Raw genomic sequence first — 131,936 nt, 5'->3', positions numbered from 1 at the left:
TCCACAGCGGCCATGGCCCACAGGGCAGGGCGCACCACGGGGTGTTAGCTGGCCGGCAGGCTCAGGCTTGCTCCTGCCACGGGACAGCTGAGCGGTGGTGGCCTGGAGAGACCCACGAAGGCAAGATGCCGTCAGGCTACGTCTGTGGACATCTGATGGCGGCAGCAAAGGCTGGCGTGAAAAGAAGGGCTTAGTGGAGGCCAGATGGACACAGGAGGCATCTGCCACCACCCACCTCCTGCACGACCCTATTATGCCCTTAGGAGTCAGTGCTGCGTCTCCCACTGAGACTTGCCAGAGACTCCTTACGCAGCCTTCTCCACCACAGTGTACTGCGGGCACCACCGGGACGCCGTCACTGAGCTCGACCTGCTGCAGGGCCCCCGTTTGCTCTACGACCTACTCAAAACCGGTAGCCCTTGGAAGCGTTAGAACACAGCAGTATTCCCGAGGGGAAGATTCGCTGTCTCCAGCATCCACAGAGGCCACCGAGTTCTGGGCCGCTTTCTTGGTGGAAGGCATGCAATGATTTGCTTTTACATGATCTTCAAGGGAATGTTCCAGAAAGCCCCAGACTCTAAATATTTCATTGACGTGACGAGCCATACACCTTTCTTGCTAGGCTTTGCCTCGCACCCTCTTACACGAAGGTCTGCCTCGGGCACCTGGTGGACTCGCTCCTTCCCGCCTGTCTAGTCTGGTGAGCTGTCCAGTCCGTGTATTGGATGAGCATATTCTCTGGAATGTCAGAACGGCCAAGGTTCCTGCAGACTATTTGTGGAAGAGAGCAAGAAAATGATGGCGGCTTCATAGCAAGACAGCAGATGTGTACTGCTGTCCTTCCTATGTAAAAGCAAACTAGTTTAAGGAAAAAAAAAAGCAAACTGCTTTTGACTCTTTATGGACAGGGACTGGAAAATACATTTTCGTATCAATCACTGTATACGAAGTGATAGAGGCTCTCTCTGTTGAGCGATTCCAGTAAATACCACACTGCTGTGAATAACTGGAGGCTACTACTTGGTGAAGTTTTCAGTAATCCGCCGCCACCCACTATGATCCATCCGGTTTTTGTGGGGTCCTTAGAGGTGACTTGAACAGGGGTATGATGGGGACCCCTATCCTTGCTTCCTTTAAGTATTTGATGGTGGACATCATTTTTGCAAGTTCCCTGGCATGTGCTGTTTCTTCTGATTTGCTGTCTTAGCTGGGGGTGAGGGAGGTTTCATAGGCTCCCATCTGGCCCTCCCAGGTCGGGGAACTCGTATTCAGGTTATGCTAGATGCTAAGTGTGTCCGTCTAAATGCATACTCGGAGACCAGAGAATGAACCAGAGGATGGGCCCACGAACCTGACGGACCTGCTGTGAGATGGATGTGGTTCAGGCTGCCATCGATCCCTGAGTTTCCATGAACCTGCACTCTACCTGGGGGAAATGATGGTGTTTTCGTCTCACTGGTCTCAGCGTCCGCTCTGACCGTGTATCCTACTGCCTGCAAAGCTTCTGACAGTCCCCTTCCCCAGGACACAGGTTCTCCGGCAAGTATCCACAGGTCCGACGGGGGAAGGATGTGGAGCTGGCCTCCCTTCCACCAGCAAGCTCTGACGGGAGAACTGCCTGGGACCTGGAGCTGAATATGGTGCTGCAGTTTCCTGCTGTGAGGACGGAGGAGTCTTCTGCTCCCCAGCTCTTGTTTTTTCTGGCTGTACAAGTCAAGCAACACGCTCACTGGACACCCATGCATTTCACCCACAGGAACACCGTGGCCGATGAGCTGCGGACTTCCGGAGTTCAAAGAGCCCCGGTCATCTCCAAAGCCTTGCTGACCCCGGTGGTATTTACTTGCACCTTGCCTCTGATGGTTACATACAACTGTCTGGCCCTGGCTCTTCTGGAATCTTCTCGTCCTCATTGATACTAAGGAGCCCAGTTAGTGGCAGTGTCTCCTAATGCCCCTGAATGCACGCATTTCACCACTAAGTTTTCTAAACGCATCAGCGGGCCTCCGCCCCAGCAATGCATTTCTTACTGCCTTAGCGGAGGGACTGGCCCCTGTACCCTCCTGGGACACAGGGTCATCTAGTCGGTTCTCTAGTGGTCACTCCATCTGGGGCCTTCTGACCCCTCCTTTAATACTCCACCAAAGTGGTTCCAGAGCCTCGACCTCATTGACTGAAAGCTGTTGGCGTGTCTGTGCTTCGAGGAGCTGTTCACTGGACTGGCACGTGTGTCCTTTCCAGGATATTAAGCCCTGAGTCATGAGAAGTCACTTTCATGTCCGTCATTTCTCCTCTGTTCAGACGGACCTTCCGTCCCCACCCCACCCCCTCAAGCGCTGCTCCCTCTGCCCTCTGGCGCCCGCTGGTGTGTGTCCGCTGGGTCTTGGAACTCTTTGGGTGTGTGTCTGGTTTCCTCCTCAGCTGGGGCTGTTGCCCCCTTGGCCTGTGCTGAACCCCAACTCTAGCAATTGCTGTCATGGCAGTGGAGGAGGTCGGGGCAGTGCTCAGCGGGAACAAGGGTCATCTCGTGAGAAACTCTCTCAGTTGAGGTCTTTGCTGGTTCTCCAGGTGAGAAAAGTCTGCTTTCTTTCAGCAAGGATGGCTGGAGGGGGTAATTCCACCAGCACAGGGAATTTAGGGGCAAAGTTCTCAGGCTCATCCATACAAATGTGCTCATCCCAGAGCCTCACTCTTTCCCAAGGGGCTTGGACTTCGTTAGGGGAGAAGTGCCGTGTGTGGGTTCAGGCTCCTTGGTGCCTCGGATGCCCTTACAATTACTTCCTGGACTTTAGGAGCTGAAGGTCTAGTTACGTATTTCCATGAATTCCAGGGGCCCTGAGTTGACAGTCAGCTAGCTTCAGACAGTCGTTTTCCTTTTCAAAGCTTCTAAGCCCGCAGTCCTTACACGCCCCCTCGCCCTCAAGCCACTGCCACAGGAGCAGCCGAGCCAGGTGCTTCACACACACAGGCCCCTCTTCCCCATCCTCCACCGGCGAGGGTTGTGTGATCTCGATGCTCCCACAGGCCAGGGGTTGTCACGGCCCCATTTGTCACCAGCAGCGTGGTCCTTGGCAACGTCTGGCCTCACAACAGAATCCCATCCCGAGGGGCCACTTTCTAGGCGTCTTAGGAACGAACTGCCTTGGCTTGGGAGCCCCCAAAATCCAAGCCCCAAGAGAAATGCTTGTATGCAGGTAGCATATTTTGGGAATCGCACAGGAGGGAGGGGCACTAGGGACAGTAAAACAGGGAAAGAAGGTGGAATCCGGCTGGGCGCGGTGGCTCATGCCTGTAATCCCACCACTTTGGGGGGCCAAGGCGGGTAAATCACCTGAGGTCAGGAGTTCAAGACCAGCCTGGACAACACGGAGAAACCCCGTCTCTACTAAAAATACAAAAAAATTAGCTGAGTGTGGTGACGTGTGCTTGTAATCCCAGCTACTCAGGAGGCTGAGGCAGGAGAATTGCTTGAACCCAGGAGGCAGAGGTTACAGTGAGCCAAGATCATGTTATTGCACTCCAGAATGGGCAACAAGAGCAAAACTCCATCTCAAAAAAAAAAAAAAAGGAGGAGGAGGAGGAGGAATTCAACGACGTGTTACTGAGTTGAGACCACTGTGGCCGCCGGGGCCTTAGTACCCTCGAGGCTCCGTGGATGGCTTATTCACCAGGTGCCCACCCCTCCGGTCAAGGACTGCCCCACATGGAGGTATCAACGCCTTTGCACCTCCAGGCGTGGCAGTACATCTGCGTGGATGAGTGTGCTCCGCAGGGGTCCCACATGGCAGTAACGGGAGAGCCCGGGGGTGGGGGGGGCAGTGCTGTGCAGAGTGTTAGGGTGAGGGGCTGTGGGATCCCCGCTGCGTGCTCTGACAGCCACAGCCAAGGCTGGCATAAAAGGGTGGGAGGGAGGTGGGACTGGGGAGGTGTCTGCTGTGTGGGCTCAAACCAGGCGATCTTGGGCAAGTCCCCTGCCTGGACCTCACTCTTCCCATGTGTGACACTGACATAGTCACGACCGTCCCATGGGGTTGTTGTGAGAATTTGTGAGCTGGTGTTGGTGAAGTTTTCATAAGCTGTATCGCTCTGCGCTTGTGTAAGGGATGGCTCCCAGCACGCCCACAGTGCTGTAACGGGCTGACTCTACCAGGATACAGAGACGTGAGGGGCCCGCTGTGAGCTTCTGGCTTCAGGGGTTCTCTAGCCACAGCAGAAGCCATGCCTGTGCATCTCTTGTTTCTGCAGGGCTCACTAAGGCCCCTCCGTGTGCACACAGAAACACCATGGTGAGGGGGGCTTTCAGGGTCTGGGGAAACAGAGTCACCTGTCCTTAAACATAAGCGTGGTACCTGACACAGCCCCAAAGTTGCCCCGGGGCTGCCTCTCCTGCCAATCCCACTCTTCTCCCCTTTTGCTGGGGATGAGAGGTCCCTGTGGAAGATGATACAGTGGGACGGAAGAGTCCGGCTCAGACGCAGGGATCACCCCGCACCCCGGGGTGTCTTCCTCCAGAGCCCTCCTTTCCTGGGCCCTCCCCACTCTACCCCTCATGCCAGCGAAGGCTGTTAGTGCACCCAGGGGACCGAGGGCATTCTCCCAGTAATGACTGCTGAGATTCCAGAGACGTGTCAGCACCCGAGACTGTGACAGCTCTGAGTGAAGCCGGCAGGAGGAGGAGGATGAGACAGGAGCTGTAGAGAGAAGGAGGTGTCAGCGTGAAGCCGAGCATTTGGGGTCTCCTGCAGGGGAGGAGACGCAGAGAGAGGAGGCCTGAAAGTGGAAGGCAACTTTTCGCAAAGTTTGCCCAAGTCTGCCCCAGGCTCTTCATCAATCTCCCCCGGCCTCCAGTGGAGGAGAGTGGGGAAGAGAAAGCCTGTGGGAAGCGGTGATGACAGGGAAGGCAGGGGGTGCTGGTGGGGAGCCTGGCCCTGGGCAGGCGTGGGGGCTGTGGGCCACCTCCGCCACCTCTGAGGGGCGGGAGGATTATGAGTGTGGACGATGAGATACACCTGTCAGAAGCACTTCCTGTGTTCCGGGAAATACAAAGAGAGAAAGGAGAAACGGTGAACAATCCCCTCTTCAGAGGGTGGACAGAAATCATGAATGTCCCAGAGTTAGGAGGAAAATGCTGGAAGAACAGGAAGGTTCAGAACCAGGAAGCGCAGCCCAGGCGGCCTTGAGACGCCTGGCAGGGCCCCCCAGCCCTGGAAAGCCCTCCCTGAGCTCATCGGAGTTCTGGCAGCATCTGCCCCTGCTGGGGGTGCTGGGAGCAAAACTCCCTCCTATTTCCCCGTCTCCCCTCTCCCACCCAGGCTGCCCCCCACATTCCCTTTTTAAAGCGTTCAGAATTCCCTCTCCCATCATTATCTTTTGAGCCCAGAAGTATAGATCTATTCCAACTTGGAGACGGGGAGAGAGCATCCCTGGGGGAGACGGATGGACGCTGTGTGTCAGGGCAATGCTGGGCTCTGCTGTGGAGCCGGCTGCAGCTCCATCGGATCAGGATGAGCTCATGCCCTGTCGTTGTTGTTGTTGTTGAAGAAGTGATGTTTAAAAAGGACACACAAGGAGAGGGTGGGAAGAGCAGGGGGTGCTGGGGAGAACACAGGCATGTGGGAATGGCCAAGAAAGGGGCCGAGGGCAGCGAGTGTGGGGAGGGTCAGGCTCACCCTGAGACGGTTGGGACTGGGCCAGTCCAGCTTCCCGCCACACACCGAGATGAGGATGCAGGATGGGGTGAAAGGCTGGGTGGATTTCTTCTGCCTTGGCCTCCCCCATACGGAGAGGACTTGTCATTACATCAGGTGGTGGGGACCAGGGGTCCCCGGTGCCTCCCACATCTGTTGCGTGAATTTTCCCCCTCCCCAGCAGAGCTGTACCCTCTGTGCAAAGTTCCCCTCTGCTTTTATGACTGAGTTCACATCAGGGTTCCCAGCAGCCCAGCAGAGCTCTCCTGGCTTCTCAACTCCGCAGGGATGTGGCTGAGACACTGGCAGCCCAGCCCGCCAAGGCCGTCCCCCAAGAGCCCTCCTCTGGTGCTGCAAGGAGCCAGGTGGTGTGGGGCCCCTGGCCTCTGCTCGGCCACTGCTGTCCCTCCAGCTGCACCGCCACCCCTCTTGGCTCTGTGCTGCAGCCACTCCTGTCTTGTGGCTCTGTCTGTGGGGCTGCCTTCTTCTTTTTCTTATATTTGCTCTTAGACTAGGCAGGGCACCTGAGTGACAGCTGGTGGCCCCCATGCCTGCTGCCTGATCAAGGGGCTGTGGCTTTCCCTGCAGCCCCACCCTCTGGCTCCCTGGGAGTGGCTGTGGCTAAGAGGGTTTGTCTAGCAGCTTGGACACAGGCCGCTCTGCTGATGATCTGCACACTCGGCTTTGGCCATCTGTCATCTCGTTGGGAAGGATTTAGGGAGGGTACTTTTCTCCCCTCACGCTTTTTGAGATGGATTCTGGTTCTGTCACTCAGGCTGGAGTGCAGTGGTGCAATCTCAGCTCACTGTAACCTCCACCTCCTAGATTCAAGTGATTCTCCTGCCTCAGCCTCCCAAGTAGCTGGGATAACAGGCATGCACCACCATGCCCGGCTAATTTTTTTGTTTTGTTTTGTTTTGTACTTTCGGTAGAGATGGGGTTTCACCATGTTGGCCAGGCTGGTCTCAAACTCTTGTCTTCAGGGATCCACCTGCCTCGGCAAAGTCTTGGGATTACAGGTGTGGGCCACCACGCCCGGCCCTCTTCTCCCCATTTTACAGAAAAAGAAGCTGAGATTTGGGAGCTTTAGAGCAGGGCTGTACAACAGACATTCTCCTGACACAGCCGAAGCTCTCAGGGTGGATTTGTTCAGCTGCTTCGGAAATCCTGCAGCAGTGGTGATGTCCTATATCTGTGTCAATACGGTCACCAGGAGCCACGTGTCACTGCTGGAAATGAGGCTCATGCAACAAAGGGACTGAGCCTCACTTTTGCTGAAGTTTAATTAAAGCTTTGAGGACTTCGTTGAGAGCATATCTAATTACTTCTTGAACTGGGGCCAAACCAGTGTGCTCTAGGTCACCTGTTCCCACCGCAGAGGTCTCTGGCAGCCCTGTCTACGGCTGGGCCCAGGCCATCCGGGTAGCTGGCCGTCCCCACTCCTCTTCCTCAAGTTCCACCTGGGCTGTTCCCCCTGCTTCCACCCACCGCCGCGAGAGAGCCTAAGATCTGCAGCTCCTGCATAGGGTGGTGGGCAGAGGGGCAGAGGTTCCTGGGAATGCTCCCTCCTCTGAGTCTGACCCTCCGGCCAGCCGGGGGAGGAAAGGCAGGATGAATGAGAGCCAGGGAGAGCCATGCAGGTGTGAAGCCCCCTGAAGGGGCGTGGCCAGCTCCAATGCGGTGCTGCCGAGGGTTGAGGGTCCCGGGCTGGGGAGATCTTTTCTGAAAGCTCCTCTACATTCTCAGAAGGCAGAGGGAGCCAGCCAGAGTGTGACTTCCCGCCCCCCCCAACACAGCTGCACCCTTGCTGTGCAGCTTCCACTCCGCAGTCACAGCCGCCACTTGCTTCCCACTGTTTTCTGGGTCTTTTCCTTCTCTCCCTGAAAACCAGTTGCAGCCAACAGCCTCACAACTGAGTTACAGGCGACGTTCAGCTTCACAAACTCAGCAACTTTGCTGGAGATACTTTTATGTTAACCACCGGAAGCATTAGAATATTAGGCAACAGGAAGTTCGACTGGCGTAGTGGCTCACGCCTGTAATCCCAGCGCTTTGGGAGGCCAAGTCAGGTGGATCACTTGAGGTCAGGAGTTCGAAACCAGCCTGGCCAACATGGCAAAACTTTGTCTCTGCTAAAAATACAAAAATTAGCCAAGCATGGTGGTGGGCATCTGTAATCGCAGCTACTTGGGAGGCTGAAGCAGGAGAATGGTTCCAACCTGGGAGGCGGAGGTTGCAGTGAGCCGAGATCGTGCCACTGCATTCCAGCCCGGGCAACAGAGCGAGACTGTCTTAAAAAAAAAAAATAAAAAATAAAAGAGAGAGAAAGTTCAAAAGCAGAGAGGCTTCTTGCATCTCTGAAAATCCTATCAGAGTGACCCACGGCATGGGCCATGTGTTCTGGAAGGTCCCTGAGTTTCTCCAAGCCTCAGCCTCCAGCTGTACCCATCTGTCCCACAGGCTTAGTGAGGCATACTGAGGTGACATTTGTGAACATACTCCATGAGCTGGCGGGTGGGACACAGATGTCACCTTAGCACTGAGGCCAGAGAGAGCTCAAAGGACATGTCCCTGAGTCACGACACCTCAGGTGCAGGCTGTCTTTCTGTCCTTCCTGTGCCTGCAAGGTCCCCTCGTGTGGGATGGAGAGGGGCAGTGCCAGGGCAAGGGCAGAGGGCTGGCCAGAAGTGGTGGGCATCCATGAGTTCACTTTCTGGTCTGGTCCAGTGTTGAGAATGGCCCAGTGATGCGCCCATAGCACTTCCGGGATGACAGCCCACCCCACACTCTCCTGACACAGACAGAGACACCTGGGGTGGATTCATTTGGTGTGCTTAGAACGTCAGAAGCAGGCACCACAGTCACAGATAGATGTCGTCGTGGCTGCCTGGTGCAGGACAGACCCCCTTCCATACCAGGAGTGTGGGGAGGAGAGGAAGGACATAGAGGCTCAGGCTTTTCTTTGGGTTTCCGGCTCCTGGCCTGCCAGTAGTTTGGGAAGCTGGGTTGATGTTTTCTCCATCCCTCCCTGCTGTACAAAGGGGAATGGAGTAGCATCAGCAGGAGCTGCCCAGCTGGACACAAGCCCCAGCCACCCCCAGCCTGGCTGCATGGAAGATGTGTCTGTAGAGAGAAATATCTTTACAGCAATGGCTCATGCCCGCAATCCCAGCACTTTGGGAGGCCGAGGCCAGCAGATCATTTGAGGTCAGAAGTTTGAGACCAGCCTGGCCAACATGGTGAAACCCCATTTCTACTAAAAATACAAAAAAAAAAAAATTAGCAGGGTGTTCTGGTGCATACTTGTAATCCCAGCTACTCAGGAGGCTGAGGCACAAAAATCGCTTGAACCCAGGAAGTGGAGGTTGCGGTGAGCCGAGATCATGCCACCGCACTCCAGCCTGGGTGACAGGGTGAGACTCCATCTCAAAAAAAAAAAAAAAAAAAAAAAGGAATCTCTGTTTCCTGGTTCGTCCCAGGGAGAAGAATGCATCGAACGGCACCGTGAAGGGGAGGCAGAGGGTGATAGGGAGGCAGACACAAAGAAAGACGCAGAGGGAGACACAGGGAGAAGAGACCCGGACAGAGAAAGGCACGTGGACAACCCCAAGGGAGGGCGGCACCGGAAGATGCCACTTATCTCTGCGCCCGACTTCCTGGGGAGAAAACACAGCTCATGGGAGCCAGTGTGCCCCCTTCCATTTTACCCACCCATGCCCAGTCACCCATATGGGCACAGCCTTAAAGCAACATGCAAGGAGCCGCCACCATTCCTCCTGGGCAGATGCCAAGCAGCCCCCGTGCCTACTACTTCCCTCTTAGCAGGCATCAGTCCACCCGGGGTGCTGGGGGCGATGCAGAGAGGCGGTCTGTGGCTGGCTTCCATGTGGCAACCCCAGTACGCTTCCATGGCACACCCCTCAGCACACCGATGTGAGTTCTGAGAATGCAAACCAGTGTGAGCATAAGCCAGAACAAACAGTAATTAGGAAGGCAAGCCCCATGCAAAAATAAGCATCATGCATTCCTAATTCAAAGACGAATGATTCGTAGACTCTCTGCTCTTTCTGAATTATCGGTGGAACGTTCCAGGCCATTTGCATAGATAATTGAGAGTCCACCGCACCTCCTGTGCCACAGCCTGGGAGATGAGCAGGGCAAGTGTGGTCCGTCCAGGTGGAGAGACAGGAAATTTCATTGCCGGTCCCATTCGGGCACTGCAGAGAGAAGGGACCTGGAACAAAACCTGGCACTTGGGGACACTCAATGAGTGTTTGTTGAATTAATTAACGTGATTTATTGAACATCTACTATGTGCCAGCTGGTTTGTGTATGACATGTTTTTGAATCCCCACAAGGTATTGTGGGAATTCAACACCGAGGGAGGTACTGCCGTCTCCCTCTTACAGACGCAGATACTAATGCTTGCGACGTTGAGCTGCGTGCTCAGGGTCCCACTGGTGGTCGGCGGCAGAGATGGGTGGGACTCCGGGTCTGTGCCTCCCAGGCTGGAGTGACCCCCATTTCCTGCTTGGAGGAGGGCGTGCTGTGGAAGCTATGAATAGAGGCCACAGGCTTCTTAGGAGCTCAAGACTATCCAAGCCCGCTCTGCTTCTGTTCCTCCAGTAGAAGGAAAAAATGACTGGAATCCCATGTCCTGGGCTCCACTTCCCATCTTGGGACACTCCTCTACTCTGGGTGTCAGCTTCATCATCGAACGAGATGGGAAGAACAATATTTACCCTCCCACTTTCTTCCCTCTGCCTTCAGAGGGGCTGGCGTGGAGCATGAGGCTGAGGGTGCTCTGAGCGCCTGAGATCCGATCTGTCCAAGGCGTTCTGATGATGATCATTATCGCTGTGCCTAGTTTCACTGGAATGGCATTTCCGAGGCCTCTCCCTCTACCTTGGAGAGAAAAATCAATAAGCTCACCCAGGAGCCAGATGCAAGTGAGCGCAGCCTCCTGGGAGCCGGCCGCTGGGACACTTTCTCCTAGCGCGGGCTGCAGGTTCGGAGACAGAAGTGTTTGCCCATGAGCTCATCCCCAAGCCCCAAAACAGAGCACTGGTTTCCTGGTGCTGTCCTGCCGAGGGGGAGGGAGCACAGAAGGAAAGCCACCCCCCACCCCGCCACTGGCCTCAGCAGACACTCTGTGCCGGCACAGCTGCAATGGTCGGACAAAATAAGGAACCCCAGTCTCAGATATCAGGATCGGGTGAATAGAAGCCGAGAAACATACACATCGATGGAGCAGACCCTGTTGCACGGTGTCTGTGCTTGGCACGAGGAGATCCGTGCAGGCTTCCTGCACACACAGGCTTGCGTGGGGCCTCACTCTGAGAAGAGATGCAGCTGGCTTTGCATTCTGCATTTCTTTTTCTTCTTCTTTTTCCTTTGCTTTTCTTTTTTTTGAGACTGAGTCTCACTCTGTTGCCCAGGCTGGAGTGCAGTGGCGCAATGTCAACTCACTGCAACTTCCACCTCCTGGGTTCAAGTGATTCTCCTGTCTCTGCCTCTCAAGAAGCTGGAACTACCGGCGCATGCCACCACCACACCCAGCTAATTTTTTGTATTTTTAGTAAAAGCGGGGTTTTGCCATGTTGACCAGGCTGGTCTGGAACTCCTGACCTCAGGTGATCCGCCCGCCTCAGCCTCCCAAAGTGCAGGGATTACAGGCGTGAGCCACCACGCCCCGCCTGCATTTCTTCTTGAGAGGCTACCCACGGCCAGGCAGTGCAGCAGGGGCTGGGGATGATGGTGAGCTGTCGGTGGGGCTGAGGGAAGACATCTGCCCGTGCCACCATGCCCGGCCAATCTCTGGTTTTTTTAGCAACTTTTTTCCCAAGGAAAATGAACCCACAGGGCAGGGACAACTTCAGGGTTTCAGTGCTGCTTTCTGTCTGGCTCCATCTACACCACAGTGGGCCTTCCCTCTGCTGGCGATGACCTGTCCTCCCTCCCTCATGCTCTCCCGAGTCCTCCACCATCAGGGCTGCCCCCTAGCCCGGAACACCCACCTCTCCCAGTGTTTCTGGCCACCTTCCTGTGGGCCAGCAGAAGTGATTCTCCTTTTAAATTGCCTCCCAGTAGGCACAGAGCGGGCCACTTTTTCGTCCTGATAAGAACTTGGCCAACTCAAGGCTCCATTGACCCTCTCCACGGCATTTACTCTGAAAAATACAATTCCAGTACAGTAAAGATTCTAGTCTTCCCAGCGTGGATTTCCAATTACCCACACTCGGCCAAGTGGCAGCCACTTCATTATAATTCTGTAATTGCCATATAGAATTCCTATAAATTTGCTGTTAATTTTTAACCACTGCATCCTTCTCTTAGGAAGTGTAGCAATAATTTGAAAATCCATAGACGATATTTTTAAGTGGATAGAGGCAGAGCAGGGGGAATACATCCAGTAGGGCTGGGTTTAGAGAAAATCCTAATAAAACAGCAGTAGGGGGTTAGCGTGCGAAGGTGAGTCTGGGGCTTCCTCCAACTTCTATGCAAACATTTCTTCCTAATATATGGTGTGTTGGTGGCAGCAAGGATTGATCAGAGTCTGATCCGGGAAGATCCTGCTCTTAAATGAGAATGGCTGTGTGCACCAGGTTCTCTGTTAATAGGCACATTCCCTGCCCCCACTGGGAGGCAATTTACAAGCGCGGCTTCCGAGTGTAATCTCCCCACATTGTGCTGCTCCACGGTGCCTCCCGAATTGCAACATGGACCAGGCCTATAAAAGGCGCTCTGGAGGAAATGGCAGCCACGCCGGCATGCCCGCCCCTGCCCCCACCAAGCAAGTGAACACCCAGGTGCTCAGCAGAGGAATTAGCCTGCCTTTCAGGAGATGCTAATGAGGCAAGTTGGAAGTGGATGGGGTTGAGCCAGGAAGGAAATTGTTGGGCCCACAGAAGCCCTGGGCGCCAGGGGCTGGCATAGAGGCCAGACAGATAGTCCTGACAGCAGCCTGCTTCTCGCTGCGGGTCAGGAATGGAGAAAGCTGGATCTCCTAAAGAGAGACGGAGCCAGTGTGCAGGGCCCCAAAGGAAGCAGGATGCTAACTCAGCAGGCGAGGATATTTTGGTGAAACGTGGCCATCAGCAGGGCTAGCCACTGGCTGCCACTGCAAAACAAGACAGTTTCACTGACACCCATGCCTGTCTGGGCCCAGGAAGGCAAAGGTGTAGGCAGCGCTGGTGGCTCCCGCGGCTGGCTGGAGCTGTCCCCGGTGCTGACGGACTGGCTCTTGCAGGCTTGAAGTGTCCAGTCCTTCCAGCTCTCCTTCCGTGCTGCCAGGAGAGTTTCAGCCGTGGACATCCACATCCAGCCCCCGCGTCCACCCCCAGAAAAAGGAGCTATTGGCTCCAGGCTGGGAGGGTTATCAGGCAGCAGCAGCAATGAGAAATTGGGCCGCAGAGCGATTTGAAGGTCCTGGTGTTTGATCTATTGCGGGGCTGGCTCCTTGCAGCTTTGCTGCTCCCGAGTTTGGTGACCTGAGAGAATTAAAGGAGCCTTAAATACAGTCTCTGTTGGCTGTATATTAATCAAGCAGGAATCAAAAGTCTCAAAAGTCGCAGCATCCCAGAAGAGGAAGAGCAGGAACAGACACTCCCACCCCCCGACCCCCACAATCCTGATGCAGCAACTCTCAGTGGGAGAAAGGCCGGGAGCTGCTAAGAGCAGCACAGGGCCCTCAGCTGGCTGCCAACTTCCCCAAACCTCCTTGCCAGTGAATTCTCAGAAACCTCATGCCTTGGAACTGGAGAGCTGTGTTGGTGCCAGAACATCGCTGGACCCCAATGCTAGAGTGGATCAGGAAAAGGGGGGACTTTTCCTCCCAGGATCAAGAGGGAGGAGAGGGTGGTGGGGGCAGCAGGGGTGGTAGCCCCAGAGTAGCCTCACACCTAACTCAAGACGACCTCCCACACCCCGCAGACAGGCCATGTCCCCTACTCTTCGGCAACTGTTAGGGACTAAAACACACCAGCATCCACTGCCCCATCTCTGCTCACCGGCAGCAACCCACACAACTTCTCTGATGTGTCTTAGGCTGCCGGGAGGGAAGCAGCCGCCAAGGGTCCTGTTTAACCCTCCCTTCTTCTTGCTCTCAAAGCCTGAGCAAGGAACTGGTGCCTGGCCTCTGTGATGGTGGCGGTGTGGGGAGGCGAGCCTGCAGGTCACCGTCTGCATCTGCTCCTTTGCTTCCCGGCAGACACGCTTGTCCACACTCCCTTGAGTCCTGAGACGAGCTCAGCTCCCATGAGGCCTTGTTGGAAGAGCCTTGTACCCCCACCTCCTGCCGCCGGCCGCCTCCTCACTCCGTGGCCCGGCTCCTGTCTGCAGCTTGGCACCGGCCGCCTGACAGTGCATTGGCCTCCCTAGGGCCACGTACTGTGCCAGGACAGTAACACCTCTCTGGGCCTTTGTGTGCCTTGGGCTCCTAATGAGCTTTTAATGAGCTGACGCTTTGGCTCTAGGGGGCACGAAGGGGCAGGGGACGAGCAGAGTGCCCGTCCCTCACATTCTGTTCCGGAGGCCTCGCGGTTGCCTCTTAACTCACGGAGTGCTGGGGCAGGAGATACAGGCAAATGCTTTAGCCAGAGTCTTTCAGGTTTGGTCAGAGTTTGGAGGTCCTGGCTTCAAGCGCACCGAGTGCTGGGGCTGAGGCTGCAGGCAGATGCTTTATCCAGCCTTTCAGGTCTGTTCAGAGTTTGGAGGTCTAGCTTCCCTGTCCTTGGGAGTGGGGTGGCCCCGGGCCACCATTCCCTCTCTGCAGTGCTATACCTGGCTTCTCTCCTTGCCCAGTGCTGGAGGAAGGGGCATTGGTTTCTCTATTAAGATTTTCTAAAAATGGATGGCAAAGGAGGCACCCATTGACTTCATTGCTGGAGACGGACCCTTGCTGCCTCCACCCAGGGCTCAGCTCAGACCCCCGCCCCTGCCGACCCCACCGCTGATTAAAGAACCAACTTTGACCTCTTCCCGTGAGTCTCTACCCAGGAACCCTGAATGCTCCGTTTTCTCCGTTCAACTCTCACTGAACGTGATGCAAATTCATGCCGGCCACAGCAAGGGAGAGACCCAAATTGTACCCACATTGTGTGTCCAACCTCCCCTTTTGGGCGCCCTGAGCGGGTGGGGCTCCTGTTCCCTACTGGCTTTGCCAGAGCCGTGCCCGCTCAGACCCCTCCCTCTACACACGCCTTTGCTCTACAGGCTCTGGTGAGTGGCCCCATCCCTCCTGGGAGTCACAGGGGGTGACAGTGGCTTCGGCTTCTGATCTAAGATCCCCCTTGTCACTCCTTCACAGCCTTCACCCTTTGAATAAAATTAAGGGCTGGGCGCGGTGGCTCAAGCCTGTAATCCCAGCACTTTGGGAGGCTGAGACGGGTGGATCACGAGGTCAAGAGATCGAGACCATCCTGGTCAACATGGTGAAATCCCATCTCTACTAAAAATACAAAAAATTAGCTGAGTATGGTGGCGTGTGCCTATAATCCCAGCTACTCAGGAGGCTGAGGCAGGAGAATTGCCTGAACCCAGGAGGCGGAGGTTGCGGTGAGCCGAGATTGCGCCATTGCACTCCAGCCTGGGTAACAAGAGCGAAACTCCGTCTCAGAAAAAAAAAAAAAGAAAGAATAAAATTAAGACAGAAAAGGTTTGTGTGCAACATGAGGCAGAATTTCTTGGCAGTCCGGGTGATAAAAACCTAACTGGGCTCCCCAGAGAAATGGCAGGGTGTCCCCCAGCGGAGAGCTTCAAGAGAGAAAAAAAAAAAGATAGCACGTGTCCCCGAAGGCTTTGGTGACTGCCAGCTAGAAGGCCGGGACTGGGTGATGTGACGCCACTTCCCCTTCCAGCCCCATCACCCTTGTCCCCGAGGGCTCTTTTCTTCTTTGTTTTGTGACTAGGGGAAGGAGGTGAGCTCAAAGCAAGAGGCTGGAGTTGACCCTGATACTGAAGGACAGGAAGTAGGGGTACCAGGAGTGGCTTTAGTGCCGAGTGCCTCCTGGGTGGGCTGCGTGGAGCAGTGAGTGAGGCAGGTTTTCCTTGGCTGGTGTCCTGTGACCCTCACCCTGGCAGGAGCAAAGGCCGTCATCAGTCATGCCTGCACCAGGAACCCAACCATCCAGGGGCATTTCACTGGGCACCCAGTCCGAGCCGGAGTCATCATCTCCAAGCAAATATACAACTTCCCAAGCCGCTCAGGACTCTCTTTCCTGTGGCCATGCATGGTCTGGGCACAAGGGTACCAAGTACCCATGCACGGGCTTGGACAGGACAGGAGGGCTCGGGGCTGGTGGGTCAGGCTCAGCGCAGGGTGAGGGCCCAGGAAATTGAGCGCTGCGCAGAAGATCAGCTAGGAACGCTGAGGAAGGGCTTCCTCGGTCCGGCGGCAGCTCCTCTCCTTGGCGTCATCACCAGGCTCAGCAACCCACTGAGTCCTCTCGACCTCCTGCCTAATGAGAAAGAGGAAATGCCAGATAATTGCCGCACAGACGGACCAGCGGGGTGATTAGTAAACGCCCAAGCTATTGCAAATGACTATTACATTAACAGATTTGGTTTGGGGTGGATCCTGTTAGGAGAGAGAGAGCCAAGGGCTAATGATGAGCACGTTCGCAGAAGGGCATGAGCCCAGCATGGTAGGCGAAGGGAAGAAAAGGCCTCCCGTAAACCCAGGCTGCAAGTCTCACCTCCTAGCACAGACGCTGCCTCTAACTCGTGTGACCTTGGACCACCTCTGTGACGCTAAAAGTGTCATCACTTATCAGATGGGCACCGTGACACCTTCCCTACCTGACTTGTGACGATCAAGTGAGTCACATTACGGATCTCCGAAAAGGTCAGGAAAGCACGGAGCAGAGATACAAGGTATTGTTACAGTGAGCCATCAATAATCAGAAATTACCATTTTCTCTCTTTGCGTGCTCCTGTTCCTGGGAAGTTTAAGCAAATGACCAGGCTCTTGAGCCTTCAGATGAGAGACAGAAATCAGAGTGCCCTCCTCTTCCTCCTTTGGCTTCTGTGGGATTCTAGGGCCAGTTTGCCAAATGGTGGCCTGGCCACAGCTGGCACTGAAGACCAAAGATCTGTTTCTCCCAGGCTCAGCTCAGCCCAGGCTGCCTCCTTGCCAGGAGCTCATGGCCCAGATGCAGCAGGAGCTTGCAACGAGCTTTCCAGGGCTGCAGCTTCCGAGGCCTCTTACCCACCGAGCCCTGGGGTGGAACATCACAGCGCTGGCTGCTTTCAGATGTTCCTTCTGCTCGGTGCAGAGCTTGCTTCCCTTCCACAGAAGAGGAGAAGGGAGAAGTCCTGGGGGCTCATTTAAAATAAATAAAGCTTGGCACCAGTGCTGGGTGGAAAGAGCAGAGTGAGCAGCACCCACAGCCCCTTTTCTGAGCGCGTTCCTACGGCTCCTGAGCCCCCGAGGGGAGAGGAACTTGCAAAAGAAAGATGTGCTTATAACTGCAACCCTGCGCAACTCCTGGCTCTGCCCATATATCTCAAGTGTGCCCTTCGCTTTCAGCCTCCCTGTATTTATTATGTTTAATTTTGCTGGGACATGGTTGTAAGTGAGACGGATGGACCCGAATGTGGCTGGCAAACGCCTCTTAATTAAACAGATAAATAAACTTTCTTTGCACGCCGATTTTTACTTTTGCTGCAGTCTCTGCTGGGGCCAGAGGGACAGTGCCAGTGGGTGGGGGACCCCCACTGAGCCAGAAGGTGGGTGCTGGCCCCAGAAGCCTGAGCTGGGCTTAGCTTTCCCTCTGCCCGGCTGAGGACCCCTGGCAGCGGGGGCTGAGGGTGGGGAGCACCCCAGCGGCCCCTTCTCGAAGGCCGGCCGGGGAAGGCGGTGTGAGTGGGCCCTCTGCTGGCCACCTCCAGGGAGGCCTCGCCGGCCACGGCTGCACCAAAGGCTGGTCCCTGGGCTTGCTTCACCCCTGCTTGCAGGGATCCTCTGCCCGCTTTTCTGCCCTTCTAGTGAGATTAAACAGGCCAGGACAAAGTGGAAACAGCCCCCTACTCCCAAAATAGGGAAGCCGCCTCCTCTGGGAATCTGGACGTTTCGGACTCCAACCCTGTTGCCCTGGCTGCCGAGTCAGGACAGTAATTTCCCAGGGAGCGTTCCATGGTGACAGGACTCTGGCTGGTCAGAGTGGCTTCCTCCTCTCCCCACACCCCATCACACACAGGCGTGTACACACCCTCCCTGACCTGAGCCATGCGCTCCCCACCCCACCATGGTGATCCTCTTCTGCCACTCTGCCCCTTTCATCCCCCATTGCTCATGCCCAAGCCCGGGCCAAATACCCCAGGGCTGGGGCAGGAAGGTCTGGCTCTGCGGAAAGCACCATGTATTTGTTGACTAAGGCTCAGCTTGGTGCAGCTGAGCCCAGCTGCAACCAGAGACTCCGAGCTCACTCCTTGTCCTGGGACGCCACTGCCAAGCTCCACTGTCCTCACGGCTCAGGGGAAACCTAAGGACGGTTGGCCTGGGCACCCAGAGGGAGAAAGAGGGGCAGGAGAAAGAGGTATTCAGCCCTCTTCCTCCCCCAAAGGGAGTGTGGAGTTGCTTCCTTGGGAATTTCCAAAGCACGTGGGTAGGGGTCATGAAAAACAGTCCCCCGAGTCATCTGAACACAGGACTCATTGGGCCCACCTTTTGTTAAAGGCACAGGCCACCTTGGAGGCTAGTATTCCCCTGCATACTTTCTAGCAAATGCTCTCCCGGGGAGAACCCTGCATACCCATTTCACAGAGGTACACACTGAAAACATGCAGGGCATCTGGCAAGGTTACATGGGCCAGGATTTCCCAGGCTGGCACGCTCAGGGAAGCTGGGGAAGACAGGCCCTGCCCAACTGGAGGAGAGGCAGTGCGGGCACCCTCCCTACCAGGGAAGGTGACACAGGATGGGGGCAGGAAGGAGCCAGGAGATCTCCAAAGCCTTGGAACCATCGGAACCTTTTGAGGCGCCTCCCTTGCCTGGTATTTATAGTGGTGCCCAGGAGCGCAGAAATAATTACAGCTCAGTTCCTGCCTGCCTAACAAGGCCCTTCCCAGATTCAGGGCGAATGGGATATTTTTTCCTTGCCTCTTTTTTTAAGGAGTGAATATTAGCACCAGAGTGACAGCTCTTCCCGGTGCACAGCCTCCCTCCGCCCTGGGAGAGCGGGGGCAGCAGAGCCACCAGGAGCACAGGCTTCCCCCATCCCTGCTCAGGGCCACCCACCCCAGTCCACGAGGCACCAGGGACTCAGGAGGGCTGCACGGGGCCTGGGGGACCTGAAGAACTCTGCACCGCCGTGGTGCCAGGTACCGGAGGTAGGAGGTGATGAGGGCATGGCTCCTGCTGGTGGGGTCGGCACAGTCAGGCCTGCGTGAGACTCTGAAACAATCACAGCAAAGCACTGAGGTGTGTGCTGTCGGTAACTGGCTGGTGCTGAAGCATTGCATGAGAGGCAGCGGGCATAGTCCCCGTCCCGAGAAATAAGCCAGACACACACGTGGTTGGGCTCCTTTTTCTGGAGGTCTTTTCATTCCGTTCTGCTATTCTCAGTCCTCTGGAGCTGGGTGTGATGAGCTGCCTGATGGAGGCAGGTGTCCAGACATGCTCCCAGGCCCAGCGCAATCTGGAGGTGCGGCTGGAAGGCAGGTGGCTGGGCAGAGAGGCACACAGGTGACCAGGTGCAGGGCTGCCAGAAGTGAAGCACAGTCAGAGAGGAGGGACCACCCTGGCTTTCTTCAGGCTAATGACTGAGCTCAGGGGTACCCCCCAGAAACCTTCGCCGGCCCCACCCCCGATCTGAGCTCTCCCTGTCCTGGGCTGCCACAGCTCTCAGTCCATTAGGCTGCAATCTTCGTTGACCAGCTGGGTTTCCCCACTAGACAGTGTGCTCACTCCAGGGCAGGGAATTTGATTTCAGCAGCCCCAGCACAGACTACAGTAACTGCATATAGTGGCTTCTCAACAAGGAAAAACAGTAGTGTTGACTCAAAGAGCGGCTCTGAGTGAGGCGTGGCTTAGGAAGCACTCCCATCCCTTTCTGGGAGGAGGCCTTGATTCCACAGAGATACTTGGTCACAATGGCAAATTAATGAGCAAATCCTTCACAGGCAGGGTGGATTTGGAGCCTGGGTTTAGGCTGAATGCTATGTGGCTATCCCAAATTCCTGAGCATCTTCTAGGGAAGAGGCAGCAGGGCAGTGGTGACGGACAGATACCCGGAGAAGACAAAAGAGGGATGGCATCTGGAACAAGCCAGAAAAACCTGACTCAGGAGGGAGGCAGCCAGGGCCAGTCGGGGTGCCCAGTCGGGGTGCCACACTCACCGGGAGCCCTTCCTCAAGGCACAGCTTGCAAATGCTATACCTGGCCTCATCCTCCTGGCCCAGGCCTTTGCTCCGGGAACCCCACCACTGTCCTAGGCTGAGAGACCAAGGTACTGACAGCAGGGAAGGCCCCATCGAGTCCATAGCCAGGACCCCAGGTAGCCAGACAAGCCCCCCCATGCCTGTCCTGTGCCAGCACCACCCCACAGGGACCACGGAGCAGGATTTCAGAAGAAGGTCAAACCACGTGGCGAGATGGCCAGCTCACCTGCCTCTCTCTCCCCCAGCCTGGTCCTTCCCCTGGTCTGCCTGGGTCCCAGACACCACATCCCCGTTCCTCCACGAAGATGAACATGGAGCACCTGAGAGAATGGCTCCAGGTGCCCGCACCCACCTGCCTCGTTCAAATGGAGCCTCTTAAGCTGGGCTCCGGGGCTCCCTTCTCTCCCTCCCTCCTTGTTCCCTCTTCCTCAATGGCCCGCAGGCTACATGTCCTCAGTGGCTGGACCTTGGACAAATCCCACCCATCTCTCGGGCTGGAAACCAAGGCCCCAAGGGGACGATCCACCTTCCTGAGATCACACAGCAAGCGAAGGTCCGCCATGACCGCCAGGCCCACCGCCACGTGGTCCCAGGCCGGCCTCCCTCCGAGCTCAGGGTTCACTATCTGCAGTGAGAGGAGCAGAATCACAGTTGCCCCGAGGTAGGACAGGTGAGTTCAGAATGGGTACTGGGCGCCTGGGATCTGCTCCTTTCCTGGAAGGCGCGAGGTTAGGCGTGACCCCACTGGCAGCCCATTCCTCTTGCAGTCAAGCTCACCTGTGGCTTGTCCTGGCCCAGGGGGGCTGGTGAGCGTGGACTCACGGCAGGCCAGTGGGTGTGCGTGAGGCCGCTGAAGCTGCAGGTGTGTGCACACGGTGGAGACCTGTGCACGCCTGGCCGTGGGATCGAAACACGTCAAGTCCAGTGTGCCTGGGTACAGGGAGGGGGGGTGCATTGTGGCCCGTGCCCTGTCCCCCACCCCCATCTTGTATCCACAAGACCAGGTGCGTGTGGCCCGAGCCTGGGATGTGTGATGGGGTCTGGGGGCCAGCAGGAGGGCAGGAGGCCCTCCTGGGGGCTCAGCCTGGATTTTCAAGCCCTGGGCAGCCCGAGAAGCTTCCCCAGCGCGGAAGCCTCTGCGTAGATGCCCTCATTACATCACCGACATCCCCGCCACTGAGCCGGCCTCCCTTAGGAGAGGCGCTTCTCTGAACGCCGAGCAGGACGAGGCGCCTTCCGGTCGGTCGGCCGCAGAGCCGGCGGAGCCGCTCCTCCTCTCCGCAGCGGCCGGAGGACGGAGTCGGGGCAAAGGGAGATTCCGGACCTCAAGGCCGGAGCAACTACTGGCAGCTGGGAGGAGGAGGAGGAACGCGCGGGGGCCCGAGCGTGGGAGGGCGGAAGGGCGGGCTGCCCCGGCGCCGGCGGGCGAGGGGTTAAGTGTGGGATCAGCTGTTGTGCCGTCGCTCCGGATTCTCTTCCCTCCGCGCGGGGCTCCGTTTGATGTTGGAGTACGCCAGGGACTCCCCCTCCCACCGCTACACACGCGCGCACACGCGCGCACTCACACACGCACACGCACCACTCTTTGCAGACAGGGCTCCGGAGGCTCCAAAGTGACTGACTCCCGCTCTCGCCCGCTCGCCCGATCTCTCGCGCACAGACTGTCTCTGGCCGTATTCTCGCGCGCGCTCTCTTCAGCCTCCCCGCCCGGGTAGGGGGAGCACCCGGCAGAGGCGCGCCGCTCTCCTTTCGATGCCTCCCTCTTAAAGAGCGCCACGAGGGGGAGGGGAGGCCCGGAGGAAGAAGAGGAGGAGGAGGAGGAGACCGGGAGGGCGCCCGGGAGGCAGGGCGCGCGCACACTCCGAGGGACGCAGCGAGCGCAGAGCCTCCTCCGGCCGCCGGGCGCCCCCCTGCCGCCCCATGCTGTGCTCCATGGCGAACTCCGGCTGCCTCCTGCTGTCCCACTCCGGCAGCATGCTCCCGCACTCCGTGCCCTGCCCACCCGCCTTCCTCTACCTCCAACAGGTAAGCGGCCCCCGGCCCCCCGGCCCGCGGCCCTGCGCACGTGCGCCCCGCGCTGCTGCCCACGCCCCGCACTTGGCCGCCTCCGCGCCGCCGCCGCCGCCGCCGCCGGTGGCCCCCGCTGCGCTCCCCGCGTCATGGCGCCTGGGCTGGGGTAGGGGGAACTGCGCCCCTGCGCGGGGGCGCCCGGGGCGCTTGCAGCACGGGGCTGGGGGGCTGGAGTTTGGGGCGTCGCTCGCAACTTTTCCGAAGGCGCGGGAGGGGGCGGCGGGCGGAGTCTCCGGGGAAGCCCGAGGGGAGGGGGCGGGGGTTCTCGGCGCCCAGGTCACTTTGGGGAACTTCGCGCCGGGCCGCTGGGGACTCGGGGGCGGGGAGCCGGGCATCCTCCCCGGCACCGTCGGGAAAGCCGGGGGGCCGCGCGGAGGCGGCGGTGGAGGCGCCGAGCTCTGCTGCAGCGCAGACCGCGCGCCGGGCCTCCGGGGAGGCGGGCCACCCGCCAGGCGAGGGAGGCCCCACGAGCTCTGGCCGGGGAGGGGGCTGGGGCCAGACTTTTGCAGGCTTGGGGGCTGCGAGGGTAGCTCCGGTTGGCGAGTTGGGGATGGGTGGGGGCAGGAAAGTCTGCGACTGTGAGCCCCCACATCCCCAGGGCGCCCCATGGGGAGGTGCGCACAGCACATCAGCAGCCGCCTGCCTGCCGGGCCGGCCGGGGCATGAGGGGAGGGGGAAGGGGTCCTCTCTGCCATCCAATGCGGAATTAGTGCAGTCCCAGGCCTGCACTGGGGACAGAGGGGGACTCCCTCGTCTCCCCCAGGCCCCTTGGCCTCTGTGGGCCGCGGTTCCTGGCGCCAGCCTGGCCTAGGCTTTAGTACCCTGGCTTCACCCACCCTGGCTGCCCACACCTCTGGGCCTGCCCCTCCCTCCCAGCGCTGTGGCGTCTGCCTTCTTTTCTGTTCCCACTCTCACCCTCTGCTTGGGCCTGCAGGGGTGGGGGCGGCTGCTGGAGGAGCCTGGTGGGATTGTGAGCGCTTCAGGCTGCATCCTGGGGCCTGCCGGGCCCAGTGGGAGGGCTTCCGTAGGCCCCGTTCTGCAGCCTGTGTTGGGCTTGGTGACTGGAGGGAAAGGGCATAGGGTGCCCACCCCAAGGAAGCTGGCCAGGCCAGGCCGAGAGTCCACATGGAGAGGTCTCCCCACCCCCGCCTCCATGCACACGTTGAAGGGTTGAAGGAGGAATGGAGAAGAGAGAGAGAGTGTGTGTGTGTGTGTGTGTGTGTGTGTGTGTGTGTGTGTGTGTGTGTGTGTTGGAGACAATGAGCGACTCCAGGGGTCTGGGCCTTTGGGTGATGGGTTCTTACCTGTTTGTTCGCTTTGGGCCCTCCACGGTGCTACAGATGGTGGTTTAGGAGGAGCAATGGACAGGGAACGCAAAGATGAGGCCTTCTGAGCTGGCCCAGGGCATCTAGCCCATGCAAGGGCCCATGCATTAGGGACTGCCAAACACAGCAACTGCAGAGGGCAGGGGACTATTGCAGGAGCAGAGGCTGGTGCGGGAGCGGAAGGTGGCTGGCAGTGGCCCACAGCCCAGGGCCCTCGGCCTCGGCGTCACCTTCCCAGGACCACCTGTGACATCTGGGGACCCCTGGACACAGCCCAGGAGCCACCAGGGAACCCCCAGACTCATAGACAGGAAGTTGTCCAAGCCCAGGCCACGACCATCACCCCGAATTCCCAGCTGACACTGAATCACGGGGAGTCAGGATAGGCCTCCCAGGTCGGGTCCCCAGCCCCTTGCGGCTTTCCAGGAGCACAGAACTGACTCGGGAATCTCTGGGGTGCCCAGGTGAGGTTACTGGGGCAGACCACACTCCCAGTAGCTAGGATCTGCCCTGCACCCAGCCAGGCGCAGCAGGAGTGTCCCAGGCAGCAGGAAGTGCAGCTCTGGGTTCTGCAGGTCGAGTTGGGTTCAGGGTAGAAGTCCTGGACTGGAGACCAATCCATTGGCTTACTGATTCTGTTGTCTTAGTGACTTCACCACTCTGAACCTCAGCGTCTTCCTTGGATGGCATAGAGTCCTCACAGGCTGAATGTGAGGGCAGAGTTAAAATGAAGTAGAGGCAAGCCTTCGAAAACGGCAGCCACACATTTGGTGCCGTCTTGATGGAGCTGGACCAGTGCTCATAGTTGGGGTGAGTCCACCAATGTGACCCATGAGGAAGACACCCCGATTTCTCCAGTGCTAAGTGCATGCATCTCTGACTTGTGGCATTCAGAGCTTTCTGTAGGGCCAGTGGGAAGGCCAAAGGATCTCCAAGGAGCTGTAGCCATCCCAAATTGTCCCCGGGAAAGCCGTCGCCTGCCGCTGCACCGGGCTTTGAACCACTCACTCTCCTTCCCTCCCCCGCTGCTGTTCTGCTGGGGTGGATGGCCGTGTGTCTCAGTGGGCTTCAGAAAGGTCTAGAATGCAGCCATTTCCTGGCCGTTCGTGGGTGTGTGTTTTTACGGGAGCACACACAGCTGGGGCAGTCCAGGGCCGTTAGAAGACAAATTCAGTTTGGGACCCCGCTTATCCCAAACCACCTTTGGAAGAGCCAGAGCCTGCAGCAGCCTCTGGAGGTAGCGGCCGCAAGAGGAAGGGGCTGGGGCTGCACCCGCCCAGGCCTCCAGAAATGAGAGCTGGCGGTGCTCCAGCCTCCCAGGTGGGGGCTGCAGGTCCTCTGCGTGAGTGAGTGTTGGCGCCATATGTAGGCTGTATATTCAGTCTCAACAGCACATTTGATAACAAGAGCGGGAGCAAAAGACGTGAAATCAAGCAAGACAGGAGACGTAGTTTGAGGCGCATTAAGATGCAGCATTTAAACAGGCACGCTTTCTAAGCCTATAGTCTTTCAAACTGGAAATTACCAACTAAAACCTCACCCAGCGGAATTCTGATCTGTTGAAGCATTAGTCTTTTCCTGCTGCCTGGGGTGGGACCCCAGGTAGGCTGGGGATGGGGCGTGTCCCTCTGGAGACACCACAGTTCTGTGGTTTATCAGAGGTACTTCTTGTTGGACCCTCTGTCTTCTCAGCCCCTCTCCCGGGGCGGCAGTGGTGATACTGCTGAGTTCTGACCCCCCAGGATGACTTTGGGTTCATCTGACACCAGAACTCCAGCTGCGCTTTGGGCTCTGGCATTTGTTGAGAGCTCATGAGGGGTGATCCTGGGCCATACCCACTCACGCCCTGTGAGGCTTTCCTGGCCACTCAGCCCACCTCCAGGAGCCCCACTCAGGGCCAGCCTAGCTCCCTGCAGGGTGCCACGGTCCCCCACACCTGACCCGTCCTGGGAACCCTAAAGCTTTGTTGCTGCTGCACTGTGACCAGTGAGGAGGGGTGGGGCTGATACTGGTCACCTTTCAGGGCAAGAAGGAACTTATCTGAAAATCGAGACTATCAGCAGGGCACCCTGGGAGGCCCAGCCTGGGCCTCCGGTGGAGCAAGTTTTAGAGGATAGGAGAAAAAAAAAACCCAAGCTCGAAAAAATTGGATTTTGTCACGGTAATTACTTTATTATTAAACTGCAGTGTCCTATAAAAGAGAATCTTATTCCATCCGATGGCAAGCCGGGAAATGGCTCTGGGGGAGAGGGCTGTGAGGGTCTTAACGTACTGTAAGGGGAGGAGAGGGGGCTGGCCGGGGGAGAGGGGCCAGCCCTGAGAAGACCCAGAGGCCTCCTGGAGGGCGCGTCGTGAATTCTGTTGCATTCGCTCTCGGTCTGTGCTCAATCAAGGTGAAATCACAGATAGCCTCCCTCGCCGAGGTGAGCCTCACCAGGCACCAGAAGCTTCCGTGGAGGATGCGGCGTTTCCGCGCAGCGTCACGGTGCCCGGCCGTGGCGTCTTGGACTTGCTGATAGCAGGGCACCTTCCCTCCGGTTGTGGAACCCGAAGGCTCCACCGAGGGGCCCGGGGATTCTGGGGTCTGTTTTGAGATTCATTAGGAGGCACTGTTCTTGTTAATAACCATTCTGTCTTCCCTCTAAGGTGGCGAGGCTGCTAATCGCAGGCATTTTTAATCAGGATTAATTACTGTGGCAGACGCAGCGCCGCCCCTTGCACCTTGCGTTCTGTCTCTGTTCCCTGGGCTGTTGGCGCGTCCCCTGTGGACTTGGTGGGATTCCAGGAACCCCGTCTGAGACATGCTGGCTTACGGGTCAGCATGGGTGGCTAGAGAGTTAGCCCACCACTGGCTGGCGCAGGGAGGAGGGCACGGCACTGCCCTCCTCATGTACCCCTGGCATCTTCAGCATCCACTGCTGTCCGGGTCTGGGGTGCTGGCTGCAGCCACATCTGAAACATTGTCCTGTTAACAGGAGAAATTTAACCAGACAAGTAGTTAAGCTCAGGTGAGGTTTATTCTGAAGGAACTCACGAAACAGGCCTGGGTCCTCACTCCCTGGGAAAGATTAGGGGAAAAGGTTAGCGCTTGGCCCTTTCGTGGAGCCTCGAGTCTATGCAGGTGAAACCTCTTGACCCTGATGTCATTTGGTTACTGAAGTATCTCAGTTCCATTGGTGGGTTCTTCCTCTGGCAGCTGAAGTGTGTTTTGGAATCTGCTGAGAGTGTGGACGTGCACATTTTCTATTGGAGAAACTGAGGCACAGGGAGGTTAGGTGACATACTGACTCGGGAAGCTGCTGAGAAGCAGAACCTGGATTCCAGTCCAGGCAGCAGGTTCCAGAACTGGGGCTCGAGTCCACGTCGCTTTCTCCTGAACAGCGAAGATTCGGGACGTTCTGGTCCCTTTCCAACCGCTTTTGCTGGCCATGTGCAGAAGAAAGCATGCATTATCTGGAGGCTTCTTGTGGCTTAAGCTCTTTCTCAGCTTTCCTGCAGGTCTTTAGCCTGATCTCCCCTGAACCCTGACACCCAGCGACGTTTAGGAGATTCCTTTGGGTTCGGGAAAATGGAAGGGTCGTGTCTCGGAATCCTCCATATGGTGTCTTGTTCCATGGGGTGAGTGGGTTTCTCTGAGCAGGGAGTTCTGGCTGGATGGTGAACGTGGCTGGGGGAAGGAGCAAGTAGGATCTGGGCATTGATGGCCAAGGAGAAGGCTCCAGCCCCTGGCACAGATGGAAGTTGCTTGGAGGAAGAGTGGCAGGTCACTCAGTGCTGAGACCCAGAGAAGCACGTGCACTGTGTGGGGCCAGCAGCCCTGGACCTCCGACTTCCCTGTGAGTCGTCTGCCCAGAGACCGGGGCTCCTCCCAGTGTGGACAGATGTGTATATCTCAAGGTCTAGAGAGGGCAGGGGCCAGGGATGGTCCAGGCGATGGGGAGCAGCTCACTCTGCCTCTCACGGGGTGGTAGGATTTTTCAGTTCCATTAAAGAGGCTACAAAGCCTCATCTTGATGGCTAAGCATACTGAGGTTTGGATCATGCTCCAGTTCCCAGGAATCACTAGTAAAATGTTCACTCCGCGAACGTATCCCCCACCCCTGCCCAGGGAGGGTCTAGGAACTGGGTCCACCTGCACCCAGGCTCTGGGGTGAAAATGGAGAGAATGCCCTTTCCCACCTGTCCCACCTGAGGACCCTGGCTTGGTGGGCAGCATGGGCAGTGCCAGTGTGCCCCTGGCTGTCTAGCTGGTATGGGCCGCAGGAGCAGGTTCAGCTCGAGGCGGGGGGAGGGGGGTAAGCTGACGGCCGTTGAGCATGCTGGGAGGTGACCAGAGGGCAGGGAGGAACGCTACGGCCACACAATGAATGTGCCTTTGCATCTCCTCTCCACCCTGGCACAGCGGGGTGTCTGCTGCCCGCCAGATCTGCGGGGCAGACGCTGAGCCACACAACTTGGGAAGCACAAACGGCTGCTGTCCTTGGAGGAGGTGGAGGCCCAGATAGCCCAGCCCATGTGCCCTTCTGTCTCCTGTCCTCTGGTCCTGGGGACACAACCTAGAGGTGGCTTAAAGCAGAATATCAGGTTCCGAAGGTGGGGAGAGGGCGGGGGTGAGAGGAGGCGGCCATCGGTGGCCTTGGGCCAGCTCTGGGGAGGTGCCCGCAACCCCTGGCACCCAGCTCAACCCAGGCTAGGCCATGTGGCACCTGGACCAGGACAGGCAGTCCCATGGGCAGGCGTCCAGAGGGAGGTTCGGAGCACCTGGCGGTGTGGGACCCAGGGGGCATGGTGGGGTCGGCGGGGATGGGGAGAGGCTAGTAGATTCCGACCCGGCTGGGGCAGCAGCTGGACATCTGCGAAGGAGCTCTCGGGTCACCGTCTGTCTCTCCTCTGGGCTTCCTTCTCTGGAGCACCTGTCTGAAGCTTCCTAACTGGTCTTAATCATTTTTCTTCTTCCTTCATGATCAGTTGTGGCCCCTAGAATGTTCCATGCTTTTCATCTTCTCCCTCTTTGCCGCCGCCTTCCTTCTCTGCGTAATTTCTCTGCTCTCTGCCACAGTCATTTTCCTCTCTGCTTCTCTCCTTCAGGGAGAACCACCCCTCCTTCCTCCCAGGAGACTCTAGCCCCTCTTTGTCCTCCAGGTTCTAACTGGGCCCCTGGGCAGCCCCCTCCAGCCACCCCACGTGCCCAGTGGTGACTTGGCTTTGTCGGGGGCTGTGCGGATCTTACAAATCGTGTTACTCAAGACCACAGCACTGACTCCGACTTCCTGTGTGACCAGCACAGCTGGACATGGTCTTTGGTTTTACCGTCCCTCCCGGCAGCGAGCTCAGCCCTGGCAGGAGAACCCAGTGGGGGCCAGGGGCTTGGGCCTGGGCAGGAAGCCTGGGGCTGCTCTGCTGAGCTGCTGGGCTCATGTCATGGGCCCTGCTTTGGCGGTACTGGTGCCAGCGGGTCCAGTCCAAGCGTGGCCAGTGGGTCCCCTACCAGCTGCAACAGAAATGGGCCGACAGCAATGGAAGGGCGTTGGAGCAAGTCTTGTCTCTGCTGGGCCCAGACCTCTGGGGGGCAGGCAGGGTCTTTGTACCCAAGGACGGTGCCTTCACCCTGGGATCCCAGCACGGCTCAGGGAATCCACAGGCGAGGAGAAGGAAAGAAGTGGGGTGACCACCACCAGAGGCCAGCCTCCCGCCGGGTCCTCCTGGTGCTGCTGTTTGGACCAGGCACTGCGGTAGGCCCTGCGTTTAGAGTCGGGAGGAAACGACCCTGTCCGGCCCTTTTTGGGGTTCACAGACACAATTCAGCCACAGAATTGGTCCCTGGGGCGACAGGCACATCTCTGCAGCCCTGGCTGTGCGGGTGTGTCCAGAGCCCCCAGGAGGTCAGAGGGAGTGGGGACCCACCAGCCGGGGCATCTGTGTCCGGGGCTCTCAGGCAGGGTATCACATCTTCTCCCCAGCCTTCAGCCCGGCCTCTTCACCACCCTCAGAGGCGCCACCCCAGGAGCAGGCAGCTGGGCGTGCCCAGTGTCTGAGTCTTGGTGAGTCAGCTTGGAGCATCTGACCCTGGGGAGTTCGTCCGGGGAGCACTGGGGAGCCAGGGCAGCCGGGCAGGAGAGGGTGGTCCCGGCGGCGTGTCTGCCAGGCCTGGAGACAGGAAGGAGCCTGCGTCCTCGCACGCCAGCAGGAGAGGACCCCAGTCACCCCAAGATCAGCCAGTGCCCGCACCAGGAGATCCTGGGAGAGTCACTCCTTGGAAGTGGTCATAGGTCTGTGTCCATCTGAAGCCATTATGACAGGGACTCCAAAAGCGGGGATGGATGGGGCAGGCTGCTGTCCTGGGCCCTTTCAGTGACCAGTCTGGTGGCCTAGAGTGAGCTCCCGGGGGTCCCTGGAGCCTCGGTTTTCTTATCTGGAAGAGCGAGGATGCCAGTGGGTAAATGGCAGGTGCTCAGGGCGAGGGACCTCACGCTGCCCACGCGCCGTTCAGCCCTGTGTCAGACCCCTGTGCGTCCCCCTGCCCTGGCGGAGTTATGCGGGTGGGGAAAGGAGATAGGGTGTGTTTAAAGAGGCAGGTAGACTCACCAGGTGTGAAGGAAGAGGGAAGAGTGGGCAGGGGCATGCCTAGGGGGGCTCGGGGGCCTGGAAGAGGGGCAGAGGAGGCTCTGAGCTGAGGCCTGCAAGCAGAGGGAGGAGGAACCGGTCCAGGCAGAGGCCGCTTCGGATGAAGGTGCATTTTGCTGGGTTCATGGTGACACCCTGTGAGGGGAAGCTCAGCTCTGCTGGGCCCAGGTCGCCTGCTCCTAGGCCTCAGTCTCACTTAGACAGACGTCACCTGCTCCTCACTGTGCCGGGCCCCATCCTGAGGAGGGCAAGTGTGTGTGCATCTGAGTGGTTGTGCATTGTGTCAGCGTGTGTGTGCGAGTGACTGCGTTGTGTGCATGTGTCTGTGTGTGTGTGTGTGTGTGTGAGCATGTGAGTGTGCCTTGTGGATGTGTCAGTGTGTGTGAGTGCCTGCATTGTGGATGTGTCACCGTGAGTGCATGTGAGCGTGCATTGTGTGTCAGTGTGTGACTGCATTGTGTGTGCGTCTTTGTGTGAGTGACCACTGTGTGTGTGTGTGGTGTGTGTCAGTGCATGTGAGTGTGCATTGTGGACGTATGTCTGTGTGAGTGCATTGTGTGCATGAGGCATGTGTGCATGTGCATGTGAGTGTGCATTGTGGATGTGTCAGTGTGCGAGTGTCAGTGCACGTGAGCACATTGTGGATGTGTGTCTGCATGTGTGTGTGAGTGCATTGTGTACGTGTGACGTATACATGTGCATGTGAGTGCACGTTGTGGGTGTGTGTGTGAGTGCATGTGAGTGCACGTGGACATGTGTCACTGTGTGCATGAGTGCATGTGAGTGCATTGTGTGCGTGTGACATGTGTACATGTGCATGTGTGTGCATTGTAGACGTGTGTCAGTGTGTGTGTGAGTGCATGTGAGTGCACATTGTGGAGTGTGTCAGTGTGTGCTTGAGTGTGTGTGAGTGTATTGTGTATGTGTGACGTGTACATGTGCATGTGAGTGCGTTGTGGGCATGTGTCAGTGTGTGTGTCTGAGTGCACGTGAGTGCACATTGTGGACGTGTGTCAGTGTGTGCATGTGAGTGTATTGTGTGCGTGTGACGTGTACATGTGCATGTGAGTGCACATTGGACGTGTGTCAGTGTGTGTGTGAGTGCATGGGAGTGCACGTTGACGTGTGTCAGTGTGTGTGAGGGCATTGTGTGTGTGGCGTGTGAGTACATGTGAGTGTGCGTTGTGTGCATGTGTGGGGGGCACTGACCATAGGGCAAGACAGAGGGCACTTCATCCCTGCCCCGGGGCACCTTCTACCAGGTGTTTGCACGCTGTTGGTTTCCCTGGTCCCCACCACCATGCCAGGGAAGAGGCCCTGTTCTCCCCATTCAGGGCCAAACGCGCTCTGTTTTCCTCTGTGTCTCCCGGTGTAGCTGAGCGGATGGGACTTGGAAGGAACTAGACCAGCCCATCCAGGGGAACCAAAAGGAAACACGATCTGGTAACCCCAGGGCCAAGGGTAACAAAGATGTCGCTGACACCCCCTCCCACCCCCAGCAGGCTCTGCTTCAGCACGTGGCACATGCCAAGCTCTGTACTGAGCGCGGGGAGAGGGTCTCAGGGTGGTCCATGGAGAGTCCGTCCCATCCTGATAGCTGGATGTTGTAGACAATGAAGCCATCTCCAGCTGCACAGCGAGGTGGTGGGGGAAGGCCTGGGGTGAAATCAGGAAAATCTGAGACCCAGCGGTGGCTCCAGCTCACTGCTGTCCTCCCAGGCCCCCTGCCCTATCACCCAGTGAGCAGACGGGATGGGGTCAGGGCCACCCAGACCTGCTGCACGTCCAATGTCATGCTGTCGCTGCCAAGCCACCGTGCGTTTTCGGAAGGTTGATGGGAAGATCAGCTAAGAGCGTCGGGGGCATTTAACTGGGATCTTAGCTGACCATCTTCAAAGTCTGCAGGTGGGCGCCTTAGAGAGAATAGACCCTTCCCACCAGGCAGCCCAGGGCTGGCAGGACCAGAGAGTGGGATGGCAGTGGGAAGGAGGCCTTGAAGGACGTCTCCAGGGCTAATGCTTTTAGCATCGGCTGTCTCGTGAGGTAGTGAGTTCCCCGTCACCAGAGGAATTCAGCAGAGACTGGCTGGCTCTCGGAGAGGCTCCAAAGCAACGCTGTCCAGCAGAAATCACAGTGCTTGCCACAGGAAAATTTGCATTTTCTAGTAGCCATTTTTATTTTTATTTTTATTTTTATTTTTATTTATTTCTTTTTTTTGAGATGGAGTTTCGCTCTTGTTCCCCAGGCTGGAGTGCAATGGCGCGATCTCAGCTCACCGCAACCTCCGCCTCCTGGGTTCAGGCAATTCTCCTGCCTCAGCCTCCTGAGTAGCTGGGATTACAGGCACGCGCCACCACACCCAGCTAATTTTTTTTTTGTATTTTAGTAGAGACGGGGTTTCACCATGTTGACCAGGATGGTCTCGATCTCTTGACCTCGTGATCCACCCGCCTCGGCCTCCCAAAGTGCTGGGATTACAGGCTTGAGCCACCGCGCCCGGCCGTAGCCATTTTTATTGATTTTTGAGACAGAATCTCACACTGTCGTCCAGGCTGGACTATAGTGGCGCGATCTCGGCTCACTGCAGCCTCCGCCTCCTGGGTTCAAACGATTCTCGTGCCTCAACCTCCCTAGTAGCTGGGATTACATGCGAGCGCCACCACGCCTGGCTAATTTTTTGTATTTGTAGTGGAGATGGGTTTTCACCATGTTGACCAGGCTGGCCGAACTTCTGACCTCAGGTGATCCGCCCGCCTTGGCCTCCCAAAGGGCCGGGATTACAAGCCTGAGCCACCATGCCCGTCTAGTAGCCGTTTTTAAAAAGTAAAAAGAAACTGGTGAGATGAATTTCGATCATACATTGTGTCTAACCCAGCATACCTCGAATCTTATCCCCCAGAATAATCAGGGTGAGATAAACTGTTAGAGATGGTTCACGTTCTTGTGTCTGTACTGTCTTTGAAATTGGGTGAGGATTTTACACCAACAGAGCACTTCTGTTCAGATGAGCCACATTTCCAGTACCCGTAGCCACGAGGGTCTCAAGGTTTAATGTGCTGGCAGATCTAGAGCATTTGTTTCTGTTGGACACAGCAACTCTGGGGCCTCGATACGCCGTCTGGCCGTGTAGTAAGGAGAGCCAGCTAGAAGCGTAGACCCTCTGGCTCCCCATCCCCTTGGAATTGGCACCAGATGGAGGCCCAGGGAGTCCCACTGCCCTGGAGCATGGGGAGCACCAGGGGTACGTGGACGGGGTGGCCTCGAAGAAACCCCCATGGCCACAGGCCTGAGACCAGACTCAGGCTGGTCCCCTCCCGGCTCCTGCACTAGGCGACAACTGGCTGTGTCTGTGGCGAAGTCTTCCCCTGCTTGTGGCAAAGTGGGCAGAATCAGAGTTAACATAGTGATGGTTTTCATGAAGATAAAGATGGTCACGTTTTGTGTTGAAGTGCCCATTTTTGTGATGTCATAGTGATACCCACTGTTCATGTTTTAAAACGTCCTTATCTGGTAATATAAAAAGCTGACAATTCTTTTTTTCTTTCTTTCTTTTTTTTTTTTTTCTTTTTTTTGAGACAGACTTTCGCTCTGTCGCCCAGGCTGGAGTACCGTGGCATAGTGTGGGCTCACTGCAGCCTCCACCCCCGACTTCAGGCGATTCTCATGCCTCAGCCTCCCAAGTAGCTGGGATTACAGGCGTGCGCCACCACCCCTGACTAATTCTTGTATTTTTCGTAGAAACGGGATTGCGCCATATTGGCCAGGCTGGCCTCGAACCCCTGACCTCAGGTGATCTGCCCACCTTGGCCTCCCAAAGTGCTGCAATGACAGGCATGAGCCACCGTGCCCAGCCAAAGTTTGGCAGTTCTAATGGATCCTCCTCGTCCTCCACTCTTTTTGAATTGAGTGCTGGGTGTGGTGGCCCACACCAGTAATCCTGGCAATTTGGGAGGTTGAGATGGGAGGATCACTTGAGCCCAAGAGTTTGAAACCAGCCTGGGCAACATGGCAAGACCTTCTGTTTGTTTTTTTTTTTTAATTTATATTTAAAAAATAATTAAATGTTAGTAATTAGTGCAATTCAAAAGTCTGGAGACCAGGGAGCTAGCGCAGGGGTCTGTGGAACAAATCTGTCCCCATGTGGTTTTTTTAAAGTTTTATTGGCGCACAGCCATGCTCATTTGTTTTGGTGGTGTCTGTGGCAGCTTTTGCCAGGCGCCAGCAGAACTGAGCTGTGGCAGCAGGAACCATATGGCCAGCAAAGCTCTAAATATTTGCTCTCTGGCCCTCTGTAGAAAATGTTAGCCAATCCCTGGCCTACGGCAGCCCAGGCCACAGACGTCAGGGTAACGGAGCCACGGGTGATGTGAAGTGTTCTAATAGCTGCATCTACGAAAGTAGAAGGAAACATGAAATTCGTGTTAATGATGTGTTTTTTGTCACCCAGTCCAAACTGTTTTCGTTGCAACATTTAATCAATATCCACGTGATCGAGATAGTTGGCATTCTCTTTTCATGCTGAATCTCCGATATCCACTGTGTAAGTTTCACCCATCTGAAGTGTTCTACGGCCACGTGGAGCCAGTGGTTGCTGAGGTGGACAGCTCAGGTCTAGAAGGAGTAAGGCTTATTTCCACCAGAGACCTAGGCAGGTGTCTCAGGAGTTGGGGGTCCGTCTTCCATGTTTAAGGTCCAGACCTGTGGCGGTGATCTGGGAACAGGGCCATTCACACAGAGGCAGCAGTTTACATGGAAAGATAAGGGTTGAGTGGGTTCACAGGGGTTCCCAGAGTGCCTGGTACCGGGATTCAAGGGAGTGAGTGTTTCAAGCTCTAGGCTAAGAGATTCTGACTTTTTCCCTTAGGTGATAGGGAGCCACAGAAGGTCTTTGAGCAGAGAGCGCCAGGATCAGATCCACAAGTCAGGAAAGTTCATCTGGGATGGAAAAGGAGGGGCCAGAAAGCTACAGACCCAGGTCGGCAGCAGGGACAGCGGGGGTGGACGGGGGGCATTAGCCGGAGAGGTATAACCGGGAGATCTGATGGGGCAGACCATGGAGGAGGGGGGGTCCCTGTGGAACCAGTGGTTTCTGGCTTGAGGAGGGTGCAGACACATGGGGGATGGGATGCTCGGGCCTGCACTGACCAGGCCTCACACCTCAGCCCTCAGGAGCCCCCAGGCCCTGGCGCCCTAGTGGAGAAAAGATCTTCCCTCCCCTGGCCCTGGAGCCCGCCCTCAGGCTCCAGGCTGCGCTGCAGGCCCCTGGCAGGGGGCCCTCAGATCCAGCTCCTTCCGCTGACCTCCCCTCTGGCCCATTTGGCTGGACTGGAGCCGGTACCCCAGCCGGCTGTGAACCCCTGGCCCTCCTGGAAACTCGACACCGTTAACCTGCTGTTCTCCAAGGCCACTGCTGCAGCAGAGGCAGCCCTTCCGGCCCTGCCATTCCTCTCCTTCCTTCCGTCTTTCCTCCTCCCTCGCTTCGTTCCTTCCCTGCCTTCCATCCGCCCTTCCTCCGTCTTATTTCGTCTCTCCTTTCTTCCTCCCTCCCTCGCCTCTTCTTCCTTCTCTCTTTCCTGCCCTTCCCTCTTTTGCCTCCTTTTTTCTTCCTCTTTCACACTCTCTCTTCTCCTTCCTTCTTTCTCTTTTTCCTTCCTCTCTTCACTTCCTGTCCTTTTAATAATTTGTATCTGGGGGCTTTACACGTCATAAAGGGACCCTCACGAACGGTGCAGTTCCGTGGTTTTCAGTATATTCTCGGCGTTGCGCAGACATCATCACTTCTAGTTCCTGAATGTTTTCAGCATCTTAAGAAGCCCCATGCTCGGTGGCAGCCACCTCCCGTTCTCCCCGCCCACCTCTGTGGATTTGCCGTTTGTGGCTGCTTCATGCCGTGGGACCACACCAGGTGGGGCCGTCTGTGCTGCCTCCTGTTTCTCGAGGGTCCCGTGGCAGGAGGGCGTGGACTCTGCAGGAGGACTGGCAGCCCTGGGGGCGGCAGGCAGGGTCCTGGGGCCTGGGCAGGGGGTGATCTTATGTGCTTTTAGAGGGGCCTTGGGGGAGCAGTTTACCGGCCTGTCCTGCCCACACTGGGTGAAGGAACAGAGGAGGTGGAGGGGGACCCCTTCTCCGCACAGCCCAAGGGATGGTCCCACCCTTCCGCTATGTGGAATCCTCACTGCTACCCTAGCATCTGAGTTCAAGATGTCTGGGGGGTGTGGGAAAGAAAAACCCAGTCCCTCTGAGGAAACCCAGGTTACCAAGTGCCCTGGGCCCAGGCAGCGGTGGGCACCCCACCTCGTGTCTGAATCAGGCTGGAGTGCTGCCTCTGTCCCTCCTACAGGCCCAGCTCCTCCGAGGCTCACGGCCCCAAGGAGAAAATGACACTGGGATTCACACGGTCCCCACGGATCAGCCCTATGGAGCTGGGCTCTTTCCTGGGAGCTGAGCAGGGCTGGGGGTGAGGACACCTCCCAGCTGGCAGAGTCGGCGGGGGGAGCCACAGGACATGGGCAGCTGCGGGGTCAGCCCCCAAGGCCACAGGCCACTTCCGATCTCTCAAGCTGTGGCTCTGTGATGCCCGGTAAAGACCTTGCTGAGATAAGGTCATGAAACGCGTAGTCTATCTTGACTGCTTCTGTGTGGTCAGTTCACGGTTTGGACCCGTCCTCAGGCCAGTGCCACGCAGTTGTGCTGTTCGTGAGTTGGTGGCGGGGCATGTTTGAATTTAGGGCTGGAAGCGCACTTTGGAGGCACAGGCCGCAGATTCCCTGCCCAGCGCGGGCCTCACCAGCCTCCTCGGGGCGCAGCCGGCGTGGGGCTCAGGTGGCAGCTCAGTCAGCGCCCGGCGGTGCTGGACCTCCCCGAGCGCGGGGCGGGATGGCAGAACCCTAGCCAGCCCCACTGTCCCAGGACCCCATAAATAAAGCGCCAGCCACCCTCCCCACGACCCACCCCGGGAGCCAGAGGCCCCCACTGCCCCCCGCTCTGTGGTTGGTGGTGAAGGGAAGGGCTTTGACGTGGGGGGAGGCCCATCTTGGTCCTGCCCTCTCCTCGGAAATCCACGGAGCATTTGGAGGCTCTGTGCGGCCCCTGGGTGGGGCCTGGATGAACTCTGAGAGGACCAAGCACCCCAGAGAGGCAGCTCCAGGCCCCATGCTCTGGCTCCACAGTGCCCTGGACCCCAGCTAGGGCCAGGATTGAAGAGGTCCCAGGGCAGCTGATGGGGAGAATTGAGAGGGAGAAATCTAGACGGGGTGGCGGACTGCACGGGAACCACCAAGCCCCCTCCCTCTGGGGGAGCCAGGCAGAGCACGGCTGGGGCTGTGAGTGGGCCCAGGGTGAGGGAGAGACAGAGACAGGCTGGAGGGCCTGGTTCCCTCATCTGTGAAGGGGCTCCTCAACCCCGCCAAGCTTGTGGTGGCCAGGAAAGGACTCCATGACCCACGGGAGGCTGCTCGGGGACCATGCAGCCCCTCTACAGCCGAGGTCCCATGGACCTGCACCCCTCAAGTCAGGGTCTCCTTGTAGGGTGCTCGATAAACAGGACTGCAGAGCCTGCTAGAAACCCCAGAGGGAGGGAAGAAGGGGCCCCAGAGCCTGCTAGAGACCCTGGGAGAGAAGAAGGGAAGAGGGGCCGGCACCCCTGAGGCTGGCACTGTACCTGGCGTTGTAGCTGGGCTTGCTCCTGGCCATGTGCCTGGCACTGTCTCCAAGTCTCTGACTTGAGCCTCCAGCAGCCCCAGGATATGGTCGATCTTCCCATTTTACAGAAGGTAAGAACCGCAGCCCAGCGTGGCTGAGAAGGCTGCCCGTGGGAGCGCACCTGTGGTGGGGGTGGCGTGCGCCCCTCGCCGGGGTCTCGAGAGAGCTGGGTTCTCTGGATTTCCTCCTGGTCCCTTGTTTGAGGCTGTCTCTAGGCCCCCAGAGGCATGGCCACCCGTCTCTTCCCTTTCTTATTTTTTAACAGCTTTATCGAGGTGTCATTTGCATACTGTAAAACTCACTCTTTGGAAAAAATGTGCAATTCAGTGACTTTTAAGACATTCCCAGTTATGCGACCATCCCAAAAGCCAGCTTTCTGAATTTCCATCGCCCAAAAAGTTTCTTGGCCACTTCCCTTTGTTCATTTCTCCCAGTGAGCCCAAGCCCGGACCTGGCTTGGGATAGCCCTGGCAGGAGGGGTGGGTGGGCCCTGAGTGGCCCGAGGCTTCCCTCAGCCAGGGGGGTGGTGAGGGCAGAGGGTCTGCATCCTGACCTGCGTGCGGGGAGGGGGCTGGGCTCCTCCCCCAACCTCACCTTCCCTGAAGCTCTGCCCTCCCTCGGGACCCTTCCCGCATCTCCGCTCCCCGTAGGTGGCTCTGGACCCGCTTCCTTTGTGGCTCAGAGCTGAGCCTACTCAATTCTTTTGATCTTGGTTCAGACATCAGCCCCTCCGGCCATTCCCACTGCCGCGCGGCTTAGTCTTGGCTGCCTGAGTCGGAGCCCGGGGCGGCCACAGCTCCCAGCGGGCTCCCCACAGCTGCCCCGGCCTCATTTCCTGAGCACCCCCCCAGGCTCCCTTCCCACGGGAGGCTGCGCTGTGGGGTGCAGGAGGGAAAGGAGCCCCTCCCATGCTGGTGTGTGTGGGAGTCGCGTCCTCGTTTGTCTGGGGACAAGGTTTGCGCTCACCCTGCCCTGGGGGGAGCAGGAGGGGTGGGCGTGGGCCGAACCCACGTTTGTATCCATCTGTCATACCTGGTTCCAGTCACGACTCTGCCACACACCAGGTATAGACCTGTGCCACATCTCACTCCATCTCCCTGGGCCTCAGTTTCCCTGTGTGTAAACCCCAGGCCTGTGGGCACGTCCCTCCCCAGCCAGTGCGTGCAGGGCCCGCAGGGCCTTGGCTCAGTGTCCTCAGCAGCCCCACCGGCCCGTGCCACTGGCTTCCAGCCCTGCTGCAGGCAGAAGGCCACAGCCTCAAGGCACTTCGTGGCATCTGCTGCTGCCGTGCCCTCATTTGGGATGATCCGGGTAGGCACGGGACCCCCAAACCAGGATCAGTCCCTAATGGTCCTGTGACCTGGGCTAACTTCTGACAGGACCTGGGGGAGGGGCCTGTCCTGGACATGGACCCCAAGCCCTTGCGCGGGTCTGACGATCATCTCTGCGGCACCTGTGGAAGGAGGCAGGGACCCCGGTTGGTGAAGCCAGAATTTCTCCAGGGGGCCCCAGAACAGGGAAACGGGAGCACTGAGAATAGGATTTGAAAGTTTGTCCCGTCACCACCCCACCGCGGGATGGCTGGTGTGCAGGAATCGCGGTGTACACCTGCCAGCGCTGCCCGGGGGTCCCCACCACCTGTCCTCACGAGGGATGGGACCCCGCTGTGCCCTCCCAAGGCCTCCCCGGGCACCCCCTCCTCCCCAGGCCTTCCCAGCTCAGTCTAAAATGAGAACCAAAGGAAATGAGGAGCCGCCACTTCATTTGTGAGCTGCATTGTGTTGGGGGCTCTTAATTAGACCTAATTAGACTAATTAACTTTGAAATGAGAAACTCGGATTCGTTCCTCCTCCCTCCCTGTTTCTCTTGCTTTCTCTTCGCTCCCCTTTCTGAAGATGACACAGTGATGAATATTGGAATGGCTCACCGCAGCCTGGGAGGTGGACGCCAGCCCAGAGGGCTGCGCAGGAAGGCGCTGGAGGGCAGAGGACACGAGCCTGTGCCTCCCGCCTCCCCCCTCCCCGTGCCCGCCCCCCCCACCCTGCCCGTTAGGTGTGCCCGGCTGCCTTCCTTCAGGGGCCCATGTTGGAGGCTCCTTCCTCTTGCTCTAGAAAGATGAGGGTGTGGTCTGGTCTTGGCAGATGTCATTCTGAGGGTTCATTTTCTTCCCGGCACGAAGGCTGGAAAGATGAGGGAAATACTGGGTCCCTTGGGCGATGCTGGTGCAGGGAGAAGAGGGTTGAGGGAAGTTAAGGGTGAGCTCTTCCTGCCAGGGCCACGGTGTTTTCTGCAGCGCGGCTCTCGCTGGTTCTCCCAGCCTGCCGCCCATGCTCATGGGAAGACTGGCTTCTGGGAGCATCAGGACAGCCACCACCCAAGTGGCTCCCAGGAGGGCACCTGGACCCCCCGGCCTTTCCACTTGGGACCCCCGCTGCCCTCACCAAGCGGAGGGCTCGCCTCCACGCCTGCACTTTGGTTTTCTTGCTCTGCCGTGCTGTGGCCGCACCTGACACCGGGTCTCCCACCAGGGGCCACCGGCATCGTTTTCATTGGCAAAGTTGGCCATGCTCCAAGGCACCCAAAGTGTTTATTGGCAAAACTCCCCCCGAGACTGAAGGGTGAAGCCTCTCACACCCAGTAGGGACTCTCACCCGAGCTGTGGACTCCACAGCCAAGGACAGTGCAGCGCCTGCGTCTCGGGGGTCTTCAGGGTGAAGCAGAACTGCCCCAGAGCTCCGCACGGTGCCGCCCGCAGGAAGTCCTCAGCCGTCGGCTTCTCCCGGCTCCCCACGACGCCCTAACCTCAGGCTCCCGCAGAGCAGCTGCGCTTTTCTGCCTGGGCGCTGTGGCCACAGCCCCTGCCAAGTGGGGACCCTGGGGTGCAGCCATGTCCACGCCTCCTGGAGGCCTGGGGTCTCTGGGGTCTTCTTGGCCCATTCTTTCCCTTCCCCATCCCAAACCTTGAGCTTCCCTATCTCACCCTTTCCCGAACCCAGCTTCAGTGTTCACTTCCCCGCTGCCTCTGTCTGAGCCGTGGGGTGGAGGTGGGCCTGCCTGCAGGGGAAAGCAGGAAGCCGCTTCTGCTGATGTTCTAGAATGTGCTGCGTGGTCAGGCTGCAGGGCAGGGTGCACGGTCCACCCTCCCAGGCACCAGCCCCCACCCAAGTGGCCCTAGCCTGTTTGCGTGGCTCAGCGTAAGAGTTCAGGAGGCCTGGGCCGGGTGGGCTGCAGCAGACCTGTCTGGACACCATCAGACCCGGAGACACCCGCAACACCTGAGCAAGGAGGAGCTGAACGCGGGAGACCCGCTCTGCACCTGGCTGTCCTGGGTGTGGGGGAATGCTGGGGTCCCAGGTGCCCTAGGGAGCTGGGGCACCCCGCTGGCAAAGCTTCCGCGTTAGCCAGGAGGGCGGCAGGTGGGGTGTGGGCGGCATCTCTCCATGCCGTCCCCTCCCAGGCAGCTCTGCATCCGGTGCCAGGTGGCCAGGGTGAGGAAAGCACCAGGCTGGCCCGGGTGGCAGCATCCTTCCCGGTTCCCATCCTCCCCGTCGGCTCTGGGACTTCCCTGACTCTTTACGTGGCTAGGGTTTCTGGGGAGAATATTCTCCTGAATGACAGGATATGTGCAAACCAGAGGGGTCTAGGGCAGCATCAGGACACTCGGATGCCCCGGCCTCCCCGCTCTGCCCCTCCGCGGCCCCACCACAGCCTGGAGAGCCTCACTGGAGCCTCGTTTCTGGGATTTCTCAGTTCCCCCAAAGTCTTGGGGTCCACGCCTCCCCTCTTGACACCCTCAGAACACTGAGGCCTGGGCCCAGGAGGCCCCGGGGCTGCGGTTTTTCACGAGGTGGGACAGGAGCAGTCCCCTCCTCTGTGAGACCTGGTGTTCAGCCAAGTGTGCTGCCCGGCACCGTGGAGGGAGCTGGCCTGGGCCTGGCTGGGGTCCCCGGACCAGGTGCTCCCAGGTTGAGATGGGTCTACTCTTCACTTCCCTTTCAGAGTGGTCACGCCCTGGCTGGAAGCTGCTTTTCTACCCCAGCTTGGACCACTCCGTTTTGGGGTTGGCAGCGAGGTGGGCGCAATCTTGGTCCCGCTGTCACCCTCTCTCCCCCGGCCAGTTCTGGCGTGTCTTTGCTCAGGAGCTACGTGACACAGCCCTTGTTCTCCTCCGTGACTCTGTCCCTCCAGGTGGCACCGGAGGATGCTCTGAAAACGGTAGTTTGAGAACTGTTTGATCAGAAGACGTGCCACTGGATTTTCCATCCAGCACCTACTTCCCCAGGCCCTGAGCCGTCCAGTGCCCTCCCTGTTCTTCCAGACCTGCTCTCTTCACTGTCCCCATTTTCACCTGCCCAGGGAGACCCCCCCCCCCACCCACACCACCCGAGGGCTTTGTTAGCACAACTCAGTTCAAATGTCTGATTAGTCCTTAGGAGATCGAGGGGTCAATTTTCCACAGCTCCTTCCTCTCCATTTAACTAATTTAACTGCACGATTGTTACAAATTTCATTTTATTATAGCCCCGCTTCTCAGTCCAATTGAATTACTAAAATCTCATTTTCTCAGAAGTGCTGAATATGTAATTAGAGGAAAAATTATGCTCCAGCCTGCCTATTAGGATGGCTCCATGCATGTGCGCTGCATGTGACATGCGACAGCCACACTGACGTCCTCCGTGCGGTGGGCCTGGCTGGAGGCAGGCGAGAGGCGGGGCGGGGCACGGCACTCCTCAGGCTGGGCACAGCCTTGTCTGACGTCTCACCTTGCGGGGTGGGCCCCGCACCCCAGCCGGGTGAATGAGAACATGTGTGTACAGGCAGCCCCATGACTGCAAGAGGGGAAAACCACATTAACTCCCGATTACAAATTAAACAATATCTGTGGGCCGTTGTAATTAAAGGGAAATTCAATTCCCTTCTAATGCCCCATTATGTCTGGCTCTGCAAGGTAAAGCTGGGATTGTGCCACTAGTTTAATGGGACCGGAGGTTACAAAGGAGCGTGAGCATTACCCCGAGGTTTGTCCTCCTTCTTCTGGCTCCCAGTTCTCAGCAGGGGCAACTGGGGGAGGTTTGGTGAACTGTCTACTCCTGAATTTACCCCCATTCCTGTCCCCCAGAAGTCCTGCTGTGGCCTTGTCGTCTCCTTCGACTGTTGTGGGTTGATTGTGACAGGAGGCTCTCATCCCCGTAGAGTGTGGATGTGGCCAGGCACGGTGGCTCACGCCTGTAGTCCCATCACTTTGGGAGGCGGAGTTGGGCGGATCAGGAGGTCAGGAGTTCGAGACCAGCCTCACCAACATGGTGAAACCCCCTCTCTACTAAAACTATACAAGTTAGCTGGGCGTGGTGGCACGCACCTGTAATCCCAGCTACTCGGGCGGCTGAGGCAGGAGAATCGTTTGAACCCGAGAGCTGGAGGTTGCAGCGAGCCAAGATTGCCCCACTGCACTCCAGCCTGGGTGACAGAGCCAAACCCTGTCTCAAAAAAATGGAAGACCCACAACTGGAGGAGCAAGGGCACTTCAGCCACCAGCCGTGAGAACAGGCGGCCAGCTGCAGGGCCTCCGTACACCCCCGAGGGGGGTGGGTTGCAGGAGGATGTGTTGTCTCCAGAAGGCGAGATCACTTCCTGGACCAGCATCCCCGCTGGGCCGCGGAGACCCAAGTGAGGGGACGGGGTGTGTGCCCGGGCTGTGCAGTGACTCCATGCCTCCATGGAGGGGTCACTGGCAGCAGGGGACCAGCTTCCTGGGGCCTCTCACGTCCCTCCTCCAACCTGACCTGTCCCCTGGGCTCAGCAAACGTCTGTGCTTCTTGCCTCTGTGACTTGACTGGTGCTGGCTCCTTCCTTGGCTCACTGTTGTATATCCTTCAAGGCTCCAGCTGAGCCACCTCCTCCAGGGAGCCTCCCCTGAGTGCCTCAGCCTGGGCAACCCCACCATAGCCAGGCTTCATTCTCTGTCCTGCTACAGATTATCTGCAGCGGTGTGTCTAACCTGCAAATTCCCGGAGGGCAAGGACCAGATAGACACCTTCCTCGCCTTGGGCTTTGCTAGCAGTTAGCACTGTGCCCAGACTACAAGATTTTTTTTTAGATGCAATTTCGCTCTTGTCACCCAGGCTGGAGTGCAGTAGCACGATCTTGGCTCACTGCAACCTCTGCCTCCTGGATTCAAGTGGTTCTCCTGCCTCGGCCTCCCGAGTAGCTGGGATTATAGGCGTGTGTCACCACACCTGGCTAATCTTTGTATTTCTAGTAGAGACAAGGTTATGCTGTGTTGGCCAGGCTGGTCTCGAACCCCTGACCTCAAATGATCCACCCACGTTGGCCTTCTGAGTGCTGGGATTACTGGCATGGGCCACTGTACTTGCCAAGATGTTTATAAAAAAGTTGAATGTGAATGAATTGATGAATGAGTGAATCCCAAGTCCTTGTCGCTTTTCAAAGAGTTCTCTGGCCCAAGAGTTTGTTCGAGAATGGGCAGGTGTGATGTGGGGGTGTCCTGGGAGCCCAGGCCTGCTCCACGGTGATCTTGAGATGGATACACGGCAGGAGGGACAGCTGCAGGCTGTGACTGCCCCACATACCCGGGGACTGCCCAGCTCTTAGAACTTAGGCCTTGGCCTTACAGGACAGCTGAGACGCCATCCAGAGACCATCATGGGTCTGTCGTGCTCTGCCGTGCAGCTTGAGGTGGGGGGACGCTGCGGGGCTGTCTGCTGCATGCTCACATGCTCGTGCCTTGCACAGGGGCCTTCACGGCCCCCAGCTCCACCCTTTGGGTGCAGGGAAACGCTAGGATTCCAGGCGTCAGCCCTGGCTCCAGGCCGCCTGCCCCGCCCTGCGTCTGGGAGGGCATCACGAATCACACATGGATTTTTCTTCTCCTCCCGGAGCTGTGTCTGCGTTCCCTAATCCCAGCTTCATCTACTCAAGGATCTCAGGAGACTTCCCCTAGGGCCGGAGCTAGACAGTCACTTCCTACTCAAGGGCAGCGTTCCTGGGGAAGGCAGCCCTCGCTGCCCCCTGGCCCTTCCTGGGGCTAGGGAGGCCCTGGGCAGAGTTGCCCCCCACTTTGTCTGCACTTCAGGGGACAGTGGGGGCTGCATCAATGGTGGCGGGGAGAAGTGCTCTGGGACACAGGTGCACACAGTGGGCGCACATACGCCCTCGCTGAAGCCGCCGAGCCGTCCTGTAAGGGAGGTGGGAGTAGCGACCTCTCCTCACCTTCCTCGGCAGCTGTAGGGTGTGAGTGTGGATGTGTGTGTGACCGATGTGTGGGTGTAAGTAACGGTTACACGTCACTGTGTGTGTGTGAGTGTGTCCCCCAGCTGCGGGCATGCGGCGTGGGCGGGCATGTGGCATGGGCTGTGCATGTGTCGCTGCCACCCCAGCTGAACTCTAAGTGTGTGAGTGAGTGGCAGTCAGTTTCCTGGGTTCAGCTGAGACCAGGTGAGCATTTCCCAAAGGCATGTTGCTTGAGAATGAGGGGGACCGCAGAGGTCTCCAGGAGCCTGCCACAGACGCGTGTGGAGCCCAGCCCTCCAGGTGTGCCAGGCTCGGTCCACAGGGTGGTTTCCCTGGGCAGCTTGGGCTAAGCCGGGGACATCGGTCTCGGCTCCTGGAGAGCCAGGGCCGAAGGCAGTCAGGCCCTGAGCCACCTCCATCTCCAGTGTAGAATCCGTGAGGAGGAACTGCCTGGGCCAGCGCTGCCCCCAGGACTCTCGTCCCAACCTGCCCCTGCCTCCTGCTGTCTTCTCAGTGGACACCCGGGCACCCCCAAGTCAGCTCACCCAGAGCTAGGCATTGAGTCAGAGCCTCCCTGGCCACCCAGCACAGCTCTGTGAATCTCGGCTCACCAACTCCCGCCGCCCGCCTGCCGCAGACATGCCCACTTGCTCCTCATGTGGCCTCGGTAGCTGCATTATCTTGATGCCTGGGTGGCCTTGGTGTCTCTGTCCGTGAGCTGGATGTGGCCTGCAGCCTCGCCTTCGCTGAGTATGAAAGCACTTAGCATACAGCAGGCGCTCAAGCAGTGTTGGCTGAGCAGTGTTGGCTATAGTATACTCCACTGTCCCTTCCTTTGCACCCCTGGAATCCCTGAGTGTCCATCTCTGGGAGTCCCAGCAGCCATCCTGGGGCAGCCATTGGGGACGCTAGAGAAGACACTGCCACGTGGGCTGAGCCAGGTCCCTTTCCAGGTCCCAAACTCACACAAATGGGGCTGTGCCTGCAGCTGGGCTCCTGACCTGGACACCCCCACGCCCTGCTCACCCCTGGGCCCTTTGTTCATTTATGTTTTAATTTCTCCTCCCAGAGAACAGTGAGCGCTAAGCTTTCACCGCCTTCCTCACCAGCCGTGGCTGGACATCAGCAAGGGCTGTCGGAAGCAGACCCAGCCTGCTTCTGCTCCAGTTGGCTCTGTTTGTAGGGGCTCTGGTTGGGGTGTTTGGGAGTAAGCAGGCGTGAGAGCTACAAGCTAGGTGCCCAGTGCCCCCGGCCTCGGAGGTGTGGGGAAGTGGAAGAACACGAGCAGGCTGGCAGTGCCCCGTGCAGCCTGCTCAGCCCGCCCCAGGCTCCTCACATCTTCACCAGCTCACCACAGCCCGAGAGGTGGGCACATTGCTATCCCATTCTATGGTAGAGGAAACTGAGGGGCAGAGGGCATGGGAAGCCTGCCCAGGGCCAGCCGACTACTAAGTAGCTGTGCCGGTCTGCCACAGACCAGGTTGGGTAAACAAAAGGCTTTTCTCCCTTGCAGCTCTGAAGCCTGGAGTTTGAGACCCAGGTGTGGGCGGGGTTGGCTCCTTTGGAAGCCTCCCTTCCTTGGCTGTGGATGGCCGCCTTCGCCCTGTGTCCTCACACGGTCGTCCCCGTGTGTGCATGTCTGTGTCCCAATCACCTCTTTTTGTAAGGACGCTAGTCATACTGGATTAGGGCCACCCCAGTGACCCCAGTTTAACATCATCACCTCTTTAAAGGCTGGGTCCCCAAGCACAGCCACTTTCTAATGTACGAGGGGTTCTGACTTGAGCGTAGGAGTTAGAGGAGGTGGCACCGCTCAGTCCCTCTCAGCAGTCCCTCTACAGTCCCTCCTATAGAGGCAGCTCCCCTAACGTCCAACCCCATCCTAGCTTGCAGTCACCCCCCGACCCCTGTGCTGTGCCTCCAATCCTGCAGTGACCATAAACAGCACTCATCATTCGTCTGGGGCTGGCCAGCCAGGGAGTGGGGTGCCCTTGGTCATCAGGGCTACCATGTGCCAAGCTGGGTGGAACATGGCACTGCCAGCCTTAAGAGGTGATGGGGGGACAGCGTGGGCCTGGAAGGGACTGTTTATGCCCTGGCCTCTGTCACCCTGAGGAGCTGGCTCTCCTGGGAGGGCATCTCAGCTTTTAGGGACTAAGGGAGACCTAGCCCTGCACAGCCTCACGCCTGGGTCCCCAGACTTCACCACGCTGGGTCCCCAGACTTCACCACGCTGGGTCCCTTGGGCATGTCAGTAAGTGGCACCAGCCAGTTCTCACTGTCTGTGGGCTGGATTCAGTGACCCAGGGGGAAGCCAGGCATCCCTGTTCTTGGCAGGTCCCCTTGGAGGGTCCTGATCAGATTCTGGGGCCTCACAGGGAGAAACTTTGCAGTCAGTGTCTGTGGAAGGGGTGTGTAGACGGCAGGTGGGCTGTCCGCAGTGGGGAAGGGCAGCTGTGGGGTGCGTAGGTGACAGGCTGTCTGCAGGGGGGATGGGCAGCTGTGGGGTGCGTAGACGGCAGGTGGGCTGTCCGTAGTGGGGACGGGCATCTGTGGGGTGCATAGACAGCAGGTGGGCTGTCTGCAGGGGGGATGGGCAGCTGTGAGCTCTCGGCCAGGCCACAGGGCCAGCTGCACACTGGACAACGCCTGGTGCTGATAGGCGCCAGCCCAGGGTAAAAGCAGAGGGAACGTGAGGATAGAATGGGGGCCGTGGGGTGGGAGACAGGGAGTAAGAACAGAGCCCAAGTCCCAGATACTCGAAGGAGAGAGCAGGGAGGTGTCAGGACTCGGACACCAGAGGGGTCTCTCTGGGTCCCTGGGGTCCTCCAGAGGCTCCTGCCGTGGGCCCCCTCCCCCACCTCCCTGGCCCACAGCAGTGGCCAGGGAGGCTGCAGACCAGACAGTGTGGCTCTGTAGCTTGCCAGGGATGAAATTCATTCTCACCCAGCCGCCACAGTGGGGCAAACACAGGCAGCCAAGGGCACGGAGTCCCTGTGCCTGCCAGCTTGCCCTGTTTCCTCCCAGGCCTCCTGTAGAAGGGCCAGTTCCCATCAGCAGAAGCCGAGGACTCCAGCAAGCCAGGCTTGCCCTGTCCTGCTGTCCCGCTCAGGGGCCGGCCAGCCAGGTCTGTAAAAGGCCAGACAGCACCAAGGTCAGGCTTTTCGGGCCGTGTGGTCTCTGCTGCAGCTCCTCACTGATGCTGCAGTAGCTCAGGAACCACCACAGACGATTAGGTGAGTGAGTGGGTGTGGCCAGGTTCCAATAAAACTTTATTTACACAGAGAAGCAGTGGGCCAGATTTGGCCCAAGGGCTGAATTTTGCCTGTTTTGCCTGTTGATCATGAGGACCCTAGACCTGCCCAGCTGGAGATGTGGAAACGGGGTGAGGGCGGCCAAAGAAACCCAGTCCCCTGTCCCCACAGTGTGTGGGGCTGCCAGGTCTCCAGGGTCACTGTCCCTATGAATGGGGACCCTCCCAGCCAGAGGCTCATCCTCTGGTGTAGGCCCAGGGAGGGTTGGTTCTGGGCGGATGAAGACTAGAGGACTGGGGTGGTCACCATGGAACCCCAAACATCCCGAGTCCTGGACAGCAGAGGCTGAAGAACAGTTTCTCTCTGGGTGACCTCCCTGCATGCCCAATCTCTCTGCATCCAAGACCCCCAGAAGGCTCAGAGCCTAGCGAAAGCGACGGGTGCGTTCTCCTTCCCCTGACTTTCTCCCCGTCACCCCTAAGTGTGTCGGTCCCTAGAACAGCAGCCAGATCGGACTCAGGCACCAGGGGACAGCTAAGCCTGGCCAAGGGACGAGGCAGCCGAATGATGCCCACCTGGAGGGCCAGGGAGGGTCTGGATTTGTGGCATCCCCGAGAGGCCCTGCTGTGTGAGCTGGGAGGCAGCGGTGCTGGACTGGTCCCGAGGCTTTGGCCGGACACCCAGGCCCTGTGGCCGTCAGGAGAGGTGCGGGTGGGACCAGCTCTATCCCCAGCACCATCAGGAGGGGAGTGCCTCTGCGATGCCTCCAACTTGGGGGCGCAGGAGTGGGCTCCCTCCTGCCAGGCTGTGGCACCCTGGGGGCTCCCACCACCCACCCTCCAGTCCTCACCTCTCCCGTCCTGGAGGTGCTGGCACCCCCGTTCTCATGCCCACCCCAGTCAGAGAGTTGATTGTCCTCGTCTCCGTGCCCCTAAGGGACAGAGTCCTCCTCCCCACCTGCTTCATCCTCACCCTGAGGTCCCCTGCCCCAGCTCCGGCCCCCTCGACTGTGTCACACAACATTACCATTTCATAATACTCTGAAATATACATGAAGTCGGCTGAATGCAGACAAAATTGCACCATTTACTGCATGAATATTTCATGCTGGCTCCGCTCCGAGGTATCCGTCTGATGGAGCTGGGAGCCTGCCGCCCGGACCTCCCTGCCCACTGGCTTCCTGCCCGAGAGCAGGCAGTGCCCGGCTCCTCTGCTGAGTTGGGGTTGCCCAAGGAGTGGGGAGGGGACAAGTGTTGAGGAGTCCGAGTGATTGCCGGGGGTACTGTTGGGGCTGGGGGCTGTGGGGCGCTTTCTGAGCGGTGCTCTGGCAGCCACACCCCCACCTCGTGGGCTCATGTGCACAGTAAAGCCTCACCAAGACATAGAGCCCTGGGCAGAGTGGGACATGGCACCGCTGGCCACTTTAGCTGCCCTGGGAACCGCTGGGCAGAGCTCATGTGCCCTGGCAGGGAGGCCCCCGTTCATAGCTGCCCACTGCCCCCTCCCCCACCTGCCCTCGGGATGCCTGGCACGGCTGCCTCCCCTTCCTCAGACACCGAGGCCAGGCTGCCAGTGCCACCCAACGAGGGCTGAGGTGTCCTGGGAGGAGCAGGAGCCAGGGACCTTCAGGAGAGCAGGGAGGGAGATGGGGGTGCACTGCCTGCCTCCCGGGTGCCTGGGAGGGCTCATGCTTGCTGAGAGGAGGGTGTGGGGAGGCCCCCACTGGCCTGCCGGGGTGTGAAACCCCCACTCCTCAGTGGCATCTCCCACCACAGCCTCCCCTTCCTCAGAGAAGCGGCGACCCACCAGCGGGGCAGTGGCAGCGACCCACCAGCGGGGCAGTGGGGCAGGGGCCGGTGGCTCCGAGTGCTGCGATCTCGCCCCACCCCAGTACCCGGGCCACGAGGGGACTGGACAGGGTGGGTTTGCCCCGGTAGAGGCCACTGTGAGACCCAGCCGAACACTGGCTCATTCTGGCTTGTGCCTGGCTGGGTGGCTGGCTGGCATCCTTCCTCATTCTGTCTGCCCTCAGCCTGACCTCCCCGGTCAGGTCCTGAGCCCTTCAGCACAGGCTCCCGGCTTCCTGGTTTCATCCACCCGCTTAGGCACCCGCTCCTGTACCGAACGCCTGCCGTGTCCCGGGCGTCGTGACAGCGCCTGGGGTGCAGCAGAGAATGAAAGACGGGGTCTTGGTCCTCACGGGCTCCCAGTCTGCAGGGCCCCGAAGACAGAGGCTCACAGGGGAACCCCCTTCAGACAGGGTGGCCAGGGAGGACATCTCTGAGGGGACAGCCTTGAAACGGAAGGACCTGGGCAAAGAAGGACTGAGGGAACAGCATTGTGGCCACAGGGAAGAACACATATGAAGGCCCAGAGGCAATGGAGCTTAGCGTGTTCAAAGAACTGATCGCAGACTCTGGTGGCTGGTGCCAGCCCGGCCGGGTGGGACTGGCTAGGGAGGGAGGAAGGAGACCAGTAGAGCCTTGTGGGCTGGGGTCAGGAGGGTGCATTTCTTCAGAGTGAAGGGGAATCATCAGAGATTTCAGGTAGCAGAGGCTAGTCCAGTTTGTGCTGTTTTGACTCCATCTCCCGGGCTGCTGTGGGAGCCGGAACTGGGCCCTCCCCACCCACCTCACGACCGTTGGTTACGCGGTTGTCACTTGAGGGTGGAGTTGATTATGGGGCTGGAGGCCACCATGGGCAGCGGGCTCAGGCCTGGGAGGGCACGTGGCGGGAGAGGGCTGGGCTGCAACGGCAGGTGCCGAATGTCATCCACGGTCCCTGCCAGGGAGGAAGCCCGTTGGCAAAGCCTGGAGGAGGAGGCGGGAAGCCAGGCGCCGAGGCGCAGGTGATGACATTGATGACATGTGATTCTCTCCTGGTTTCTTTTCCTGTGTGTAATGTCTGTGCAGCAAGTGAGGATTGGGAGGAAGGAAAAAGAAAAAGCCAGATGGGAAGTCGCGGAGCTTGTTCTCAGTGCTGTGTGTCCTTGGGCAAGCACCTTTGGCTCTCTGGGCTCTGTTAAATGGGAAACCTGGCCCACTGTGATTCCCAGGGACCTGCCAGCTTTAGCCACTCCTGTCATTCTGAAGTCCCCAGCCCTGACACTGGGGCTCAGCTGGGCTCACACCCCTCCAACCCAAAAATGGGCTTCTCGTGGAGAGAGACAATTTTCTAGCAGAGAGAATTTGGAAATTCTCTCAATGAGGCATGAAGTTCCTTCAGCTCCTTCTAGAAGGCCTGTGCTGTTTGCCTCCCTGGCCACACCCTCGGGGCATCTTGGCCAGAACAGGGTGCAGGGAAATGGGGTGACCGTGGGTGGTCATTGCTTGCTATGTCCACCACCTCCACCCCAGCCAAGGATCTGGGGGTCAGCAGTTCTGCGAAATGGGAGGGAGCCCAGAGCAGGCGCAGGGGTCAGGGGCAGACACAGAGCCCAGAGCAAGGCAGGAAATAGGAGTTGCTCAGTCAGTTGGGGCGAGACGGGGACAGAGAAAAGAGCGCGGCCCTGGCAGGTAGAGGTCCTGCCCTGCACTTAGGGAGCAGGGTGTGGCAGGGTGTCAGGACCATGTGCCCACCCGACCCCAAGCACCCCCAGGCCTCCCCTGCCTCACCAGAGAAGGGCTGGAAACCCCCCAAGCATAGTCAGGGGTGTGGAGTGCTGGCAACCTGTGAACACCCTCAAGAAAGAAGCGGGCGACGTGGCCACAGCCTGGAGGCTGGCACGGTGTTCCTGGCGTGGGAGGATGGGGCATGTCCCGGCGCCTGTGCCCAGGCTGCTCTGTGCCTCGGCCTTGCCTTTGCCTCTGGTCCTGCCCGCCCTTGGAATGTGGATACGGTTGCGGTCCCCCGAGGCCGTGTCTGCCCTGCTCTGGCCCTCTTGATGGCTCTGCTGTTTTCCGTTCCCTCTCTTTCCCCTGATGTGTCACCTTCCAGGGTCCCACCGCCTGTCCCGGCTCCCAGGGTCCCTGCCCGCCTTTGCGGCTTACAGACTTGCACAGACGGTCCAAGGCACTTGTGGGGAGTTAAATGGGGAGCACACAGAATGAGCGCCCTCATCTCAAGTTTGGGTTGACCCCCAGCCCAGCTGGAAAGAGACCCCCCCACCCCAGTCCCCGCTAAGGCGTCTCCTTCCTGCCTTGGCTGGGGCCCGCACTGCTCCTGCGGCTGACTGGGTCTCGGCTGGCGCAGCGCTTTGATTTATCTGGAAGGCGGTGTCCACGTTTGCTGACCCGGAGCAGCACTTTTCAGCTCCACTGAGGATGGGCTGGGGGAATCTTGAAATCTTGCCCCGAGGGTGTCCGGGTCCCAGGCTCTGGAGAGCAGCTGGGCCTGGACATGGCTTCAGCCCCTGCAGGGATGGAGCCCTCTGGGGCTCTCTCCACCCCAGCCCCTCTGTCCGGGCCCCCACTCGCCCACTTAGGCACCGTCTCAGGCTCCCAGCTGAGACTGGCTGTAGGCCATCGTGTGCTGGGACTGGCGGGTGGGGGGAGCCCTGTGGCCTCCCAGCCTCCCATCACCCCTCCTGCTTCCCCGTTCCTTCGAGTTCTCCTCTGCAGGACAGGGGCCCTGGGGATGGGATGTGGGAGCTCAGCCCGCACCTCCCATCCTCGTCTCTCCTTCTCCCCCGCAGGTCCCCACCCAGCCTGGTGCCTTCACTCCCTGCCGGGAAGCCCCTTCCCCTCCTTCCCGTCACACTGAACGTGTCTGGGCCCAGAGCCGTCCTGACCGCTTCCCGGGGTCCCTTCCACTGCCACACTGGATCTCGCTCCTCCCTCTGGGCTGCGTGTCTTTTTCTCCTCCTGAGGCCCCTCAGCCCTCCCAGGGCAGGGGGTGGTCGGCGCCTGGGGTCTGATGCCAGCTTCATTGCTTGCTTTAGGTTGGGGGTCGCAGTGCGAGGATCAGGCCCAGAACCTGGGCCAAGAGCTGCATTTATTGTTGTGGTTGGGAGAGTCCGGGGCCCAGCGTGGCGGAGGGGTGTGTGTGTGCTGAGCCCCTGCGGAGCGGGGCCTGGAGGGGTGGCCTGCCCCGGTGAGAGCCAGCCGCGCACAAGCGGGGTGGCCGCCAGCACTGCCCAGCTCTCCATGGCAGGCAGCGAGCCAGGCATTGCCAACTGAGGCTCCCTCTCGGGCGGCGTGAGGCATGAGCAAGCCCTCGTCCTCCCTTTGCGCACACAGGGACGCTGAGGCTGGGGCTCAGGTGACAGCCCTGAGGCCCCCGGCCGCTCAGAGACACCGGTGGCCTCTGCAGGTCTGGGCCCAGGGCCCCGGAGCTGCCCTCACTCTTGTTCCCTCCTCTTCTCGGAGGTGCCCATTCCTACTCGCCTCTGCTCTGGCTGAAAACGCAGGGCCGGTGTGGGGTTGCCAGGGAGAGGAGGCGATGGGGGCTGAGTCTGTTGCCCCAGCCCCTGGCAGGCCTGGCCTTGCCCCCAGAGGTGGTCAGGCATCCCCTCGTTCAGTGACGGCTTTGGTGGCCTGCACCTCCCACCACCTCCCCGGATTCTCAAAGAAGCCGAGCCAGTCCAGCCGTCTCCAGTGTCGGGCAGTTCAACCGCCTCCTGTCTTGAGCAAGGGGGGCATGGGACCAGGGTGAGGTTGAGGCGCTGGAGGAACTGCCGGGGGTGGGGAGCAGGGCACGGTGGGTGCGGATGGAGCTGAGTTGGGGAGTTGGCAGCCTGCAGAGCCGGGAGAGAGGCCAGGCCTCCGCTGTCTGCATTCCCTGGGCCCGCAGCAGCCCCCTGCCCCTTGGCCCAGAGTGCCCTACCCAAGCAGAGCTGCCCCGGCCCAGCCAGGATCCCCCAGCAAAGTTGGTGCCTCAGGAGCCTCAGTCTCCTGGGACGGGGCCGCTGCTCCAGCTCGTGGCCCGCTGCTGCCGCCACCCTCTTGTCCTGACCTCAAGGGCGGGTCCTGGTTGCCCCTCCCCTGTGGACACCTGAGAGCCCCTGCTTACCTGCCCCCAACTAGGTCCCCCCCCATCCCCACCCCACCCCCAGCACTTAGCCTGAGTCCTCAGCGCAGCCATAGTCGCTGCTTGTGACACCTGTCCCCATCTCATCTCCAGGCCCCGGAGGAGGAGGCTGGCAGCCATCTCTGTCCCCTTGCCCTGGCATTCAGAGACCCTCCGCGGAAGCTCAGCTCACGGCGATGCCCAGTAGCCGCCCTGCCCTGTCCTCCCGGGACCTTCAGGTGTCTTTGCCTGACCCCACTCGATGTCCCAGGGTCCTGGGTCCAAAAGGGTGGGACACCCTGCCTTCTGCAGTGTGTGGGGACAGTCCAGCTGGCAGGGAAGGCGGCCATCAAGCGGTCCTAAAGAAGGAATTGTCCACGACACCCCCAGGCACACTTCCCACTGCCCGAAGCACCTCGCTGCTGAAGCTCCTCTCTGGAGCCCACTGAAGTCCCCCGTACTACGGCCAGGCCCCCCATGTGTCCAACCCCACTTCTCCCCAGGATGGCACTGCCCGGGTTCCAACCCAGCAAGTGGAGAGAGCCACCAGGAGGGATCAGGGCTGGGCTGAGCCAGGTGCCCTTTGTCCTCACCTGTGCCCCCTCCCTCCGCACTCCCCCCACTGCCTGCATCCGGGCTGGGTTGCCCGAGGCTGCGCCGGGTCAGAGAGGGGTCCTGAGACGCTGCCTCCCACGCTCTACTTCTCCCCCGATGGCTGCCCTGCCGCCTTCCCCGGCCTCTGCTAATTTGGAAACACCATCCCCGGTGTAACCCCAGCAGTAACAGCCAGACATCTTATTTCTCTGGCAGGCGGCGGGGGTCTCTGCCTGGGTGCTCTGGGAGCCTCAGGACCCTGGAGGGTCTCCTTAAGCGCCTTCAGCTTCAGGGGGTACTGTTGTCATGGCGGGTGGGAGAGCTGCAGGCTGGGAGTTTGAACCCCACCCAGTCCAAGCCCAGCACAGCATGAGGGTTTTATGGTTATCGTGTCTTGAATGAATTTTTTGCAGCCCCTTGAGGTTCCTGGAGAAAGCCCAGGCTGTCCCCCTCCCCTCATGATCTTACAAACTCAGGAGCTGGTCAGTGCCCTCGAGGATGGTCCCAGCCTTTCCCATCCTCTGGGGATTGTAGTTTAGCCTCCCCCAGCCAGGCCCACAAGGCCCTCGGAGGCTGCAGGAGCCCCGGCAGGGTCAGCCTCCCTCCCTGTGTCCTCAGACCTTGTGGCCTGCGCTTCTGGGATAGAGGTGCCCGGCTGTCCTCACTTCCAGGGAGCAGCTGCTTCCTGTCGGGGACTGAGACTAGATCTTGGTCTTAGTGGATTCTCATCAGTCTATAAGGTGGCCCCACCTACTGTTAGCCCCAGGTGAGGATTAGGAAGCGGATACCCGGAGAGCCTCAGTGGCCTGTGGGAGGCAGTCACCTGCCGGGGACAGAGGCAGGATTGGGACTGTGGTCCCAGGGCCGGAGACGGGAGCTTTTCCCTCCTCCTGTGGCTCAACCCTGGGCTTGGCTTCAGTTCTGCGCCATGAGCCTGGCCCCCCACCCCCGGCTACTGTCACCCAGGCCCCAGCGTTGAGCGTGGGGCATGCTTGAACTTCTAGAAACGTCTAGGCTTGGACCTGCCCCACACCGGGAATGAGTTTCGGAGTGAGGCCCGCTGGAGGCAGCTGGGAGGCTGAGGAGGGGACTATTGGTGGGAAACTGGACCCCAGGCCGCCCACCAGAATGGAGACCCCAGGCTCGGAACAGAACGGCAGGGAGCGTTAGCCGTGACCACTCCCAAGACCTAGAGAGGCGGCCGTGCTCCCCTGAGCCACGCGCCTGTCTCTGGGTCTTCAGGGCCGCACCCGGGGGTCCCACAGGTGAGGAAATTTGGGTCGCCGGCCAGAGCCTGGCCCCATGCATCCACCCTCCCCCTGGGCCCGGCGGCGGTGGCTCTGTATGGATGGTGCAGCATTTTGGGTAATGAAATATTCACAGGTCAGTGATTCCTTGAGAAATGATGGGGATCAGTCAATTCCTTTTCAGGGAGTAATTTTCTTCCCCTTCACAGCCTCTGTTTCATGTTGACAGTCATTAGCATGAGAGAGAGGCTGGATCGAAGGCGCTTGGCAAAGCCTGTACCGGCTACCGCCTCGTCGCCCACCGGCAGCCCTGGCCAGGTGCTGGGTGCCAGGGGCACAGAGCCTGCCTGGGCACACTCGTGGGTGGTGGACGAGGACCATGGCCAGCCCAGAGCCAGGGGTGTGCAAGGCTGACCGGGCCCCAGGTGCTCTGCCTTCTGGGGTCTTGCCAACTACCTGCTTTCGGCTTTGCTGAGGGCAGGGGGCAGCCGTGGCCCCCAGGAGCCTCTTACCTAAAGCTGAGGCCCCGCCCTCCCCAGCAAGCTCCTCCTGGTCTCTGGGCCAGGACCTGCCTCTCAGGGCAGCAGGGAACTCCCCAGGCCTCTCTCGGTGCACAGCACGGACAAGGCTCTCAGCAGGTTGAGGGAGAACTGGAGGCCTCGCTGTCTTCACAGCCTCTTCTAGGCTTCGGCTCAAACCCCGGCTCCGACGTTCTCAAGTTAATTGTCTTCTCTGCATCTGGGTTTCTGCTTCTGTAACATGGACCTCGTAGGGCTGGTGTGCGATGTGGATGCGGCCGTGGGCACCCGGCGTACCTGCAGAGGTGGGCACTGGGCAGGTTTCCTGCGTCCTCCAGAAGGCCGGGCATGGCCAGCCCCTGCTGGGACCACGGTGGCCTCCTGACCTGGGCCGTGCTGTCTCTGAGGGCGACACGGGCAGGAGGGCAAAAGGGATCAGCCTTGGAGTTGGGGGGTCCCGGCTCTGGTGTCCAGGCAGCGGCACAGCGGGCTGGGAACCTGGCGCCGGGGGCTGGTCCCGGGACACTCAGAGGCCAACACAGTTTCTTATTCTGTCCTGTGTTCTCCGTAAGAGCCAAAGTAAAGGATCTGGGCCCTGGATGTGTCCAGGAGGCAGGCACGGGGCCCGTTAAAGTCAGAGGGGGCAGCCAAGGCGCTGCTGGACACCCCGCCCAGGGGCCAGCAGCAGGGGTACCCGCCCTACTGAGGCCTTTGCCTTGTCCCCTGGGCGAGGTTGAGCCTGCAGAGAGGAGGCCCACCATCTTCCCCAGCTGCTGCAGGACCTTCGGCAGCAGTCCCACGTGACCAGCAGGCCGCGGCGCGGGCCGCCATAGTCAAGCCTTTCTGGGCCCCAGGCGGGCACAGCTCTGCTCCAGAGCCAGGTGGGGCCAGACTCACAGATGGCAGCTGGTCACACACACGGAGACCAGCCCCTCAGCTGCTCCCCAGTTAGGCACGAGGCTTGTCTGGCTGCTTTGCCTGGAACCAGAATGCCATGTAGAGCCCTGCCAGGCCCGCGACATTGAACCGGAACAATTCAGAGAGGGAAAGAACGGGACTAAGACTAAACCCAGGTCCTGAGTTCAAGCCCAGGCAGCATGCATTTAGGACGGAGTCACACACCCTTCCGAAGACCCATTCTAATGTGGTGGTGAAGCTGCCTGCCCCTGGGTGAGGCTGAGCCTCCCGTCACGGGGCCCAGGGTACAGCTGCCAGGGTGGGCCGGGTCCGTCTCTGGTGGGTGCTTGTGGGAGGCGGAGCAGCATATCTGGCCTTTTGACACTCAATGCTGGGGCGCCCCAAGTTGTGACAACCTCCACCAGGGGTCCTCCACCCCTCCTCGGCTTGCTGGGAACGCTGGGAACCAGGCCGCATGGCAGGAGGTGATCAACGGGCCAGGGCGTGAGGCCTCCTCTGTTCCCACAGCCACTCCTGGTTGCCGGCGTCACCACCTGAGCTCCGCCTCCTGTCACATCAGCAGCCGCGTGAGATTATCAGAGAAGTGAGCGACGGACCCAGGCTGCGAGCTCCTTCCGAGAATCTAATGCCTGGTGAAGTGAAACAGTTTCATCCCAAAACCATCCCTCCCAACTGCCCCCCTGCCTCCGCTGGTCTGTGGAAAAACTGTCTTCCACGAAACCAGTCCCTGGTACCAAAATCACCCCATGTCCCCTGCCGGGCACCATCACCCGGCCGAGAGCCCTCCTTTGGGCCGCATGTCAGTGGGCCCAGGTGCGGAGCGGGACAGCGCACTCACTTTGCCCAACACCCTGCCTGTGGCGGTGGCAGAGAAAACAACCACGGAGCAGCCAATACCCGTTTCCTCCCTGCTGCCACTGCGTGCAGCGCTCAGCAGGCCTCTGCGCCCCAGGAGGAAGGGCCAGGGCAGCGGGGCGGGCTCCCTCTCAGAGGTGACTGGCCCTGTTTGCTGGGGCCAGGGCAGCTTAGGGGCTGGCCTGTGGGCTGGCTCTGGAGAACACGGTGAGCAGGTGCTTCCCAAACTCGGCTGCACGTTAGAATCACCTCGGGAGCCTTTAAAAGTTCCCGTGCCCAGACGTCACCCCAGACTGGTGACATCAGACCCTCCAGGGATGGCACCTAGCCACCAGTACTTTTTTAAGCTTCTGAGATGATTTCAGGGCATGGCTATGTTTCAGAAGCACCACACACGTAGAGAACTTATTTGAAATACACTCGGCCCACCCCATGCCACAGAATCAGAGTCTCTGCAAGACCCCAGGAGATGCAGGTACACATTCGGGCATGACCTCCACGGGCTCCTGTGTGGGGTCCTGGCCAAGCTCAATGACAGGAAAGAATCTGTGCCCAAACTCAGGCTCGGGGCTTCCTGAGCTGCTTTCTGGGCCGTTTCTTGGTTTCCCTGGATATTGTAGGACAGGCAGCGACGAAGCATCCCCACACCCTGTCCCGCCCCCGCCATGCTGCAGTTCAGTGCAGGTTCCCTGCTGAGAGCCTGCAGGCATCGTCACAGATTCTCCTCCCTGGCTCGGGTGGGACCCGGCGTGCGGGGGCACTGGTGGGCTGGCCTCTTTTGGACTCGGAACCTGGCGACAGCTCAGAGGTGGGCAGGCGGTGGCCTGTGTGCCCCGCATGTGGGCCGGGAGGCATCTGAAGGGAGGGTGTTTGCCCCGAGCCCTCGGCTCAGACACACCTGCACCTCAGACTGGTCTTTGGCACCTGGGCTCTGCCTTCCCATGCCCGAGTGGAGGGGCACCTAGTCCTCAGTTGCGGAAGCTGCAACCCAGAGAGGTTCTGTGGGCTTCGGGAGGCACTCAGCAGCCAGGAACAGAGGCAAGATTGGGACTGTGGTCCCGGGGCAGGAAGAAGGGGATTTGGGGATGTGGGGGGTGCCCCTCCCTCCTCCTGCGGCTCAACTTGGGGCTTGGCTTCAGGTCTGCAGCATGAACCCTGCCCCTGCCACCCCCGACTTCTGTCACCCAGGCCCCAGCAGTGGAGAGCAGGGCATGCTTGAGCTTCTAGAAACATCTGCAGCAATGGAGAGCAGGGCATGCTTGAGCTTCTAGAAACATCTAGACTCAGACCTACCCCATGCCAAGAAAAAGCTGGGTGAGGCCTGCAGGAAGCAGCTGGGAGGACTGGGAAGGGGAGGCTGGAGGCCACATGGCACCCCTGTGATAGGTGTCTCCCACCTACCCTCCCCAGCCCATCTTCTGTGGCCTTTCTGTAAAATCTCGGCCCATTTTTAAACAAGGCAGCCATAGGGTAGGGGTAGAATAGGGCTTCTTCAGGCCTCACGGATCCTGCTCTGAGGGCAGGCCCATCGGCCACCCACTGACCGCCAGGAGGGCTTGGAGGGCCTGGCCTGGCTCAGAGGCAGGGGAGACAGGCCACCCTCTCCAGCCAGCTCGATGTTCCCTCCACCCACACACAACATCCTCCGCAGGGAGATCTCTGGGCCCCTCAATGCCTGTGGCTTCGATGTGTCCTCCTCCAAAGGGTATCACGGGCAGAGCTGGGCATAGGTCCCTGCTACCGTCCAGGTGCGGGCAAGCAGGTCAGCCCCACTTCGTGGCCAGCCTTCAGTGGAAGGATGGGGGTGTCTGTCCAGGCCTGCAGTGAAATAGGAATGGGGTGGCCATGAAGGGCACCCTCCACTGGGTGTCCTGAGCCCAGGCACTGCAGGGCAGGGGTCCTCACGGACTGAAAATGGAGGAGGTCTTCATGAGTCGGTGCTTCCTGCAGGAGGGCTCCGAGGGTACCACCCACCTTCCAACCCAAAACATGCCCAGCCTTAGATACAAAGTGGCTTCCGGGCGTGGGGGCCTGCGCTGGAGGGCGACTATCCCCTACCCCCATTCCTGTCCCTAGGGAGCCCCTGCACATGACATTGGTGTAGGGGGGAGGGGATCTTCTGTGGCCAGAGCAGAGTTGTCCCTGGTGGGAAGAACCCCAGTTCTGGTGGCCAAGGCCCAGCCTCATCAAGGAACTTCTCTGTGCAGGGTTGTGGTGAGCCTGGGAGGAGACCCCGCGCTCTGGGTGGGATGGCTTCGGAGCTGTGGGGGTAGCAGGGAGCAGAGGAAAAGAGGGTCAGAGGCGGAGCTGGCTGGGAGAAGGAGAAATGGCTGAGACGATTTATAGACCACACCCCCAACCAGCGAGGACCTCACCGTCGATGGAACTGTCCCCAGAATCCGGGCCCCCCCAGGAACAGGCTTGGGGAACTCCCCAAGGGGCCTGTGAGATCAGAGGCAGAGTGGGCAGAGAACAGGGTGGACTTGGGCAAGCTGGCACAGCAGAGATGTGGTTGGTGCCCGTCGCCACTCTCAGATGCGAGGCTGTCCAAAACAGGCACAGGGACCCACCCTTTTGTGGGGTCCGAAGTAGGGTGGGCAGCTGGTCCCGCCCTTCTCACTGTTAGCCCAGCCCGTGCAGCCTGCTGTGAGCGCCGCTTACAGATGGGAGGCAGGGTCAGCCTCCTTCACACAGCAGCCGCCGTGCGCCAGGATGCCGCTGCCCTGGGCCTCCCCCTTCGTCTTCTAGTCCTGCGCCTGGTCTCAGTGGGATGCCAGGAGGGGCCACGTGCAGGGGTGGGGGGCTGTGGTCTTCAGGGTTATGGGGGCCAGTACTCCCAGGAGCCTGGTTCTCCCTCTGTCCTTGACCATGGCTCTTGGTAGAAAAGTCTTTTGGGAAGTAGAAGACGTTGGGCCCTGCGTACCTGCCCCCGTGCCCAGAAGCCCAGACCCATCTTTCAACAACTTCGTAAGAGCCCAGACTGGGCTAAGAAGCAGCAGTGCCCCTGACGCCTCCCAGCCGGCCAGCCAGTCTGCAGGGAGAAGACAGGCTCTCCTCCAGCCAGCCCCTCCCCACCTGCACACACCCACGAGTAGCCTCCCGACACTGCCCCACGGGCGGAGTTGAGTTACAGCCCCAGTACGGGCACATCTTCGGGCTGGGTCAGTCCTGCTGGGGTCAGAAGTCTGGGGAGGGGTCGTCAAGGAGAAGGGGTGGCTTAGGATGGAAATTCCATTAGTGCTCAGCCATGGGCAACAGCTCCTGTTCAAAGAATACATTCAATTAAAAATTGATTTTTCAGTTTAATCTCAATCATAATGAACCACTTTCAGACCCCTCCTGCCTCCTGGACAGAGCTACTCCCACCCCTGGAGGCTCCGCAGCCACCTCCCCATCCCCGGAGACAGGTGATACAGTCGGGGGCCAGAGGCCAGGAGGGAATAATTACAAATGAGGCGCACAGGGAGTTTTGTGAAATGAAAGTGTCACGGTGGCAAATCGTCTTTTTATTTACTGCAAGGTTGTGTTTTCGGTGTGGCTCCAGTTAAAAGCTGCGATATTTAATTTCCCTCCATCCAGACAGTATTTCAGAGCATCGTAAAAGGATGGCAGCACCAACCTTTTCCCTCTGTCTTCCCACAAACCAGGGGCAGTGGGCAGGGATCCCATCCCGGGCCCCGCCGCGCCTCCTCCTGTTTCTCAGGGTTTCTTTGCTTCCGGGCTGCGTGTGTCCCTTTCTTCCTGTGAGCTCAGGTGTGGGAGGCCTGGCTGCCTAACGCTCACTTCCAGCATCGCTGTCAGTTTCGCTTGCGATTTTGGGTCACGGGGCCGTCCGCTCACCTGTGTTAACACCTTTAGTCCTCATACGGCCTGGCTGGGGGGCTCTGTTATGCCTCCTTTACAGATGAGGAAACAGGACCCCAGGAAGGTGAGGGACTTACCAAGAGACCCCCTCCAACTCCTGAGGACTCAAGCTCCAGCCTGCCCCACTGGGCGCATTGCCAAGGAACTGTGGCTCTCTGTAAGTGTTAGGACATCAGGACACTCGGCCCCACCCCAGCAACCTGACCGTCTCCTGCTCATGTGCCGTGTAACCTCAGCCCCGACACTCACCCTCTCTGAGCCTCTGTAAGAAGAGAAATCCAGCCCTGGCTTCTTGTGATAGAATTGCGATTTGAGCCAGGCGCAGTGGCTCACGCCTGTAATCCCAGCACTCTGGGAGGCCAAGGAGGGTGGATCACGAGGTTAGGCCTTCAAGACCAGCCTGACCAACATGGTGAAACCCCGTCTCTACTAAAAATTACAAAAATTCGCCGGGTGTGGTGGCGCGTGCCTGTAATCCCAGCTACTTGGGAGGATGAGGCGGGAGACTTGCTTGAGCCCAGGAGTCAGAGGTTGCAATGAGCCAAGATCGTGCCACTGCACTCCAGCCTGAGCAAGAGTGAGACCCTGTCTCAAAAAAGAAAAAAAAAAAAAAACAACTGCGATTTCAGAATCAGATGCCCAGGAGGGACCCTCGTGGACCCCTAGGCAGGGCCTCTGCCTTCTGCCTGTGTGAACCTGTAGGCTTCCCTGCTCTCCGGGTAAGGCCCAGCAGCGAGGAGGGCCCCCAGCAGGCCCCCAGCCGTGTTCTGCTCCTAAGCATTCCTGTCCCGACTCCAGCTCCTGAGCCCAGTCACTCTAATGCTAGGTGCAGCCTTTCTCACTTCCTGCAGAAAGACCAGAGCCTTTTGGCCCTTCCCAGTTCTGTCCCCGGCCACAATGCTCATCACCCCAGGGGCTCTCAGGCCTCCGTTCTGCCTGTAGACATCTGTGCGCCAGGGTGTGCCCTGTTTACCAGGCAGCTGCTGTCCTTCGCTCTCCAAGGAGAGGGCGTTATCCTCGGGGAGTGCTCAGGAAATCCCAGGACTGTCCCTGGGAAGCCACCTGGGCTCCAGCAGGGGCCTTCAGCATTGGCAGGAGAGGACCCTCTGGGAGCATAGCCAGGCGTCCTTTCAAGGGACCACCCCCGGCGCTCAGCATGGCATCTGGCTCCGTTCCCCAAATATCTCACTTCTAATAGGTCTTTAGCAAAAAAAAAAAAAAAATTCCGGGTCGAGAAGTGTGTGAGGCGGTGTGATCAGCACAGTTAAACCTGTCTCTCTACTGCGGAACTTCTCTGGGCCTTTTCTAGGGATGGCATGGTGGCATTTCCCCCAGGAAGTTTGGCCATGGAGCCCTTTCCTAGAACATTGTAGGAGACCAAAGCTCTGTGGTACACGCCTGTGTTGGTCTATCGTGATGTGCCTCTGAGCTGTGGGACTGTAGCTCGTCTGAGCCTCAGTTTCCCCATCTGCAAAAGCAGGTACTGTCACCACCTGGGCCGTCATGAGCTTTACGGCTAATGTGGGTGCAGGTGCCAGCCTGCAGCAGGTGCCTGGCACATGCTGACTGTGGCCCATGCACGGCATCTGGAGACAGGGGTGTGGTTGGCGCCCAGGAAGCGGTGGCGCCTCGGCTGGGAGGCTGGGTGTGGCATTGTGCAGGGTTCACTCTCGAGGGCCAGGGCTGGAGGTACAGAAACAGCTCAGGGCGAAGAGACGGAAACGGCCCTGCGCTTGGAGACGAGCTGGGCTTTTTTACCTGAGCTGCGTGACTTGCCCATAGCCAGGTAGGCTCTCGCAGCCTCGGTTTCCTCATCTGTACGATGGAGACCACAGCAGGTGCCCCTCAGGTGTGCTGAGGACTCTGCAGAGGGCTGGGCAGGAAGAGTCTGGTCAGTGATAGGCGAGGCGACTCTCCCTATGGGAGAGCCACCCACGGGGAGGCCAGAGCTGTCTTGGGGTAGTCACAGGGCGGGGTAGCCTGGCAGGGCTGCGGGACAAGGAGGGCTGGGCTGGGGAGGGAGACAGAGCTGGGCACCAGGCTGGCCCTGCCCCTTACCCACAGGGGAAGCCTGAGACTTACTGGCTTCTCTTGACATCCATTTCTCCATTGGTAACCTGGGGATGGTGACACCCACGTCATCTGGCTGGGATGAAGTCAGCTAGATGTCCCCTCGGGCACACACGGTGGGACTGCCTCTCCAGCGTCATCAGTGCAGAGACGCTTGTCCTTCCCCAGGCACAGCCACTCCTGGCTGACCCCTAGTAGCAGAAGGACCCCTGTCTGCCTTTGGGGAGGATCTGCTTTTTACTCGGTTGTTGGAGGCCAGATCCTGTTCGGAAGGAATCATCCCGTTGGCCCCCCACCGCACTGCAGCCATGTGCCCACTGGCAGGAGTGTCTGGCAGGCAGTGCCTCCTCCTCCTTGGCTCTGGAGCTGTGACCCTGACTGCCCAGTTCCGGCCAGCCTCGTGGGGAAGGAGTCCACATCCCAGTCAGCAGGAGAAGATGAATGCTTTTAATTCCAAGAGCTCTTGAAGGGCCGATGAGAAGGTGTAAATTGTCCTTCCAGGCCCCTGAGCCCGGAGCTGGCACCCAGTCACAGCAGGGGGGCAACCAGAAGGGACGGTGAGGAAGGTCCTCTGAATGACAGGTGGACCCGGGGACATAGTCACCTGGTGTGCAGGCATCCATAGCAAGCTCTTCCTCCACCGGGATGGGCACAGCCCCGCCTGACGCCTGTGTGTCTGTGGTCTCCCTGTGTGTGGAGGCCATGTGTTTATGGGGAGGGTGCCTTACGTGAGTGTGAACTGGAATGCGTGTGGACATGGGTGTGAGCCCAGGTGTGAGCGTGCCGGGGTGGGACTGTGCCTGTGTGTGGATGAGAGGGGGTGCATCACCTGGACACAGGTGTGGTGTGTGTCACGGTTGTGTGTGTGCCTAGAAGTGAGCGTGCACAGTGCGTGCAGATGACCTGGACAGGGATGTGACAGTGTGAATGTGCATGCGCTTGAGAGTGAGTGTTCGTGGTGTGAGTGTGCATTGTGTATGTGTGGAGCGTGTGCATGCGGGGGGGGTGTCTGTGATATGCACACGAGCATGTTCAAGGGTGAGTGTGCAGTGTGAGCGCGTGTACAGAGTGTATGCACATGAGGAATACAGGTATGTGAAGGTACACGTGGTCTGTACGTGGGTGTGCCTGGTGCACGTGTGCAGGCGGGTACGTGCTGCTGCTGCAGGTGGGTGTGTGCCTCGAAGGCTCGGTTCCATGCACCCCTCTAGGTGTCTGGAGAGGCTCCGGGCTGCAGGTCAGACCTGTCCGTGTGAGTGGGTATGTGTGTGCCTGGCATGTAACAGAGACAGTGCGTGGAGTTGGGGGCCGCCTGAGATGTGCCTCCGCCCGTGCAGCACACATGTGCACATGGCTTCTGGAGAAGAAAATGTTTAAAAATGGAGTTGTCAGCCCCGAGTTGACAGGCGCAATCAGCAAAGTGCAGCGTCGGCAGGAATGGGCCGCAGCTCCCTCAATTACCCGGGAGGAAATGGCCCCGCTTTGTGCTGAGGAGGCAGAGTGTGGCTGGAATAAAGCAAGTGGAGCAGACCCAAAAACTTCATTAATTAAAGAAACTCATTAATGAGGGACATTTAATCAGCCGAAGATTAGATCCACACTCGCCTCTTCCATGAGCCAGGCGCCTAACGGGAAAAGAAGCCGTCCGCCTCCTCCCCCTACACCCTCCCCACGTGCCTGGGCCAGGCCAGGCGCCAGCAGCTTGGCTGGGAGGAAAGGAGGCGCTCAGGCCGCGGGGGACAGGGACTTCTGCCAGGGGGCAGGCAGTGGAGGGCAAACCCAAGTTGGGCAGGTGGCCCGGGGGTTCGGAAACGTGTGTAGGTGTGCGGGGGCGCTGCTGCGTGCACAGTCACTGCAGGCGTGTGTGTGTGTGGAGGGGTCGGGTAAGGCGCGTCCGGCTCAGTGATTCTCAACAGGGGGTGACTGTGCCCCACCCTCTGCCTGGGGACATTTGATCATTTCACAGTGGTCTGGGGGCTTGGGGATGCTCCTTCATCCAAGGGGTGCTTGTTTGAGAATGTGCACTGGGAATGTGTGTGTGTCCACATGTGCACAGGGACTGCGTGTCTTGGGAGGGTGTGTGAACAGGGCTGCATGTGTGTGCATTGTGTGTGCGTGCACTTGCACACGCATAAAGAGGGACTGGGGGCACATGTCCACAAGGCCTGCGTGTGTGCACACGGGCCACGCGTATGTGTGAGTGCATGCATGTGAGCATGTGTGTGTCTCTGTCGGGAGGCATCCAGGAGCTACCCTGCGGGGGTTCAGCACCCAAACATGGGGCGCCTCTGGTGAAGGGAAGGCCTCGAGCAGGGTGAGGGTCTAGACCTCTGGGAGGCCTGGGGGACCCCAGGTTGTGGGGGTCAGAGGCGTGTGGCTGAGTGTGCAGAATCCCGGGACCATGCAAGGCCGTTCCCGAGCCCCTGGGACGGGGCCTGTTTCTCAGAGCGAGTGTGAACTGTCCACTCTGGCCTCAGGCTGTGAGAGGCGTGGCCCCTGCCCGGTGGCAGCTGTCTCCTGGGAAGTGGCTGTGACAGGCCAGGAGGAGCTTGCTGCTGATTTACGGGGGCAGAGCAGGCTCCGATGAGAGCTGCCCTGGCACCGCCGCCTGCCCTGGGACAAGCATTTGAGGACTCAGACGTCAGGTCAGGGGCCCTGGCTGAGAGCTCGGTTCTGGGTGAGGGTCGGCAGCTTCGTGGTGCTTCCCAGCGTCTTGCCCATCTCATGCTCCTCAGGCAGCGCTAGGCCAGGCCGAGCTGGCCCACAGAGCTTAGGCAAGAGGCCAGGGCCCCCATGCCTGGAAAGGTGAGTGGCCAGCAGCACGGGGGGGCCCGTCTCACTGCGGGTTGCCCCACTCTGACCGAGAGGTCTGGCAGCCTGCGGGCAGCGGGAGGGGCTTCTTCCCAGCGTGGGGTCCCCTCCCGCCTGAGCCGGGCACGTCCTTCTCCGCACACTCCTGCCATGGCCTGCACCAGCATGGGGAGGAAGTGCATCCCCAGCCCGGGCTCCACCACCTGACCTAGGGGTGCAATCGGCCGATCCCCTGGCACTCCCTCTGGCAAGGAGGGGTCACAGGGAAAGGGGCCTTGCCCAGCTGTGGGCTGGGCAGTGGGTGACGGCAGTATGGGGGGCATGCGTACTGCAGGGACTGTCAGGGCTGAGCCAGGGAGAACATGATGGACACGGCAGATTCTCCAGGGCGAATGTCTCCCGTCTGAGGTCAGTACGTGTGGAGAAGGGAAACAGAAGCAGGCAGCCCACGGGGAGCCAGGATCTTGGTCTACACCTTCCAGATCTGCAGGAGGGAGACCCAGACCTCTGCCCAGCTAGAAACAACAGAGCAGGAGGAAATGGGTTCGGACTGCAGCCTGGGGGATTCGGGTTTGATGCCAAGAACTATGACCCCACCGAGCAGAGCGGCTGAGGAGCTGCGGGCGCCACACGTGCTCGGCTCTCAGCAGCTCACAGAGCAGCCCTGGCTGGCGTCTCAGGGAGGGACTCTGTGACCTCGGGTGTCCCACAGCCTGAAGCATCTGTCTCTGAGTCCTTGGCTGCTGCCTTACCCACAGCAGGGAGGGCAGGGAGCCCTGGGATGCCAGGCTGCTTGCTGATTTTAGAGACACGGGTGAGGGCAGTTTCTGGTCCTTTGGGGAAAGGTTGGCAAGGAGTGGTCCACAGAGATCCCGTATGGGGATGGGATGGGTCGTGCCACAGGGAATCCCTCCCCCTATGTCCCCACTGCACTGGGAGCACCTGGAAGGAAGGTCGGGCCAGTCATGGGCAGCCCTAGGCCTTTGCTCAGAAGCCCCGGGTGGAAGCCCTGCTCCTGCTCTTGGGAATGCGGGCCTCCTGTGAAGGGCTCAGGCCTCCCAGGGAGCTTCCCTGTGTCCAGCCCAGAGCAACCCCCTCCAACGGTGACCTTAGGGGTGTGGCCCCGGCAGGTGCATCCTGCTGGAGGAGAGGCCGATGGCTGGGCAGCGAGGTTTTCCTTGTGAGAGGACGGTACTTACAGTGGCCTGGCTCCTTCCCCAGGGGTCCCACCGCCACCCATCCCACCTCCCCAGGACCCCACTGCCTTCCCTTGCCTGTCCCATTTCACAAGTTAAACAGCTCCAGGGCGGCCTGCGGCCCCGACTGTTTCCCTGGCTGTGGCCGGGCAGTGGACTAGGCAGGTGCTCGGAGGTACCGACAGGTAAAGCAGAAAGCACCTCCTGCCCCCGGGCCTAGCTTCTAGACCAGCTGGTGTCCCTCACCTCGTGACCTTGTGTCCTCATCTGGATGTGCTGTGTCCCCAGCCTCACCATCTATGGGATTAGATGGGGTCACACTCAGTATGATTCTCGGAGGACGGCATTCAGAGTCCCCTGCCTCACCAAGTCTCTGCCGCCTCCTCAAGCCCTCCTGTGACTGAGGGTGCCCAGCTGGCCTTTCCCATGGACTCAGAAGCCTGCCCCCCGTGGTCTTTCTCCAGACCCCTCTTTGAGGCCCCCAGCTATTTCAGCACCATTGGTGGGAATGCCAGTGCCCACTGATGGCTGCTGTCCCTGATGCTCCGCGCAGTGTCCTTTTGGGCCCAGGCCTAGGGGAGCTGCCCCCTCCCCCGTGTCCCTGCATGGAGGCTCCTTCCACTCCCCTGGTGTCGCTCACGGCCGACCACAGCCAGGGCCCTAGGGTGGCTCCAACGTACGTGGTCAAGGGTGCCAACCAGCTTCAGGACCCCTCCCCTGGGACACCTGTGGTTTGTGATTCCCAGGCAACAGGTCAGGGTGTGGCCCAGGAATCTGCATTTGTAGCAGATGACAGGGTCCTCAGGCTGGACTTTGAGGGGCAGAGTCTCCAAGGTCACTATGTGCCACAGACCTCACTGTGTCCCAGCCACAAGGCCGCAGAGCTGTGTGCACCTGCCATGCGCAGCCACACGTGACCGACCAGGCGTCAGCACCCAAGGGCTCTGTCCCCACAGTCTCCCTCCCAGAGACACTGCCCGGACCCCCAGCTCCTGAATGCCCCCATTACAGAAGGGATCGTCAGGGGACTGATTCCAAGTGATGAATAAATCCAGTTTTTAAACCAGTTTCCACCGGGTGGGTGTTTGGCTGTGGGATGCATTATGTAATCTTCGTTGCCAGGAAATTTACCTTCCTAATTACATTTTGCAAATGTTCATTTGAAGCCGCCTTCTTGGAACTCACAGTAACTAGGAGGTGGCTGCTGGAAGCCCCAGGGCACTGTGGGAGGGACAGGGGGATGTCCCAGACCTGAGGCTGCTGGGCGCAGAACACAAGAGTGGATCCTGCCTGCCCACCGTCTCCACCCCTGCCTGCCCACCTCATGTCCTGGGCACTGTGTGTAATATCCTGTCCCATTTGCTAAATGAAGACCATGGGCCATTAATAATGCTAATATTCCATAATGTATATGCAGAAAACAGAAACAGTGATGTCTCTTTGCCTGGCGGAGCCAGCTGCCCTGGGACCCTGGGGGATAGAGGCCCAGGGGCTGCTCCGATACTCACATCCAGGACGGGCGGGTTCTCTGCGACACTTCTCCTCGGGTGTGCCACGTGACAGCTGACCTGTTGCGTCGTCCTCTCAGGGCGCTGGGAGGGAGCTTTGGCCTGGATAATGATCTTGCCATCCCACTGAGGAGGAACCTGGGATCTGCGGGTCCACCCTCAGGTGTGGGCCGGATGCTGTGTGCACCACAGATGCTCGTGTGCTCAACCTGCTTCTCCATTCACAGCAGCCTCTCAGCAGAACTTCAGTAAGGAAGGAGGAGGAACAGTACAGTGGAGATCAAAGCTGGGTAGGGGTAGCTTGGAAGGCTTCCCAGAGGAGGTGTTTGGGTCACAGCAGAGAAGCGCTGCGCAGAGCCCGTCAGTGACACCACACGGGTGGTAGTTTTTCCACCGTGGTATCCCAGAGATGGCTAGGAGGTGCTCCCCCCTGAGAGTGGGAAGGTGCAGGGCGAGACGGGAGCTGCAGTGAAGCTCTGCTGAGAGATGCTAGTGACCGTGGACAGACAAGGCTGGGCCCAGGCCTCCTCAGGGGCCCGCTCCTCTAGCTTCTCCCACTGGCCCCTGCCTTGGTAACCTACAGGGATCTCTGAACCTTTGCTCCATACCGTTCTCCTGTGGGCAGGGCCAGGAGGTTGCCATGAGCTCCCCCTCCTCCCTGGAGGCAGAGGGTCTCCCTGGGTGGGAAGGAGGCCTTTGGTAGCCCCTGCGCGGAGGAGGTCTGAGCAGCCTCAAGCCCCCACACCCCGAGAGCTGAGACCTGTTGGTGTTTAGTCCGGTTGGCCATCAAGGTGAACCTGCCTCCCAGCACCGCACTCTGCACCTCCCAGCACCCCACTCTGTGCCTCCCTGCACCACGCTCTGCGCCTCCCAGCACCCCGCTCTGCGCCTCCCTGCACCACGCTCTGCGCCTCCCTGCACCACGCTCTGCGCCTCCCAGCACCCCACTCTGCGCCTCCCTGCACCCCGCTCTGCACCTGCCCACCAAGCCCCATCATCCAGATGCCCGGCTCCTTACCGATTTCCCCAGGCAAGACGCAGAGTAGGGCGGAGGTGAAGCTGCTGGGAGAAGAGGGTTTATGGAGCCGCGTTATTTATGATTTGTATGCAGTGAGCTTGGAGAGAATTGCCGCTTAATCGTGTGAAAATCTGTCCCCTCGCCTGGGGCTTTTCAGCTGAGATCTGTGCTGACCTGAGCAGAGAGGGACTGAGTCTGGGCTGGGGCTGGGGCTGGGGTTGGTCTGGGGCTGGTCTGGGGCCAGGTGGCCAAGCAGGATTCGGGGCCAGCTCTCAGCCATCAGTGCGGGGAGGCCCCTGGCATCATTGGGCCAGAGGTTTCTACCAAGTCTTTGCCTTGAACCCCTCAGTGTCTGACCCCTTCTCCCAATAATGGTCTTAAATGCGCAAGATAAAACACACAGGATTATGAAGGAAACCGATTGTATTGAGATACAGTTACCAAGATAGAAAATACGCATACATGGAACCATAATCCATGGCTTCCTAACATGCAAGAGACCAGGCCCAGGTTTGGAGTTGGAGTGAGCGGGAAGGTGGCAGATAGTGGAGTAGCAGTGGTACAACGCGAAGGCCTGAGGCTCCTGCGGGTGGCGATGGGATGATGGGTCCTGGGTCGGCCGGCCTCACACCCTGGGGTTTGCAGTCACATCTGTGCATGGAGGTGCCACCAACATTCAGCTGCAAGATGAGGAAGATAGACATGGAGCCTGTTCTCCTGTCTGAAAGCACAGATGACCTAGTGCTGTTCCCGACATGCACAGAGCACAGCACACGGAGGCCACATGGAACATGCATGGAGCACACGGAGATTGCGCAGAGCATATGTGGAGCACACGCTCAGGGAGCACACACAGCACACAATGCACAGAACACATGGAGCACACACAGTAAGCATGCAGCACATAGAACACATGAGCACGGCACAGACACCAGACATGGGTCACACAGAACACATGGAGCACACACATGAACACACACAGGCCACACAGGGCACACAGACTGCACAGAACACACACAGCACACACAGTGAGCATGTGGCACGCAGAAAACAGCACACGTGGTACACACATGAGCACATGGGCGTACAGCACACGTGCACACACGGGGTACATACAGCACACATGGCACACAGCACATGAGCATACACGAGGCACACATGAGCACACATGGGACACGCAGCACACATACAGCACACAGGGCACTCGCAGCACACATGACCACACACAGGGTACACGCAGCACACATCATACGCAGGGCGCATACAACACACATGACCACACAGGACGCACACAGCACACATGACCACACACAGCACACAGCACACACAAGCACAGGGCACACATGTGCACACACGGGGTACATACAGCACACATGGCACACAGCACACACGAGCATACATGAGGCACACATGAGCACACATGGGGCACACAGCACACATGACCACACACAGGGCACACGCAGCACACGTGACCACACACACAGGGCACGCAGAGCACGCTGCCTCTCAGATGCGGAGCTGATTCCAGCACACCATTTCCTGGCACCACAGCAGCTCGGGGTCCTCACTGATGAGTTTGGGCTCTGAGGCTTGGGCCAGGTCCTGCCTCTAGGCAGGGAGGCCAGAGCTAGAGCATGGATGGCAGTGCCTACCCCGCACCAAGCCCAGGCCAAGGGACAGGGCACTCTGCTCACTCCAGGGGCTGTGTTAGGAGACTGGTCGGTGTCAGGGGCTCTGTGAGACCCAGGCACGTCCCCCGGGGCCTGGAGAGCCAGCTGCACACCGAGGCCTGTAGTTTGCAGGGAGGTCTGGCCCGTGGCCCACCCAGCACCTCCCTGCTGGACCGCCTGCCCTCACACCACTGTGGGAGAGCCCTGAGGCCCTGGGGGAAGATGCGAAGCTGTGGACCTAACAAAGGAGAGAAAGAGGGTAGGGAGATCCACGCTCCTGGCACAGGGCGGTGGCAGGGACCGCAGCGGCCCAGCCTGTGCCCGCCCTCCACTGCCGACAGCAGGTGGCAGAGCGTGCGACTTGGTGGCGGGCTATTGGCTTGCTCAGTGACTCTGGGCCTCAGAGCCCTGCTCACCTGCAGTGCGGCTCTACCTGGGTGATCCCTGAAGCCCCTTCGGTCTGAGGGGTGGGGGCAGGCTCTTGATCTGCCCTGGGCCTTCTGGAAAGTCCTCATGGAGAACTAGGCAGGGAAGGGGGCCTGAGAGCCGGTGGCTGCGGAACACGGAGACCTAATGGTCCCTGAATGAAGTAATATGCAGTGTGGCGGGCTGTCCGACAGCCATAATTAATAAAAGATATGAGACCTGCTGTTGGGACAGAAGGGGTTGGATGGGGCGGGAGCGAGTCACTCGGGTGCATGCCTGCCCCAGGCCTGGGCACCTCCTGAGCTTTTCCCCAGCAAGCAGCGCTGCCAGCCTCCTCCCACCTCGAGGAGCAGCCCCCCCCCTCCTCTGCAGAGCTCCCATTTGCTCGCCAGCTCCCATCCCTGGGCTTCCCCAGACCTCTTCTGGGGCAAGGAGGGTGAATTGGAGCCCGGCTGGGGCAGGTCCTGCCCTTCCTCCCCTCCCAGAGGTGGGCTGCAGTCTCGTGTAAGCTCTGGACTGCAACTGTCTCTTCCCAGCTGCACCTTCAGAGACTTCAGGCTGGTAGCTTAGAATCCGCGATGGTGGGAGTATTAACACCAGGGAAATTGACAAACGCCACAAGGAGGCTTTTCCCCGCAGAGCCGGTTGTTGATGTTACCAGCACACCACTACCTCTCCCCATGGGAGCGGGGGAGGTCCTGAGTCAGCCCCGGCAGAGGCTGTGGTGTCCTCTGCACCTTGAAGGACAGCATCAAGCACACAAGTAGGCGCGTACCAGGGACTCAGGAAACGCTGGCTGGTTGCTAGTTTAGAATGAATTCAGGAAGCCGAGACAGCTGGTTCAGTAGGAGCCTGAGGGGCTTGGGGAAGGAGAGAGCATCACCTTGCTGCCCACCCCTCCTCCCTGCCCTGGGTGGAGGGCACACCGTCTTTTTGCTCCCAGTTGGAAGCAGTGCATACCTGCTATGTAGCAGCAGGTGGTTTAAGGGTCAGCCACGCCTGGGTTCAAATCCCAGGTCTGCTACATCCTGGCTGTGTGTGCTTGGGCAAGTAGCTTCCCCTCGGAGTTTCTTTCCTTGCATCAAGAATGCCGGTTGCGTGCATTGAAGATTAAATGAAATAATGTACTTTCAGCACTTCACCCAGGGCTGGGCACTCATAAGCCTTCAACCACCATCTGCCACTGCTGTCATCATCAGCATCATCAGTCTTACTCAGCATTTCCCGAGCACCCGCTGTGTGCCTGAAACGTGTCAGCGTCTGAGGACTCAGTGATGGAGGCACAGGCACTTGCGCTCGGGGTCTCGTGGTCTGAGACCCTCATAAGGAGGCATGAGATTGCCCTGGAGCGGGAGGTCTCCTGAGCTGCCTGTCCTGGCACGGCAGGCTTGGGGGCAGGGAGGAGTCCCCCCAGGAGCAGGGGCAGCCCCCGGCTCCCAGGCCTCTCACCTTCTTGCTGGCTACGACCTGGCTTTTGGGGGTGTTCCAGGCTGGTCAGGGCCTCTGCTCCCGTCTGACAGGGATACACACTCTCGCAGTCCAGCCGGGACCACAGACCTTGGCATCAGGAGCCCCAGAGCTGTGGAAGTGGCCTGTTTCTGGGCGAAGGAAGCAGCTGAGTCTGGAGGCAGGAACCTGGTGCAGGAGAGAGTGCTGTGGCTGCCCGGGCCCTCCAGTCCCCTCTCCCACCTGCGACCTCCCTCCCGGGAAAGCCCTGGCTGATCCTGGGTCCAAAAGCACCTGGAGGAAACCTGCTTCTGCAATCTCAGCGGGTCCTAGAAAACTCTCTTGATGGTTTTTTTTTCTTTTTTTTCTTTTTTTTCTTTTTTTTTTTTTTTTTTTTTTTTGAGATGGAGTCTCACTCTTGTCACCCAGGCTGGAGTGCAGCGTCACGATCTTGGCTCACCGCAACCTCCACCTCGCAGGTTCAAGCGAGTCTCCTGCCTCAGCCTCCTGAGTAGCTGGGATTACAGGCACCCGCCACCACGCCTGGCTAATTTTTGGATTTTTAGTAGACACAGGGTTTCACCATATTGACCAGGCTGCTCTTGAACTCCTGACCTCAGGTGATCCCCTTGCCTCAGCCTCCCAAAGTGCTGAGATTACAGGCGTTAGCCCCCGCGCCTGGCCGTGATGGTTTATTTCTGCATCTGTGCTCCTGGGAAGCAGAGTCCCCCCTCTCATCCACACATGGGGGAGCCTCTTTAGGAGTCACTGAAGCAAATGCTCAGTGCCAGGAGGACATGCCAAGCCTTCGAGGGTACCTCCCGCCCAGCCCCTAGTAGCAGTTGACCACTCAGGAAGCTGGAGGTTTCACCCACGCCAGGCATCGTAGAGAGGCAGGTGGGTGACCCCTGAGTATCGAATCCCCCTATCTCCAGTTTAGCTAATGCTGGGTAGGGCTTCCAACAAGAGCCTGCTCCCGGAAGGTAGGACTCTACTCGCTGGTGTGCCACAGACATCTAGAACCTGGCGCCGAGCAGTCACATGGTGTACATTTTGGGGGCAGCTTCATGCATGCCACTGTTCTTTCCCAGTGGTGTGGATGTGAAGAATACCAGCACTTCCTGCCTGCACCAGCAGCGTGTGGGGCAAGTCGGCCTCTCTGATGCCCATTTTCTCCTTGACAAAGTGGACAGAATGTTCTCTGAGACGCTTTTCAGCTCCAATCTCCTGGGATCCGGGATCACGGGTGTCCTAGGAGCCGGGCCAGCCAAACTCTCGGAGATACCCAGCTGTTCCCGGAGCCGGGCCCAACCCCAGCAGGCAGGAAGAGGAACCGGCCTCCGGCCTCTTCCTGGAGGGGGACACAGGGCGCCGGTCGGGGGCATCTGGGCCTTCCCTTGACATCACGTTTCCCAGCTTCAGCTTCATCCGTTTTAGATCTTTTATTTTCCCTGAAACTTCACTGACTTACAATGCGCACATTAAAACAAGAAAAGAAAATAGGAACATTACCTCCAAGAGAGAAACAAATGCACTGTCCCGAAATGCCCGGCCTCCTGTTCCTCCTGTCCTTCCCACCTCCTCTGCTCTCTCCCCGCTGTGGACACCTGCTTCTCCCCTGGGACTCCCGCTCGTCACTCCTGTTCACGCGCTCTCTCTGGGTTGTGATCTGGCCGGTGGAAACCACCCCCTCTGCTCTTAAACCGGCTACCGGGGCAGGCACGCTGGAGAGCCTCCGTTTCTGCACACGGGTCTCAAGAAGCGAAGCTGCTCCCAGCCCCTGAGGAAGGAAAGGTGAACCCGTGTGGGCGCATGGCACCTGCACGCTGGTGACACCGGGTGACAGTTTGGAAGGCTGGCCCAGATTCGGATCCGAACAGAGCCATCTGCCTGTGATTCTTGACCTGTAAGTTGGGAGCGAATGCAGCGTTGGCGGCGTGCTGAGGAGCAGCCAGGACGGGCAAAGCTGGTAGCAGTTGGCCACTCAGGAAACGCGGTTTCACCCAAGCCAGGTGTCATAGAGAGGCGGATTCTGTGCGTCCTCGGAGGGCCAGCCTCCGCAGAGGAGTCTGTGGGACGCGTGCAAAGCCTGGCTCGGGGTGGAAGTTTCCGGAGGGCAGATTGCAGCTCAGTGAGTGGCCGAGCTGTTCTCAGCTGGGCTGACGGAGCCTCACCGTCGGTAAAGCGCCCATCAGGAGGCTTGTCTGAGCAGCAGCCGGGGGTGCAGGTCAGGGAGGGAATGGAGGAGACTTTGGTAGGCTGGGCTGGGTGTCTCCTGCAGGAACTACCTGTTCTGAGATTCTGGAACTGAAGGAGTGTTCAGGTTGCTCAATTGAAGCCAGAGACAAGGATGTAGAATTCCTGGCATGAGAGACAGGGCCTCGTAGGCACACCCTCAGGTGTATAGAGGGGAGGAGGGCAGGACCACCCCTGCTTCCAGGCAAGGGAAGTCAGAGTAACGAGGTCACCTGGTCCAGCCGTCATCAGCGACCCTCGGGACTGGAACCCACACCCCCTGCCTACCGGAGGTCAGCCCCCGGGTCCCTAGCCTCCCCTTCTAACACCAGATTCCTCCAGGATCTCAGGAGGGCTGTGGGCCAGGCAGGGGGTGGCTGGCTGTGGGCCAGGCACATCGGGTGCCTGCCTGTGAATTGCCACCTGCCACAGGAAGGCACCACATGTGCCAGACTCAGGCCCCTGCCCCAGACTCCAGAAGTGGACATCCATCTGTCCTGTTCTGGTCTCCGTTACAGGGACATGTGCAGCTGACACCCCCAAGCCCCTCCTCCCACCGGCCTGTCACACATGTGTATACCAACCACATTCAAACTGTGAGTGTGGCAGGATGTGTCCAGGAAGACGTAGGTGTCCCAGGCCTTGGGGAGGTGGGGGAGGGGCTTTCCTGCTCACGGACCACATAGCGCCGGCCTCAGTGTCCCCTCTGAAACTCGACTTGTGGTGTCCACCTCTTCAGGTCAGCAGAATTAAATATGCAGGGGGGTGGTGGCTGTGAGGGTGAGGGCAGCACAGATCTGCAGGGGAGTGGACTCACCTGAGGCAGGCAGGTGACCTGTGTAACACACCTCACAGCTCGTCGGATGGGGGCCGGCGTTCCCCCTCCCTCCCTTTCCCATTTCTGGCTGGAACCGGCTTTGCCCAGAGGTGCTGGAGACATGGCCCTGTGCCCAGCCTCACTGCCAGCCTCACTCCCACTGCAGCCTGCCCTGCCAGCCCAGGGCCACGCAGCACCCCTCCCGCAGGAGGGAGGCGTCTAAGGGAAATTAGCTTCATTGTCCTGGAGGGCCCGAGAGGAGAGGGAGCCAGGAAGGGCCGTGCAGAGGGAAGGCGGCCAGGCCGTGCGGGGCGGGGCTCCGTCCGCAGCCAGACCATCAGCCGGCCTGTCCCCTCGCCGCCTGCTCCCTGAGCAGCCTGCCGGCCCATCATCCCACACGTCAGCTGGGGGACCTTACCAGGCAGGACTGGAGAGCATGTTGGCCAAGGGACAGGCCAGGCAGAGAATGCACTGGGCCAGCGGTGTGGGAAGAGACCTCTGAGAGTCCTGACCTTAGGTCTGGAAGACGGAGGGTCCTCTTGCCAGCCCTGCCTCTGGGCCGATGAGTCATTGTCCCCAGCCTGCAAACTGAGGTGCTGAGGCCCAGGAGGTGGTGAGGGCAGTGCACAGGGTCCTGGGACCAAGGGCATGTCCATCCAGAGCACAGCCCAGGCAGAGCCATGCAGCTCGGACAGTCCACTGTAGCCCCAACCTGCCCCAGACCTCGCCTGCCTGTCCTGGGCTATGGAGAGCCTCACCCCACACCATCATGTCATCAGGATCCAACAGGCAGCAGGTGGCTCGCTCATTCCCGGATAATTGGAGACGAGTTTCTTTTCAAGGAGGTGTCTAGAGGGTAGGGTTGGAGGGACCACCAGGGACACCACAGGACCCCAGAACTGGTGACATGCCGGGCCCAGAGGAACGCGCGGAGGAAGCGGTGACTAGAGCCAGGGAGTGGGGTGTGTGTGGACTGGGCCCCACCAAAACAGGTCAGTCCACTGTGGTCCAGGACAGAGCCAGCCCGAGACAGCAGGGAGCCAGGGAGCTAAGGACACCAGGCCCACACTCGTCCCCCATCCCGCACTGTCGCCAGGAAGCCGCAGGGGAAGGGGGTCCAGGCCAGGCTGGGCAGCCTCCTGGAGCAGAGCCAGTAAGGTATGCAGAGCGTGTCCCAGAGCCCTGGCCCCGCCACCATCCCCGCCACACCTTCCTCTGCCTGCACACCCGAGCCCGTCCTCCCCCTCTGTCACGGCCCCTGGTTGGCCTGTCCAGGCACACGGACATCAGCCTTTCTGGAGCTCACCACCTTCCGGCTCTCACTGCTGCTGGCAGGGAATGGTCAGTTCCCTGTGGTGCCGGAAACCCTCTAGTGTATAGCCCTGTCTGGTTCGCCTTTAAATACAGGCCCAGAGGAGGGGCTCCTTAACTGTCGCGTGAATTGCATTTAATTTAAAAATGTTGAGTGCAGTCTTTGCAGACAGCCTTGTCCGGTATCATTCACCTGCCACCACATCGGGCCTCCAGGGCGGCCACGGTGGTCACCTTGCTGTGCGATTGAAGGGAGTTGGGCAGGGGTGTGCTGGCAGGTGTCCGACAACCCTGTCTCCTGTGACAGATCCACACGCAGCCCCGATGTGCAGCCTTTGCTGATTCCTGTGATGTAATTGCCCCCACAGGGCTGATTTCAGGCTCCCGATGTGGTCACTAGGCCTGCAGTTGTAAAGAGCGTGTCCCGTGGCACTCACACACTGGGGTGAGCCAGCCACGGCCTCCGCTGTGGCTGTGTTGAAGCAGGCCTGTGCAGTAGTGTGCGTGGGAGGGGACAGTCTGCGTGAACCTCGGCTCTGTGACCCTGGGCAGGTACCTGGGCCCCTCTGTAAAAAGGGCGATCGTGATACCGACCGCGTGGAGGAATTATGAGTAAAGTTGTGAGACCGTGGCCAACACAGAGCGGGCCTGCAGCCCAGCACGGTTCCCTGTGAGTCCCCACCTGCCTAAATAGCCCCCGAGGGGACTGGCCAAACTTGACCGCCTGCCGCCTGCCTGCCAGGTGCCATCAGAGTGGCTGCCCAAGCCTGTATTTCCTCATCTGCAGAGCAAGGCCGGCACCTGAACCTCCCTTACAGGCTTGTGGGGATTGGATGAGATGGCCCACGGGGTGCCCTGCAGCTTGATCAGCGAGCATGCCCACACGGGCTTCTTTCTTCATTCGCACGTGGATCCATGCGTTCGGGACATTGTTAGCGTGTCCCTTCTGTGTGTCACATACGGCTCTGGATGCTGGAGATTCAGCAGCAGGGGGACAGAGTCCTTGGTCTCCTGACTAGTTCTGGGGGCAGAGGCTGACGGTGATCATAGACGCCTAGAGGCGCTCAGAGGGGGACGGGCAGCGCTGGGCCGGGGCAGGGAAGTGCCAGCAGGGTGGAGAGACACCAGTTTTCATTTCCCTGATTTTTAATTTTTGTGGGTACATAGTAGGTGTGTATACTTAACGGTGTATGTGAGATGTTTTGATACAGGCTTGCAGTGTGTAATAAGCATATCGTGGAAGATGGCGCGTCCACCTCCTTGAGCATTTATCCTTCGTGTTACAACCCAGTTATACTCTTCCAGTGATTTTTAAATGTGCAATTAGTTATTGTTGACGGTAGTCTCCCTGTTACATGGCAGTAGGTGATAGCTCCCACTGTCGAATAGTAGATCTTATTTCATTAACCGTCCCCACCTTCGCCCAACCCGCCCCCTCCCCTTCCCACCCTCTGGTCACCGTCCGTCTACTCTCTGTGTCCGTGAGTTTAACTGTTTCAATTTTTAGATCCCACAAATAAGTGAGAACATGGGACGTTTGTCTTTCTTTGCCTGGCTTATTTCACTTAATGATCCCCAGTTCCATCCATGTTACTGCAAATGACAGGCCCTCGTGTTTTTTATAGCTGAATAGTGCTCCGTTCCATGTGTGCACCCATTTTCTTGATCCATTCACCTGCTGATGAACACTGAGGCTGCTTCCAGATCGTAGCCGCCGTAAACAGTGCTGCAGCAAACAGCGATGCAAGTGCCTCTTCCGCAGGCCAGTTCCCTTTGCTTTGGGTGTATACTCAGGTGTGGGATTGCTGGAGCCTGTGGTAGCTGTATTTTAAGTTTTTTGAGAAACCTCCAAACTGTTCTCCATAGTGTTGTTCTGATTTATATTCCCACCAACAGTGGGAATGACGGTTCCCTCTTCTTCACATCCTCGCCAGCACTTGTGGCTGCCTGTCTTTTGGATTTAAGCCATTTTAACGGGTGAGATGATATCCCATTGTAGTTTTGATTTACATTTCTCTGATGATCAACAATGGTGAGCACATTTTTTATACCTGTGTGCCAGGTTGCTTAGGTGGCAGCTACACGTTCAAGGAACAGTGGGGACATTTGTGGCTGGAGTAGACGAGGGAGACGAGAGAAGCAGGAGCGGGGGCCATGCAGGGTCCTGGGTGGGGGGACATCTCAGGACTTTGGGTTCCACTCTGCAGAGGATAGACTCTAAGAGCCAGGGAGGAAGTAGAGGACCAGACAGGAGGTGATGGCGGCCCGACCAGGGTAGGAGCAGTGGGCGGTTCAAGGCATGTGGGGACAGAGCCAGTGGGGTTTGCTCCTGGACTGTTGGTGGGGTGTGGACCAAAAGAACAAAGTCAAGGGTGACCCCCAGGTTAGGACTGTGCTGGACCAGGGACAGGTGTTTCCTGAGATGGGCATGACCGCAGAGATGGGCTTGTTGGGGACAACAGGGAGGAGGTGAGACGTCCCTTTGGGGGGTCGACAGGGAGGAGGTCAGAGGTCCTTTTGGGGGGTCGACAGGGAGGAGGTCAGAGGTCCCTTTAGGGGGTCGACGGGGAGGAAGTCAGAGGTTCCTTTGTGGGGGCGACGGGGAGGAAGTCAGAGGTCCCTTTGGGGGGGCGACGGGGAGGAGGTCAGAGGTCCCTTTGGGGGGGCGATGGGGAGGAGGTCAGAGGTCCCTTTGGGGGGGCGACGGGGAGGAGGTCAGAGGTCCCTTTGGGGGGGCGATGGGGAGGAGGTCAGAGGTCCCTTTGCGAGGGCGACGGGGAGGAGGTCAGAGGTCCCTTTGAGGGGGCGACAGAAGATCAGAGGTCCCTTTGCGGGGGGCGACAGGGAGGAGGTCAGAGGTCCCTTCGGGGGCACATCATGCCCCTAAAGTGTATCAGATCTCCAAGTGAGGACTGCAAGTGGCAGCTGGAATTTTGGGAGAAGTCCAGGATGGAGATTGGGGTCGTTAGTATACAGTTGGTTTTTGTTTAATTTTGAGACTAAATCAAAACCTTGAGAAAGTCAGTGTAGCCAGGGAAGAAGGGGGTCCAAGCACGGAGCTTTGGGGCCCGTCAGTATCCAGATGTTGGAGTGACGCACACGAATCAGCAAGGCAAGTGAAGCTTCCAGTCAGTAGAACCCACCGAGGGTGGGGCAGCGGAGCTGAGAAGGAAGTGTCTATACAGGAGCCTCCAGCTGTGTCCAGCGCTGCTGAGGGCCCAGGCCAGATGAGGACTGGACACTGGCCATTGCATTTTCAGCATGGTGGATGTCAAAACCTTGATAGAGGCGGTTTCAGGGAATGGTGCCTAGGAACACTGGCTTGGAGTGGGATCAAGAGAGAATGGGCGTCAGGGAATTGGGTCCACAGGTATAGGTCACTCATTTGGGAAGCTTTGCTCTAAGGGAAGTGGAGAATTGGGTTCGCAGGATGAAGGGGCCATGGCGTCAAGGAGGGTTTTCTTTCACTATCGTGGGAGAGACTGCAGCCTGCCAGGGCACCGGCAGGAGGGGAGCATTGATGGCTGCGGGTGCAAGGCGCGAATTCCCAGAGATGTGAGCACACAGTGGTGAGGAGCGTGGGTCTCTCGTGTCCAGTGACGTGGCTGGTCGTGTCTGGGAGCATGGATGCCCATCCCCGGGGACAGAAGGGAAGGCATGGCGTAACGGTGTGGGTTACGAGGCAGGGAGGTGAGCAGGTGGGAGCGGATATTATCTCCTGGTTCCTGGAAAGCAGGAAGCAAGGTCTCACCAAGAGTGAGGATGAAGGAGAACATTTGGAAGGTTGAGGAGGAGGGGTGAAATCAGCACTGGAGGTGTGAGAGCTGAATGGCAGTGCCAGGCGCATGGCAGAATCATTCGGGGTGATTTTGTGTTTATCTCCATCAGTGTGGGCAGTGGAGCGGAACAGGAAGAGCTGGGTCTTAGCAATTTTGCCAGGCGCAAGTGATGATGGAGGAGGGGGTAACTTTGCAGAGGAAGGGGGTAACAACTTATCCATGGTCTTCGAGCTCATCCATTTATTTATCCATCCACCCATCTGTCCATGTGTCCATCCATCCATCCACCCACCCATCTGTCCGCCACCCATCAACCCACCCATCTATCCATCCAACCACCCACCCGTTCATCCATGCATCCACACACCCACCAATCTTTCATCCCCTCTTCTTCCCATCTCTTCATCCATCTTTCCATCACCCTGCCATCCCTCTATCCATCCACTCCTTTACCCACCCTCCCATCCATCCATCCATCCACTCATCCATCCACCCTCCCATCTATCTGCCCTCTCATTCATTCAGCCATCCACACGTTTATCCAGCCTTCCATCCATCCATTCACTTATCTAGCTACCCACCTTCTGATTCATCCACTCATCTACCCACCCTGCAGTCCATCTAGCCACCCATCTATCCAACCATCCATTTATCCTTCCATCCACCCACCTGCTCATCCATGCACTTGGCCCCTCCATCCGTCCATCCGTGCACCCACCCATCCATGTACACTGAGACTCTTCTGAGTACAACAGGGTGCTGTGCTGAGTGCAGGGATATGGGGACAAAGGGTAAGGAAAGTGACTCCCATTCCCTGAGAATTCACAGTCCCCTGGGGAACCAGACCCTTCCACAGCTGGTCCAAAATGAGGTCATCGGAGATAAGCCCCGTAGCCCAGCAGAAACTACTCCACTCTCAGCACCCAAGCCCAGGCCGTCATTGACTCTGACCCTAGCAGACCTGGGAAGGAGAAGAGCAGTGGGGCAGACCCTGGCTGCACGGTCTTCTGTGCGCTGGGCATTCACGAGCCCTCTCAGGATGGACCTGATACACTTTGCTCTTCCGTCAGAGTCTGGTCCGGGGCTCTCCACCAGGGCTGCGTGTCAGAGTCTCCTGGGAGACGTTGGTTTAAGTGGCCTCCGTTGTTCAGGGGTGCGGCCCAGGTGTGGACACTACTCTAGGTGACTGGGATGAGCAGCCAGCTCTGAGAGCCGCTAGCAGGACCGAAGCCACCCCAGTGCAGGTGTGGAAGACACTCAGGGCAGGGATGTTGCTGGTTGCCCTGAGACCCCCAGAGTCAGGCCGGCTGGCTTTCATTCTGCATTTTCTCTGCCCAGGCTCGGTGGTGACCACAGGTTTCAGGTGGAGGAACCTGTGCAGACAGGACAGGCAGTCACCAGGACCACCTGGTGGCTAAGGGGGCATTGGAACCCATCCTCGTGCCTTCCAGGGTCTGGACCCCTACGCTCGGCTGTGAAACCTCCCCTCCCTTGCCAGCCCCCCAGGCAGGGTTACAGTTCCGTGTGGAGGTGCAGACGGTGGGTTTGCAGTCCCGGCTGCCGGCGCTGCTCTCCGGGGCCGCCCTCTGCTAGCCTGGCAAATCACTTTGTCTCTGCACCTCAGTTTTATTAGCTGGGAAATGGGGACACGTGCACTCCATGAGTGAACGTCTGTAAAATCAGGAAACACCATGGGCTCAAATACGCTGTTTTTATTCTAGTGTCACAAAGTCCCTAAAATGTCCCCACCTCCTAGGGTCCACCACAGATGCCCATGGATCTGGCACACACTGCCGGAGCCCCTGCCTTTATGTTGGCAAGTTCCCCTAACACTTGTTAGCTCAGGGCTCTGGGCTCCAGCCCTGCGGAACCTCGAGTGGGAGTGGCTGGCAGCTGTCATTCAGCCCCGAGTAGAATGCCAGGGATGCGGCCCTGCAGGGCGCTGGAGGTAGGGTGAGGAGGAGGCAGATGGGACAGGAGCTGCCCTTTCTTCTTTTATTTTTCTTTATTTTTTTTTTTTTCTGAGATGCGGTCTTGCTCTGTGGCCCTGGCTGGACCACAGCGGTGTGACCTTGGTTCACTGCAGCCTCCGGCTCCAGGCTCAGGCAATTCTCCTGCCTCAGCCTCCCGCATAGCTGGGGCTACAGGCATGCACCTGGCTAATTTTTTTAATTTTTTTTGTAGGGTGGGTCTCACTGTATTCCCAGGATGGTCTCGAATTCCTGGGCTCAAGCAGTCCTTCCACCTCAGCCTCCCAAAGTGCTGGAATTACAGACATGAGCCACCACGCCCAACCGGGAGCCCACCCTTTCTCAGGCCTTGGAGGAGGTGGGAGGGGGGCTGGAAAGATGGTGCAAGTTGGTGAAGGCGCCAATCAAATATTTCTCAGCAAAGTCACCTCCCCCACGCCTGCAGGGCCCTCATGCTACACCGTCCACACTTTCCCTTCTGCTCTTGCTCCTGTTTTTCTGATCTTGTCTCTGGCCATCCTGGGTGTTCGATGCTCTGCAGCCCTCCTCTTCCCTCTCCTCCTCCCTCATGGATCCACCCCTTCCCACTGGACTCGGTCACCAACGCGTGTGCCAACAGCGGACGGTGGGGCCTCACCAGCTACCTCCGAGCGGTGAGCAGGCATCCTCCCTCCAGTGTGTACACGCACCCGTGCGTGCTTCCCTCCCGTGGCCCAGGAGCTCGAATGCCACCCCAGTTTCTGAGTCTGCAGAGAGAGGGAAGGGACCAGCTGGCTTTGTGGAGGGGTGGGGTCAGGAGGAGGACCGCGTTTCTGCTCCTTAGGTTCTCACTTAGCAAGTCTGTCACAGGGCGGCGAGCACCGAGACGGCCCCCGCTGCAGAGCCCAGGGACGGTGGGCACTGGGGGCGTCAGGGAGCAGGGCACGGCTGGGCTGCGTAGGCTCCACCCTTCCAGCTGGGCATACCTGCCCCAGGTTGCTGGGCCCCCGGGCGGAGGGTTTGGGGCCGATAAACAGGAGACATGGCCGGGCCTGAAGCAGAACACCCAGCCTGGGGCCATCTCCCTGCTGCTGCCAGGCCCCGTGCCGCCCCCAGTGCTATAACAAGGCTTTGACATCCAGGCGGGTGTTTTCTGAAGCTTTCCTTCCCTGTTAGACTGCAAGCCCCACCAGCAGGGAGCAGGGGTGTCGGGGTTGCTGCCCACACAGCCCCTGCCCTGGCATGAGCCTGAGACAGAGGCTGGAACCCTCCTGGCCCCACTGACAAACCTCGCAGTACCCATGCAAGAGTTGTGGGGTGGTCTGAGCACGGTGGCTCACGCCTGTAATCCCAGCACTTTGGGAGGCCGAGGTGGGTGGATCACCTGAGGTTAAGAGTTCAAGACCAGCTTGACCAATATGGTGAAACCTGGTCTCTACTAAAAATACAAAAATTAGCTGGGCACGGTGGCGAGCGCCTGTAGTCTCAGCTACTCGGGAAGCTGAGGCAGGAGAATTGTTTGAACCCAGGAGGCAGAGGTTGCAGTGAGCCGAGATCATGCTACTGTACTCCAGCCTGAGCAACAGAGCAAGACTCTGTCTCCAAAAAAAAAAAAGGTGTTGGGTTGATTCGTAGGAATGAATGAAGGATGCAGAGGACAGGCAGGGGATCAGGGAGGCAGGACACGTGGACATGCAAGGTCCACCCGTGCGGGGCGCATGGGCACGAGGGGTTTCTCCTCAGCCAGGGGAGGCACTGCCCGGAGCCCAAGAAGACAGGAGCCAGGCAGAGGAGGGGTGTGGATGTGGAGGGTGGCAGGAGAGAAACTACCCTGCACAGGCAGCCCCCAGCCTCTGCCTACATCTGGCAGGTGCTCTCTCCCTTGTGTGGTATGAACAAAGTGTTCGTGGCCCCGGGAGATGGGATCATGGGGTAGAGGTGGAGGAGAGTGAGGTGATCAGCCTCTTCCCTGCCGGGCACGCCTCCCTGCCACCGCAAACCCCACCTTCAGCAAGGACGCGGATTCCTGCCTGTCCCTGCCAGGGCGGCTGTGATTGTCAGATCCATCCACATCTGAGCAGGGCTCCTCATCCTCGGCCAGGCTGCTCCAGGCAGAGGCAGCCTCTGTCCTTCCAGGCAGTGGGGCCTCCACACCGTAGACTCCTGGGGTGCGAGTGCCTCGCCTGCTTAGGGGTGTGTCTGCAGCAGAGGACAGCGAGTCAGGGAGGCCAGAGTCCGTCCCCTCTGCCGCCTCCAGCTGCACCTTTTGCTCTCCTGCCTGTGGAAGGCCCCAGCCCTCCTCCTGGGGTCATAGGACGTCCTGCCGGGATGGCTTCTCGGGTCCTAGGTCAGCAGTTCTCACCGCACCCAGATTACTGGAGGAGGCCTGGGGTGCACACTGGAATCTGCATGGCCCATCCACAGGCTCCCAGGTGCTGCTGATGCTGCGGGCCCAGGCACTGCAGTTTGACAGGGACTGTCCTAGATCGCTGCTGGGGCCCTGCCAGAGAGCCTGGGCTTCCGAGAGCCTCTGAGAGGGGCTTGGGGAGCCGTTTTTCCCCCTTGGCCAGCCAGCCTTTGAGGGGGCACAGGCAGATCTTCATGGGCTCCTCAGAGATCCTTGAGACAGAGGCTGGAACCCTCCCAGCCCCACTGACAAGCCTCGGTCAGAGGAGACGGGAGGCCGGAGTGCAGCTTCTGCGGTCACGTCCAGGGATCCAGGGCGGGCTGGGCGTCGCCCTCTCACTCCTGCTTTCCAATGGCAAAATCAAGGCTTAATTTTTTTTTTTTTCTTTTTGAAATGAAGTTTTGTCCTTGCCCAGGCTGGAATGCAGTGGCATGATCTTGGCTCACTGCAGCCCCCACCTCCCAGGTTCGAGTGATTGTCCTGCCTCAGCCTCGCGAGTAGCTGAGATTAGTGATTTTAGTAGAGACCAGGTTTCACCACATTGGTCAGGCTTGAACTCCTGACCTCAGGTGATCCACCCACTGAGGCTTAAAATTCTTCAGGAGGTGGGAAGCAGGTGGGTTGGCTCTAAAGGGTAGGAGGAGTAGTCTTTTTGAGCATTCTGTGTCTTGAGTGAATCCATGCCAGTTTTCCAGTGGCGATGGTTTCATGGACATTACGGTGAGGACCCTAGGCAGAAGTTGTATGGATCACTCTTATCCCTTACAACTGCATAAGCCTAGTTAACTTAAAGTGGTTAATTTTTAGAAAAATCCAGTGGATATGCAATAATCTTGCATGTTCTTCACATGTACCCCAAAACCTAAAATGCAATAAAAAAGAAAAAGAAAAAAGAAAAATCGGGTGGTTTAAAAAACCCTTCAGTCATTCATGTCCTCAGGTCTGACAAGTGGGAGTCAACAGGCTCCAACCCAGGGGTGTCTGACTCCAGAGCCAGGCTCCCCGGCATCCCCAGCGAAGCGCCCCCTCCTGCTGTGAGCCGCCCATGCCGGGGAACCCCGCCCCCCATGTAGGGGCTGGAAAAAGGCTGCTGAAAATACTGCTGGAGAAGGTCTGCTCCGCTGCAAGACCCCATCGTCAGGGGCTCTGGGAAGTGGACAAGATTCTAACCAGGACTTGCTCTCTCTCCTTCCACAGAGCGATCAGGACGCCACGGCTCCGCCTGAAGCGATGGCCCAGCCCTACCCCCCTGCCCAGTACCCCCCTCCGCCACAGAACGGCATCCCTGCCGAGTACGCTCCTCCCCCACCGCACCCCACGCAGGACTACTCCGGCCAGACCCCGGTCCCCCCAGAGCATGGCATGACCCTGTACACACCAGCACAGACCCACCCTGAGCAGCCAGGCTCCGAGGCCAGCACACAGCCCATCGCCGGGACCCAGACAGTGCCGGTAAGGGCCCCCACGACCCAGGCCCAGACCTGGAACTTCAGGGAACAGCACCCATCCAGAAGTAGGGAGGAGGGCCCGAGGTGTCAGCTGGGTGGGGGGCCTGCTCGGGGGCTCCTGGGCCCCAGGCTGTGTCTGCAGTGGAGCACAACAGGAGCAGGACCAGGAGCGCAAGAGGCCTGCCCTCTGTGTGTAGACGGCAGGGCTTTTACAGGGTTCCTGGGCCAGAAGTCGTCATCCCCGGCAAAGGTGCTCCCAGCCCTGCTGGACCCCCAGCACCAAGGAGCTTTGTGATGAGCAGGCATCTGGCGGGACGGCCGGGCACCGAGGGGTTGGGTGGCAGCCGCCCTCCTCCAGCTGCCGGGGCCTGGCTTCGCTGCTTTGAGCAAGCTCTCACCCCAGCTGGGGAGGTGTCCTCGCTGCCAGAGACCTGTTAGCGGAAAGTGAAGGAGACGGGCGGAGGGCAGAGGCAGAGCCTCGGAGGCCACCCAGGGCCCTCCGAGCGTTCTCAGGTGGCAGGCCCTCCTATCATTTCTAATCACTTGTAATCTACCTGCTTGGCTGGCCTCCAATCAGATAGCTTCAATTATGTGGTTGTAACGTAGCTCCCAGGCGAAAGTGCTGAGCCCTCACTTCTCAGATTTCCTGAGAGCAAAGAGAGCCGGCAGGGCGTGGCCAAGCGGCAGGCCTGGGGTGGGCTCCGGGTACAAAAACCCAGGCCCTGCCTCCACCCACTCCGCAGAGCCCCTGCCAGCCTCTTCCATTTCTCTGGTCCCCTCCACTGAGATCCCCATGTGCCTCCCCTGCCCCTGCTCTGGGGCTCCAGGTTCATCTCACCGTCCCTGCTGGCCCCGTCCCAGCTGCTGGCCCCGTCCCAGCTGCTGGCTGTGCTAGCTGGTGGGGCTGGGCAGGAAGCCAGAGCTCTCTGCACTGCCTGGGAGTGGTACCGCCCTGGCGGCTCCCAATGGTGGTCCCCTCCCAACTGTTCCCTCAGCCTCCTGCAGTCCAGCCTGGCTCCCAACATGCTTCGTGGGTCCAGATAGGAGCCTTCCCTCGGTGCATGCACGGGCAGAGGCTTCCTCCAGCGTCACCCAGGCCCTCTGCAGAAGAGGCCCCCCAGCCGCCTCCTAGGCTGGACCTGACCCTCACCTGGCACCCAGCCGGTGCCCTTCCTCCCTGCTTGGAGCCCTGCCCAGCCTGAGTCGGCCCCGAGGCCATCAGCCTTTCCAGCTCCCCAGCATCCTGAATGTCTCCCTAGGGTTCCTACAGCCACAGGCCACACATGGAAATGGCCAGGCCCTAGGGTGGTAGAAGCGGGGGCCAAGCCATACTTCCCCAGCTGCCCTGGTTCTGTTTATCAAACCGACACCTTGTGTGTGCTTAGAAAAGAAGGAGATGATCCCAAGAGCCAGGGTGGGTTCAGCGTAAACGAGCGCGTCTGGAGCAGGCGGGGTCTCTTTCTCACGGACTCCGATAGACACAGCTCGTCTGCTCGTATCTCTGACCTTAGGGACCAATGAGGTGTCTCTCATGTTGAGACCCAGGGGTTTGTCCCGGGAGAAAGCCGGAAGCAGGAGGGTCAGATGCACAGGTAACAGAGTGGGGATGGACCTAGCACTCGAACTGAGCAACAGAACCGAGAACAGACGCCTCCTGGATGCCTGGGCCCCCAGACACAGCCTACCGGGACACATGTAAAGTCTTCCTTCACTCAGCAGACGTTTGCCAGGCACCTGCTATGTGCCAGGCACTGAACTGGCACCGAGGATACAGAGGAGAAGGACCCAGCCCTGTCCCCCGGTTCCTGCCATGCACGGATGGGAAAGTCAGAAGGGAGGCTGTCTTGGGCCTGGCTCGCCCATGAGAGTCCACGGACCGTGGACAGAATCCGAGGGAGCAGCAGCTGCTGCAAAGGCGAACGCTGCATCCCGACGAAGTGCTCCCCGACTAGGAGGATGGGAGTCCCGCTGCTCAGCCGCCAGCCTCCGGAGCCTCCCAGGGAGCGTGCCCGGGCGGGGAGCACCCAGAGCCCGGGGGGACAGACGGCCGGCTTTGACCTTCCTTTCTTCAGGCTAGGGTCTCTCAGGTCTGGCAGAGTTCAGGGTCATGGTCTGCAGATCTTTCATCCAGGGACTCAGAGGCGAGAGTCATTCTCCATGACCTGCACCCAGGCCGCCTCGGCGTGGTGCCCAATGAAGAATGAAGACGTGGGCAGCCTCAGCGGCCGTGCGCCCTCCACCCTTGGAGTGTTTGTTCAAGTAGAGCCTTCCTACCTTGGAAGGCAGCTGGAGAGTGTGTTTTAGATTCCAGGAGCCGCTTCCTCCTGGAGGCTGCCCGGCACTCGAAACTGAAGGCCAAACACTTCTGTGCGGGCTCTGGTGTCCCCAGGCCCTGTCCTGTGGTCTCAGCAGGGCCTGTTCAGCTCACTCCAGCCTCCCCTTGGCCCTGCCCCAAGCAGACTGGTATTGGGGTCTAGAGCTTCAGGATAGGAAGTGGGGTGAGCTCGGAGCTTTGATCCAGACCAGCCTAAGTCAGAGTCTCCCTGAGCTCCTGGGGCACTCAAGGGCCCATGCAGCCACCAAGTGCCCTGGTCTCTTCTTTCCCCACCATCCACAAAGCGCCACCCAAGGAATCCCCCCCCCAAGAGCCTGCTGCCCAGGTTGGCACCAGGTCAGGGCTTGCAACCCCCAGACACTCCCTGGACCCAGACGCCGCCCAGGCCACCGGAGCTTCCTGCCCTCTCCCCCAGGAGGACTTCCTTCTGCTGGCGCACATGAGCTGCCCTGGCAGGAGGTGTGGCCCTGGCCAATGCAAAGGGGAAACTCGGGATGCCTGTCCAGCCCCCATATCACCCGCCCTCCTGGTAGCTGTGGCAGAGCTGGCCACTAGACAGCAGGCTCCTGTCCGGGTCCAGGGCCCCCACAGGCACCCCGTTGCATCTAGGACCTGCGGCTGATGGCGTCTGGGAGAGGGCAGTGCCCCGTGCCCCCATTCCCCGAGCCTCTGCCTCCCTGTCTCCTCCACCCCAGGGCCCTCAGGCACTTTGGGCCCTAGCCCGGGAAAGGCTTTCCTGGAATTTCTGAAACCACGAGGCCTCTCCCTGCTGCTCCCGCCCTCTGGAGGGTTTCCCGCCAGGAATCAGTGGGAAGTCCATGTTCAGCCAACTCGGGGCCTTTCATGACACCGCCACCACCCAGGTGGGATGCACCCCCAACCCCGAGTCACAGGGGCACAGCTGACCCTGCAGAGAGAAACAGGGTTCCTGGGAGCCACTGGACCCTCACCGACACTGAGACTTCTACAGAAGGCAGAGCACCTGCTGATTGGTGTAGCCTCAACGTCCTCGGGTGAGTCCCGACCACCTCCAGTGGCTTTCTAGCTGCGTCATTCCCCGGGAAGCCTCCTCCCCTCTGAGCAGGACACCTCTTTCCACCATCCGGAAATATGGAGGCTCCTTCCTAGTGGGGCAGGGGCGTCTCTCCTCTTCCATGATGGGAAGGGAAATGCAACAAGAACCACCCGCATCCGAATGCAGGCTCTACTGCTCTCACCTCTCACCACGAAGTCACCTGCCTTCTCTGGACAAAAGCAGCACAGGGTATGGAGTACGATAAGGGGCTCCAGAAGGACCAGGGACCCCATCTCACTACCCTGAGCCACCCCAGGGTCTGTGTTCCCTGGCGGGGGTCACCATCTGGAGCAGTTACTTATTCACTCAGGGTCACGGACGTGCCAGCACTGTGGGCCCTTGGGGGTCACACCCTGTTTTTATGCCCAAGTGACCCTCATTTTGCTAAGAGACTAGCATGGGCCAGACACACTGGCTCACGCTCGTAATCCCAGCACTTTGGAAGGCCAAGGTGAGCGGATCACTTGAAGTCAGGAGTTGGAGACTAGCCTGACCAACATGGTGGAACCCATGTCTACAGAAATACAAAAATTATCCAGGCGTGGTGATCTGCACCTATAATTCCAGCTGCTCGGGAGGCTGAGGCAAGAGAATGGCATGAACCCAGGAGGTGGAGGTTGCAGTGAGCTGAGATTGCACCGCTGCACTCCAGCCTGGGCAACAAAGTGAGACTCCGAGGAAAAAGAGAGGGAGAGATTAGCATATGGATAGAAAATGCCAGACAACTGGACTCACACCTATAATCCCAGCATGGAGGCTGAGGCAGGCGGATCACCTGAGGTCGGGAGTTCAAGACCAGCCTGACCCACATGGAGAAACCCTGTCTCTACTAAAAATAGAAAATTAGTCGGACGTGATGGTGCACGCCTGTAATCCCAGCTGCTAGGGAGGCTGAGGCAGGAGAATCACTTGAACCCGGGAGGCGGAGGTTGTGGTGAGCCGAGATTGTACCATTGTACTCCAGCCCGTGGCAAGAGGGAAACTCCATCTTGAAAAAGAAAATGCCAGACAAAGCAAGAGGGTCACTGTGGAGACTCAGCCTGGAAAGGGAGACGGGATGAGACCAGTGTTTTCCAGAGCCCACGTGGGCTCCTCCATCTGCCAGAGGGGAACTCCCTCGGGTCGGAAGGGCCTGATGCCTGAGGGGCCAGTTCCTGCCCCACTGCCCACTGGGGATCTGGGCTCTGCACCTCTGGCTTCACTCACTCAGGTCCCCGGAGGCCTCTCTGCCTGGTGACCTGCAGCCCCAGGATGAACCTCTGTCCTCTCTGCCATCCGTCGGGCCTGAGCCTCCTCTCGGAAGCTCCCACGCTTTCCCCGATCTTCCGCTTGGGCCACGTCATCTGTAACTGCTGCCTCACCGTCCTGCTCAAGGCCCTCTCTCCTCCGCCAGGAGCCGCAGCCCTCAGTCACTGTGATCTTGGCTCTCGGCTTATGGAAGGGGTGAGGGGGGGGCCGTGGCTGGCGGCTGACGTGAGAAAGGCAGAAGAGAGGAGGCTTTGGTCGCCAAAGCCGCACCACAGTGAGGCTCAGCTTTGAAGCCCCTACCCAGGCAAGGGTTGGGAGCGGACGAGGAGGCAGTCGGCTGCCCATGCCACAAGTACAGAGGCCAGCAGCGGGGCTCAGAATCCTGTGTCCTTCAAATGCCACGTGGGAGCCCATCGTTCCACCTGAGGAGGGGCTGAAGAAGACACCCCAGTAGATGGCTTGAGACCACACATGGAGAACCCCTCCTCCAAGGGTGACTGGCCGCCCACCGGAGGCTCACCAAATCAGGTCCTTGCCTGAGTGCCCAGGAGGTCTCTGGAGGAATGAGAAGAGACGGCGCTACAGTGGAAGGGATTTCCAAACGCTGGTTCATCTTGGGCCACGCCACACCGCTTGGCTCCATGCCAACACAGCCACCAGGTCCCACCTGCTGTGCAGGGTCTGCCTGTGCCCACCAGCCCCCGCCGAGAGCTCATTCCCTTTGCCTTTCACTGTGCCAAGCTTGGGGGCCCAGGCGAAAGTGGGTGCAGGCTCCTCAGGATATGGAGAGTGAGAGATACTTGTGGCATCTAGACCCCCACCGTGAACTTGAATGGGCTGGGGGGACATCCATAATGATTGGGCCAGGACAGAGCTGGGAAGGATGCAGAATCAGGACCTCCAGGCCAGCGGGGAGGGAAGATGTTTTCTCTTTCCCTGCATTTGAGAACCAGAGGCAAAGATGGCTTTAAAAAAAAAAAAAGTGGGGAAAGGAAAGCCCCCGAGAAAGGTTGGAAAGCGGCGGAGGCTGCTGGACTGCTGGCATCTGTGGGAGGAGAGCCCCGGCCCGGGGCAGCCCTTGTGCACTCATGCTCGGGGCTTCGCACACCAGCCAGTTTCACAGCCATGGGACCCACTTGCCTTCTGCCCAGGGCTGAGCTGGGCAAGCAAGGGCAGAGGGGCTGCTCACTGACCTGTGTCCTGGCCCTACTCATGGCTTCTCCCACTCACACCCCATTACCCCACTCCTCCCACCTCACCCTCGGCTGCTCCCCTGTAAAGCTTTGGGTGGGTGACCCAGCTCCCCTGGGTGGGCGTGGGACAGTTCCCGCTGACGTGGCCGCCCCAGCATGCTGAGCGCCGCCCTCTGCTGCTCCGAGGCCAGAGCTGTGTGCCCCCAACCAGGCTGGGATGACTCAGTCACCTGTACCCAAGAGCAGCAGAGGGCACGGGGCGAGTCCCCGTCCACCTAGGAGGAAAGAGCCGTGCCTGTCGGACTAGAGGGTGGGTTCAGACCTCCATAAGGATCAGCGGATTCCTGGACAGTCTCACCTTGGTTCGGGGGTGAGGTCGTCCCCTCCAGGGGTCTAGCACGGGCTTGCTTTCTGCAAGAAAGCTTGGGACCAAAGCAGACGGTAGCAGAACTGGGAAGCTGGCTGCTGGGTGTGTCGAGGTCCCCAGGCTTGGATGGAGGAACCCCCCGCATGCCCCTGTGGAGCCAGAGTCAGCTGCCCTGTGTTGCCACTCCTGGGGGCCGGATGCCAGCCAGACCAGGAGCTCCGGACGTCTGTCATCCACCCTCCTGGCCCTGCCAGCTGTGCCCACCACAGATGCCTCCATGCCAAAATCCAGCCCCCACTGATGGGGGTGGCACCTGTCAGGGAACCCTAAGGAGCAACCACCCACCTTCTCCAAGCCCGAAGGCTCCTGTTCTCCAAGAACCATTGCTGCTTTCCGCCTCTTGGGGTCCCAAGAGAGATGGGGGATCCACCCACGCAGGCTCACGCCTTGGGAACACACTTGTCGGAATTGGGTCAGCACAGCACATGGCCAGTCTGCTGAGACGGGGCCCTCAGCGCATGCCCAGGTGAGCACCAGGGCGGTGGTTCCCTGCTGTGAGATACGTGCCACTTCCTCACTTCTCAACGCAGGGGACAGAGCTGCATCAGGGACATGGACACAGCCGCCCCGCAATCCTGCAGCCCTCTGGACCCCACTCCCTGCCTGCCCCACTGCCAGAACTAGGGGCTGTCGCCAGGGAAGAAGCTTCGGTACGGGGGAAGTTGGGCCCTCCACCTCCCTGAGCAGCCCAGGAAGTGGCAACTTCCTTTCTGGTCACCTAGGGGCACCTGCTGCCCTGGAGAGTGGTCAGAGGCCTCCTGGCCACATGCAGAAATGCAGGGGAGTGGCCTGTCCTTCCAGAAAGGATAACCAAGGTGGCTGTGCAAGAGTTAGTGACAGCCGGACAGCCACTCAGACAGGACTCAAGGGACCAAGCTCTGGCCACGTAGCTGTAGTGTGACCTTGGCAAGGCTCTGCTCCTCTGGGCTCCATTTCCTGTGCCACGGGATGAGGCCTCGGGCACTGTGACCCCAGGCTCCCTGCTCAGCGTCCTGACTCAGCACTCCTTGGTTGCCCGCGACAGATGCCAGCCGGAAAGTGGCTTCGGCAGCCAGGTGCTTTGCCTGGCTGGAGATGCGTGGGAATGGCTCTCTGGGGCCTCTCGTCTCGCCTTTTCCCCTCCTGCTCCTGGGCTGGCTGCCTCTGCTCTGCAGGCCACATGGGAGACCAGGCCACCAGCCTTCCATTTGTAGGGCTGCAGTGTAGGCCTCTAAGGGACCCAGCCTTTTCTACCACTGCTCTGGAAAGGATCCGGGTGGCTGGGGCCAAGACCCTCCTACCTTCGACTCGACTGATACCCTGTCTCAGAAGCCAGTTGGCCTCCGAGGAGGGGTCTCCATGTGTGGCTTCCCACTGTCCCCCGGGAGCGTCAGGAAGCCCAGAGCCAAGGATTCAATCGCAAAGGGTGTGTTTGGGGGATGATCTCACAAAACTCATAAGGGGCAGCATGGCATTGAGGCGGGGAGGCGGAGGAAGCCAGTAACAGGTACATGGTCAGCCTGCTGTTCCCGTGGGCAGCGGAGCTCCAGGAGCTGGCGGAAGCGGGGACGCGGAGAGCCCCTCCAGAGCACCCCGTGGGAGCGGGGGCGTGCACCCGTCTGTGCCTGTCCGCAGAGGGCCTCTCCTGCACCCTGGTGCTTCTGTGCCATCCACTGCCTTGCCAGTGGGCCGAGAGGGAAAACGGCCTTCGAGGCTGGCCCCTGCGGTCTGGCTGCACCCACGGGACTGGCCTGTAGAGCACCTCAGGCCTGGGCCCAGGTGGCGGTGAGCCCACGGCCACCCCGGACAGTCACCCGTGCCTCCACCCCGCCGGTGAATGAAGCGCCTGTCGCACACCCGGAGTTCCTGCCCCGTGGATGCAGCTGGGAGCGAGCCCGGCTAAAGGCCAGCCTTGCCGTGAGCTCGTGGCCAGTCCACTTGAAGACCACGCAGGAAGAGCCTCGCACAGGCCGCACTGCACGGCCTCGGGCGGCACCCCCGTCTTCTCCCCGGGAGCTGGGGGCTGGGGGAGCTTTTATTTCCTGAGCCCCAAGTCTTCGGGAGCCCATTTCCCCACCTGTGTTTGGGCCCAGATGGGGACTGGTCATAAAGGACGGACTCGGCCGCCCCCTCCCTTGGGAGACGCTTCTGGAGGTGACCCTTAAAGGTTCTGAGTGGTGGCAGCAGCTGGAATGAGGAGGAGCCTGGCGGGGGCGGAGGGGCAGCACCTGCGGATAGCTGGACCCTCAGGCCCGCTGACATCTTTCTCCGCGCCTCGTCGGCGCTTGAGAGCCAGCGCGGCCCTCGGGCTCCCAGAACTGCCTTGAGTCGTCAGTGGGGCTGAGAGACCTGGGCCGTGGGAGCAGAGAACAGAGCAGGCCAGGAGATCTTGCCCTGGGCCGAGGGAGGGAGGCGGCCTCCCTGGCCTGGTGTGGGCAAAGGCTGGGAGGTGGGGCCTCTCTGTCTGAGGTGCTCTTGTGCGGTGTTTCGTGGGAACCATCTGCCCCGATTCTGCCAAGGATCCCAGCCCAGGGACGGGAGAAGCCCAGAGCGGTGGGGAGAATCTGGCCCTGACACCCTCCACTCCCGTTGGCGGAGGGCATGGGCAGCCCTGCACGCGGGAGGCAGCCTCCACAGCCGTCCCCTCCCTGCAGCAGACAGACGAGGCAGCACAGACGGACAGCCAGCCGCTCCAGCCCTCCGACCCTGCAGAGAAGCGGCAGCCCAAGCGGCTCCACGTCTCCAACATCCCCTTCCGGTTCAGGGACCCCGACTTGCGGCAAATGTTCGGGGTGAGTGTGTGCGGCCCCGCCCATGCTGCCCTCCACACGCGCCCCAGCTCCAGGGTGGTGCCCACGGGCCCTGCCTTACTGCCCACGCTTGCTCCCCGGGCTTCCTGCCTCCCACGGTGCAGGGAGCCTCCCAGGCCCCAGGATGCCTTCCTCCTGAGCGCAGCCCCGCCCTGACCTGAACGTGCTGGGAGGGTGCCAGGATGCCTTCCTCCCGAGCCCAGCCCCGCCCTGACCTGAACGTGCTGGGAGGGTGGCAGGGCAGAGGAAGGCCTCAGGCTGAGGGGTTGGGGAATCTGTTGTTGCTGCCCCTCAAACCCCACCCCTCCTGTACCCGGCTGGAAATCCACCCGTGGCCCCCACACCACCTGACCTCAGGGGTTTAATAGAGTAACTTTGGGCCTGGCACCCAGTTTGGTTATGACTGCCCAGTTCCCACATTCTGGCTTCTCATCGGAGGGTACCTGGAGGGGCAGCTCAGCCTCCCACAGAGCAGCGGCCCCAGCCCTGGCCTGTCCCGTGTGCCTGGAGGCCAGGCATCAACCTCTCCGGGCCTGCGTCCCCCGGGCCCCCAGGTGGGAGCTTGGGAGCGGCGTGCAGTGCATGGGAAGGGAGGCCTCTCCTGGACTCCAGGTGTTCCACCGCAGGCCTCAGCCCGGGCGGGGTCAGTGTGAGAATGTGCAGGGCCGCCCTTGGGTCCTGGGTTACTTGGTTATTGGACTTGAATGCGCCCGGCAGGTGCTGATGCCTGTGGTGCTGGGGCTGCGTTCAAGTGGGGGGTGGGGGGGGTGAGCAGCAGCAGCCAGGCAGCTCAGCCTGGCTCCCGGGCCTGCCCCAGCCACAGAGGACCACGCGGCCTGGCCGGGTTTTCTCCCTCCCTCCAAACTCCCCCTCCGGCCTGCCGCTGCGCCCACCCACCTCTGCTGCACAGGTAGGCAGCCTCTGACTTCTGAATCCCAGCCCCTTTCCTCATGCCACCCTGACCCAACTGGGGTTTGCCAGGCAGACTGGAGGCACCTCAGGCAGCCCCAGGGTGGAGAAGTCCCCCTCCACCTGCCCCCCTGATGTGACCCCCAGAAGTCCACTTCCCATCTCAGGAGCCTGGTTGGATTTGAGGCTTAGACTCACTGGGGGGCTGGCATGACCTAGAATCATCAGATGGTAAGGACTCTGCCCCTTCTCGACCCTGGGTCCTGGGCAGGCAGCCACATTTCTCTGGGCCTGGGGCTGCCCCTTAAGAGCAGCTGACATTTTGGGGCTCTGGCTGGATGCCCTCAGTGGGTGGCATTTTGGGCCCTGGCTGGATGCCCCCTGCAGGGGGCCTGTTTACATACACTCACTCAGTCCCTGCAGGACAGGGGCACCATCCCCCGTCAGCTCCCCGGGTCTCTACAGGACAGGGGCACCATCCCCCGTCAGCTCCCCGGGTCCCTGCAGGACGGGGGTTACTATTTCCCTCTCCAGCACCTGGCAGAGTTGGGATTTCATAGCTGTCTGGTCTCACTGGCCTTGCTGCCCTCCGCGCCTCATGCCTCCAGGGCTGTGTGGAGGTGGCTGGGAAACCCCCATCAGCTGCCTGCACTGTAGGCTTCAGGACAGGCCCTGGGGACCTCAGAGCTGTTGTCCCGGCCAGCCGTCCACAGGCTTGTGGTCTCAGTACCTGTGAGAGAGACAGGGCTGTCCCATGGGGACTGTGGCCAACAACGGGTGGGAAGAAGGCAGCGGAGCATCCTGGCCCCACTGGCCCTCACGTCCTGCACAGGAGGGCCTGGGTCCAGGTCACTGCTGCTCAGCACCCCACGCCAGCACAGCCCCGAGACAGGCTGTGCAGGGTCCCAGGGGCCTGAGCAGGCTCTCCCTCCACCTGCCTCTTCCTCTCATGCCCTCCGCCCCTTTTTGCCCCTGCCCAACCTCCTTCCCATCTCAGGGAGGCCTGAGGGTCTCATTTCCCAACCAGGGGTCCTACTCCCCCGTGGCCTCAACCTCCAGTTCCTGACCCCAGCACTTCCCCTTCTCTGTGGGACTTTGTCCCTTCTGGGGACTCATGTCCCTCCCTCTCCTCCTCCGCTTCCTTTGGAGAAGGATCTCTCAGCAGACCTTTAGTGTGAGTTGGGGGTGGGGGTGGTAATGCCTTGGGTACGCTATCCCCACCGTAGCCCTCTCCAAGTGGCCAAGTCCCGGAAGGGCGAGGAGGGGGTCACTGGTGATATGCCCATCCCCAGCTGGCAGCTGGAGGCAGTGTCCCAGCAGGAAAAGCTCCCCAAGATGGAAGGGAGACATGGGCCTCCAGGAGAGGCTGGGAGAGCCGCCCCTGCCCCCACGCCACACCAAGGACCCTCTGAGTGACGCCTTGAGCCCCCCCTCCCCACCATCACCCTGTCCAACTGGCCAAGTCCCAGCCGCTCCGTGGCCAGAGGTGGAAGGGGGTCCCGGGGCTCCTCTCCCAAGCTGGGAGCCCCGGGCCAAGCACAGGCCGGGCCCGATCTTGACCTTCCTTTCCTGTCTGCCCCGCTCCCTCTCTCTGTCTCTGCAGCAATTCGGAAGAATCTTAGACGTGGAGATCATCTTTAACGAGCGGGGCTCCAAGGTGGGTGCCGCACGGAGCTGCCGCCTTACCGCGCCGGCTGTAGGTCCCGCCAGGCTAACGTGTGAAATGTGCGTTTCCTTCCTGGAGAGCTTCACGCCCGAGGACCCCTGAGCGACACGGGTGCTTGTATTCCCCGCTCTTCCACCCCGCCCCACCCCACCCCAGCTGTCTGTGTCGTTGCTGCCGCTGCTGCTTTTTCTTTCTGAGCCACCAGGACCTCTTGCCTGCACCCCAGAGCCCTGGGCCCCTGCGCCCGGGTCCCACCCCACTAACTGCTCACCCCAGGGGACCACTGGCCTTGAGGCTTGAGGGAGGGGCTACAGAGAGGGCCCGCTGGGGAGGGTGGCCAGCGGAGACAAGCCCTGCTCCCCTTCCGGGAAGGCACGACCCTCCACCCTGGGCTCTGAGGGTGGAGGCGGGTGGGCTGCCCCTGCAGGTCCTGAAGCCCAGCCTGGGCCCCCCACCCCGAGGTGGGGTTCAGGGGGCAGGCCTGGCCCGTGGTCAGGTAGCGTCTCTTACGTGGCTTTGGCCTGACCCTTTGGAGATGCCAGGCGGTCCGCTCAGGCTGGGCTCAGGCCAGGCCAGCAGCTGCCCTCCCGGGGCCCGTACCCCTCCTGGCATCCTGCCGGTGGCCCCACGACAGACCTCTGGGCTGCCTGCGTCTCTGCCTCAACTCACCTGACTCAACCCCCTCTCTCTCTCTCTCTCTCCCCCCCTCCCCCTGGTCCCCACCCACTCCTCCTCTTCCGCCTCTTCCTCTCCCTGTGTCCTCCTCTCCGTGCCTGTCCTTCCCTCTCCTCTGCTCACAGGGTTTTGGGTTTGTAACTTTTGAAACTAGCTCAGATGCTGACCGAGCCCGGGAGAAGCTGAATGGGACGATCGTAGAGGGACGGAAAATTGAGGTGCTCAGATAAGTGTGCTGCGGCAGGGATGCCCCGAGATCGCCCACCTCCCCCACTCCCCCAGCCGACCACCCCGCCACTGCCGCGCCCTTCGCAGAGCCTGGCCAGGGTCCCCTGGGGCGGGAGGAGGGGCACACTAGGCCAGGGTCACTGGTGCCTGCTGAGCCCTGTCACCTGTCACCCCTTCAGGCTCACCGAGGTGCCCTTTTCCCTGCCTCTTCCCTCCTTTTTCTGGGAGATGCCCTGTCCCCAACCAGACACTGGAGGAGCCCCAGAAATCCTGTATTTGGGGCTCAGCAGCTTCGAGGACCATGGCCAGCCCACCCTGCCAAGGAGGCATTAATCCCCAGACCCTGCCCACCGTGGAGCGGCGGCTCTCCCCAGCCCATCCCCACGTGGCCCGGCCCGGGCCCTGCAGCTGGCCCAACCTGGGCCCCACTCCACCCCTCGTTTGGGTAGAAGCAGAGTCGGCATCGGCAATGGCCAGGGCAGAGGAAGGGACCCGGCCCCGAGGAGGAGCAGGGAGAGGGGCGCTGGGTCCCTCCCTGACACCCACCCCGCTCTGTCCCCTTCTTCCGCGCTCCCTGGAGGCCCAGAGTGCCAATGGGCTGTGTTCCCTTGCTGCGGCCTGGGTGTCCGGAGCTGGGTCCCCCAGTAGGCAGGGCAGCCAGAGGGTGGCTGGAGGAGGGCCGGGCCAGGCACCAAGGCAGAGCCCTCGGGCAGGCGGTGAAGGCCTGAGAGGAGGTTTCCAGACCAGACAGCGCTAGCTCAGCCAGGCTGCAGCCCCATGCCCTCAGGGCTCACACTGAGGATGTAGGGGAGGCAGAAGAGCCCGGACCCCTTCCTGGGGCCCATCACCTTTGCTATTCTGAACTCCCTTCCACACACGCCCCATCCTCTCCATCCCAGGCTGCCCCAGACAGCCTCACCGGGGCTTATGTGTGGAAAACAGGTGGCTTGTGTGCCCAGAGCCCCCTCCCTGGCAGTCTCGTCCTCCTGGGGCACTCAGGCCCCATGGCAGAGCTCTGTGTTCTGCAGCATTGAGGACTCTGGCCTCGGGGGAGGGTGCATCATCCAGGAGGGGCATGTAGCCATCTTGGTTCCCGTGACTAGGTGGGCCTTGGCATCCTCAGGGAGCAGAGGGCATCCCGGAGGCCAGCCTCTTAGCTGGTTCTGGTCAGAGAGCACTTTATGGAGAGTCCACCAGGGAGCTTCTCCCGCCATCCCAGGGTGCCTGGGAGCCTGGGGCTGGGTTTATGGGAATAGCCGTGTGAGGAACACAGGCCAGCAGGCCTGGGTCTGGGGTCCTGGGCCAGGCGGGGCTTTAGCCCGTGCTGGGAGCAGTGGGGACCAAGGCTCTGGATGGCAGGCAGCAGGAGGCTAATCCGCCCTCTCCGTCTCTCTTCCATCTCTGGACAGGTCAATAATGCCACGGCCCGAGTTATGACCAATAAGAAGACGGGGAACCCCTACACCAACGGTAAGGGGCAGGAGGCTGCCGGGATCACTGGGCAGGACGGAGGCCCTGGGGGAGCTGAGGCTGCGGTGGGCTGACCTTCCTGGATTCTAGGCAGCCGCCACCCCCAGTGGCCAAGCTCCCGGGCTGCCGCTTTGCCCCGTCGGAAGTGGGTGGGGCGGAGAAGGCAGAAGGGAGAGCTGGGGGCCACCCACCCCGCTGCTGGCCCCATACAATCAGCCATACCTGGAGTCTTGTGTGGCCCCGGAGGCCTCACACGCCGGCATCTGGTACAGTGGGACAGCATGACCTTCCTGGATTAGGACTTCCTTCCTCCCAGGACCCTGAGTTCGAAGGCCCCCGTGCTGAAACCTGCTGTACCGATTCACAGTTGTAGGCAGGCTCAGGGAGGGCAGCGGGGGCACGGGAGGCCTTGGCTGTGCTTCTAGACCCGAGTTCCAGTTTCTTCATCTGCAAGACAGGAAGAGTGACACCACCCCCTAGAGCGGTTCAACAACACGTGATATCTCTAAGCGCCATGAGCAAGGGCCCAGTGAGGAGGTGCTCAGATTGTGTGGGATGTGATCACACAACTGCCTTCCTGGGGCTTTGTGAGGTGGGTGGGGGCACCGAGACCCCAGGCTGAGCCCTGCTGTCCACAGCATGCGTGGGTAAACTGAGGAATCCTGCGTGTGCACACCACACTGCAAACGGAGGTGGCCAGTCTTCCTTGGAGACGGATCTGCCGATGCTACATGCTGGCTCTGGAGAGGTAGAGGGACCGCTGGTGGCCGCTGCAAATCTCTCCATCAGGCGAGGGGCCTGCTTTGAGTGGAGCAGGTGTGCGCTGGGGCCTTCTCTCATTCTTGACAGCAAGCAGCTTCCCACTCGGACCCCTGAAAAGCCTCAGCACTGCTCCTAGACAGGATGGATCTCCCTGCCAGCATGGACTCTCAGACTGCTCACTCCCGGCCTCTCATGGCCCCGTGTGATAGGCCACACGTGGAGTCAGGTGGGGACCAGCACAGAAGCCTGGACGGGACCGCCGGATGCACCATCTCTCTCCCCAGCTCTTCTCCTGGTGTCTGGTGCTGGCGTGGGACCGGGACTCTGGCCTGGCCCAAATTAGACTTGATTCTCCCGGCCTCATACCCTGCTTTTCTGAGGACTTACACATCTCAAGTGCTTTTTAAAAACTTGGGAATGCAGGCCAGGTGCCGTGGCTCATGCCTGTAATCCCAGCACTTTGGGAGGCCAAGGCAAATGGATCACCTGAGGTCGGGAATTTGAGACCAGCCTGACCAACATCGTGAAACCCCGTCTCTACTAAAAATATAAAAGGTAGCCAGGCATGGTGGCACATGCCCATAATCCCAGCTACTCAGGAGGTAGAGACAGGATTGCTTGAATTCGGGAGGCGGAGGCTGCAATGAACTGAGATCGTGCCATTGTACTCCAGCTTGGGCAACAGAGCGAGACTCCCATCTCAAAAAAAAAAAAAAAAAATGAGCGAGCTCCCGCTTTGAAAGCATCCCGAGTGCTTCCTAGGTGTGACTCTTCTGTGATCTGGCACTTGGCACAGGAGGTAAAAGCAGTAGACATTTTTACTGGATACAGGTGATCAACCAGCAGGGCTGCAAAATCTCTGGAACCAGCTGCCCACTCTGCACCCAAGAGCCACACCTACCGCTATCTGGGCAGAAATGATAATTCAGGGAAGCACGGACTTCAGAACTGACCCATCCCTGAGGCCTTGGGCTGTGCGGCTCATGAGAGGCACGGAACCAACGCCAGGGGGACATCAGGGAACGGAGGGAGTTGGCAACCTCTGCCCACCGTTGCAGCAAGAAGCGTTTCATCTCAATGTCTTCGTCAGCCTGGGCACGGAGGCCTGCAGTGGGATGGCCCTGGGTTCTCCGTAGGTTGTCACCAAAGCCAGCCCATGGGCTCTGGTGGCCTGAGTGCAGCGTGACTTGGCTTCAGCACTCTAAAGCTCGTCAGTTGGGGGCAGAGGTTTCCACTGTAGAAAACAGACTCACCAGGCTTGCCCAGGTGTTAACTATGTATGTTAGAAACGGAGGCCGTCCAGGTAAGTCTCAGGCTGCCTCTGCCATCTGGGGTCCAGACACTGAAACGGAGCCAGCAGAGACAGGTGGAGGCCCCAGAAAGCTAGAATTGGCAGGTGAGGGCACCCAGGAAGCCAGAAGGAACAGGTCAAGGTGCCCAGGGCCATGTGAGGCAGACATAGAGCCTCAAGTGCCACTCACCCAGAGTGGACCCAGAAGAGCCACTGGATGGAGCCTGGGGGAGCCTGGGCTTGGGGTTCAGGGTCTCCAGGACTCTGTTCCATCCTGGACCTTCTAGTAAGAAGAGTCAGCTCTTGGGGCTGGAGGTTTTCCCGTAAAACAAAACGTTTCTTTCAGCCTGAAGTGGTGGCTCACACCTGTAATCCCAGCACTTGGGTGGTTACGGTGGCAGGATCCCTTGAGCCCAGGACTTCAAAACCAGCCTCAACAACATAGGGAGACCCTGTCTCTACAGATAATGTTTTTAATTAGCTGGGAGTGTGGTGGCAGCCACCTATGGCTCCAGCTACTCGGGAGGCTGAGGTAGGAGGATCGCTTGAGCCCAGGAAGTCGAGGCTGCAGTGAGCAGTGATTATCCACTGCCCTCCAGCCTGGGCAACAAAGCAAGACCCTGTCCCCCACTCCGCCCCAGAGGAAAAAAAAAAAAAAAAGTTTCTTCCCTCCTGAAGATTCCAAAGTCCCAACAGTGATGTCCAGACACAAGGTCATGTGTTGGTGGCCGGGGATGCAGGGTGGGGTGAAGAGTTGACCTGAGGGAGGAACAGACCTCGCTGCTCCGCCCTCACTGCCTCCGGTCTGCCTGTCCTGCAGTGGGGTTGGTGGAATCAGTCAGAGGCTCACACGTGGCCTGGGGCCATCGCCACCCTCTCCAGATAGATCTCCCCAGCTAATTAGTGGGCTCCGGTCCCTGCTGTTCCTCCCCACCCGGTGCAAAGGGACAAGGAGCTGGGCTCACAGGGCACACTGCAAAGATAAGACCTGGGTCCACTGAGGAGGGGTGAGGCATGGGACTCACAAGAAGCCCTCCTGCTTAGCCTGTCAGAATGCCTGGAGCCCGAACCGCTCCAAGGCAGCTGGTTTCCCCCGCAGAGGCCACCAGGTGGAGCAGGCCTTAGCCCTGCTCCTGGGTCCCCCATGGGAGAGGAAGACCAGCCTACCTGCAGGAAGGGAGAGGCTGGGATGTAGATGACAGCCTGGGACCCAGCGCGTGGCCAGGAACATGGGTCTGGCTGGGGGCTGCAGGCTGGGATCCCTGGCTCTGCCACTCCCCGGCTGGTGACGGGAGGTTGCTGTGCCTCGCCAGGCCTCTGTTTCTTCATCTGCAAAATGGGGAGGGTGTGATGGCTCATTGGGCGGTGAGGACCCAGTGGGTTTCAGACAGTCCATGTGGTTCACACAGAGCATTGAGGAAAAGCAGCCATTCTCTTATCCTCAGTGCAAACGCCCTTTCCTCCTCCACCTGCTTCCCACGCCACCCTCCCAGACAGCTGCTCAGGGGAAAGATGAGGATGGGAGGAAAGGGAGAGCCGGACCCAGCACTGGCGGGAGGGGAGTGGGGAGAGGCTGTGGGCAGAGGCCAAGGCCTTTCCTGCAGCGTCTGGCCACCGGAGCTCGGAGGGTGGGGCGGTGCTGAGTCTGACTCCAGAAACCCTCATTCCAGCTTTGGACGCGGGCAGGTAGATGACAAGTTCCACTTCCCGTCCCCAGTTCTCTTCTGGGAGGTGGGTACCCCAGGCTTCTGGGGATGATGCCAAGGGCTGAGGCTAGCTCAGGGGCAGGCTGGGGAGGACCACAATTTGGAAAGAATCCTAACAGAGCCTCAGGCGGAAGGAACCAGCAGGCCCTGGTGTTTTGAACCCAGCACTTGTTGGGTCTGGGTGGGAAGAGGGCCTGGCACAGGGGGTGTTCCCAAGGGCTCCACTGGTGTCGCTGGGGTGCCCAGGCATAGGTTTTGGTGGGAAAAGGGTCGGAAGGCAGTGACTAGTCTCTGTGCTTCTGTTTTAGGCTGGAAGCTAAATCCAGTGGTCGGCGCAGTCTATGGGCCTGAATTCTATGCAGGTAAAGGCTGGGGCGGGGCCGGAACGGGATGACACCAGCCAATTGGCCCCGTGGGGCTCCAGGGGCTCCAGGGCCCCGACGGGCGGGGCCAGGGGGCCCCCCGCCGTGCCTCTCACACGTGTCTCGGGCCCCCTTTCCTGCAGTGACGGGTTTCCCCTACCCCACCACCGGCACAGCCGTTGCCTACCGGGGCGCACATCTTCGGGGCCGGGGCCGGGCTGTGTATAATACGTTTCGGGCTGCGCCGCCCCCGCCCCCCATCCCGACTTACGGAGCGTGAGTACCTGGGCCAGCTGGAGAGGCGTGGAGGGCGGGGAGGAGGGAGCTGGGGCGGCCCTGCACAGTGCGAGGGGCTGGGCAGCCTTTCCAGACCTGGGGAGGAGGGGTCATGGGAGCCCCCAGAACGCAGCCCTGCAACTGCCTCCATTACCGTCACCCCCAGGCCCATCACGGCAGGCATTGCCAAGGTCCCTGGCATTTACGGGGACTTTCAGAGCCCCAGAACCTTGTCCGGATGCTTTAATGGGGGTGTTGTCCACCCTTGAGTTGAGCGAGGGGCTTCTCTGAGCCCTCTCAGTCCCATTCCCTGGGGTCTGGTGCCCTCCACCACCGAAAGGGAGGGCACAGCTGCCTGGGGTCGGGTGGGCCATGGGCCCCGGGGTTTGTGGGAGAAAGGAGCTGATCAGCAAGGGTGTTACTCTATTGTTATACCAAAACAGGGCACTGGAGCAAACGCTTGTTAAAATGCCAGTCCCATGGGCGGGGCTGGCACCGTGCCCCCTCCCTCCTCAGCAGACACCGGAGCCGGCCTACCCCACCTCTCCAGCGTTCCCACCACTTTCTTGTCCGTTTGCTTCCAGGGTCGTGTATCAGGATGGATTTTATGGTGCTGAGATTTATGTAAGTGCAGCCCCGAGGGGAGGGGTGGGTGGGGTCAGGCCTTCTGTTTGTCTCAGTGAGAAGTCAGCATCTCCCCGCTCCTCCCATCTCACCCCACCCTTGAAGCCGCGAGGGCGTGGGCGCCATGTCTGCCCAGAGCATGGCGTTCCTGGGAACCCCAGCACAGCGCAGTCTGGTGGCCTGTGTCCATCAATGGAGCAGTTAATGGGTCTCCCAGCAGCCCTGTAAGCTGAAGGCATCTTCCCATTGGCAAGGGTTCATATGATGGGGGTAGTGGAACTCTGCCACGTCCCTGTGGTCAGGGAGTGAGCCCCCTAAAGGACCCATGTCCAGGACGGGCTTTGAGAGGGGCCGGGAGGCAGGGCCCCTGCGTGCCTGTGCTGTGGTCTTAGCCACCTTGATGGAAGTCTGTTAGCCTCTCTCCTCCTTCATGGGGCAGCACCTGCTGCTGCTTCTGGCTCAGATTCACCAACGGTCCCACCCCTTGTACCCAGTCACCCTTCAGTCCTGGGCAGTTACCTGCTCATCTGAGGCCGGGACAGAGCTCACATCCTGTTCTTCCCTTTGCCCTTGACCCTTCCTGGCGTCCAGGACGCCATCCAGGGCACTGTGGGTTCTCCCAGCCCCTCAGCATCCAAGTCAGGCCTCACTGGCCTGGTGGCAGGTCTGTGGGCCCCTCTTCTGTGCCAAGGCCTAGCACGCAGCCAGATGGGTTATCGGTGCCTGCTAGTGTGTTGGAGTGCACAGATGGGTGTGTGAATGAATGAGTGAATGAATGGAAGGCAGACCTGCCTCGCCCCGCACTGCACCACCTGGCCACCTGCAGTCCTCAGATCGGCGTTAGGGAGCAAGGGGCCCAGGCCAAGCACCACCTGCCCGCTCCCTGGCCGAGGCTGGGAGGCTGGAAGGTCTGCATCCCTCCCAGGCCCTACCCGCATAGGGTCTGACTCTGGCCCCACTCACCCCTTCCCTGGGGAGCCTCACTAAGCCCCTCTGCTGTCTCTCCTCCCACTTACCCTGCAGGGAGGCTATGCAGCCTACAGATATGCTCAGCCCGCTGCAGCGGCAGCAGCCTACAGCGACAGGTAAGGCCAGGGGCCAGAGCGGGGTGGGCAAAAGATGGACAAGGATCCCTTGTGGGGCTGGGCCCAGACAGGCAGGAGGTGTAACCCACCTTTCTGGGGCCGGTGGGGGCAGGGTCAGGACGGGAGCAGGGCTGAGTGTGGCCCTCGAGCCAGTGAGCTCCTGACTTCAGTCACTTCCTGCTTGTCCCATGGGGAGGCTGTGGAAACTCCAGGTAGCAGACAGCATCTCTGAATTCCTAGCCCCCGCCCCCACGCCCACCATGGCTGTCTCGGGGGCAGATGCTTGAGTGCTTCCTCCCTGGGCAGCTTAGCCTAGTGCCTTTCCCCTTGGGCTTCTGGCCTGTTGGCTGCTGCGCTCCACCGCTCTGGCCTGGGGACTGCTTGCAACCCCTCCCTCCCAGCAGTCACTGGCTCCATCTCCGTGTCAAGTCTGTGTGTGTACAGGGCGCCATGGCCCAGCCCTGTCCTCTAAGGAGCTGAGTTCCCTGCACAGACGAACTGGCGAAAGGAAAGTTGTGTGGGACCAGTGTCATGTTCTTGAGGGCAGCATCCTTGGTCCCTCCCACTGGCCATCCCTCTCTTCTCTCTTTTTTTTTTTTTTTTTTTTTTTGAGATGGAGTTTCGCTCTTGTTACCCAGGCTGGAGTGCAATGGCGTGATCTCGGCTCACCGCAACCTCCGCCTCCTGGGTTCAGGCAGTTCTGCCTCAGCCTCCTGAGTAGCTGGGATTACAGGCACGTGCCGCCATGCCCAGCTAATTTTTTGTATTTTTAGTAGAGACGGGGTTTCACCATGTTGACCAGGATGGTCTCGATCCACCCGCCTCGTGGATCGAGGTGGACCTTGTGATCCACCCGCCTCAGCCTCCCAAAGTGCTGGGATTACAGGCTTGAGCCACCGCGCCCAGCCTCCCTCTCTTCTCTTGAAACCCTCCCCAGCATTCACCCCGTTCTTTTTGGGGGTGGAAGTTTGCTTGCGCTGCAGGCAAGCTCTGTGAGGACGCTTCTCCCCCACACCCCTTCCACGCAGCACTGAGTAAAGCACACTTCCCCACCCCCCCGCCGTCAGGGTCAGCACTCAGTGGGCATATTGAGAGTATAGCCTATTGTGTTCCAGAAGCTTCCTTCTCAACAAGAAAGAAGGGTAGGCCTTGCAGGAGGGAGGGTGCCTTGCAGATGGGGCCTGGCTGGAGGGTTCCCGTGCAGTGTCTGGAAGGAGGTGGCAGGCCATTGCTGCCGGTCACCGTGCCGCTCCCACACCCTCTCCATGCTCTTCCCCAGTTACGGCAGAGTCTACGCAGCTGCTGACCCGTACCATCACACCATCGGGCCCGCGGCGACCTACAGCATTGGAACCATGGTAAGGAGCCCGGGCCCACCAGCCCTGAGTGCCAGTCCTAACAGCGGGGTGCAGCCCTGCAGCTGGGGTGGGTGGCGAGGCCCTGGGGCGAGAGGCCGAGCCTTGGTCCCGGAGATTTTGGAAGGAGCACGGCCTGGATGTGAGTCAGGAAGAGGGGAGGGCCGGCCCCTCGTGCCCACTCTGGGTTGCAGGGAAGCGGGCTGAACGGCTGGCCCACCAGACCTGGTCCTCTGGGAAGCACCCCAGTGTGCCTGATCCAGTTCCCTGACCCTCTCATGATAATAAAGTCCTGTTAAGTCCCCTCCACTCCCACCACCCAGGAAAACCGAAATTAAACCAGGGCCACTCTCCTTTCCCGCAGAGGCTCCCGAGGCCCCCCCAGGGGCTGTTTCTGCCCACGCCGCACCCCCACGGCCCGCCCGCACCACTGCAGCCCCTCTCCCCCAGGAAGGGAGCACAGGCCACTGGCTGCTTCTCACCAGGCCCTGGCTCCTGGCTTCCTGGGGCTTCCTGGCGTCCTGAGGAAACTGCCTGCTCTTCCCCAGCCTCCTCCCTCGGGCTGTGGGTGGAGAGGGCGGGGCGGGAGGTGTGCGGCGTGGCGTGTCTGTATGTGTGTGTGTGTGGCCAGCTGTCGACACGTGCAGCGCAGCGCACTCTGCACCCAGAGCTGCTTCCAGCGGACACCTGCCTCCTGTGCCCACCGGCCCCAGCCCCGGGCTGTGAGGTTTTAGCTAGCTTGGCATCCAGCATCAAAGATGAAAACATCTTGGGGTAGTAAGGAGGGAGGGGCTCCAGAGGCAGGATGGACTTGCCCATCTTCCTTGGTTTTGACGACTCCCTCCAATTTTTGTTTTGTCTTTTTCCATTTTTATCGAGCCTCAGACACCCCCAGCAGCCTGTGGTGGCTGCAGACAGTCACGGGAGCGGGTCTGACGGGGCGCGGCACAGCCCCACCTGGATGGAGGCGCGACCCCCCGGCGCCCAGGCCCTCCGTGCAGCTGCAAGCTAAAGGCTTTCATTAATGCACAGAGGGTTCCCTCTTGTGTCTTCGCTTTTTATTTTTAAGATTTTCTATTTTTTTCCCCAATTTTTCTTCCCAACACACTTGCCGTGTTCTTCCCTTTTCTGGCAAAACTGGGTGGTTGGAGGGTGGGAGGCTCCTTCGGAGCCCTCCGTGACTGGGGGCAGCCCAGGACGTGGGAGGCTGGAACACCCAACACCAGTTCTCCCCAGCAGGACAGGGCTGGGCCCTAGGTGGGCCCGGGAGGACCCAGGGACCCCCAGAGAGCAAGGCTCTGGCACTGTGCCTGGAAGGCTTGCCTCTCCCAGCATAACCAGCTTCAGTGGCCCCAGGCTCTTGAGCCAAGGCCCAGGAACCTGCCAGGAGTTCCCTCAAGCCTCCGAAGATGCCCTGTGCTGCCCTGCTGGGGTTCGAGGAGGTGGGACTCGAGCTGGGACCTCCCTCTGCATAAGGACAGTGAGAAGCCAGGCCTGAGCCCAGAGACGTGAGCCAGACACAACTCAAAGCTCATGACCCAGAAGTGCTGCTGGCCATGACCCCAGAACAGCCCTTCCCACTGGCCCCAAACCACCCCGACAGAGGCAGGCCCGAGCCCTCCTGCCGACCTGACAACCCAGCTCCTTTCTCCCCAAAGACTTCAGGGGGAACGAACCCAAGACTTAGCTATTTCTCTTTTTGGTTTTCCTTGGTTTTTTTTCTTTTTGCTTTTTCCCCTCTTTCAAAAGGCGGTACTGATTGGCTGTTTTTCATCTTTGATGTTGCAGGCTAGCCTCTGCCGAGGAGGGTACAGCCGCTTCACCCCCTACTAGCAAGAGACCCAGCCCCTAACAGCATTCACACTGACTGCCTCTCACAAACCACACCCAACAGCCCAAAACCAGGCACAGCCACCAGGAAGACAGTGCACCCCTCCCGGCCAGCGACACGCACGGCTGGCCCTCTGCGACTCTAAAATCCATAGTTTTCCTCTCCAGCCAGCTGGTCTCCCCACCCCACCTGTGCTGGTGTGTGTGTCTTTGACCCTGGTTTTTCCTGTATGTCTGAAACCGTGATTTCCTATTTTGCGTTTGTTGATGTTGCACTGCCCCAGCCATGCAGGTACGGTATGCACACCGTGGGGTCCAGGCTGGGCCAGGAGACCAGGCAGCCCCCGAGCCAGGAGTAGCAGTAGCACCCTGTGAGGGCAAGAGCCACGTGTCCTGGACTGCCAGGCTGCATAGAGTGGCAGAAACGCCCGGCAGGGCCTCCCCCAGAGCCACCCAGCCAGTCCCATGCCACGGCCCTAGTGTACAGTGCCCTGACGCAGGGAGGGAGGGGCTCCAGGCGCCCGGTGTGGGTCCCCGGCTGAGGGTGCTCCCGCCGGCCTCCACCCAGCCAACCACAGGACTAGCCATCACCCCTCCTTGCCCCATTCGGCTGAAACTAATATTTTTGATTAAATTTTATTGAAGATAATCCTTGCCGACGTAGTCACAAGCATGTCCCGTGGTGTGCAAACTGCTGTGGTCACGCCAGTCCCAGAGACTCCTCAGCACTGCTGCTGCGAGAAACGGCAATGTGGAAAGGCGTGTCCCGGCCCCTCATCAGGGCGCCCCTTAGCACCACAGGGTGGAAGCCAGGCCAGACTTGCTCGGGGTGGGGGCAGGAGTGGGTTGTCCTAGAGGCACAGCCTACTCTCCCTGTCCCCAGTCCCTGAAATGTCTTTATTGGGGTACATTCCAGAAGGAAGGGTCCTCAACAGGAGAGCCGATGAGGGGCAGATGTGCCCTTGCTCAGGCCCTCCCTGCGTTAGGGGGAATGTAGGCAGGGAGGGCCGTGTGGCCCACGGGCCGCCCCCTCCCCAGCCCTAGAACTGGCCAGCCTGGCGCATGGCGCTCCTGGGGAGACGCTGGCTGCGACCTCAGTTGAGCACAGCCCCGGGCAGCCGCTGGTGTGCCTGGGAAAAGCCAGCCAAGATGGGCACGGTCGTCCTTCCCTGGGGCTGGCCTGGGGCACACGGATCTGAACCTCCATGCCAGAGAAAAGTAGCCTCAGGCTCCGAGTGTGCCACAGCCGGCTCCTGGGACAGGAAGGCCAGCTGGAGGGGTGGGTTCCCCGCCAGCCAGGGCTGAGGTCCTGCCGCCAACCGGACCCTTGCTGTGGGGAGCCCGGCTCCCCGCCTCCCGTGGCCAGACCCTCACCCTCCGCCGTCCCACCCAGGCTGCCTCTGGCCTGCACTGGCCCAGCCTCTCCCCTCGCCCTGTCTCGCCCACCTCCGTCTCCTCCCGTCCCGGGCTGCCTGCGCCCCATCCTGGCATCCACTCACACTCGGCCCTGGAAGATGAGGGTCCTGGAAGCTGGGGGGCAGTTGTGAGGGCGCCAGGACTTTAGGCCAGGGACCCCATGCCATGCGGCCTGTCGCCCTCACACCTGCCGCACCTGCCCCTGAGAAGCTGCAAGTCCTGCCTTTCTGTTTCTGTTGTAGTGAAACCTTCCACCGTTTCCTTCTCGGACCATGAAGGGCAAAAACAAACAAACAAACAAAAAACAAAAAAAAAAATCACAAAACAAACAAAAAAAAAAAAAACAAAAAAAGATGTTAAGATCCAAGCAACAAAAAAAAACCAACCAAACCAAGAGGCATCCAACCGAGTCCACGTCCCGCGTCCCGGCCACACGCCCGCAGCGAGGGAGCACGCCAGCAGGGGTGCTGAGGAGCCCCGGGACAGGACGGCCCGCCTCGTCGCTCGTCCCCGCCCTGGCTGGCAGCGCAGTGGGGACGCCCCCCTCCATCTCAGGCAGTGGGGAAGTTGGAGGGGAAGGGGCCTCCCTTGCAGGGCCTGTGGGGGGCTCTGTTTGCCATCCAGTCTTCCTTTCCCAGGCCCCTACTCCCAAGGCAGCATGGGGCTCAGCAGCGCGGAGCAGGCGCCGGCCTGAGCAGGGAGGCGCTGGAACGAGACTTACCTTTGTGGCCAGTGGGGCCGGGGCGGGGCCGGCGGGGCTGGGGGTGCGGGCGGCTTTCATCCCTGGGGCTCACTGGGCCCCGTCACCCTTGTGTCGCGTCCTCTGTGTCCCACCTCCCTCGTGCTCGGCAGTCCCGCCCATGCCCCCAGTCTGGCGAGGAAGTCGTCCAACAGCCCAGGGCCGACTCCAACAGAAAGGGCTGACCTGGCTCCAGGACTCAGGGGCACCCCAGGGAAGAACGAAAGCACCCCGGCCAGCCAGGAGCCACTCCTCACACCGCCGAGCGTGGCCAGGCCGGCCCTGAGGCCAAGGACATGTCACTCGCTTTCTGGAGGAGGCCCGGGGTCTGTGCACACCAAGGCCGACCTCGTGCGGCCTGCTGGGACCTGGCCCTCCCTGCCGTGGCCCTTCGAGCCCAGTCCCACCAGGGGCACCCAGGGATGGGCCAGCGCCCGGCTGCACCGCAAGGTCAAGGTTAGGAGTCACGGTGGCCGTGAGCCTGGACGGACACAGCCAGAGCAGAGGCCCACGGGAAGGGCAGAGGGTGGGGGAGCCTGAGCCCACCCCTCCCTGCTCCCAGGGCAGGTGTCCAGGTGGCAGGAGCAGCACCAAGGACAGCCAAGCTCTCGGGCAGGCAGAGCAGGAGCAGAGCAGGTGGCAGGGAGGAGCCCCTCGAGGTAGGGAGCACTGAAAAAGGCGAACAGCAAAAAATCCAGGCTCCCGACGCGGCTCCTCTGTCTCGTGAAACGTCAAAAATTTAAAAATACACCTCACTTTCTATTCAGCATCAGCTACTGAAGCTCTCGAAATGGAATTCTCCTTTTCTATTCCCGTTGTACATAGCCCCCACCCTGCCTCCGGCTTTGTCCTCTGTACAGAGCCCCCATCCCTCTGCTGTTCCAGACCCTTCTGCAGCAGCTCACTCCCCGGCCCAGATCCCCAGGACTGCAGCCGAGCCCCGGGCTTCCTTTCTTACCATTCTGTATGCTTCCAAGGTGTGACCATTCAAATTAACAGTATTATTAAGATTATTAATAAAGATTTCTTTCTTCAAACCAGGACAACTCTGTATGCTCTGGCAGCTCCCGGGCCCGGTGGGTGGAGGGCATAGGGGCCCAGGGTGCAGGATCAGGGCCAGAATCAGGGCCAGGATGGGACGAAGCCCGGCCTTGGTCTGTAGCCAGGTGGCAGCGGCATCAGAAGGCCCTTCTAGGCAAGAGACTTTCCAGTCCCAGTCCTTCAGTCCATGTGGATCCTCTGTATCCCACCCCAGGACGGGCTGGGTGGTGGCAGCTCATGGCGGCTTTGTGTTACCTGGCCTCCCTCAGTCCCTTCTTTCCTGGTCACAGCACACGCCGGGCACAGCATGACCTCACAGAGCAGAATGCACCCCAGGAGGCTGGGTGTGGTGGCTCACGCCTGTAATCCCAGCACTTTGGGAGGCCGAGGCAGGCGGATCACCTGAGGCCAGTTCAGGAACAGCCTGGCCAACATGGTGAAACCCTGTCTCTACTAAAAAAAAAAATTAGCCAGGTGTGGTGGTGCATGCCTGTAATCCCAGCTACTCGGGAGGCTGAGGCAGGAGAATCGCTTGAACCCGGGAGGCAGAGACTGCAGTGAGGTAAGAGCGAGCCACTGCACTCCTGCCTGGGCAACAGAGTAAGACTCTGTCCCTCCCCCTCCCAAAGAAAAAGGAACCCCAGGAGGCAGAAGGGTTAGACCTGGTGGCCACACAGCTGTGCTTGGTCGATCCAATGCCAGAGAGAGCACGGACCTGGAGGGTGGAGGGTCACGGTACAAAGGCGCACGTGGCTGGTGCCCCAGCTGGTTCTGCACCCCGGTCTCACCCGAGCTGGGGCCCATGAGGAGCCGTGTTGCTTCAAGCTAAACCCACAGGAGCCAGAGCACAGCTGCAAAGGATCGGCTGAAGACGGGACGGGAAGGTGAGTGGCAAAACCTGAACCCGGAGCTCAGAAGCCTAGGGCTGGGCGGGGGCTGGGGCTGGACAGGGAGCCAGCGTCCGAGGCTGGGCTGACGCTGCCCTCGCCTATCACACCAGGACGCCAGTGTTTTTCACAGTGTCAGATCGTTTATTTCAGGGCATTTACAGCCGGCAGAGGGACGCAGGCTTACACGCCGCATGTTAATTTTCCTGCACACCAGCCCTGCACGGCAGGCGGGGTGGGGCTGGGGAGCCAGGGCGGCGTGTTTCTGCCACACGCCACGCTCTGCTAAGCCCCCTTACTCCTAATTGCTTGCTTACCAGACTGTGAGAAAATAATTGCCATTATAAATTTTCCCTCCTCTGCATAAAATATTCAGAGAAACCAGCACTTAAAAGACTTCATGAAGGAAGGGCAGCAGGCATGCTGCACCCCCACCGCCGCAGAGGACATGGAGAGGCCAGGAGCCCCTCCCCAGATCCCCCTGGTTCCAAATAGGGGAGAGAGGTTCAAAGGGTTCGCAGGAACCGTCACAGCTGAAAAAGGAGTGGAGTCAGCTCATGTTCACCTGCCCTCCACCCAGGACAGCGCCCGGCGGTTCCAGGCCACAGGGGGTCAGCAGAGGGACCCTCCTGCCCCACATCCTTGGCAAACGCTTCTCCTGGAACCACATGTGAGACATGGAAGAATGTTCCAAATTAGAAGCCCAGACCTTTAATCCCAGGGCCTTCTGCTTGGCACGAGTACCCAGGCAGGCAGGGAAGATGGAGAAAGAGGCAGATTTCAGCCCCTGGAAGGAGCCTCAGCTCAGAGCGGCTGCTGGGCACCAGCCTTGCCCTCCTCCTCCACACGCGGGAGCGGGTGTGACTGGGCTGCCACCTGGTGGCCTCTGCCCTCACTGCAGGGCGAAATGACGGGGATGCCAGCCCTTAGGTGTGGGCTCTGGCTGGGGTCACGGTATTCCAGCTCTCAGCACTGCCCAACATCAAGTGGACCCCCACCGCCAGCCCTATGTGGCCTGGGGGTGAGACCCCCCCGCCAAAAGCGAGGGACTTCAGGCCACTGACTCCATGGAAGGACCACAACAGACCCCACCCAGACCAGCCACCGGATGACCCAAGGCCATGGGGCCTAGAGAGACACCAGGAAGCCTCCTGGCCAGAGGGGAGGAGCCAGCTAGAGAAGAGCCAGAAGGACAGAAGAAGGCCTGCGGTGACGACCCGGCCTGCGGTGACGACCCGGCCTGCGGTGACGACCCGGCCTGCGGTGACGACCCGGCCTGCGGTGCGTGCTGCCTCCTGCTCAAGGGTAAGCCTGGAGGTCTCCCTGGTGTTTGAGGGAGGTGGTGAAAGAACAGAATAGTTGCAAAAGACCCCACGGCTCCTGCAGCTCCTGCATGCGGGAGGATGCTGGGCTGGCGTGGGGAGCGGATGCTGCTGCCGGCCTGGCCTGACCTGCGACCTGAGCCTAAAGGCAGCTTGTCCAGAGCCCACGGCCTCTCGCTCAGCAGAGGCAGGGCCGCAGTGCAGACTGCCTCGGGGCCACTTCCCTGCACCCCCACAGCTGGGAAGGGACACAGCAGGGCCAGGGGCTGGTGAGAACGCTGCAGAAATGACCTCACCCTCAGCAGCACAGTGAATTGCCAGCGCCAGGGCACACACAGCCACGGGGCTGGCCCGCAATGCCCACTCCTCAGGGGAAAGGGGCCTTTCCCACCAGGAGGCGGGGTCTCCAGGGCGTCCTCTCCTGACACCTACAGGCAGCCCCACCCTGGGAGCCCCCCGTAGCTCGTCCCCATCTTCAGGAACGTCTTGGGGCCTGCCCCAAAGCCTGCCTGCCACGATCTAAGCACCTTTCTCATAGTTTCATCTGCGGGAAAAAAAAAAAAATCATTCTCGGCATCAGCATCTTGCAGCCTATTAGGAAATACCCTTTAGGGAATTTTCTGTCCTAAACATCCTCCCCGTTTTCCTGTTCACGTGGGAACCATGTACTGTGGGGCGGGGCTAAGCAGAAACAGAGGGCCCGCCACTCACCTCAGTGACCAACGCTGCAATCCCACCGCTTGGTGTCCTGTCACCAACGCCCCCCACCCCCCCCCGTCCCTGACAAAAAGCCACAGCACTCAGCCCGGGGGTCTTCCGCCCCAGCCCCGGGACCTGGGTCTCACCGCCACTGCCGGCATGGCACTTCGCAGGCCCAGCGCAGGCCGGGACCAGATGGCCGGGAAGAGGCCTCAGCCCGAGGCCAGACCACCAGGCCTTACTTCCGCTCACGCGGGGGCCGAATAGAGCAGAGCCGCCCGGCCCCACTCGGCCTGAGGCACCCGGAACCCTTCCTTGGGGACAGGCTCCACCAGAAACGTAATGCGACGATCCTGGCCGGGCCCGGCGGCATCCACCAGCAGGTCCGCTATCCGGTACTGGGTGGCAAAAGCCAACCCCAGGAACGTGGGTCCCTCTGGCCTCGGCGGCTCCCCACCCGGGGAGCCATCGCCCGTCCCTCCGCAGCAGTGGATCCGGAAGCAGCGGACTTGCGGCAGGAGGAAGGCCCAGTGCAGGGTGCAGCTGAGCTGGAGCAGACCGGGGGGTCCCTGCCGCCAGCGGACGTGAGAGACGGTGACGGCCTGCACCTGGGGCAGTGGGGCCAGCAGGCTGGCAGCGTCCACCACCTGGCAGGAGAAAAGGCTTGGCATGGCTGGAAGCCAGGGAGCTGGGAGAGGGTGCCCCCACCCACACACTTGCCCTCCCTGACTCCCCCGCCCCAGTTCCGCCCTGAACCCGAGAAGGGAGCAGCCTGGGCAGCCTCCAGCCCCGCTCCTGCTGGACAAGCGGCCAGTCCAGCCCGAGCCCCTCTGGGAAGTGTCACCTGGATCTCTCCAAGGCGACAGGTGAAGCTCTCCTCCTCCCGGCTACCCGGCGGCCGTGTGAAGCAAACGAAGAGGTCCAGCAAGAGGCACCCACGCAGGCTCACCTCGTAGCAGCTGCAGGGGCCAAAGGGCTGATCACAGGCCGGGCTCAGCCCAGCACTCCAGGGTGAGCCGGTCCAGAGGCCCCCAAGCCACAGCAGAAGGGAGATCCGTCCCGGGGCAGTGGGGACCCCGGGCCGACAGCAGGGCTCCCAGCAGCTGTCCCGGGCTTGTCTCAGAGCTGCCCAAAACCCAGGGGCCGGCCCAGGGCCCCTCCATCCCTCCAGCACTGGGATTTCCAGCAGAGATTCGAGTGAAGCAGGACTTACTGCTGGACCCAGCCCCCGCTCAGCTGCCGGCCGCAGCGGCCCACCCATCTGGCCAGCTTGGTGGGAGGTACCCGGAGGGGTCGGAGGCTGTGTCTTGAGCTTGTTTCTGCTGGAGGAGGAGACACGGGACTTGAAAAAGGAGAATTTCAAAGGAAAAGGTGCTGGGAAGGACCACCAAGAGAGCCCCTGGAGGCCAGAGAAGACCCCCCCATGATGCCAGATGCTCGCAGGTTCTGAGAAGTGACCAGGCAGAGCCCCAGAGAAGCTCAGCAAACGACACGCGTGTCCGGGTCAGCCACTCTCACCCGTCCTGGCTTCCTCCAGCCTGCTGTCTCCCCACCCCAACTCCTCGCCCCTCTCCACACTGCGGCCAGCAGCAAGCCTGTGTGCAGCTCAGGTCTCTAGGAGGAGCCATCGTCTACCCTGCGCAGATGCCTCAGCCGCCCAGCAAGGCCACAGGGCAGAGGTTGCAGCTGAGAAGTGAATCCTCCCTGTCCAGGCCTTGACCACAGCTGCCCTGACTCCAGCAAAGGCAAGGTTTACCCTCCACTGTCCACACTCCATGAGCCTTCCCACACCTCTGTCCCCTGAGCTCTCCCCGGGCAGAGGCAGGCCTGGGTCCCCATTGCCTCACCATTCAACACTGAGATGCCACTGATGTGACAGCTGCCAGCATCCCCCGTGGTCAGCTCCAAAGCCACCGTGACGTCCGTAGGCCCTTCAAGCTTGTATACCATGGACAGAAAAATTTTGGGGGGCACGGGGACCTGCAGGGAAAATAACCTGGGGAGAAAGGTCCTGCGCTGAGTGCCCCAGAGAAATCACTGAGAAACAGAAGACAGCTCCGGATCGCGCCCGCCAGCCCCTCCCTTGGCAAGCAGGGCGCCGGAGCGGCAAACACTCTCACGGAGTGGTCCTGTCTGTGGCCAGGGACAAGCCCTCCCCAAGGCCAGATTCTTTTGTGGGCCGAGACCTCTCAGTTCTGAAATACTGTATGATTCCCTCGTGTGGGGCATCTAAAGGCTCCAAACTCACAGATGCAGAGTGGAGGGTGGCTTTGAGGGGCCGGGGGAGGACGGAGAGCTAATGAGCAACGGGGACAGTCCAGTCCTCCAAGATGACACAGCTCTAGGGATCTGTCGCACAGCAACACACGCAGAGCCCACACTTCAACATGGTGAACATGGTACATCTCATGTGAATGCACTTCTGACCACAACTTTAAAAACCAGTCTGGGTCTGTCCTGTCCTCGTTCTGGCTTCCACTGCCCCATCCGCCCAGTTCCGCAGCCACCATGTGTGACAGGAGAAGCTGGTGGGCCCGCACGTCCCCCATCACTCACCCACCTCACAGCCACATTTCCAGCCTCCGACGGGATCACACCCTGGATGAGCAGGGAGCTGCCCCCATGCCAGGCGTCTTCCAGGCAGCAGTGCGTCCTCACCCAGCCCTGGCCATCCCCTCCCAGCCTGTGCTCTCCAAACAAAGGCTGCATCTCCTGGGCGCTCAGGTGGTACCAGGGCCCCACCGTCTCCTCCTGAAGAAAAGGGCAGAGCGGGGGCACTCAGCAGAGGCCAGCAGAGCAGATGTGCCCGGAGCAGCCCAGGCTCCTCCCACCTGTCCCAGCTGAGGCCAGAAGACAGACACCATGGAAGGCGTACACCCACCTGGCCGTAGCAGACCCTCCGTGCACCCATGCCCAGGCAGAAGGATGTGACGAAAGGCAAGGAGCAGATGCTATGTGTGGGCAGATAACGCTCCAGCCGGCCCCAGAACCTGCCGGAGACATGGGGGCAACAGGCCGGTCCTGAGGAACGGAGGGAGCCTCCCAGTGTCCCTCGAACTTGCTGGTGGAAACTCGGGGCTCTCCTGCAGCCTCCCCAGCTACGGAGATGTTGGACACACGTCTGCAGGAAGCGGTCGCTGGGTTTGGTCCCTACCCGGAAGCAGCCGGGGTGGCTGGTTTCTTCTCCCTTCATCCTCTTTTAACCCTCCCCCCCGCAGGAAGGGTCACTGAAGAGCACGAACATGTCTTATCAGAGAAGCCAGGGACCCTTCCCACCCATCAGCCTGCACTAAGCACCCAGGATGGTTGGACTCACTTGTCCTGGTTCTGGAAGAAATGCTCCTTCTCCAGACACTCGTACACCCAGCCAGGAGCGAACAGGGCCACAGAGAAGCCATGCTTCCGGATCAGCTCCAGCGACTGAGGAGACAGACGTCAGGGAGACACTGGGCATGTCAGAACCGCGGAGCTCAGACAGGCTCCTGGACGCCGGTGATGGGGGCAGGGGCTTTCAGGGCAGCTGGGAAATTCCCTCCCTCCTAACTGCATGTGGGGGCTGCGGGACATCACCCCCGTCATTCCACAAGCTGGCCAGAAGAAGGGGTGGCAGAGGCGGCCAGGCGGTCGGCGCTGCTGCATGGGCAGGAGGAGCTGGCTGGCTGTGGCCACGGGCCCCTCGCCCTCTGGCCACATTCGATCATCAGAATCCCAGGCAGCAAAGAGGCTCTCCTGTTATTGGATTAATTTACTCATCTGAAGCTAAATTAATGACTGACAACATCGCTGGGGCTCTGGGAAGGGGCAGGACTGACGGGCCAGAGGCAGGCAGAGCCCTGCACATCTCACACCAGGGGCACCAGCCCGGCCCCGCTCCTTCCTCCATGCTGGCGTGACCTGCCTTGCCGGAAAATGCTCCCTCGTCATGACACCTGCTGCTCCCCAAACCCTGGGCACTTCCCCCATCCTCACCCCTGAGCCTCGTGAGAGGTGCAGCAGGCCCCTCCGAGACCACCCAGGCTTCGCCGGAGGGGAGGTCAAGGAATGCAGCGGGGACAGGGAGCTTGGTTCCATGAAGACCAGATGGCAGGGCACAGAGCGCCTCTGTCCAGTAACACCCATGGAAAAACACTAGCCACCCGTAGAAATGGCCGGGAAGGGGTTTCAGTGGGGACACAGCTTGGCCAGACGGGACACCCTGTTTCTCAATGCCACAGGGTCTCCGCTCCGGAAAGAACAGCTGCTGTACCTCCTTTGAGATGCGGAGGGGAATGAAAGGTCCGTGAGGAAATGAGGTCCCAGGGGAGGCACTGGGCCATGGCCTTGGGCGAAGAGGACCACCCACCTTGTCTGTATCAAATCGGCCTCCGACCACGTTCCCCCGAGCAAACACATCCACGCCCACGTACACGTCGGCCCGGCGCTCCCCCGCCTGCCCCAGCATCCGCTCCAGGTGCTCCTCCTGCCAGTTATAGTTGGTGAAGAAGCCGTCACAGGAATCAAAGAAGACCCTGAGGAACAGGAACCTGCTGTGAGGCCCAGAGGGACGGGGCCACCACGCCACCCCACACAGTCTCAGCCTACCCCCTCCTGGAGCCCAGAGGCACCTGCAATTCACAGGCTGGGAGCTGCCTCCAGGACCTATGACACAGCCTGGTCCCCAAGGGCAGGGAGCAGCCCCAGACGGTGACCTGAAACCCTCAGCACCCATGGCGTCTGCTGAGGCTCAGAATGTTCAGAGAACTCTTTGCCTTCTCTGCGTTTTTACCCAACGCAGTCATATATGCGCTGCCTCCATGAGGGAGACTGCGCCCACCCCTCATGGCACGTGGCACCCGCCGCTCGAGCCATCGCCCCTCGCAGCCCCGTCTGCAGGCTCGCCTGTTGTGCTGGTTGAGTTCATTCTGCCATTTGAGCTGCCCGCTCTGCACCACACTGTCGTACCACAGCACCAGGCCCCCCGGGACCTGCCGGTGCAGCTGCGTGGTCAGGTAGCGCAGGAAAGGAGGCATGTTCCCCACGGCCGCCAACTGAAAGAGAGGAAGGAGGTGAGAGCGTCGGTGAGCCCCAGTCCGTCTATCTGGAGAAGTATCTGGCGCCGGACAGACGGGGACGCAGAGCAGACGGATCCACAGGAGAAGCTGCAGTCCGGAAAGGCCCTCCCCGCCACGGCCTCGAACGTGGAGTCCAGCCAAAGAGACGACTGTCCTTTCATATTGCGGCCGGAGGAACACGAACGCAGAAGTCAGGAAAAGAGAGTGCACGGAAAGGGAGGGAGCCCAGGGAAGGAAGCCACGCACCCAGCCCCAGCTGCCAGAGGAGGAGCGGGAAAGGCGAGCCAGCCCGGGAGGTCTCACTAGGAGTAACTAAGATCTCAGAGTCGGCGCTGCCGCCACCTGGTGTGGGGTGAGGTAAGGCCAAGGAAGGCCAGAGGAGGAGGTGGGCAGCAAAACAGCAAGGGGCGGGGGGTGGGCGAGGGCCCGGCGCTCACACTCAGAGGGTTCTCGATGTTGATCAGCCAGCCATCGAAACGAAAAAACTGAGCGATCTGGACCAGCTGGTTGGCCACTGCCTGGTATGAGCGCTGGTCCCCAGCCAGAAAGGCTTCACAGAGCCTTGCCCCTTCATTCCACTCGGTGATGAACGTCCCTGTGAGGACAGCAGAGAAGCAAGGTCAGCCGCGGGAATCGCTTTCCCTCCACTCGTTTTCAAAGCGAGGTTCCCGAACTGGCAGCCTCAGTATCACCTGCCCACTTGGTAGACGTTCAAACCCCCATATAGCTAGTGAATCAGACACTCTGCCAACGGGGACCAGCAGTCGCGGTGACAGAAGCCCATACACAGTGGGGATTGAGGCTACAGCCTGAGCAGCACTGTTCTGACCCCAGGAATCGGCAGACCGTGGCCCTGGGGCCCATGCCTGCTACCACCTGAGTGTGTAAATGGCAATTTTATTGCACACGGCCCCGCCTATCTGTTTAACTGCTGTCACTCCAGTAATCACCACAGTGACCCAGTGGTCTGAAATGGTGAAAATACTATCTGGTCCTTTCCAGAAAAAACCTGCAGGTGCCTGTCCTGCCTGACGGAGGCGGCCCTCAGCGAGGGGCTCTGTGCACTGAGAAGCAGGCAAAGCCCGAGCCTCCTAATCACGGGGTCCCCCGGCCGGTGAGCTGAGTCTGGCCGAGACGGAGGTGAGTGTCTGGCTCTTACCCAGCACACAGACGCCCTGCCTGTGGGCAGCGTTGGTCCAGCCCACTGGGGGGATGGTGACTGCGTGGTGGCTGAAGTACACAAAAACGTCGATGTGCTGCCAGTGGTAGAAGGCATAGGGAGTCTGTGCTGCCGAGCCCTGAATGAACCTGGGGAAAGAAACAGCATGGGGCCGGCCGCGGCGGCTCAGGCCCGTATTCCCAGCACCTTGGGAGGCCAAGGCGGGAGGATCACTTGAGCCCAGGGGTTTAAGACCAGCCTGGGCAACATGGCAAAACCACCTCTCCCCCTAGAAGTGAAAAAACTTGCCAGGTGTGGTGGCGCGCACCTGTAGTCCCAGCTACTTGGGAGGCTGAACTGGGAGAACCACTTGAGCCCAGGAGGTCAAGGCTGCAGTGAGCCCAGGTTGCAGCACTGCACTCCAGCCTGGGTGACCGAGTAACACCCTGTCTCAAAAAAAAAAAAAGAAAAAAAGATAGAGTCGGGTCCCAGGAAACAGAATAAGGACACAGAGACCACAGGGGGTCCCCAAAGGTTTCTCCTTAGTTCCATTCAGTCAAGACTCCCGGAAGCCCGCCGTGTCCAGGCACGGTGCAGCCAGGGAGAGAGGCAGGAGCCAGCTGCCATTCCTGCAGCTGCAGGCAAAGCGCTCTGACCGGGGCATTAGGCATTTGCCATCGAATCTGATGGACGGAGCATCGCCACTCGCTATGAGCAGATGAACAAAGGAGAGAAGGGAAGGGAAGCAGGAAGGCTCGTGTCAAAGTCCGGTCTCTGCTTTCTCCTTCTTTCCAGAGGGGCAGGCAGGCCCTCAGGACACGGTCTCCTGGAATTCAAAGGTTGGGGCTGACAGCAGGGTGAGCTGTGCCCACGGTTTCATCACCTGCCTCTGTCTCTACCTTGATGGCTGGCTCTGACTCAAGCCTTCCTGTCAATCACAGGGTCCAAGATTGTTTTGTGGACATGTAAAAGCACCACATGGACTCCTTGGTAACTTTGGATGGGACATCTGCAGCTGGGGCGGGTGGGGCGTGTGACGTCTCTGTGCGTCAAAGCCAGAGCCCAGCGACCCAGAACAGGATCGGAGCTTAAGCAGAGACGAACACCAAACTGAGTGAGGATTCGAGGTGGGGGCCGGCAGCTGAAGGGGACCCCCTGCCTCCTGTGCCCCCCTCCAGTCTACCAGACTGCAAGTCAAGGAGCTTCAAGGAGTCAAAAGGGACGTAAGACATTGCCTAAGCCAGTCTTCCTCTTTTTTTTGAGACAGAGTCTCACTCTGTCGCCCAGGCTGGAGTGCAGTGGGGCTCAATCTCAGCTCACTGCAATCTCTGCCTCGTGGTTCAAGCCATTCTTCTGCATTAGCCTCCTGGGTAGCTGGATTACAGGTACCCACCACCATGCCTGGCTAATTTTTATATTTTTAGTAGAGGCAGGGTTTCACCATGTTGGCCAGGCTGGTCTCAAACTCCTGAACTCAGGTGATCCACCTGCCTTGATCTCCCAAAGTGCTGGGATTACAGGCGTGAGCCACCACCCCCCGCCCGATCTTCCCTTTTTACAGATGAACACTGAGGGCTGCCCTCCTCTCAGTTAGTGCGGTCCCTCCAATGCCCATCTCCTGACTCCCCGCCCAGTGCTCTTTCTACACATGGCACTCTCTCCCACCCCTCCAGCCCCCACCCCAGCAAAGGAAAACAGTCAGTCTGAGGCCAGGTCATCCTGTCATACCTGTCATCCAGGTACCCGCCCATCATGTCATGACACAACAAAGTCCGGGGCCTCTGGCTGCTCAGAGGGGGCTGGCGACATGCCAGGGGCTCCAGGGCCACGTTAAAGCCATCCTCCATGTGGGGCGTCCATGCCAAGAGCTCCTCCAGCGAAGACAAGTAAAAGCTGATAGGTTTAGTGGTGTCCTTGTCATAATATCTAACTGGTCCGAGGACAGAAACATCGAGGAATGAATGGAAATTATTATTATTATTTTTTTTTTTTTTTGAGACGGAGTTTCGCTCTTGTTACCCAGGCTGGAGTGCAATGGCGCGATCTCGGCTCACCGCAACCTCCGCCTCCTGGGTTCAGGCAATTCTCCTGCCTCAGCCTCCTGAGTAGCTGGGACTACAGGCACGCGCCACCATGCCCAGCTAATTTTTTGTATTTTTAGTAGAGACGGGGTTTCACCATGTTGACCAGGATGGTCTCGATCTCTTGACCTCGTGATCCACCCGCCTCGGCCTCCCAAAGTGCTGGGATTACAGGCTTGAGCCACCGCGCCCAGCTGAATGGAAATTATTATAGGATTAATGGAAACGGGCTTTGATAATAACAGAGAAGGAACATGAGAGGGGGTGGGGGCTGACCTGCCCCGAAGCCCCAGGCTGAAGTTGGAGTCAGTATTCAGAGCCTCCGTCTCCTCACCTGGCAGGGGGTCCGAGGAAAAACTGACCACTTCTCGAAAAACTGTCTCTTCTTCAACATCTTTGATTCTAAGCAAAGAAGGAGTTGTACATTTATAAATTTTTTTAAAAAACAAATTTAGAAGCAAATGGATGAGTTTCACCTAAACATGGAGGGAGAGAGATTATCTGGCTTACATTTTTTAATATTAACTATAGAAACATTGTATAAAGCAATGAAGTAGCTGTGACAGTCCTGAGGTGGCCTGTATTAGCAACCAGAGCTTTGCTTCTGCATAGACTCATGGCAACGATTACTCCCAAGAATAAACCTTGCCCTAGGCCAGACGCAGTGGCTCACGCCTGTAATCCCAACACTGTGGGAGGCCAAGGCGGGTGGATCACCTGAGGTCAGGAGTTCAAGACCAGCCTGGCCAACAAGGCAAAACCTTGTCTCTACCAAAAACACAAAAATTAGTCAGGCATGATGGCACACGCCTGTAATCACAGCACCTTGGGAGGCTGAGGCAGGAGAATCGCCTGAACCCGGGAGGCGAAGGTTGCAGTGAGCCGAGATTGTGCCGCTGCACTCCAGCCTGGGTGACAGAGCGAGACTGTGTTTCAAAAATAATGAATAGAATAAACCTTACCCTCTAAAGCAGCCACCCAAATATCACACTCCAAAGACCAGACATACACTTCACAGGGTCCCCAGGATTTGCTATGGCCAAAGGGCAATATCCAAATACCCAAAGTAGAGAAAGTTTCAGGTCGTAAGACAGCAGGGGCCAGGCTTTCTGCATAGGCCATGCTTCCCTCAGCGCCTTCCAGGCTGCTCATGCATGGATGTTACAGGGAGAAAGGGTTCCTTTAGCACATTAACATGGAAAGCCCCTGAATACATCTCAAACCACTTCTTGTTAAAAATTTATTTTTTTATTTTTATTTTTTATTTTTTGTTTGTTTGCTTGTTTTGAGAGAGTCTCACTCTGTTGCCAGGCACCAGGCTGGAGTGCAGTGGCGCGATCTTGGCTCACTGCAACCTCCATTTCCCAGGTTCAAGTGAGTCTCCTGCCTCAGCCTCCGGAGTAGTTGGGATTACAGGTGTCTGCCACCATGCCTAATTTTGTCTTTTTAGTAGAGACATGGGTTTCATCATGTTGGCCAGGCTGCTCACAAAATCCGGAACTCAAGTGATCCACCCACCTTGGCCTCCCAAGAGCTGGGATTACAGGCATGAGCTACCACGCCTGGCCTAAAAAATTTTAATTATTTTAAGATCAGAAAAACACTGCAGTGACGATCGTCCAAGGCCACTTCTTTGTTCGCTGAGCTGTCATCTGTCTGCACGCCGCTGCCATTCAGAGGCCTGTGGCCAAGAGTCCTCGGTAGCTTCTGCCACCACCAAACACTGACCCGGGGCCTCCAGAATGGCACTGAGAGACCCTGAGGACTGCAGGGGTGGGGGCAGATTCAAGCAGAGATGCCACAGAAGGTGTTCCTCTCCACCTTCCTTTGCCCAAGCCCCCTCCCTTGTTGATGTCCTTATTATCCTTCAGCCGCCCCCTCCTGGGCCTGCTCAGAGCAATCCTCACCCACACGAGGTCACCTTTGTCACCTGTCATTCCTCCACTAGGAGGGAAACCGCCGTCTCCACATTCCTCCTGTCCAGAAATACCTTTCCCGCCAGCCCCCATCCCGCCATCACGAGGCTGAAACGCCAGCAGTCTCATTGCTTTGGGTCTAACAAAGCTCCGGCTGCAGTTTCCAGAAGCCAAGTCTGTGCTCCTAACTTCCCCTCTCCCCACCCTGCCCCCGCAACCTACTGGGGGGGGGGGTTTACTGGGCGGGCAGATGTCCCAGAAAGGAAGGAAGCCTGGCCCAGAGGGGCACGTTCGTCCCTTCCCGTCTCCGTGCCTTGGCCCATTCTGTTCCCCCCAGCTGGATACCCTACCCCCATTCTCCACCTGCTGAAGGCTTCCTTCTCCCCCAAAGACTCAGTTCTAATGTCACCCTGCAGAAGGCCACCCCGTCCACCTGCTGGCATCCACTGAGCCACGAGCACCGCCGCCGGGATCTTCCGCACAGACCGGCGGCGTGGGAGGCAGGGAGGGTCTGGCCGGGGCGCCGGGATTCCCGCCGGGCCCTACGGCCACTCGGGTTTGCATTTCTGGGGGGTCAGGCACGGGGGCCGGAGGCGGTTGCCCGGCAGTGGCGCAGGGACGGCGGGAAGATCTGGGGCGCGGGGGCGCTGCCACCGCCGACACGTGCTGTGCTCGGAGCGGACCCCGGCGCCGGCCCCCAGCCCCTCGGCGCGCGCGTGCGGGGGAACCTGGGACCCGCAGATCGGGGGGTCACCCGGGCCCCGCAGTCCTACCTCCTCCCCGGCCGCCGCCGCCGCCGCCGCGGCCCCGGCTCCAGCCGCTCCGGCTCCTGCTCCCGCCGCCGCCGCCGCCGCCGCGCAGCCGATCCGGTCACCGCCGCCGCCGCGGCCTCCATGACACCGTCCGCGCGGGTGGCGCGTCGCCCGGCCCGAGAGCCAATCGCAGGCCCAGGCCAGCCCCCGCGCCGCGCTCGGCCAACGGGAAGTGCGCAGCGCTCACGCCGTGCCGGGAAGGGACTGCGGGCCAACGCGCCCCGCGGCGGGGACTGTAGCGGAGTCAGCCCGGGGGCGGGGCCGAGGGCGGGGAGGGGCGGGGCCGGGGCGGGGAGGGGCGGGGCCGAGGGCGGGGGGGCGGGGCGTAGTGTGGCGGGGCCGCGCGGGGCGAGGTCGAAGGTGGGCGGGGCTGTGCGGGACGTGGTCTGAGAGAGTTCGAGCCCAGAGTTCGTCGTCGTTGTTGTTGACCATCTTTGGGTATGAGTCCAGGGTTCTAGAAGGTTCTAGAAGACTTCGGAAGGCCCCAATCTGCGCGTTCTCTCTCGAGCCTCACCAGCCTCATTTTTCGAACAAATTAAGGTTTGTCCCAGAGAGATGAAGCAATCTCCCAAAGGGCACAAAGTCACCAAATGGTGGAAATGAGACTAGCTCATCCAGCAGCTAATCCCTATTAAAAGATCATTTTCAGGCCGGGCGCAGTGGCTCTCGCCTGTGATCTGCGCACAATGGGAGCCGGGCGTGGTGGTCGGCATTTGTAATCCCAGCTACTTGGGAGGCCGGGACAGGAGAATCACTTGAACCTGGGCGGTGGAGGTTGCAGTGAGCCGAAATCGCGCCACTGCACTACAGCCTGAGCCACAGAGACTCCGTCCTCCCTCCCAAAAAAATGAAAAATCAGAAAAAGGTAAAATCCTGATTCTCTTTACAATATAAATATCAACACGTGTGAAAGATTTTATTCTACTCGTTAATCAACCAAGGAACCAGACCAGTGTTATTATTTAATATATACCCGGTCCAAAGGGGACTCCCAAGAGAGGCTCCTGTTGGAGGTGGAGCCCGGAAATGGATGTGGGAGCAGGCAGAAGGGGTCTTTCCACGGGCTACGTGTAGAGGTGGGGACAGGGGAGGTTGTGGCACCCCTACTACACAAGACAATCTGCATGTCTCTCAGATCCTCACAACCTACAAACAGCTGTTTTTAAAAAACACTATGAGGCCGGGCGCCGTGGCTCATCCCTGTAATCCCAGCACTTTGGGAGGCCGAGCTGGGCAGATCACCTGAAGTCAGGAGTTTGAGACCAGCCTGGCCAACATGGTGAAACCTTGTCTCTACTAAAAATAGAAAAATTAGCCAGGTGTGATGGTGCAAGCCTGTAATCTCAGCTACTCGGGAGGCAGAGGCCAGAGAATCACTGGAACCTGGGAGGCAGAAGCTGTAGTGAGCCGAGACTGTACCACTTCACTCCAGCCTGGGCGACAGAGGGAGACTCCGTCTCAAAAAGAAAAAAAGACAATGAAAGTTAGTATCTGACCACGTGGGAGCTGGTGACCCACGTAGGATGCATAGTTTTCCAGTGAAACACAGATTTCTTTCCACAGCCCCAAACCCGTGTTCAACAGTAGTACTTGCTCTGCCCCTAAGTGTGCAGGGCCTGGAGTGGCGCCTCTGCAAGGGTGGCACCGCCCGGCATCTTAGGCACAGAAGGAGTTCACAGGAAACAGTAAAACAGAAGCCTGGAAGCTAGAATCCAAGTCTGGGCCCCACAGGACAGGCCAAGGCTCTCCTCCCTCCGGGACCCCACGCCCTTCTGCAACGAGGAGCTTCCAGTGCCAGGCTGCAGCTGCTGCCCAAGCCAAGCTGATTGGGCCTTTCTCATTGTTGCAGACTTTGAACTTTATGAGGCTCCAAGCTTCCATAAACGCCAAGGGTGGGAACTATGACTAAGGTTATTGAATATGGGCCATGGCGCAGGCCAGCCAGTTAGGCAGGAAGGACAGGCCAGGGGACACACCGACCCATGGGAACGACAGAGATGGCAGAGGCCTCCTCTCTGGGGCTTCAGCCCTTGCAGTGGGCGAGGGCAGTGAATAAGCAGGCTCACTCCTGCCGTGTTCAGGAGAGCATCGGACGTAGTCAGTCTGGATTTGGTGTGTGTCTGCCCAGGTATTCCCGAGCCCTCACCTGTAGCTTAGCAATAAATATTGATAAACTTTCATCCTGCCCAGGTTAGAACACAGTTCCAAGGGATGCTTTGAACAGCCCTTGGGTAATGCTTAGTCTCTGGGAAAAAAAATATGCCCAAACCTCCCTTCTCATCTCTCCTTTCCAAAGAGTAGGCATCTGGTCTAGAAGAACAAGAAGGTGAAAGTTGCCCACAGGCCCCTGAGGAGAGAGAGGACTCAGATCTTGTGGCCTCTTGTTAGTCCCTGTGGTTCCCGGTCTCTCTGGGGGTCAGGCCAAGCCTGGAGGGGCCGGGTCTGCCTTGAGCTCACATTGGCTCATGCTGGGGCTCTGGATCCATTTGAGGCCTGAGTGGGCCCTCAAAAACCCTAACCTTCTAGGGTTTCCGGGTAAAATACAGAGCAACCAGTTAAATCTGAACTCCAAATAAATGACACCCGGGACACAGGACAAGCATATACTAAAAAGTGATTGCATATTTATCTAAAATTCAAACTGAACTAGGACGCTGCCTGTGCATTTGCTCAGTCTGGCATTCCTACCTGTGAATCTGCACTACAGCCTCGGGAGAGCCCCCCGTCCTGTCACAGGGGCCCCTCTGACACCTCGCTGCAGGCTCTCGGCTGTCCTGGCCTCTGCTCACACCAGTACAGGAAGCCTAATTGATTCGGGACAGCTGAGCCTGGGGCCCCCCCGCCTGACTGTGCTGTTCCGTCAGCTTCCTATTGCAGGTGCCCCCGCCCCCCGAAGTGCCCCTCAGCCATGCCCAGAGCAGGCATCTAGACTCACACCTGCACGTTCTGCCTTCGTCTACCTCCTCCCTCATGGCCCCCGGGGGAGCCAGAAATGAGAACCAGGTGAGTGGACACCACCTGCCCCCCACCTCCGGACTTGGTTGCTGAGATACTGAAGAGTGTGGCAGGAACTGCTGCCTGTCCCCAGTATTCCTTCCTCACCTGCGCTTGAGGAACGGAAGCCCCACACTTTCGCTGACTGCATGGTAGCCCAGATAAAGACAGCATTCCCCAGCGGCAGCA

The 131,936-nt window shown here is 59.6% G+C and overlaps 2 protein-coding genes and 1 long non-coding RNA gene across 9 annotated transcripts; 1 reads left to right on the top strand and 2 right to left on the bottom strand.

Moving 5' to 3' along the window:
• The first annotated feature begins 21,740 nt into the window (after positions 1-21,740).
• RBFOX3 (RNA binding fox-1 homolog 3) lies at positions 21,741-114,825 on the top strand. 5 transcript variants are annotated; one of them, XM_074389026.1, is made up of 12 exons: positions 21,741-22,091; positions 88,074-88,328; positions 97,236-97,373; positions 99,904-99,957; positions 100,767-100,859; positions 102,279-102,339; positions 106,407-106,460; positions 106,604-106,736; positions 107,180-107,360; positions 108,384-108,445; positions 109,725-109,803; positions 113,289-114,825. In XM_074389026.1, the coding sequence occupies exons 1-12, from the start codon at positions 21,987-21,989 to the stop codon at positions 113,289-113,291; spliced, it is 1,218 nt and encodes a 405-aa protein (XP_074245127.1). In that variant the 5' UTR covers positions 21,741-21,986; the 3' UTR covers positions 113,292-114,825. The 5 variants fall into 5 exon arrangements, with proteins under 5 accessions (XP_074245127.1, XP_074245129.1, XP_074245126.1 ...); XM_074389028.1 differs by having other exon boundaries at positions 97,239-97,373; positions 107,321-107,360; positions 111,589-113,340; XM_074389025.1 differs by having other exon boundaries at positions 97,239-97,373; positions 111,589-113,340.
• Positions 71,283-76,562, bottom strand: LOC141581911 (uncharacterized). The gene is made up of 3 exons (XR_012514730.1): positions 74,382-76,562; positions 73,893-74,175; positions 71,283-73,792 (listed from the first exon to the last, which is right to left on the bottom strand). It is a non-coding gene; the product is annotated as an uncharacterized LOC141581911 (long non-coding RNA).
• A 1,011-nt stretch (positions 114,826-115,836) lies between the features above and the next one.
• ENGASE (endo-beta-N-acetylglucosaminidase) lies at positions 115,837-129,039 on the bottom strand. 3 transcript variants are annotated; one of them, XM_039476781.2, is made up of 14 exons: positions 128,715-129,039; positions 126,360-126,427; positions 125,673-125,874; positions 123,945-124,093; positions 123,223-123,380; positions 122,613-122,761; positions 122,077-122,242; positions 121,051-121,154; positions 120,616-120,724; positions 120,295-120,485; positions 119,582-119,730; positions 118,948-119,056; positions 118,579-118,693; positions 115,837-118,381 (listed from the first exon to the last, which is right to left on the bottom strand). In XM_039476781.2, exons 1-14 carry the CDS (start codon positions 128,834-128,836, stop codon positions 117,983-117,985), a joined length of 2,190 nt encoding a protein of 729 aa, XP_039332715.1. In that variant the 5' UTR covers positions 128,837-129,039; the 3' UTR covers positions 115,837-117,982. The 3 variants fall into 3 exon arrangements, with proteins under 3 accessions (XP_039332715.1, XP_039332717.1, XP_074245124.1); XM_039476783.2 differs by having other exon boundaries at positions 118,948-119,053; XM_074389023.1 differs by lacking the exon at positions 128,715-129,039 and having other exon boundaries at positions 118,034-118,693; positions 125,673-125,870; positions 126,360-128,708.
• Between the last annotated feature and the right edge of the window lie 2,897 nt (positions 129,040-131,936).

This window comes from Saimiri boliviensis, chromosome 17 (assembly GCF_048565385.1).
Source record: "Saimiri boliviensis isolate mSaiBol1 chromosome 17, mSaiBol1.pri, whole genome shotgun sequence".
NCBI lineage: Eukaryota > Metazoa > Chordata > Mammalia > Primates > Cebidae > Saimiri > Saimiri boliviensis.
This window is presented reverse-complemented; position numbering and strand designations above follow the sequence as displayed.

Bases quoted from the DNA above. Each gene is read 5' to 3' on its own strand.
- RBFOX3 (XM_074389024.1), top strand. From the start codon at position 21,987: ATGCTGTGCTCCATGGCGAACTCCGGCTGCCTCCTGCTGTCCCACTCC. The intron at 100,860-102,278 runs GTGCTCAGATAA...ATCTCTGGACAG, and splicing joins TAGAGGGACGGAAAATTGAG to GTCAATAATGCCACGGCCCG. The intron at 107,361-108,383 runs GTAAGTGCAGCC...CTTACCCTGCAG, and splicing joins TTTATGGTGCTGAGATTTAT to GGAGGCTATGCAGCCTACAG.
- ENGASE (XM_039476781.2), bottom strand. From the start codon at position 128,836: ATGGAGGCCGCGGCGGCGGCGGTGACCGGATCGGCTGCGCGGCGGCGG. The intron at 120,486-120,615 runs GTGGGTGTACGC...CCTTTTCTTCAG, and splicing joins GGAGGGTCTGCTACGGCCAG to GAGGAGACGGTGGGGCCCTG. The intron at 118,382-118,578 runs GTGACACTTCCC...TTCTCCTGCCAG, and splicing joins GTCGCCTTGGAGAGATCCAG to GTGGTGGACGCTGCCAGCCT.